At 47.7% G+C, this 144,179-nt stretch overlaps 1 protein-coding gene across 1 annotated transcript; it reads left to right on the forward strand.

The window, feature by feature from the left end:
• Positions 1-49,521: 49,521 nt before the first annotated feature.
• Positions 49,522-96,012, forward strand: LOC133344251 (tripartite motif-containing protein 54-like). The gene is given in 13 exon segments (XM_061554326.1): positions 49,522-49,561; positions 49,756-49,815; positions 50,624-51,128; positions 61,640-61,812; positions 68,031-68,202; positions 70,088-70,183; positions 77,305-77,538; positions 78,202-78,224; positions 79,799-79,877; positions 79,879-79,924; positions 83,548-83,768; positions 87,581-87,773; positions 92,756-96,012. Coding segments are annotated over 11 exon segments (1,431 nt in total). The 5' UTR covers positions 49,522-49,561; positions 49,756-49,815; positions 50,624-50,963; the 3' UTR covers positions 92,785-96,012.
• The last annotated feature ends 48,167 nt before the right edge of the window (positions 96,013-144,179 follow it).

The raw sequence follows: 144,179 nt of genomic DNA on the forward strand, positions 1-144,179 counted from the left end.
CCTTTTTTAAACTGACCTCTAACCCCTAGTTCCTAGTTCTGGCCGTTTACCCAGCAGGTTATGTTATTTGCCTGCTTTACATATACGGTGGCGCATTGGGATCTACGGATGAATTACCCCTTACAAATATAAATGATTATTATTATTTGACTATGTCACGTGGTGAGGGGGGGGGGTCTTACGACAAAATATATATACAGATCATTGTTAATGGGTGTATTGGCTTCTTGTGGGAGGAATCGAGAGTACTCAGAGAAGTCCCACCACCACCGCATGCAAAGTGGTGCCACTCAACACTGCCACCCACTGGCGACCAACTCAACGGAGATTACCCCACTGCACAATGGTACAGGAGTTATAACGGTCCAGCAAGTAGGGGTCACTGGCCCATCAATACGTACTTCTGAGTTGTCACCCCCATCGTAGGCATGGATTTTTTTCTCAAATGGGATTGAGCCCAGCATCTCACGGGTAAATAAAGCACGATGTGCCTTCATATGAACACGTGGGCTTTTGCGAACAATATTATCCGTTATAGGTTTTTGGGTCAGATCGCGTAAACATAAATTTCTCGTCAACCCCATACAGATATACCTTCATATGTGTGTGTGTGTGTGTCTTGTAAAGCCGCGCGTAGATTACGCGAGGCAGGTGGACGCAGATGTTGTCTGTGTCCACGGTGGCTAGGAGATGTTAACTCCCTCGCCTGGTGTACAGGAGGTCGTCGAATGTCTCTCTCCCAGTGGTCGCGTGGATTTGTCTCCGGGTCTTCCGGTTTTCCATTCCACATTTAGAAAACACGCGTTTAAAGTATTTGGCTGCTATAAATTTCCACGTGATGAGCCACTTCGTTGGGCTATCGTTTGTGGCCAGGTCGCTTCTGAAAAAAAGCTACGTAACTCAGTGGGCCTTGTTACCTGGTAAAAAACAAGAGTTTAGTTTGGGTTGTTCCCACAAGAGATATCGAGCGACACCACAACGGATCGACAGTTTATTTCAATAAATATATGTTGAACTTCTTTCGCACCAACCGTGCCAATCGGAGGTGTGAAATAGTCACCGCTGGCATCGCTGCAGCGGAGCGAGGTGACAGCGCGGCTGTTAGGACGCTGCACCATGAACCCAGCCACCTGAGTTTGAATCCCGATGAACCATTGCTGGCAGCCCATCCTACACCAACCACTACGCGCCAGCGTGGTCAAGCAATCCCCCATGACTTACACAGCATGGGGAGGCCTTCATCCAGCAAATGGCCATCAAATAACAAACATGATTTGATCACTGGGGCATATGATTACAATATTCGTGTCTTTTTTTATGCATCCTAAAATAACGCTATCACCCCCAATGTTCACGTACGTGAAGTTTGCTGATTTAAATGTGAAAGCCTGTCACGTTAATTAAAGGTGTCCGCTTCACTGCAACGCTGCACGCACGCACGCGCACACGGCACGGCGTGTGTAGTATGCAGGGTTGTGTTGCGTGGGTGTCTCAATGAAAGGGGCCTCGTGGCAAGAGATATGATGACAACGTTTGACGGGACCGGGGCCCACTCTGCGAGCCGCATATGCGCGCAACCCTCAAGAGGATAAACTCAACGCGCTCATGCACACGCACGCGCGCGCACACACACGCGCGCACACAAAGACAAAGATTCCCCCCGGTACAGCTTTCCAACAGGCTGGTGGGGTTAAAGTGCTGTTAGCGAGCACCTATAAAGGGCGGGACGCCTCCCCCCTACCAATTCAGCAGTTTACGCGTCCATACCAGGTGCTCGTTTAAGGCTGAGTCGACATAGGGGGAGGCTCCTAGGACCTGCTGACAGATTCTTCACCGACATCGATTGGCCGTGAGCGGGGTTCGTCGCGCTGTGCGCTAACCACTGCGCCACCGCTCCCCCCCCACACACATCGCACGTGGTTTCTTTCACATCCCCACCCACTGACACCACGCGACACACACAGGAGGTCCCGTACACACGCGCACACACAAAGAACCCATGGGTATATGATGAGTGTACAGGCTGCTAGGGCAAGAGTGGTTAGCGAGCACCTATAAATGCTAAGGAGCCGTCCATAAATGACGTCACGCGATTTTGGACGATTTTTGACCCCCCCCCCCTTCGTCACACGGCGTTACAAAAAATCAGACCCCCCCCTCAAATATGACGTCACAAAGCTTTGCCCCCCCCCCCAAACCATATTTACATTTTGAAAATAAAACATGCTTCAAATCGCTTTAATTTATTGTCATTGTAGTGCGTATTTAATGTGGCGCTGCACTCTGATGTTGTAGGAGTATTGTTCTAACAATTTGTGTTGTTATAACAATTCTATATTTATTTAAAGTTGCGCATTTTGATGTGACGTCACATTTCTCAAACTCCTCCCCTCTCGTCACACTTATCCGTGCATCGTTACGGATAATAGATCTATTTTATTTTGTGTTTTCTTATTCGTGGGGTAATCGAAGCAGTTATCGGCTGAGTTATCAATTACTGACGTCACGTGATAGCCCAGCTGCAATGTGAGTATTTTCATTTGTTAATGAGCAGTTACTTTTATTATGTAACAAAAAAATAGACGGGGAATTGTGACCCAAAATGAGAATCCATCGTTACTAAGTGGTGTGTGAGTGTGTGCAGACGACGCTAATGTGTTTCTTGGTGGACGCACTGTGTTGATCTGAAGCGTTAACATGCATGGAAACAGCGACACGCACACACTGGAACCACCATCCAGATTCACCACCACCGCAACCACCACCACTACCACAACCACCACCACTACCACAACCACCACCACCACAACCACCACCACCACCACAATCACCACCACTAATACCATCACACGACACGCACTCACTGTAACCACCCATCCAGCTTCACCACCACCACAACCACCAGCACCACCACAACCACCACCACCACCACCACAACCACCACCACTAACACCATCACACGACACGCACACACTGTAACCACCATCCAGTTTTACCACCACCACAACCACCACCACTACCACAACCACCACCACCACAACCACCACCACTACCACAACCACCACCACCACCACAACCACCACCACCACAACCACCACCACCACAACCACCACCACTAACACCATCACACGACACGCACACACTGTAACCACCCATCCAGCTTCACCACAACCACCACCACTACCACAACCACCAGCACCACCACAACCACCACCACCACAACCACCACCATTAACACCATCACACGACACGCACACACTGTAACCACCCATCCAGCTTCACCACAACCACCACCACCACAACCACCAGCACCACCACAACCACCACCACCACAACCACCACTAACACCATCACACGACACGCACACACTGTAACCACCAATCCAGCTGGACCACCACAACCACCACAACCAACACCACCAACACCACCACCACAACCACCACCACCACACACGACACGCACACACTGTAACCACCCATTCAGCTTCACCACCACCTCAACCACCACCACCACAACCACCACCACCACAACCAACACCACCACCACAACCAACACCACCACCACCACACACGACACGCACACACTGTAACCACCCATTCAGCTTCACCACAACCACCACCACTACCACAACCACCACCACCACAACCACCAGCACCACCACAACCACCACCACCACAACCACCACCACTAACACCATCACACGACACGCACACACTGTAACCACCAATCCAGCTGGACCACCACAACCACCACAACCAACACCACCAACACCACCACCACAACCACCACCACCACACACGACACGCACACACTGTAACCACCCATTCAGCTTCACCACCACCACAACCACCACCACCACAACCACCACAATCACCACAACCAACACCACCACCACCACACACGACACGCATGCACGCGCGCGCTGCCCCCCACGCTCAGCAGTCACGCACGGCTTGAAGCAAACAGCGCTGTGGGAGAGAGCGCGGCTCTACAGCTGCCTTGCACACACACGCAGACACACACACACGCAGACACACCCACGCAGACACACACACGCATACACACACACGCGCACACACACATACACGCACACACACACGCAGACACACCCACGCACATACACGCACACACACCCACACACGCAGACACACGCACACACACACATACACACCCACCCACACGCACACACCCACGTAGACACACCCACGCACATACACGCACACACACCCACACACGCAGACACACACACGCACGCACACACACACGCACATACACCCACACACGCAGACACACACACGCGCACACACCCACACACGCAGACACACACACGCACGCACACACACGCACACACCCACACACACAGACACATACACGCACACACGCACGCAAACACACACCTACACACACACACTACACACACACTCCCCCACATACACGCACACGCGTACACACCCACAAACGCTTCCACACACACACGCAGACACACACGCAGGCACACACACACGCACACACACCCGCAGACACACACCCACAAGCACCCACACACGTACTCACTCAAGCGCACCCACGCACACACACCACACACGTACAGTACTCGAAAACATACTCGCACACACAAAGACGAGGATCCTCCATATAGGCTGTAACAGGCGGTTGGGGCAAGTGCTGTTAGCAAGGCTTTAGAACACAAGGACACACGCACACGTACTCACGGACACACACGTACGGTAGACCCACACATACACAGCAACAACAACCGCCATTCGCCACTAAGTGGCGTTGACCTCACCACGCCGCTTGTGCCAGACTATGTGCACCTTGAGACCACGTGAAGTGTCGAACGCCCGCTGGCAGGAGGTCACGGGGCAGACCCAGGTGCCACAGGTCGACTGACTGAGATGACTGGCTGATGCACCACCTGTGCCCCCTACTGTGCCAACTTGCTGTGCTTTAGCCACCTGGCGCTCTGCTCGTTGTTGTGAGCGTCACTCCTCCGCCCTCTGTTGTTATTGGAGGGCGACTGCCTCCAACTGTCCAGTAGCGTCCTTCACGAGCCTCCTCCACTTAGGCCGATCTTGACACCGCTGGTACCAGTCATCGGCAAGTCCACTCAGCTCCACATCCTCCTGTATCACATAACTCCATCTCTTCTCTAGCGCCCGTTTAGCCCCCTCGATCCGGCCAAACAAAAGCTGTTTATGTATGCGGTGGCTGGGCATGCAGACTTCATGACCCAGCCAACGCAGCCTTGCCTGCCGGAGGAGCTCACCGATGGGATTTTGTCCACATCTTTCAAGGATTTGTGAGCTCCTCACAATCCAGCCTGTTAAAACCCAGGATGGATCGTAGGCAGGCCGGCCTAAATGTTTCTAACCGGCGAAGATGTTCCATTAAGGGGGTCCACGTTTCGCAAGCGTAAAGAAGGGAGGTAATAACCGTGGCCGAGAAGACCTGAAGCTTCGTGCAGAGTGATAGACCAGGTAGCTTCCACACAGCGTTACGCAACCGATGAAAAGATAATACCGCTCGACTGATTCGGAGTGAAACCTCTGCTGTTCAACCGGAGCCGGTCATGAGCAGACTGCCAAAGTATGGGAAACTCTCCACTCTCTCCACAACTGCCCTATCACCAATTGGGAGTTGTGGGGTGGAGTGTCCGATGGTACAAAATACCCAAGCAGTTTTGGTGGGGTTGATGGTAAGGCCCCACCTCTTGGTGACAAGCTCCAGGCTCAGTAGCAGCACCTCCAACTCCTCCTCTGAGTGAGCAGCAATTACCAAATCATCGGCATACATAACGTGGTTGAGCAATAGGGAGCCATCCCTTGAACGCATCCGGGCATCGATCAGCCTCCCATTGTATCTGTACCAAATGGAAATTCCTCCGGTACAGCTATTGAAGGCTTCACGAACTACGTGGTCAAAATAGATGTAAAATAATGTGGGAGCCAGAGGACATCCCTGTCGCACGCCAAGGTGTACAGGGAATGGTTCTGACTCCCGGCCACGTAGTTTTACCCGGGCCCGCTCACCATCATGAAGGTCTTTAATGATCGTGAGCAGAGGGTCAGGGACTCCGAAAGCACAAAGAACAAACTAGAGCCCAGGCCTACTGATGGTATCATAGGCCTTGCCCAGGTCAATAAAGCAAAGATGTAGGTCTTGTTGGAATTTCCTACACCTCTGCTGTACCAGACGGACAGAAAACACACACACATACACACACACGTACTCACTCACGCACACACACGTACGGTCTCCCACACACACACACATGTACTCACTCAAGCACACACACGTACGGTCTCCCACACACACACGTACTCACGCACACACACGTACGGTCTCCCCCACACACACACATGTACTCACTCACGCACACACACGTACGGTCTCCCACACACACACACACGTACTCACTCACGCACACACACGTACGGTCTCCCACACACACACATGTACTCACTCACGCACACACACGTACGGTCTCCCACACACACACACACGTACTCACTCACGCACACACACGTACGGTCTCCCACACACACACACATGTACTCACTCACGCACACACACGTACGGTCTCACATACACACACACATGTACTCACTCAAGTACACACACGTACGGTCTCCCACACACACACATGTACTCACTCACGCACACACACGTACGGTCTCCCACACACATACACATGTACTCACTCACGCACACACACGTACGGTCTCCCACACACACACATGTACTCACTCACGCACACACACGTACGGTCTCCCACACACACACACACGTACTCACTCACGCACACACACGTACGGTCTCCCATACACACACACATGTACTCACTCACGCACACACACGTACGGTCTCCCACACACACACGTGTACTCACTCAAGCACACACACGTACGGTCTCCCACACACATACACATGTACTCACTCACGCACACACACGTACGGTCTCCCATACACACACACATGTACTCACTCACGCACACACACGTACGGTCTCCCACACACACACGTGTACTCACTCAAGCACACACACGTACGGTCTCCCACACACACACGTGTACTCACGCACACACACGTACGGTCTCCCACACACATACACACGTACTCACTCACGCACACACACGTACGGTCTCCCACACACATACACATGTACTCACTCACGCACACACACGTACGGTCTCCCATACACACACACGTACGGTCTCCCATACACACACACATGTACTCACTCACGCACACACACGTACGGTCTCCCACACACACACACATGTACTCACTCACGCACACACACGTACGGTCTCCCATACACACACACATGTACTCACTCACGCACACACACGTACGGTCTCCCATACACACACACATGTACTCACTCACGCACACACACGTACGGTCTCCCATACACACACACATGTACTCACTCACGCACACACACGTACGGTCTCCCATACACACACACAAGTACTCACTCACGCACACACACGTACGGTCTCCCACACACACACACATGTACTCACTCACGCACACACACGTACGGTCTCCCATACACACACACATGTACTCACTCACGCACACACACGTACGGTCTCCCATACACACACGTACTCACGCACACACACGTACGGTCTCCCATACACACACACATGTACTCACTCACGCACACACACGTACGGTCTCCCATACACACACACATGTACTCACTCACGCACACACACGTACGGTCTCCCACACACACACACACATGTACTCACGCGCGCACACACACGTACGGTCTCCCACACACACACATGTACTCACGCGCGCACGTGCACACTCACTCACGTCTACCACGAAGCCCTATCGGCCCCAACGGCATGGGCACGAGAGCTCTGGGTCCCATGCCCTTGCCTTCTTGAGTCCACGTTCATCTTGTGTGATTTTTTCGAGGAATGTCCGGTATGATGATGATGATGTTAGTTTTATGTACAGTATGTTTCACTTCTTTCGCACCGTACGTGGCCAACCGCGCTAATCGGAGGCGCGGGGGAATGGCAACACACTGAACACACAACATGCAGTCCTGCGGAAATTAGTTTTCAATCTCGATTGGAAGTACATACTGTAGCTCGAGTAGCTTCTTAATATCGTACGATATACGACTTAGGATGATGATGGTTCTTTGCCGTAAGATTATGATTCGGTAGAGTTAAATCCTACAACTTGAAGCGGTGCGAAACATCCTCTTAATCCGTGGAATATATTTGATTAGCATCGTACTTGAAGTTCATCTTGCAGCATGAGCGGAGAGTATATAGCGGAGAGGGCTGCTCTTCACTGAGACAAAGTCATAGGATCAGAGAGGGTCACTGTTGGTCCGCACGCTTGCACCAAAGACAAAGACCCCCCGTGTAGCCTTAACAGACTGTAGGGACAAGTGCTGTTAGCGAGCACCTCCGAAAGGTGCTCAAGCCTCACACGCGGCCGCCTTTGTCTCTCCCGGCATTGACGTGTTCGCACACCGCACAAGTGACTCAAGTTAAGGCTGAGTCGACCTCGATGCTTGTCGCAGACCGGCTCCGAATATCTTCGCCCCAACCGCTCTTTGGTCGCTCCCCAAAAACTCGAGCACACGCAGTCGACAACACAAGCGCCGTGCATACATCATCCTGTCACTTACACGCATGACTACACAATTAAATGGAGAGAAACACCACCCCCCCACCCCCACCACCACGCGCACAGGCGAAAGCGTTACAGAACCTCCTAAACCTCCCCCTTTGCAGGGGAGGCAAGGGAACTTGCATGGCTCCGTGCACTCACGGCACACACGAAACGCACCACCCTTTAGGGACAAAGACAAAGATCCCCGTGTAGCCTTAACAGACTAGGGGCAAGTGCTGTTAGCGAGCACCTATGAAGGCCGGGACGGTACACGAGGGGGTGGGTGGCCAGCACCACGCCCGACCGCCTTTGTCTCCCATGTGGCGATGTTTAGACGCCAGGTACACATTTGAGGCTGAGTCAACCTAGGGGAGGCCCAGGACTGGTTCCGATATTCGCTATCATTGGTGTTGGTGGTCGTGAACGGGATGAGAACTCAACGTTTGGATGATGCGGTGATGGTGGTGGTGGTGCACAAGCCCCCGTGATCCAGCACTTTGGGGGGGGGGAGAGGACGTTGGTGGATCACGCAGAGAATTGTGAAGCTTTCAACCCCACGGAAGATGGCAGCAAAGACAGTGGGTTGGAGGCATTAGAGGCGTCTGTGACCGTTGTTTTGAGTGTTGTCGTCACCCCATGAGAGGGTTGAGTTTTCTCCGGGCTCTCTGGTTTCCCGCCGCCGAACACTCGAATGTAAGTGGTAAGAATATAAATATCCCAGTGCAGGGTCTGAAGACTCGTGCGGCTTTACAAGATGTTAACTACGTCGCTTATTATGCAGAAGGTCGTGGGTTTGATCTCGACTCCGACGCCTGCTGTATATGTGCAGTTTGTATGTTCTCCCTGTGGTCGTGTGGATTTTTCTCCGGGTCCTTCGGGTTTTCCCCTCCACGTTTAGAAAGGTGCGTTCAGAGTATTTGGCTGATATACATTTTCACGTGACTAGCCACTCCATTGGACTATCATTTGTGGCTGGGTCGCTTAGAAAAAAAAGAACTATATTGCTCAGTGGGCCTTACCTGGTAAAATAAAAATAGTTTATAGTTTTTGTTATAGTTTTATTGAGAGTGCTATACCATTTATTGATAGTGCAATACCATCATCATTAATCGCGTTATCCAACTCTGCAGTGGCAAGAAATTGCGCTATTTGTAAAGAATGTTTTAACGTCAATTGTAACGTCAAGTACATGCTGTAAAACACGCACCAATAGCTGTTATTATTGAATTACATATTATGAGACATGTAATATATACAGAATATATTTGTTTCTAGCCCAGTGTTGTTCATTGCAAGGGCCGCGAGCCATTGGTGGCCCCCTGGTGGCCTTTAGTGCGGCCTCTCAAGTGCGGCCCCCGACAATACACAAATGGTGAAAGCACCCCCCCCCATCATCAGTTAACACGTAGGCTTTCGCGACCAATATCATCCATAATAAGTGGTTTCACCATCATCATCATCATCATCGTGCTGCTGTCAAACCCCCCGAAGATTTCAAATGTGTGGAGGCCCTCACACTGACGATGTCTTTATTAGCGAATGTGCCTCCCCCCTCCACCCCCCTCTGAAATTTAGTGAAGAACTCTATTCTCGCCTGTAATGCGTTCATGTCGAACGCAACCACCACTCTCTGGAGCAAGGTGGCAATGCAGACCCAACGCATAAACACGCGCGCGCACAGCCAACACACAAATATCTCTCGGCATCGCAAGGTGGCGAGCCCTGCGCCATCAGCAACGACCTCTTATTTAGAGCCACCGTGGCAATACAATGGGGGTTGATGTTGCCAGCGCAACACCTGGCACCTTTGTCTTCACGGCGCTGATGTTTACACGTTGCGCAAGGTATTCACGTCTGAGCGACACCGGGAGAGTGACCCAGGGGGCAAGGTTTCAGATGCCAACTTGCATTGTTCTCATCCGCGACTGGGAGTTGAACCCCGCTGGCTGGGATCGGGAGCGTGTCGCAGGGGTAGTGCTGCTGCTGCGTGCATGGCCAGCCACCGTGGGCCACCGCTCTCCCACCCCACCCACCGGCACGACACTCGCAGACACTGCAGACACACAACATCCACCACCACCACTCACATATTCATTCGCACGCACGCACGCAAGCGACCACAAGCCATCCCCCACCACAGGCACGCACGCACGCACCGAGACAAAGACAAAGAACCTCCTGTATAGCCTAAACAGACTGTTGGGGCAAGTGCTGTTAGCGAGTAGCGCCTATGAAGGCCGACACGGCACACAAGGGGGTGGGTGGCCAGCACCACGCCCGTCCACATTTTGTCTCCCGAGTGGCGATGATTTCACACCGCAAACCAGGTACACATCCGAGGCTGAGTCAACCTAGGGGAGGCTCAGAACCGGTGCAGATATAATCGTCACCGGTATTAGTGGCCGTGGGCCGTGATCGAACCCTGGGTCACCGGGGTTCGTAGCGCAGCGCGCTAACCGCTGCGCCACCGCTCCCCACAGTGGCACGCACGCACGCACAGACGCGCACAGACGCGCGCGCCCGCACGCACGCGCACACGAGCGCGCTCACCGCCCCGGGGCATTGCAGGAGTAACAAGCCCACGCCGCACGCTCCACGGCAAATGCCATTCCAGGCACGCAAGGTGGTGGCGGTGGTGGTGGCGGTGGTGGTGGTTAAGTTGCATTACAGCTGCGTTTTAGCAACGCAGTCAATGACCACGACTCAAATCGTGCCTCGCACTGTACGGTACACACTCGGGGTAGGGCTGAATTGCCATCCCAATAATACTAATGAAGGCGACGATTCCGACAAAATTCATGTTCGCCGGGGGAAGAAAATAAAACCCACGCAGACACGCGCGATGGTTTTACGTTTCTCCCCTCGTGGCATTTGTGTGCGTGGCGGGCCGCGTTTCAATTGACGGGTCCGTTTGACCCTCTCTGTGTGTGTGTTGGTTTCAGGGGTTTGCCGCACGAACAGGATTTCATTCTCGTCTATTAACGAATCGTTTTGGCTTCAGTTGTTGATGTTGTTGTTATGCGTGTCTCTGTCCCAGCTGTAATCACGTGGGGAGCGATGGTGCGACGGTTAGCGTGCCGCCCTACGAACCCCCCCCCCCCCCCCGGAGTTCGATTCCCGCTAACGGTGGCCAACATCCGTGGCGAATGGCTAAACCGGTCGTGGGCCTCCTCTAGGTCGACTCTGCCTAAAATTACCACCTGGTGCAGTGTGTAGTAAACATCGCCACTGGGGAGACAAAGGCGGCCGCGCGTGGTCCTGGCAACCCACCCCCCTCGTGTGCCGTGCCGGCCTTCGTAGGTGCTCGCTAACAGCACTTGCCCCACCAGTCTGTTTCGCCTATACGGGGATCTTTTGTCTTTTTGTCATGCGGAGCTTTGTGCGGGGGGTGGGGTGTTGACTCTGCAACAACTAATGGGATCTCACACCGGGAAAGGAAGCTATGGCGAGGCGTGGTGGTTTAAACGCAATTGGTTGATGACCTCTTGCCGTTGGGTGAGGTCACGAGCTCAAAGATACGTCCTTGGAAGTCAAGCAGCCAGCAGAAGACCCCTTGCGCCATCAAAGGGTAAAAAACAATTATCATATGTTTTACTGGCAAATGAGGTACCAATGGCGTAAATGCTTACCCCGAGCTCTCATACTCTGATGGTGCATTGTCTTTGAGTTGTGCGCCTTTTGGCGTCATCTGGTCCAACCCATGTGAGACTAGGCTCTACGGAAAGCTGTCTCGGGTGTGGACCAATCAACTTCAAGGACAGTGCATACATTATCAGAGTTATGTTTTTTGTTTGCATTATGACTGCAGGTATTGTGGTCTATGCAAACATGACTCCTTGTAAAAAAGGTGTCAGTTTTGTTGCCAGATAGAAGGGTGAAAAAACAATTATCATGTGAGCAAACATCCCTGGAAGATGATGGCACGGGACGACCTCGGAACTCACCGCAGTCGACCTCCGTCACCCACAACTAGGTGTCGACCTTGTTGTGCGCTGTGTTGACATCTCCAGCGTTTAACAGTACTCTCCTTTTTTGTATTTGGATTGTCAACCAACACCAGGTAAAACAACATGTACACCTATTGTTCGCTTTTAGCCCCGTCCCCCCCCCCCCCCCCCAACACGTTCCATTCATTGGCTGCCACATTCAGAAAACCCCCTCCCCCCACCTCCCCCCTTAACTTGTATTTAATAACTTGTCTCTTGGAATTCTGCCTCACTTGAAACAGTAAATCTAGCTGTGATGGTCCCACCTGATGACGGAGACTTGTGTTGCCTCCGAAACGTCGTGATTTATAATTTTATTTCTATTATAATTTCTATGTTATTATTATTATTTATTTTTTACCTACGTGACTTTTCCGAAAAAACCTAAGAGTATGAATCCTTGCAGTCACGAACGTATCATATCTAGAATTGTTGTGCGCTATCATCGTCGGCCGTGGTCGATCCACTGCTCGATGGAGGCCTCTACAAGCCGCCGCCGCCAACTCTTAACGACGCTGCGATGGATTAATCCACCCAGAACCTGCACCCTGAACTGATTTCTTCGCTCCATCTCCCCGGTCGATGTCCTCTGCAGACGCGTTCCATGCCCTGAAATCAATGTTGATCACAAAGCAATGACCTTATGCTCTGTACTTTGTTATGTCTTTGAGCTAGGAAATTAGGGATTTAAGTCGAGAATCAAATTTATGTTTTTAGTCCGATTGTCGATGAAGAAGCTGCTTTGAAAAATTAAGTTCCTCATCACCGATTGGCACGTTTGGCTACGTACGGTGCGAAAGAAGTTCAACACACATGCATGCATCGTGTCCTGTACAGTAATAGACGGGCACTCCGAATCTGCTCCTTGTAAATTCCTGCCTCACTGGGTTTTGAAAAGAACCAGGAAGTTAACATTACACATTAGAAACAAAGCCATGTATATATTCCCCGCATAAGAACACAACTCAGAGAGGTGGTGTCTTCCTTTTCAGACAGTTGAAATGTAAATTGTATATTTAGGCTCGTTTAACCAAGAAGGCCTCACTGAGTCTCGGTAGTTTGGGTCCTGCTAAATTCTCGCAGAGAGGGGGCGGTTATCGCGATGTGTACTCCAATTGAGTCTTATTTGGGCGCAAACGTTTACTGTTTGCGCGCAAAAAATGTGGCAAATTTGGACCGTGACGCCGCCATGCGATGGGCCGCCCTTGGGAATGACGTCACGGGACCTTGACGTCCACTGTGAAGCGGACGGCGCGTGGATTTTTTTACGATCGCTACACCCGCAGCATTAACCAGGGCGGCCGCTGGAATTCGAACCGTGAACTTCTGCAACGACAAGGAGCGGCAGAAGCTCTACTAGTGGGCCCAAGATCACGGACCAATCGGCACGAAATGTCATCTGCCCTCAAACACTTGAGCCAGTGGCGAGCTGAAGCTTTAAACTCAAACTACGCAAAAAATTTTTTATTTTACCAGGTAAGGACCATGAGAGTTATCTAGCTTTTTTTTTCAGAAGCGACCTGGCCACAACTGATAGCTGAATGAAGCGGCTTATCACGTGAACATTTTTCTATCAGCCGAAAAATACCAGAAACGCACGTTGATTCTAAATGTGGAGGGGGAAATCGGAGGACCCGGCTAAAAATCCACACGGCCACGGAGAGAGAGAGAGAGACATGCACACTCCAAATATACGTGAGTCCAGGTCGGGATCGAACCCACCAGGCGCTCTCGCGACCGCGATAGCTGCGTATTGCGATCACTGGGAAGCCGACATCCGTCCGTCCCTATTTTCATCCATCCAAAGACACTCGGCGCATTTTCACGAAAACAACAAAAACCCAAACCCCGTCATTTACAGGGCTCACCACAGCTCACCACCACCAATGCTCAGATCTATATTGTGGGTTTTTTCCCCCCTTTCAAGATCGACAACAAATAATTAAACAAAGCGCTTCTATATATTTAAAAAAAAGTAGACCGTGCGTCGAAGAGGTCAGGAACGAGATGAACGGGGACTATCAACGATAGAGGACATAATGGGAAGGCGATGATTGACGTGGTTCGGGTATAACACCTCCAGCGTACGGCCCAAGCACAGCAGCGTGAGACGCGCACGACGCAGGGACGCGGAGAACGAGGGCGCGGGGAAGAGGAATGGAGGGAAGGGAAGCGTTTGAGACGTGATCGACAGCGATTTAAAGGTCAGAGCATTGTCACGGGACGACGCGGCCAAGGCTGGCCAAAGACCGCAAAAAGTTCTAGATTTGAAGTTTTCGTGACTGCAAGTATTCATATTCTTAGGTTTTTTCGGTAAAGTCACGTAGGTAACAAATTTAAATTAATAAAAGTAAAATTAAAATAAAAAAAAGTTGTGGCCAAGTCGTGTGTGTGCTTCCCTCTGTCGCCGTGCAGCCTCTCGTACCGAGAGGTTCGCCACCAGCACAGCTGCCGGAACGCGAGAGCGTGAGCGCACGACATTTAACGTCGCGTGCGTCCGCTCCTTTGCGTTTGCACGTGTTTTTTTGTTTGTTTGTTGTGTGTGTTTATTTCCCGCGTCGCATCGTTCAGTTGGCGACGCTAGGCACGAGCAAAGCTGAAGCATCGGCGGCGTGTTTGTTTGGACGTTTTGCCACAAGCACGCGCGGTTACATGCGGACTTGATGCCTTGCAAACGGGTATCTAGCATTAGTTGATCATCGATTACTTATCCAGCAACCGCGCGATTATCCGGATGCTTCCAACATTGTCCGGCGGTCCCGGGACGATCCGGCGAAACCGCTCCAAAGGCTGTAACCACGTACGTGATGAAAAAAAAAGTAGCTATGCTTGATTCAGTGTGAAATATCATTAATTCCCCCCCCCACACACTTTGCGCAAAAGTGAAGAAACGTGGCCACCACATCTACGTCTCTATATAAGGAACGAAACAGTTCGACTTCTCCACAGATTTGGCTGTCGCCTGATGAAGCTAGTTGTAATTACTGGCGAAACGTCGTACTCAGATTGTAAATGTTGTGGCTTTGCTCTCCAACACACCGGTGTGCTGTACTAGTGACGAATTGGCCACGTTCTGTTTACGTGACAACCCTTACTAGCTGGCTGTGTCGGGTGGTGGCGGGTTTTAACGACACATTTATATATTTACGCGATTTAACCCAAAAACCTCTATTATGGATGAAATATTACATACGGTACATTATACACAACATACAGTAATGTAAACCAATGAAAATGCTGCACGTAAATACATTTTCAATTACTACATAACTACGTTCCTAAAAACATCTTATATACACATAGTGCGATCCGGCGAAAAGTGCGTGTAATTCGATAGTCTGGTGATCGCCAAGCACATGGTCATGTTGAAACAAGAGCGTAGTACGTACATCATCTTCGAGATTGGAGTGGTTAGTACGGTGCAGGAAATAGGTCACTTTCAACAGTATTTTTTCGTCTACCTGTATGTTTATTTACGACAATTTCGTAGAGTAAACACATTTTAAACACAAAAAAAATGCACAACTAAAAACATGTCAAGCAGAAATGTGCAATAATAATCATGCTATTCGCCATTTTTTGCAAATCCGGCGCCCCCTTCAGCCCCCCCTCGAAGTCACCGGATAATCGATGACCTACCGTATTTTAAAATCTTAACAGCTCCTTTTTTATTGCCAGAAAGCGTAAAGCCAATTATTATTTTTCATCATTTTTCAAAACTAAAGCCTAGGGCTCAAAGTAGCTCTAAGGCCCCCACTGCCCCCACCCCCGCCCTCCCACCTGGCATTGCAACTCTCTGATACGAATATGTAGCCACCATGAGTTCATCACTGTAATAACATGCCAACATAATTAGAATCGTAATCAGCCAATTACCTGAATTAGTTCACGCGACTATACGATCATCGCTTGTGCAACGTATCGTGTTTTTTAGTCGAGCAACGCACCAGACAAAATTGAAGTGTCTTGCTTATTGGGGTCCCAACAATTGGCTTGGTAACCAGCGCTGCTGGACGCTAATTGGCACCGTCAAATCGTCCCGCAAAAAAATGACACACACACAGAGAGGCTCCCTCAATGCTCTGGGGCCTATCAGCTTGTCGACAGCGACCACGTGTCGTCATCGTCGTCGTCGTCATCACGATCATCAGCCACGTCACAGAGGGAAAACACAACGGAGCTCCGACTTGCTGCGGCGTCTCACTCTCTCGCTCTTAAAAAGAATAAATAATATTACGATACCAATAACAATTGCGTCGTTGTCCCTGCCGCCCCCCCCCCCCCCCCCCCCCAGTTGTCAATTGTCGTCTCATTGTTTAAAGAGGCTCTGGGACGACACGGGGATAGGGGAGCACGAGGCTGGGGAAGGAGGTTGTGGTGGTGGCGGTGGTAAGAGAGAGGGGAAAGGTCACAACGGCGGGTGACGTCGGGCAGTAGGATTAAGTACAGTGCGGTTAATTAAGGTACGGTACTATATATATACACACAGCGGGCGGGAGGTTTTCCAGCACAATATTATCCAGCAGGATTTATTTAAACAAGAAAAACTGTTGAGCGATTTTTTTTCTCTCTCCCTTATTCACGGTTTGGATCTCGTGACCAGAGTCAGGCTTGACGCTTACTAATATCCCAAGCAAGCCTCACCGAGTTCGCAAGGCTCTTTCGGAGAGCGTCCTGCCAGTGTTATACCGGGCGTGTGTGAAAAAAAAGCTTCATAGCTCATCGGATTCTTCCAGTATAAATAAATAATCTGATTGTGTTTTGCAGTAGGGAGACGTAGGTTGCTGTACGCAATGTAAATTGAGTCAGTTGCAGTGTTTTTATTCGAACGGCGAATTACTATTTTACTTGACCAGATAAGGCCCGCTGAGCTAGAAAGCTCTTTTTCAGAAGCGACCTGGCCACAGATTACAGCTCATGGAAACGGCCCATCACGTGGATATTTATGGCAGTCAAATACTCTAAACGCGTGGCGATTCTAAATGTCGAGGGGTGAAGACTGCTTGTGTTGCGACCGAAACATCGTGGGTTTTTTTTTGCTTTAAAAAATTTTTACAAATAAAATCTTTTTTTTTCTTTCTACGTTACTTTACCGAAAGACCCAAAAATATGTTGAGGGAAAACCCAGAGGATGCAGAAAAAATCGACACGACCACGGGGAGAACATGCAAACTCAATGTACAGGTATCATCAGGGTCGAGATCGAACCCCGTTTCTTGTCAATCCCTTACCAGTGCCTACCTTATTACAGAACAATTCAGACCTTATTGGTCACCCCGTGCCCTTATAAATCTCAACGTCCATCCTACAAAGTCGCATCACAAGGCAGAAACACAAACAAATATAATTATTTTAAATATTTTTTCTCCGTGTTGAAACGGCTGTACGCCGAATGGACCTTGAAAACTCAATTTCCCTGTACAATAATACGGGGTAAACCGTATGGGTTGACAGGTATAGAACCCACGACCTCCTGTATACGAGGCGTGGTATGTTAATAGCTAACATCTCATCACCGCGGCGCCCAAATGTTTTCTGCGTGGCTTTCAAGATGTTTTCGGCAAGAGCACTCCATCTAAACCACGGGTCTTGTCACCGCAATCAGTTGCCGTGCCCAGTTATGCATGTGAAATTAGGTTATCAAATAAATGTCCCCACACTTGTCTCTCCACGTAAATATTAAATGTTTAGCCGATCAGACTATTGACTTGCCAGATCTCTATGTGAACCAGAGGAATTCATACAAACAAGCAAACTCTTTCAGTTTCGCCCTCTTGGGTCTCATTAGCAGAGTGAAGATTGTTGAACCACTGGAGGTAGAAAAACACATTTAATTTTGTTTTAATTTGTAGAGATAAGCAGAGGTCCGCTCGTTGTATATCCCACTGAATATTGTTGTGCTCACAGCACCAATTGACATTGGGAAGGTTGTGAATTTAAATCCTGGTCAGGGGTAAATTCAACCCATCATCTCTCTGGGGTTAATAAATTAAGTATCACTTTGTGAGAAGTCAACAGTTGTTGATCTGTGGATAAAAGTGTCTCTGCCGTAGCAATGTGGAATTTAGACTACTATTTGCTGAATGGAGACATGTACATTGAATTGTCACAAACAGTGGCAATTCAATCTACACTCCATTGACACTTATAACTTTAGATTGTTACGTTTAAAGGTATGCCGTTGTTGTTCTTGCTCGGTGCTGATGCACCACGGATCTCCCCTGCAAACTAGATGGGTAACTGGCTAAATGGGACTTTGCGTGTATCAAGAAAACATTGATTGATTTATAAGCGTCTCAAGATGCTGCAGAGAGTAATAAAGATTAAAAAAAATACAAACACATGCACGCAGATACAGCATACAATTGATACGATAAATGCATGACAGACTCAACAAAATCACATCAGAGCGAATGCACAGGGTGGAGTCAACATTATTGGATATTATATAAAGAAAATGTGGCTTTGGGATTGAATGATAGTCGGTGATGAGCAATTTGCGCTATAAACTCAGTCACCCTGCTCTTTCTGGCCACGGCTAAAATCTCGCCACAACCACCCCCTTCGGCAACCCGCACTGACCAGAATGGTGAAGTATGGTCGAAACAGCCCCCGCGGCTGTCAGTGTCACAGGGAGGCCTTCATCCAAACGTATTTTGACACTGGTCTGTTAAATAATTTATTGCATAACTAATCAATTACTAGACTAATGAAATATTTAACTAGTGGCTTTCCAAACATGTATCTGATATTCTTCTTGATATGTGCGCCACTAATATAACGCACACATTTTACTTAGTAAATGTTACTTTATTCATTTAATCAAAATACTGATCATTTTGCATTCTGCGAAATATGGCTTTGGAAAGGTAAGCACACAAAAAAGTAAAATTTTCAATCTAAGACATCTGTCGGAGGGGCATCACTGAGAGACTCAAGAGGGTCGGTATATGACCAGGGCGCTTACTGAATGAATGTATGTGTGTAGAACTTCTTTCGCACCGTACATAGCCAACCGTTGCTAATCGGAGGTGCGGGGGAAAAGACAACAAACTCAATTGCCAAGGAAATGAGTTTTCAATTTAGAGGCACGCCAGCAAATTGTACTGAAGGCACACACCAGCATCGAAATGATGACAGAGAGGCAGACCTGAGAAGCGCGGAATGCTTTTGTAAAACTGATCTTCAGGGTGAAGAGCAGCATTGCCATTGATTCGGAGCTTATTATCTTTATTTGTCCCAAGGCTGATGGTCCCGTTCAGCCAGTTGCCCGGCTCTTTCATACGGGAGATCCGTGGTGCTGCGTGAGCACAGCATAAAGAGCAGTAATAACAAGAACAACAAACAACAAAAACCGTCAACATTGCATAGAACGAGTCCTTAAATTATATTTCACAACAAACGAGGTGTTTAATGGTCGTCAACGAAATACTACGCGAATAAAAAAATAAAAACATCTGCAAATATAAAAAAAAGCAAGAGGCACCAGAAAAAAAGTTAGATAGAGGAGCAAAATAAGGACGTTTTTAATCAGCGCATGAACACGGATGGACAAAACATCGCCAAAGACAAAAACTAAATGGAACAGATGCCGACAATAGCGTGCCGAAGCATGGAGAGACATACGTCACATCCGCTTGGAATAACTCTTGAGACAGAAAGGAGAACACGTGGATCGGAGAACGCACGTTAGGGACCGTCCATAAATGACGTCACGCACCTAGCGGGGGGGGGGGGGTCAGAAATTTGTGACGATGTGTGACGAGGGGGGGGGGGTGTTTGAGAAATGTGACGTCACATCAGAATGTGCAACTTGAAATAAATATAGACAACACGTTCTACTTAATGAAAACTTTTTTAATAAATGTTTTCTCCTACAACATCAGAGTGCAGCGCCACATTAAATACGCACTACAATGACAATAGTTTAAAGCGATTTGAAGCATGGTTTTTTTTTGGGGGGGGGGCAGAGTTTTTGACGTCATATTTGAGGGGGGGGGGTCTGACTTTTTGTGACGCCGTGTGACGACGGGGGGGGGGGGGGAAGGTCAAAAATCGTCCAAAATCGCGTGACGTCATTTATGGACGGCCCCTTAAGGACATATCGGATTTTGAAGGAAAGTGGGCTTGGGGCAAGTCACGGCACGAGAAGGGCTGATGGCCATTGGACGAGACTGGTAGCAGAGCAGCAGTCAAAGGAGGGAGAGGCCACCGTCACAGCGCTGAAGAGAGGGTTTCTGCATGTGGGGGACGGATTGTTAGACAGACCGATTGTCACACCGCGAGACCATGGCTGATGATGATGATGATGACTGTGGGTTCGGTCCCCACCCTGACGACGCCTGCTGTGTATGTGGAGTTTGCATGCTCACATGATCGATGATAAGAATCTAATTGTGACTCCAAGCTCGGAATCTTGAGAATGTATCCGTCTCTAGTTGTGATCGTAGTGTCCATCCCTATAGTCCGTGGGCTGCCAAGGTGCAGAGATATTAACTGCCTCTAGATTTGAAGCTTTCGTGACTGCAAGGATACATACTCTTAGGTTTTTTCGGTAAAGTCACGTAGGTAAAAAAGAAAATTAATCAAAGTAATAATAGAAATAAAATAAAATAATAAATCACGACGTGTTGCCTCCGAAATGTCGTGATTTATAATTTTATTTTATTTCTATTATTACTTGTATTAATTTTAATTTTATTTTTTACCTACGTGACTTTACCGAAAAAACCTAAGAGTATTAACTGCCTCGCCTAGTATATAGGAGGTGCATGGGTTCGATCCCGACCATGACGCTTGTAGATTTAGAGTTTGCACAAAATCCCCCGTGGTCGCATGGACTTTTTATCCGTGTCCTCTTGTCTTTCCCCTACACATTTATAACACTGGTCAACACACTTTTTCTGGCATAAGGTATTCCAACGGTTTTAAGGTAATTTTGGGGTGCTGATTCCAAATCTGGCATCAATTTTTGTTTATCACATCAGGTTTTTGAGATATCAAATATTACATTTTCAATAAAAACTGCAGAAGAAAAATATTAAATAAATGTGGATATCTACATAAAATGATATTATAAACACACTATCCTAAAAATACAGCACCATATTTTAACACTAAAGCAGTCACTGACTCGCAACTTGCAATCATAAGTGACAGAGTTAATTTCGGGTAAAATCAATGGAAATGGGGTATGCCGATAGCATAAAAATGAGATGTGATAGAGCAAATCTGAGATCAGAATTGGAATCAGCACCCTGAAATTAGTCTAAAACAGCTGCAAAAGTCCAGGCCAGAAAAAAATGTTTTTTTTTGTTGACCAGTGTATAATCACCACACGCGTTTTGAGTATTTGGCTGCTAGAAATGTCCACACAATGAGCCACTTCATTGAGCTACCATTTGTGGCCAGGTCGCACTGAAAAAAAGAGCTATATAGCTCAGTGGGCCTTACCTGATAAAAAAAAACGTTTCGTTTAGTTTGTACGGTTTTACGACATTAACTGCCAAGCTGTGTGCGCTGTATGGACAACGCAAGGCCCTCTCTGTCCTCCACCTAGTGGCCATGTTGTGTAAGCGCACGCGCGGTGAGTGGGCATCTGTCGGCGGCTTTGAGTGATTTTCTGGCAGAAGGCTGCGGTCCATCAGGACCAAAATCTCACGTCATAAAAACAGTTTCTTCCCATCCGCTGTTGGCCTCTTCAGCAAGGCCGAGGGCTTAACATGACTTTTACACGTACTTTAACATTTTATCTACAAAATTACACCTTGCCATATTTACAACATGTTACCCTATTTGTATTTTTGTATTTTAAGATTGTATATTACGGCTAGTTTACTTTTTAAATTGTATAATTATTCAAAATTATACATACTTTAGCCCCTTAGTATTAGTTAGACTTTGTAATTTTAGTATAGTTAGACTGTATACCACTTATTGAAGTTTTTAAGATTCCTACATGTTGAATGTATGCACCTTCCTGTCATAGTAAATTCCTTGTCTGTGCAAACTTTCATGGCGAATAAAACCCCTTTCTGATTCTGATTCTAAATGTGGACTTTGTTATCAGCACTGGCAGCCGGGCAAGAGCCAAGCGAAATTAATTAGACACAGATGCTCACGCTCTTTGATATGGCGCTCATAGGTAAAACCCTCTTCAGGCGAAACACAATCAGAAACTTTGCTGTACACACACGGTATATTCTGTGCACGTGTTGGAATTTGTACATGATTATGCACATGCGTTTGTGTATGTATGTGTGTACGTGTATATATTTGTAAAGTATACATAATGAAAAAAGTCATTATACTATGGATAGACTAGCCCCTGTCGTGAAAATGTGGAATTTCCACTGCTGGTCCATGGATGTCAATGGAGATGCAACACGACCCCCGCGCGAGTTTTGAGGAGAGGAAATGTCAAATGTCGACCCAGGAAATCCTAATCGAGTCCCAAGACTCCTTTCAGGAGGTCCCAGCACTTGGATGTTTGGCCAATTTCACGAGTGAGCGTTTGGCATTTCGAATGAAATCAAAGAAACCTGGGGATCACCCACGCACACGGGGGGTGTTATCACTTAGAGAAATCCTCTCTCCACGCCAACTCGGAGGCCCCACGCCTCGAACACCTGCCTGCATCACCGTCGATAAGTCGCTGCTGTCACAGTCCCTGGTACAAACTGCACACCAACCACTGCCCCACCCCCCTCCCCACAGACCTTCAGGCCATGCATCCACCCACATGGTAAAGACACCGTGCCACCCGATTGTGCACAACCCTGCCAAGCCACGCCGTTGCCCCCCCACCCCCACCCCCCGCAGTTGCCAGAACATTGCTCCCTAGACAGACGCTCCCTTCTTCACTCTGTTGTCCGGATATGGAACTGCCTCCGGCGAGATCACTTGATTCTGCTCTGCAGGCCGTCAAATGCCGAGCACATGGACATCTCCTAACTTCACCACGCGCCTTGTAGAAGTGAGTCTCTGAGCTGCAGTGAACCAGTGATCATGCCGACGAGATGTACTAATGTTTGATGTGGCTGTTGTTCACAATTACACCCAATGAAAAAAAAAAGCCTCGTCGTCATCTATCCGCATACCTGATCATCGCAATATGTGAAGCGTTTAAGCTGAAGACAAAACTAAACTTTTATTATTGCCAGGTAAGGCCCACTGAGCAATATGGCTCTGTTTCAGATGCGACCTGGTTATCACAAATGATAGCTCAACGAAGTGGCTTATGTCCGTGAAAATGTAGAGCAGCCCAAAAACTCGGAACGCACGTTGATTCTAAATGTGGAGGGGGAAAAAAAACAGAGGACCTGAAGAAAAATCCACACGACCACGGGGAGAACACACGAACCTCCAAATATTCAGGAGTCAGGGTTGGGATTGAATCCACGACCTCCTGCATACCAGGCGAGGTAGTTAACGTTGGGCCCTAAAGACAACCAGCAGGCATACCACTGCAGCTGTTATTCCAGCAAGCACCGATTAAGATCAGCGCGGGACTCAATGTGTGGTGTGACCAGAACCTCGCATGCCCAACCAAGCCCCACGGTTGACGGTGAAAACCTCGCCACGTCACTCGGACGAAATCCTCTTGATTATGAGACGCAACGGCGAGTAAGACTCACCCCAAACCCGGTCACACACACAAAGATAAAGATCCCCCGTATAGCCTTAACAGACTGTAGGGGCAAGTGCTGTTAGCGAGCACCTATGAAGGCCGGAACGGTACACGAGGGGGTGGGTGGCCAGCACCACGCCCGACCGCCTTTGTCTCCCCAGTGGCGATGTTTACACACCGCACCAGGTACTCATTTAAGGCTGAGTCGACCTAGGGGAGGCCCAGGACCGGTTCAGATAATCATCACTGGTGTTGGCCGTGAGCGGGAATCGAACCCGGGTCGCCAGGTTCACAGCGCAGCGCGCTAACCGCTGCACCACCGCTCCCCATTCACACACACACGCACACATACACACGAACACACACACACGCACACACACACACGCACACATACACACGCACACACACACACGCACACACACACGCACACACACACACGCACACACACACACGCACACATACACACGCACACACACACACGCACACACACACACGCACACATACACACGCACACATACACACGCACACATACACACGCACACACACACACGCACACATACACACGCACACATACACACGCACACATACACACGCACACACGCACACGCGCACACACACGCACACACGCACACATCTGTTGAACGGAGTGGCTCTGAACCTGGGGTGCACGCACCCCCTGGGGATGCGAAATGCTCTCTCCGGGGGTACGAGACATGCCAACAAAATGTTTTAGAAGGTAAATCATCGCAACACAAATCAAGCACGGACACGTAAATACAACTACTTTGTTTCATCAAAACCCCTTTTATATTTATTATCATTGTACATCTTTTTTTTCGATTGAGAACCAAAGGTGTGCAAGGCTACAGTAATGTTAAGAGCCACTGAGCTATCGGATTATAAGATGCACTCTCAACTTGTAAATAACAGGTGGGGGGGGGGGGATGATAATCTAGAGAACAATACTCGATGCTTGCTAACACTACACACACACACGTGAAGTACGTGCACTCTATATATGTATATATTTACTTTAAAGCATTGTCTCACGCATTGAAGTGGAGGGAACACTGAGCCTCTGATGAATTAATAAATCAATTAAGTAATAACGCCATCAATCACACTAATCTCCAAATCACTCAATTCAGCGGCAGGAATGTATTTGCCCCGGGAATAAAAAAAAACACAAACGCGGAGTGAGAGGAATGCTGCGGCATTTGCTGCCGAATTTCCACAGCGGCTCAATAAACGACGTTCTCCAGCCTCGGCTGATTCTCCCCGCACGGCCCATTGGTTAAGTCAATTTCTTTGCCCGACGCGAGCGGTGCAGAGAAGAAGAAGAAGCCCCCGAGGTTGATTCGGTTTATTTATATAAATTATCATTAAGAGGGTCACGTGGGGGAGGGTGGAGGTGGGGGCACAATTGGCCGGCCGGGGCGGTTCAGAAATGCTCAAGGCTCGCTGCGTTTTCATTCACAACGAACCACTGCCCCCGAGACATCGGTTCCAAAATCGCGAGTGGGCCACCTGAAGTTACAAGGAATAGATTATTGCGCGCAAGGTAATCCCCGCGGTCTTTTCTATGGTCACAATGGCTGCTGTACATTCAGCCGAAGGCTACATTTGTGTACCGGCGGATTTGGTGGCTGGAGCGTGCAATCTGGACACTGTACTCGAAGGCGGGGGATTGGTGGCATAAGGGCCTCGTGCCAGAGACACCGGTCGGATATGGCAGCGGTGAAGTATGTTCGTGACCTATCAGCGTGCAGTGCGGGGGAGGTTTTTTTTTATTTTTTCCATCATCGGGATGAATTTTCACCCGGGCACATCGTCACGCCAATCGAAGTTCTGCCCCACCCGGGCGAGCATCGCATCCCCTACTCGATGTCTGTCTCCAAGCCTGAGCTAGCGGTGGAAATTCCACAATCCTATGGCAGGGGTGAGTACATTAATAGGACAGCCACTGTTCACTTGGCACAAAGGTCATCAGAAACCCAGAGGGATGCTGGGGCGCGTTAACACCCGACCGGGACTTGAACTCGAAGATTTTTCCGACTGTGAGCCGTAGCCTCTGACCACTACACCACCCACATGGAAAACTACCCATATTCAAAGAGTAATCGGTCAATAGGGCAATGAATGTCAAGGTGGATTTACGTAGCGGTTTCTAAATGTGTGTACGTATGCGTTGAACCTCTTTCGCACCGTAAGTAGCCAACCGTGCTCATCGAATGCGACTTCGTCTCAATACTTTTTTTACCAAAAGCAGTGTACGCATTTGGTCTAGAAGTACTCTATTATATGTAGAGTTAGTCCTTCATAGACAATGTGGAGGGAGGGGAGCAAGGTCCTTGAGACTCGACTTGTGCTGTACATGAGCAGGGAGCTGCCCGCATGGATGGCTGGGGGGCGGGAGTGAGGGAGTTCCAAATTGCAAGGGCAGCAGAGGAGAATGATCGACTTCCTACTGAGCGAAAAAGTGATTACATTCTTTGAGATAAAGCCTTTCGTTGCCTGAGCGGTGAGTGCGTGGAGGGGGGTGGAGGGAGATCGGAGGGGAGAGGCAGCAGAGTGAGTGGAGGGGGGTGGAGGGAGATGGGAGGGGAGAGGCAGCAGAGTGCGTGGAGGGGAGTGGAGGGAGATGGGAGGGGAGAGGCAGCAGAGTGAGTGGAGGGGAGTGGAGGGAGATGGGAGGGGAGAGGCAGGAGAGTGCGTGGAGGGGAGTGGAGGGAGATGGGAGGGGAGAGACAGGCAGGAGGCAAGCGAATGAACAATCTTGAAATTGATCCGGGATTGGATTGGGAGCCAGTGCAGTTATTGAAGTATTGAAGCGATGTGGTCTCGTTTAAGGATGTGGGTGAGTAGTCTGGAATTTTGGATCTGGAGTTTGGAAGTGAGGGCTATTGGGGAGGCTGCAGTGGAGGAGTTGCAATAGTCGAGTCGATATCGGATTACAGCATGAATGCCGGACACAGGAGCTCGTGGGTTCGATCCTGACACCTGCATATTTGAAGTTTGCATGTACTCCCCGTGGTCGCGTGGATTTTTATCCGAGTTCTCCGGATTTTCCCACCACATTTCGAATCCAAGTGTCTTTAGAGTATTTGGCTGTTATACATTTCCACGTGACAAGCCACTTCGTTGAGCTATAAGTTGTGGCCAGGTCGCTTCTGAAAAATTAGCTGTATAGCTCAGTGAGCCTTACCTTATAATATTAAAATAGAAACAGTAGCAGCAGCTGGAGTTCGAAAATTACACACACACAGAATATGTTCCATCTTCATTTGAAGCTTTCGTGACTGCAGAAATCCATACTCGTTGGTTCTTTCGGTAAAGTCACGTGGACCACAGAGTACAGAGAATGTGTTGTGCAGTGGTCTTTCTATGGCGAAACTGGCCATGGTCATATACTGTCGATGTAATTCCAAACCACTGGTATTGGACCATCGTCGAGATTTGAACGATATTGCTTTGCTTGTTTGCGCAGGGAGACGATTTAACTTTTGCTGGTCGAGAACACATCGGCGTGTTGTGTGGACACGGGGGACGGCCGAGTGTGTTAGACGACCCGAGGGAGCAACGACACGCAGCCCGTGCGCAGATTCCAGGGGGCTGGCTTCGTCACGAACTGCAAGCACCCCGGGCTCGAATGCTGCTCTACGTGCGCGCCCCTTATATGAGATAGCGAAACAAGTGTGACGACGGTACAATGTATGTATCTTATTCTTTGGACCTTTTGGTAAAGCCACGTAGATGTAACAAATAATACAACATATATTTGTTTATTATTTTTATTATTTGTTCTATCTCGGTAAAGCCACGTAGATAGAAAAAAAAAACAATTAAAATTTTTTTTTTACCGAAAGACCCAAAGAATATGAATTCCTGCAGCCACGAAAGTACGTATCGTATATTGAACTTCGTAGCCAACCGTGCTAAACGGAGGTGCGGGCGGGGGGGAGGGGAGGACAAACTGAACACAAAAAGCGGTTTTAAAGAAATGAATTTACCAATCTCGACTTAAAAGTGCAAAGCTCCAGTGGCGTCGTAATGTCGGTGGGGAAGAGCGTTCCAGACGGCCCGCGGCAGCGAAGCAATGCGAGCACAAGCCGCCGCGTTAAACCGGTACGATGCTCATGCGATAATATTGACGCCTCCACATTCTCTCTGCCACCACTTGAGGGCAGGGTGCCCCAACTAGACCTGGCTCAACGGTGCAGCCAAAGAAGAGGGACTTTGATTGATGACCTTCATTGAAGCCACACAGAAGCCCATCGACTTTCATTACGTCTCCTGCGCGCGGGGGGAGGGGAGGAGTCACCGGGGAACCTCGGCTGGAGAATGCATTCGGTCGCTGAGCCCCTGGCAGGTGCCCCTAAATATTTACCAAGCCAGGACCGCTGGCTTTATCCGTCTTTAGAATGGGTTCCTCGGCAATGCATTCCGTGACCACCGATTACACAACCTACGGCAGTCATACTACAGCCTGCAGCACTGAGAATACATCAGCCTGCAGCACTGAAATGATACTGCAGCCTGTATCACTAAGATAATACTACAGCCTGTAGCACTAAGATAATACTACAGCCTCCAGCACTAAAATAATACTACAGCCTGCAGCACTAAGATAATACTACAGCCTGTAGCACTAAGATAATACTACAGCCTGCAGCACTAAGATAATACTACAGCCTGCAGCACTAAGATAATACTACAGCCTGTAGCACTAAGATAATACTACAGCCTGCAGCACTAAGATGATACTACAGCCTGCAGCACTAAGATAATACTACAGCCTGCAGCACTAAGATAATACTACAGCCTGCATCACTAAGATAATACTACAGATTGTAGCACTAAGATAATACTACAGCCTGGAGCACTAAGATAATACTACAGCCTGTAGCACTAAGATAATACTACAGCCTGTAGCACTAAGATAATACTACAGCCTGTAGCACTAAGATAATACTACAGCCTGCAGCACTAAGATGATACTACAGCCTGCAGCACTAAGATAATACTACAGCCTGCAGCACTAAGATAATACTACAGCCTGCATCACTAAGATAATACTACAGATTGTAGCACTAAGATAATACTACAGCCTGGAGCACTAAGATAATACTACAGCCTGTAGCACTAAGATAATACTACAGCCTGTAGCACTAAGATAATACTACAGCCTGTAGCACTAAGATAATACTACAGCCTGCAGCACTAAGATAATACTACAGCCTCCAGCACTAAGATAATACTACAGCCTTCAGCACTAAGATAATACTATGCCTCCAGCACTAAGATAATACTACAGCCTGCAGCACTAAGATTATACTACAGCCTCCAATACTAAGATAATACTACAGCCTCCAGCACTAAGATAATACTACAGCCTGCAGCACTAAGATAATACTACAGCCTCCAGCACTAAGATAATACTACAGCCTGCAGCACTAAGATAATACTACAGCCTCCAGCACTAAGATAATACTACAGCCTCCAGCACTAAGATAATACTACAGCCTCCAGCACTAAGATAATACTACAGCCTGCAGCACTAAGATGATACTACAGCCTGCAGCACTAAGATAATACTACAGCCTGCAGCACTAAGATAATACTACAGCCTGCATCACTAAGATAATACTACAGATTGTAGCACTAAGATAATACTACAGCCTGGAGCACTAAGATAATACTACAGCCTGTAGCACTAAGATAATACTACAGCCTGCAGCACTAAGATAATACTACAGCCTGCAGCACTAAGATAATACTACAGCCTGCAGCACTAAGATAATACTACAGCCTGTAGCACTAAGATAATACTACAGCCTGCAGCACTAAGATAATACTACAGCCTCCAGCACTAAGATAATACTACAGCCTTCAGCACTAAGATAATACTACAGCCTCCAGCACTAAGATAATACTACAGCCTGCAGCACTAAGATAATACTACAGCCTCCAACACTAAGATAATACTACAGCCTCCAGCACTAAGATAATACTACAGCCTGCAGCACTAAGATAATACTACAGCCTCCAGCACTAAGATAATACTACAGCCTGCAGCACTAAGATAATACTACAGCCTCCAGCACTAAGATAATACTACAGCCTCCAGCACTAAGATAATACTACAGCCTCCAGCACTAAGATAATACTACAGCCTGTAGCACTAAGATAATACTACAGCCTGTAGCACTAAGATAATACTACAGCCTGTAGCACTAAGATAATACTACAGCCTGTAGCACTAAGATAATACTACAGCCTGCAGCACTAAGATAATACTACAGCCTGCAGCACAAAGATAATACTACAGCCTGTAGCACTAAGATAATACTACAGCCTGCAGCACTAAGATAATACTACAGCCTCCAGCACTAAGATAATACTACAGCCTTCAGCACTAAGATAATACTACAGCCTCCAGCACTAAGATAATACTACAGCCTGCAGCACTAAGATAATACTACAGCCTCCAACACTAAGATAATACTACAGCCTCCAGCACTAAGATAATACTACAGCCTGTAGCACTAAGATAATACTACAGCCTCCAGCACTAAGATAATACTACAGCCTGCAGCACTAAGATAATACTACAGCCTCCAGCACTAAGATAATACTACAGCCTGCAGCACTAAGATAGTACTACAGCCTCCAGCACTAAGATAATACTACAGCCTGCAGCACTGAGAATACTACAGCCTCGAGCACTAAGATAATACTACAGCCTGTAGCACTAAGATAATACTACAGCCTGTAGCACTAAGATAATACTACAGCCTGTAGCACTAAGATAATACTTCAGCCTGCAGCACTAAGATAATACTACAGCCTGTAGCACTAAGATAATACTACAGCCTGCAGCACTGAGAATACTACAGCCTCCAGCACTAAGATAATAATACAGCCTGTAGCACTAAGATAATACTACAGCCTGTAGCACTAAGATAATACTACAGCCTGTAGCACTAAGATAATACTACAGCCTGCAGCACTGAGAATACTACAGCCTCCAGCACTAAGATAATACTACAGCCTGCATCACTAAGATAATACTACAGCCTGCAGCACTAAGATAATACTACAGCCTGTAGCACTAAGATAATACTACAGCCTGCAGCACTATGATAATACTACAGCCTGCAGCACTAAGATAATACTACAGCCTGCAGCACTAAGATAATACTACAGCCTGCAGCACTAAGATAATACTACAGCCTGTAGCACTAAGATAATACTACAGCCTGCAGCACTGAGATAATACTACAGCCTGCAGAACTAAGATAATACTACAGCCTGCAGCACTAAGATAATACTACAGCCTGCAGCACTAAGATAATACTACAGCCTGTAGCACTAAGATAATACTACAGCCTGCAGCACTAAGATAATACTACAGCCTGTAGCACTAAGATAATACTACAGCCTGTAGCACTAAGATAGTACTACAGCCTGTAGCACTGAGATAATACTACAGCCTGCAGCACTAAGATAATACTACAGCCTGTAGCACTAAGATAATACTACAGCCTGTAGCACTGAGATAATACTACAGCCTGCAGCACTAAGATAATACTACAGCCTGTAGCACTAAGATAATACTACGGCCTGTATCACTAAGATAATACTACAGCCTGTAGCACTAAGATAGTACTACAGCCTGTAGCACTAAGATAATACTACAGCCTGTAGCACTAAGATAATACTACAGCCTGCAGCACTAAGATAATACTACAGCCTGCAGCACTAAGATAATACTACAGCCTGCAGCACTAAGATAATACTACAGCCTGTAGCACTAAGATAATACTACAGCCTGCAGCACTAAGATAATACTACAGCCTGTAGTACTAAGATAATACTACAGCCTCCAGCACTAAGATAATACTACAGCCTCCAGCACTAAGATAATACTACAGCCTGCAGCACTAAGATAATACTACAGCCTGTAACACTAAGATAATACTACAGCCTGCAGCACTAAGATAATACTACAGCCTGTAACACTAAGATAATACTACAGCCTGCAGCACTAAGATAATACTACAGCCTGCAGCACTAAGATAATACTACAGCCTGTAGCACTAAGATAATACTACAGCCTGTAACACTAAGATAATACTACAGCCTGCAGCACTAAGATAATTCTACAGCCTGTAGCACTAAGATAATACTACAGCCTGCAGCACTAAGATAATACTACAGCCTGCAGCACTAAGATAATACTACAGCCTGTAACACTAAGATAATACTACAGCCTGCAGCACTAAGATAATACTACAGCCTGTAGCACTAAGATAATTCTACAGCCTGTAGCACTAAGATTATACTACAGCCTGCAGCACTAAGATAATACTACAGCCTGCAGCACTAAGATAATACTACAGCCTGTAGCACTAAGATAATACTACAGCCTGTAGCACTAAGATAATACTACAGCCTGTAGCACTAAGATTATACTACAGCCTGCAGCACTAAGATAATACTACAGCCTGCAGCACTAAGATAATACTACAGCCTGTAGCACTAAGATAATACTACAGCCTCCAGCACTAAGATAATACTACAGCCTGCAGCACTAAGATAATACTGCAGCCTGTAGCACTAAGATAATACTACAGCCTGTAGCACTAAGATAATACTACAGCCTGTAGAATTAAAATCATACCGCATCCTTTAGCACTGAGATAATATAGGCGTGCCTCGCTTAGCGAGTGCTCTGATTTACGAGAATTCACGATAACGAACAATTTGAATCTAGCCCAATTTGTTCGCAAAACGAGCAAATGTTCGCATAACGAGCGGAGAACGATCGAATGCACCTCCCTGGCGGCAGGGGGCGCACCACGGCCCGAAGCTATTCGCAGCTGTGCTGCGTGATCGGCGTATGGGTGCGGGGGGTGCGGGGTGGGGGTTGTGGGAAGGGTGGATGGCGGGTGGGGGCCTAGTGGTGTCATTACAATGGGTGAGTGGCAGGAGGGGTGGGTGGATGTAGGGATCGGTGGTGCAATGCTACGAACCCCCGGCCACCCGAGTTCGATTCTCGCTGACGACCAACATCGGTGACGATTATTTGAATCGTTCCTGGGCCTCTCCAAGGACGACTCGGGCTCAATTGAGTACCTGGTGCGGTGTGCAAACATCGCCACGAGTGAAACAAAGGCGGTTGAGCGTGGTGCTAGCCACCCACCGCTCGTGTGCCGTACTGACCTTCATCAGTGCTTGTTAACAGCACTTGGCCCAACAGTCTTTTTTAGAGCTATACGGGGGGTCTCTTATCTTTTGGATGTGGGGGGGGGGGGTAGATATGTGTCCATGTATGAAAGACGGAGAGAGCAAGAGAGACCCCACGCGGGGGCTGTGTTATTGAGTGGAGAGAGAGAGTGTGTGAGAGCGTTTATTTCAAATGTGTGGCTGTAAGGAGGTGATATAGGCTCCGGGGAGGAGCTTGCAACTGTCGTTTTTCACGTGTGACGTTACATTGAGTGTTTTATTACTTTATTTTAAAATGTTTCAAGTAATTTGTAGTTATCATGATTAAAAAAGAAAGGAGAAGTTGTTCAAGAGTGCAGAATATTGGGGCTGAAAAACCTCATCTCAGCGTTTATCATGGAAGGGAGTCAATGGGGAAACGGTGATAATTTCACGAGTTTTCGTTTGACGAGCAATTTTGCGCGGAACGTGCCTCGCCCGTTAAGCGAGACGGACACGCCTGTACTACAGCCTCCAACACTTAAGATAAATAATACGAGGCATCAGCCAGCCTACGGGTGCATCAATCCCGTCTTAGCGGTGGAGCGAACGGCTCACAAAGAGAAAGGTCACATCTTGGTTGGGAGTTTGACTCAACCCCATCATTCCTTTGGGATCGATGACATTACTACCACGTCATGGTGAACTCAACAGCAGTTGTTCCATGGCAAAACTCTCCCCCCCCCCTACCCCGCCATAGGAATGTGTAATTTCCAGCAGCTGCTCCGCAGAAATAAAAACGCATCATGAGCACTTCACGCACGTGCTTCAGGGGACTTTTGACTTTTAAACAACTTTTATTGCCGCCAGCAGCAACAGCACTGGAGGCGATTCCGATACAAAATACACAGTCACCAGCAAACAAATAAACAGACACTATATATTCACGTGCTGTGGCGCTAAATGCACCACGTACAATACAAAGAAAAGACACGTGGTGGTGGTGGTCATCGCGCACGCCACAGTGACGAGCGAGCGCTTTAGAAGGTGAACATGAAGGTGCCGTCCACGCTGGTACAAAAAGCTTGTCCGGCTTTCCAGCGTTCGAAGAAGACGCGCTGCACATCACCGGCACGCGTGTGGTACATGGCGTGCTCCAGCCGGAGGCGCGCCTTGAGCAGGCCCCTGAACACCGCCATCTTCGCCTGAGCACAGGCGAAGTTGGCGAGGTCATGGCGCTTGTTAGCCAGGTAAGGCGCCACCCCCATATACGAACCTGCTGTTGTAGAAGGGCACCCCCAGTTTCCTGAAGATGTCCCCCAAAAGGCGGAACATTGGGTTTGAGCCGCTGGCAGCGTAAGTGCCAGTGGTGCTGCAGGAGAGGGCCCAAGACAGTCCTCGTGCCAGCGGCGAGTGCCCTCAGCCGCTGCAGCTACTGAAAATTGTATTCCTGGTTCCATTGAATTTCGATTGGAAAGTGAAAAAAATCAGTCCACACGGAGCGACACGGGGACTGCCTGGGAGCTCGTGAGCCACGTTGTCTCTCCACCCGCGTCATGAAGACAATGGAGTCTCGCGGGCTCAATATTCCATCGAAACGTAACGAGCTCGGTCCGTTCCTGGTTGATAATTTGGCTTCAGTCACACAAGCGGTAGCTGTGCCGGGTGGAGGCCTGGGCTCAGTGACGGACTGGGACTAGGAATCGACCCAGGCATGTTGTGAACACAGCGGGCCCACAATGCCGTGCGATTTCATTCGCCCATTTGGGCCGGTCCAAAAAAACAAATGGAACGGTGAAAAAAATTAACCCGTAAAAACAAAGTTTTTCACTATAAATCCTTTATATGCGTGGTGGCTAGAGTCCTCTCGTCCTCTGGCTTGAGATGGCTGCCACCTATGCCTGCCACCATTAAGCAATTGGTAATTAAATATAATTTATTTTTTTCCTAAAAAGTGTAAAATTTTGGATTTTTTCACGAAAATAAATTGTCACGAACAACGAGTCTGTGTGCAAAATGTCAGCTCGATTGGATCACGGGAAGTGGGTTAAAAAACGACCGAAAGATTTGCACGGTCCTAAGCAAGCAAGCGAACTTAATATAAAGGATTTAAAAATAATCATTAGGGATGCCTCAGATTAGACTTAATGCCAACTCACAGCGTACATAAGCAATGAAGCATACGCATTATAGGTAATAAAATACATGAATACAAATTTTTTAAAATATATTTCGATATATATGTTTTACTTTGATCACATTTGCAATTTCCCCGCACAGACAGACCCATCGGCCCTCGGAATGGACCGACCCACGGGGCATTTGCCCGGACTGCTGCCCGATGGCCAGTCTGGGCCTGCCTGGGCTGTTGAACCTATTTTGGACCCTCTCTCCACTCAGCTAACCCGAATATGATATCGGTATAAATCAGTACAGCTGTGAAAGCCTAAAGCAGGATTTCCATATCACCTCCTCAGTACACGTGCAGCGTTGGGTCAACGTTGGCATCTGAGAGAAACCGTTGAACCAACATTTGCCCAACTTTACATCTATACTGGGCCTCCACCACCGGCATCTAATTCTGCGGTTACTCGGCAATCTCACAATTGTGTACGGGGACGAGATTGGAAATGACTGCTACACCTACTACCAGTCAATGTAACGGTATTCCACAGTGCCTCGCTGATCTCGCCAAGGGGCATAAACGATCATCACGCAAACTCCGGTCATCCTCGCAGCAGCAGAGGCTTTTGGCTCTCCATCTAACAAAGGCGGTCACCGCATCGCGCGCTTTCAGATGCGATTCTGCGGCCGTCTGGAATGTTCTTCTAATATTATGAAGCCATCGGAGCTATGCACTTTTAAATCTAGATTGAAAACTCATTTCTTTAGAACTGCTCTTTGTTTTTCCTCCGCACCTCCAATTAGCACGGTTGGTTATGTATGGTGCGAAAGAAGTTCAACATACATATATATCTTCCACGACCGTGGTATTTCTTAATTGAATTATCACCGGAAATGATGACAATTCATGGGCTCAGCGAGAGGGTAAATCATTACTTGTCCGGACAGATGCTTAAGAACATCCAAGGCTGACCCACATAGGTTTGAAGAGGGTTGAAGCTTTCAAGCTCCCATATTAGTAAAAATGTTTTGTAAAAGGCAGTCAATTGTACATCTTACACAGTTCTAAAAGCCCAAAGAGTCTCATGCAAACACTAAACAGGGAGTGAGATCTTCATCAGTCCTGGGCCAGTGGTAGAAATTTTTAATTACACATTCCCATTACTTTGGCCAGTCTCTCTAGAAGACAGTCACTGTTGGCTGTCCATAAAGAGGTACTTATTTTATGAAACCAAGAGGGATGATCGGCTGGTGTGGAAGCCTGTACTTGGACATGGTGAAGTCGTCGCCGATGTTGTTGCCATTGTTGTTGGGCTTCGAGTGCGTAGAGTGTACGTGGTGAGTTTTAAACTTCACCGTCGGAGAAATCAAATCCCATCATGCGCCAAAACCTAGGAATGTTTTCCAGGAATAACGCAAGTCCCACTGGAAGTATCTCTCTCTCTCTCCAAATGGCATCACGTGCCGTCCCCCGGACATTCTGAAGCAACACATTTTAAAAGCGTGCCTGTATTCCTGTGTTGTCCTCACAGCGCACTGCAACTCACAATTTAAACTTTTAAAAATATATATTTTAAACAACACAAATTTTGTAAATAAGTAATAGATCAGACATACTATCTTTACATTCTTGTAACCTACTCTTGGGCCCGATACTTTTTTTTTAGAATAGCATCTACATCTCAGTACTCCAACATGTGACGCATTGTTTGTCCTGAACCATGATCCCAAAAAATGTGATTATTGTGCACGATACTCTTGAGTGTCACACACGCTTGATATAATCTAAAACTGCCAGTGACTATATATTATTGGATCTTTCTGAAAAGTCACGTAGAAGGGAAATAATAAAAATAAAGCAATAAAAGTCTCACGACGTTTCCAGTGACTTTCACAAAAACTGAAGTCTGCATGCCCCACACAAAATACAAACGTCCATATCATCTTCAGAGACCGTACCAGCAAGAGCTGTTTGCGAGCATCTATTAAGGCTGACATGGCAAAATGAAAGGGGGGTAATGTGATTAGCAACGTGACCAGCCGTCTTTGTTTCCTCATTAGTGCTGATGTTTACACACCGCGTTAGGTGGTCATTTCAGTCTGAGCCAACCTAGGGGATGCGGCAAAGAGACGCAAATACCATGTAGAAGGTGCTTCAACACAAAATGTTAAAACTTACGAGAATTTGCAACAATAGCACGAGAGATGTGCCTCGCGGCTCTGGAGACCACCTGGAGAAGATTCCAGGCCATGTGTTGACAATGATGGCGAACAAGTGGAGATTTTTAGACTTTTTGAAGCTATTAACATGATATTTGTTATCATGTATGTTCAATAGATGTGAGCACCCTGTATAGAGTACGAGTGATTGGTGATGCTGCTGCATTGGTAGCAGCACACAAGCATGGTTAACAACGCCACTCGACACATTCGTGCAGAGTCACACGGGCCTTACAAATACGTAATCGGCAACAATCACGGAAATGGTCCCACACACCTCAAAGTGATGTCCAAATCAAGCCATGTTTGTCCAACGAGGCAGTGTTTCCCCACGTTGTAAAGCATCTAGAGCTGCTACTATGAATGATAATGATGATAGATAGGCAGGACAAACATTATATCATTGTATACAGCACATCAAGGTGTAATATCGTAAGGTTAAATGTCTATCTATAGGGATGAACAGAGCAATGCATCTACTATAAATATTCAAACAGAAGAGATGGCCAGTCTTTGCCAGAGGAGAAGAGGACAGGTCTTGGGGTCTGGACTTGAACAGGGGCAGGGATCTTGACAGCTTGTATGGCCTGTGGGATAACGCTCCAGGCAACAGGAGCAACGGAGGAGAAAGCGAAACTTTTTCTCTCAGCCTGTGCTCTTCATTGCAAGGCCCGCAGTGCTAACGGCGGCCCATGACGCATCCCATCATCGTCGTGCTACTGTCTGACCCCCCCCCCACCCCCCCAATGGATTCAAATGTGTGGCGGCCCTCACACTGACGATGTATTATCGGCAAAGGTGAACCCCCCCCCCGCCCTCTGAGAATTAGTGAAGAACACTGCACTGAGCGACGGATACCTGGGAGCTTCAACCGAAGGCAATGCCTGGTTAAATTTCGATTTAAAGCTTTCGTGACTGCAGGGATTCATCTTCTTGGTTCTTTCGGTAAAGTCACGTAGAAGGGAAATAATAAAATAATAAAAATAAAACATAATAAAATAATTCTCACGACGTTTCGGCAACCAACGCAAGCAGCCGTCCTCACCTGAGGACGGCTGCTTGCGTTGTGTGGCCGAAACGTCGTGAGAATTATTTTTTATTTATTTTATTTTATTATTTCCCTTCTACGTGACTTTACCGAAAGAACCAAGAAGATGAATGCCTGGTTTACTGAAGAGGAGCGCACAAAGAGCGGATCGAGGTGAAAGGGAGAGGCATGGCAGGGGAGTCAGTGGTGAGGGTGATCTTGAGAGTGATTCGGGATTGTATCGGAGTCAGTGGAGGGGACGGCTCGTTGGGCTGGTGTCTCATTCACGGTCGCGAGAAGGTTGGCAGCGACATTCTGACGATGTTCGTGTTGATAACAATGACGATGCTTTAGGGGATCTTGCTTTTCGCATGATAGTCATCAGCCTTGCTTCGTATTTAACACGCATTTAATAACAAAACAAACACGTCTGACAGTGTGCGGTCGTGGCGGTGTTTGCGTCGTGGCGTTGGGGAGAGGGGCACGGGCTGGAAGCTTTGGTGGTGTCGTGTGATCGTTATGACGCATTTTAGAGGTTCACAGCAGCCTCCCATGAGCACAATTTGCAGAAATCCGTCATGAGTCGAGCCAAAATAGACGGAGCTCCGAGACAAGAGTCGCAGGCGTGCGTAAACAGGGGGCCGTGAATCAGCACAAAGGTGCCACGTTTAAGAGGCCCGATGGAACAATGTTGTTCAGCAGCGTTTGCTTTAATTTTCAACTCCTCTGTTAATCGTCAGCAGCAGGGTATGATCCATTAAGTGAATGCCTCTGGGTTGGCAGGTGTTAGGGGCAAGGGTCGTACACCACCGTAGGGCGCGTGCTGTGGGTCACGATGTCTGCTCACGTCTGGCCGAGTGCCTCTGTGGTGAAGGTAAGAAGTTCAACTCCTGGTTGGGATGCAAGCAGTGTGGATGTACGTATTGTTGAACTTCTTTCGCACCGTACGTAGCCAACCGTACTCATCGGAGGTGCGTGGCAAGGACAACACACGAAACACAAAAAGCATTTATTGAGAAATGAGTTTCAATCAAGATTTAAAAGTGCATACTGTTGCTCCAGTGGCTTCCCAATATCGGAAGGAAGAACGTTCCAGACGACCGCAGAAGCGCGTCTGAAAGCGCGCGATGCGGTGACCGCCTTTGTTCAATCGCGAGCCAAACCCCGCCGCTGCTGCTGCTGCTGTGAAGATGAGCGGAGTGTGCGTGATGGTTTATGCTCCTTGACAACATCAGCGAGCTGTTGTGGTTTATCTGCGGCAAGCACTTTGCGTGTAATGAGTGCGACTTTCTAAAATTACACCGTCAACCCCTCCATCACCAGCCATGATCTATCCCCCGATTGGGTGAGCGTCTCCCGCGCGAGTTGATCTCATCACTCCGTCTCCGCGGTAGACGCACCCTCGTGCGGGGTTCACGTCTCCAGCTGCCACTGTCGTTCGGAATGAAAAAAACATCGTCCCTCCGAGCAACGCGTCCTCTCCCAGCCCACCAACTTTACTTGAGAGTCGATACGATGTTACAGCAGGTGGCGGCCAACCTGATAACAGACCAAGAGCCATAACGTACCCGTGAGTTCTGCAAAGAGCTAAGTGTACATCAATAGTGTGTGTGTGTCATCTCAGTCAGTCGACCCGTGGCACCTGGGTCTGCCCCGTGACCTGCCAGCGAGCGTTCGACACTACGCGTGGCCTCAAGGTGCACGTAGCCTGGCACAAGCGTCGTGGTGACGTCACCGCGGTTGTTGTTATATTAACAGCACGGGAGACAATTAATTCTTCTTTGCTACTGCTGTGTTAGTGCGTGCTGCCGTTGTGCGGCTTGGATAGAGTCTCGTGTAGGGGATTAAAGGGCCACATGCGGCGCGGGAGGCGCCAGGTGCCCACCGCTGATGGACAGTATTGAACTACGCGCATGTTCCCTAATCCACGTGTTCCTCTTCCTGACTCAAGGCCGTAGCCATGGAGTCAACATCGGGAGGACCAGATCTTCCAGGGGGTCTGGGGTCCCCCCCCAGAAAAAAAACAAAATTTGAAAACTAATTTCCTGCCTAAAATATTTAAAAATTCACTAACACATGGGATGGACTTTTTATTTATTTTTTACAATAATGTCGAATAGTGTATTGTATTAAATTGCTGTTTTTCTTGTTTTACCTTTTCTTTTTTCAATGTATGTAATGGCAGAGATTAGGGATTCATAAAGTACAACCATAAACACAATCATATAATCAGAAATCTATGCATTGTTATATGAAGACAAGTCCAGATATTGTGGCCAAGGTTTAACAAATTGTTCTTTTTATTTACATAGCATCGCAATTTTTGGTAAAAATATTTTTATAGAAACATATTTATGGGGAGGACATTTTGAGCAAACATATTATAATTAGGGCCTTGTATTGACTTGAAGCGCAATTTGAAGCACACGTCTGAACGCTTCACTGTTGTTGTTTGATGGCCGTGCTTCCGGACCACGTTTCATGGCAGGTGATGCGTGCTGATTTGCGCATATTTTCTTGCATCGCACTCGCATGTTGCTTTTCATTGCACTGGTCAACACACTTTTTCTCGCATAAGGTATTCTAACGGTTTCAATGTAATTTTGGGGTGCTGATTCCAAATCTGGCATCCGTTTTTGTCTATCACATCAGGTTTTTGAGATATCAAATATTGCATTTTCAATAAAAACTGCAGAAGAAAAATATTAAATAAATGTGGATATCTACATAAAATTATATTATAAACACACTATCCTAAAAATACAGCGCCATATTTTAACACTAAAGCAGTCACTGACTCGCAACAACTTGCAATCATAAGTGACAGAGTTAATTTCGGGTAAAATCAATGAAAATGGGGTATCTCGATAGCAAAATAAGTATAACCCGTAAAAACAAAGTTTTTCACTATAAATCCTTTATATGCGTGGCAGCGAACTTAATATAAAGGATTTAAAAATACATTCGCCTGTGGTGGACGCGGGGATCGATCCCGCGACCTTTGGCATGGGAAGCGAGGGCGCTACCAACTGCGCTACTCCGCCACAGCCTGTGGAGGGGTTACGCTCTTGGCTCTTACACTCTGACGTTCAGCCAAAGCCATGAATTAGTTCTATTTGAATATATGTAAAATATTTTTTTTTGCCTAAAAAGTGTAACATTTTGGGAATTTTTTTTCACGAACAATAATTGTCTGGCACAACGAGTCTGTGTGGAAAATGTCAGCTCGATTGGATCACGGGAAGTGGGTTAAAAAACGACCGAAAGATTTGCACGGTCCTAAGCAAGCAAGCAAGCACGCGAACTTAATATAAAGGATTTAAAAATGAGATGTGATAGAGCAAATCTGAGATCAGATTTGGAATCAGCATCCTGAAATTAGTCTAGAACAGTTGCAAAAGTCCAGGCCAGAAAAACGTGTTTTTTTTTGTTGACTAGTGTTATTTAAGTTATCCAGCACCGCTCCAGCCTGTTCTCATGCGCCCCTATTATTGCCTCCTACGACTGGCCTTGCTGAAACAAAAATTCTCCCCTCGCCAGCCTCATTTTCTCCACTCCAATTTTCTGGGAACACATCTGCTCACGTCTCTTGATTACCTTTGGCAAAACAAAAAATCACGTCTCCTCGTCTGAATTCCCGGTTGGTACTTTCGAATGGTAAATGATGTGGGTTTACTCTCTAACACACCGGTGTGCTGAACTAGCAACGAATTGGCATGTGGTGTTTTACGTCACAAACCTTACTGATTGGATGTGTCGCGTGGTGGTGGTGTTTAACGACACATTTAAATTTACACGATCTAACCCAAAACACCTATACAATGGACTTTCTGCATGCGATCTCTGTCTGGCTGTTCCATTTATGCGAATGCACTAGCCGTTATTATCCTAGCCGTCTCACCGTTATATTAAATATCGTGACATACCTTGAAAAATCTTGCTTCTCAAGGCATGTTCATCTATTATTGAGAGTTCCTCTGAAATCAGCTGCCTCCTGACCCTCCAGGGTCAATAGAATGAGTGCCACATTGTGGCCAAGTCAACAGTGGGCATCGCGAGGACATACTTCACCTTGTCGCGTGGATGTGCAATTCATTTCACTTGCTCGGGGGGTGTAAACAGGAGGTGAGTGCATTGTCATGCTCGTCGGAGCAGGGATATGGTGGCATGTTGTCATGTAGATATTCACACCATACGATTTTCAACTTTGTATTTTACTAGCTAAGGCCTACTGAGCTATAAAGATATTTTTTGCAGAAGTGAGCAGGCCACAAATGATAGCTCAACGAAGTGGCTTATCACGTTATTTGCTTATCTTCCCTACAATTTGCACTCCGTTCGTGTTTCGGTATCGTTTGGTGTTGGGACGTTCACATCCGCCCCTACCGGGCATCTGTAAAAAAAACAAGAGCATCACATCTCATCAGATTCCTCCACGATAACTAAATATTCTGAAATGAAGCGAATATTTTTTTTATATATCGTCCGTCTGCTTCACGTTGTTGACCGTGCAGACTGCCCCACAGCCTCGCCACACTCGTTACAAGGCTCGGAAAGTGCGCGTCAGTGGGCCCTTTCTGGAGAAGCCCCGTGTGTGTGTGGGAGCATGGGTCTCGGAGCAATCGCATTAATAGACCGGGCAAATGGTAACGCGACCCCCACCCACGGCTCTCCCTGCAGAGCACAAACACAGACTCTCTAATCAGTTGTCATTCGGAAACACTTCCACCCCTCCCCACCCCCTCACCCCATCCAATACCATGACGGTGACGTCGCCACGGCGCCCGTGCCAGGCCAGGTGCACTTTGAGGCCACGTGAAGTGTCGAAGGCTCGCTGACTGGAGGCATCGGCACAGACCCCCATGTGCCATGGGTTGGCTGACTGAGATGACCGGTAGATGCACCACCAGCCGTGTTCCCCACTGTGCTCACTTGCTGCGTTATAGCACTCTGCTCGTTGACCCCCCTCACTAGCCCCCCATCCCCCTCACCCAACCCCCCTCACCCACCCCCATCCCCCTCTCCCAACCCCCCTCACCCCCCCATCCCCGTCACCCGTGTGTTTCTTCACACAGTTTTCCACCACAAACCAAACGCTCTTTGGTACAATTGGACAAACACCCCTCTGCAGGATCCTCTTGAAAAAAGAAACATCCTCGCGACTCAGTGAGGTTTTTTTCCTGAACAAATAAAGCCATTGTTATCGTCAGTATGCATTGACCAAACTACAGAACTTGAAATAATTACGAGTGACTGAAACCTGCATTCAAGTTCGAGACTCGTCAGAGCTCTGGCTCATTGCCCCGACACGCAAACGTCAGCCTCTGGAGCCAGAATCCTAATGCCCTATTCCAATAACCGGCTGAACAGCTCAGAGCCACAGGACATCCATGGGTGGAGATTTGAACAGTTGAACGGTTTATTTAGAATTGCCCCTTTGAGATAAGAAGCTCTAACCCAGGTCATGTGCAGGCCTGTGCAAAGGCCGCAAGTGCTGTTAGCGAGCACCCATTAAGGCCAGCACGCATTTGCTTCCCCGGTGCTGATTTTTATACACCGCAACAGGTACACCTTTTTTAAGGCCGAGTCGATGTAGGGGAAACCCAGGACCGGTTCAAATATTCCCCAACTGGTATAGGTCGTGAGCAGGAATCTAACTCGGGATCGCCCGGTTCGTACACACAAAACGCCCGCGCACACACGCACGCAAGCAAAACACACGCACGCATGTACGAAACGCGCCTACGTAATGTTGTAAGTTATTGCAGATTTTTTTTTATCACCGACGCCCCGAGCCCAGGCCGGGCTACGGTTGCCTCTACACCGCCGAGGCTGCTGCTGCTGCTGCTGCGTGGTGGCAACGCGCTCGAAGTCTCTCCTCCGGCGCACACAGACGCACGGCACCCGTCTTGCGCGTGTGCGCGCGCACGTGCGCACACACGTGCGCACACACGTGCACACACACGTGCACACACACGTGCACACACACGTGCGCACACACGTGCACACACACGTGCACACACGTGCGCACACACGTGCACACACGTGCACACACACGTGCGCGCGTGCACACACACGTGCGCGCGTGCACGCACGTGCACACACACGTGCACACACACGTGCACACACACGTGCACACACACGTGCACACACACGTGCACAAACACGTGCGCGCGCGGTGCCAATTACGAGGTGCGCTCATTCATCATTCGTTCCTATAAGGTCGCCAACGCTCTTGCCCCCAATTATCTCCTGGAATTGATCCCCCCCCCCCTACTCACCTACCCCCCTACCCCCCCCCCCCCCCGCATGCCCCGGCACACAACCTCTGCTCCACAACCTGCCCCCCAAGTCACACCACTCCTGTCTGGCAAACGTCGGATAGAAATTACTCAGGGGCCGTATAATGGCTGTGTGAGAGAGAAGGGCCGGGCAATGCCCAGGTCGTGAGTTTAAATCTGTGTCTCAGCCAACCTTCGTTAAACCGGGTTCCTCACGTGCAGTGCGTTTGATGGTCCCATGCCCGGTCATCAAGAACCGCGCGGACAAAATCCATTTTCTAAATTTGGTGAATTTGTCTAATTTGGCCTAACTAACCTCTAATGGCTAACATGAAGCATTGAAGTATTGCGTCTTACTTGAAATATCATTAATGACCATCAAAAATCAATAATCGCTATCACCACCACCTCAATCAAGTCGGACAGCACCACTTTGTGGAAAACTAGCTGGCGATGAATCGACGGAGCCATGTCACACGAGTGTGTAATTCACACCACCAGCTTATCAATATGATGGCGTGAAGAGGCAGATGAGGGCAGGTTGGGAGCGCTTTCCAGAAATGAGCTTAATAATTCAAAGCAACGTATAGCAATGTGCCTATAGAAGCACGTGTTATAAGCCTACGTGTTAAACGTTTTATTTTGTCGTCATCTTTTTATATTGCCTAGCTAATACGTAAGATCAGAAACGTGCACGCGGAACAATGCAATGGGTCAACAGTTCAAGGGTGTGCAAAGAAGCACGCAGAGATTTGCTGCTTTGAAATGATACATACTTGGAATTCTACCGCGAGACAGGATGGCGAGATGTTGACTCCCTCGCCTGCTGTATATTCGGAGTTTGCGTGTTCTCCCCGTGGTTGTGTGTATTTTTTTTTACACGGTTTTCCCGTCCACATTTAGAATCAACGCGCGTTTAGAGTAGGTGGGCGCTGTACATTTCCACGTGGTGACAAGCCAGTTCGTTGAGCGAGGTGGCTTCTGACAAAGAGCGATATATCTCAGTTTAGTTGAAATAAAATACAAGTTGAGATGAGAGAACACATGTATTCAAGTAATAGACCTCATTGAATATTGTGAATGACACAGTATGCATGGTCCTGTGAATGTCATACGCTACTCGAGTATCTATAAAGAAAGCACGTACCTGATGACGGACGCTTGTGTTGCGCCCGAGACGTCGTGATTTATTTTATTTTATACCTACGTGACTTTACCGAAAGAACCAAAGAGTATGGATTCCTGCAGTCACGAAAGCTTAAAATCAAGATTAAAGCATACAAAGTTTAACACGCAAGCTTTCGCGACCAATATTTTTCATAATAAAGGTGTTTTGGGTTATTTCGCGTCAGTATAAATGTGTCGTAACCCTCCACCACCCGACACACCCAGACACAGCCAGTAATTCAGCTGATTGTGGGTTTACTCTCCAACACACCGGTGGGCTGAAGTAGTAACTCATTGACGCGTTTTGTTTCCGTGACAAACCTCACTGGCTGTGTCTGCTGGGGGAGGGTCACGAAACATCCATACGCACGCGATCTAACCCAAAACAAAACCTTCATTATAAAATCATACACACTTTGATTGTACTCCACTGTAATTCATTTTGCAGGACCTATCAGATTCCGTGTCATTGGGAACCTAAACGTGCCACTAACGGAGTTGCTTCTTCAGCAACTTCATTCAGTTGTATAAGCGCGGCCTCGTCATTCGATCAAGATTCCCATTGAACTCTGCGCGTGGGTCACGTCCGCCAATTTCTGCATCTCACGTAACGATGCTGCTGTCCTGAAACAACGGCATTAGGAAATCGAGAGCATCTGGAGGAGCAAGGAACGGCACCGGCAGGTGGCTGAAATTGCTCTTAATTTTTGGCCCGCCTTCTAAAAATAGCCGGAGTCAGGCGTGGGTCTTTTGCTAATGACCTTTCAACAACGTTGGACCAAAGGGCCGTCTAATAATGGCTGCTTAAAACACACGCACGCGCGCGTGTGTGTGTATAATCGCGAAGAGCACAGCTGTGCACTGCCTTGTGTTTAATGTATAAGTATTTGTAGTTCATGTGCCTCGTGTTGCGTGTCGTGTTGTGTCCCGGATCGTCTCGTGTTGTATCACATGTTGTGTCTGTGTCGCGTTGGGTCACGTGCTCTGTGTCTCGTTGTGTCACGTGCTCTGCGTCTCGTTGAGTCACGTGCTCTGTGTCGCGTTGCGTCACGTGATCTGCGTCTCATTGCGTCACGTGCTCTGCGTATCGTTGCGTCACGTGCTCTGTGTCGCGTTGCGTCAAGTGCTCTGTGTCGCGTTGTGTCACGTGCTCTGTGTCGCGTTGCGTCACGTGCTCTGTGTCGCGTTGCGTCAAGTGCTCTGTGTCTCGTTGTGTCACGTGCTCTGTCTCGTTGTGTCACGTGCTCTGTGTCTCGTGTCACGTGCTCTGCTTCGCGTTGCGTCACGTGCTCTGTCTCGTTGTGTCACGTGCTCTGTGTCTCGTGTCACGTGCTCTGCTTCGCGTTGCGTCACGTGCTCTGTGTCGCGTTGCGTCACGTGCTCTGTGTCGCGTTGTGTCACGTGCTCTGTGTCGCGTTGCGTCACGTGCTCTGTGTCTCGTTGCGTCACGTGCTCTGTGTCTCGTGTCACGTGTTCTGTGTCGCGTTGCGTCACGTGCTCTGTGTCTCGTTGAGTCACGTGCTCTGTGTCGCGTTGCGTCACGTGCTCTGTGTCGCGTTGTGTCACGTGCTCTGTGTCTCGTTGCGTCACGTGCTCTGCGTCGCAGTACGTCACGTGATCTGTATCATGTACCCCCTATACACTCAGAATGTTTTGTATGGAACCCCAAGAGCTAAACATCAACATTGTCCACTGTGGAAACCTGGCAGGACATTGCTGAAAAAGTATTAATACTCAGTGAGGCTCTCCTGTGCCAACAAGCGTAACATCAACAACAATATAAAAATACAAATAATCATTGTCCTTCACACTCCCCCCTTCCTTCCTCTTCTGTGCCTCCTATCTCTCTTTCTTCCCCTTTCTAATTCTCTCGCTTCTCCGATGTTTCCTACAGCATGGTCAGGGGGTTCTATTGTTGTGTGTGTTCATATTGGTGGTTTGGACGCTGTGTATCATCCCAGCTCTGTGCCATCTCATTGCTCTCGTTCAGTGTTAACGACGTCAAATGCCTCTCTGGACTCTTTCAGCGCTGGCAATCTATCGTACCGGAACATTTGACAAATTGCTAATGGGGAATTGTTTCACGTGGGAGGAGGAAAGCCAGGATACTCAGAGAAAACTCATGCATATGTGGGCCAGACCTGCAGTCAATTACAATCGTAATTAAGCCCGCAATGAATTGAATGCACAATGTAACTGCCGTAGAACTTTTGCACACCTGCGCAGCTGTAATTGTAACTATAATTACACCCTGCAATGAAACTATAAATAACCTACAGTTCAGTTACAAGCCTCAAACTTCTCAGCTATGCACTTCCACCTGCCAAATCCGCGAGCCTTCAATGCCCGCGGTCACTGTGGACCCTGTAGTGAGGACATACGTATGCTTGCCCGTTTGGCATCACTGGTCACATTGTCCACAACTTCAAAATCTAAAACATGTCCTTCTGGCTTGGATTAGAAAATCAAGGAGTTCATCTCAGATGACCAGCAGATTTTCTCTTGGCTTCTGACTGGAGGGACAACGGTGTGCCCATGGTATCTGCTACCAAGAAAAAAAATTACAGCTTTGGCTCCAGCAGAACCATAAAACAACAGCTGAGTGTGCATTGTCTTCTGAGAAATCGTATCCACCATCGTCCCGTCCCTGTTCAGCATCACACAGAGATTCATTCCTGGCCGCATTCTCTTTGCAGACCACGTGGTGTCTCTAGTAGGCAGGCTCATACAGAGTCTCGGTGTATCCGTACGTCAATATGCTGATTGAAATTAGGGGCCGTCCATAAATGACGTCACGCGTATTTGGACGATTTTTGACCCCCCTTCGTCACACGGCGTCACAAAAAGTCAGACCCCCCCTCAAATATGACGTCACAAAGCTCGGTCCCCTCCCCCCCAAAAAAAACATGCTTCAAATCGCTTTAAACTATTGTCATTGTAGTGCGTATTCAATGTGGCGCTGCACTCTGATGTTGTAGGAGAAAATATTTATTGAAAAGTCAATTTAATTAAGTAGAACGTGTTGTTTATAATTATTTAAAGTTGCGCATTTTGATGTGACGTCACATTTCTCACCCCCCCCCCCCCATCGTCACAAATGTCTGACCCCCCCCCCCCCCACTAGGTGCGTGACGTCATTTATGGACGGCCCCTTAGACTATTTTTACTTTACCAGGTAAGGCCCCCAATGAGCTCTGTAGCTCTTTTACAGAAGCGACCTGGCCACAAGTGACAGCTCAACGAAGTGGCTTATCACGTGCAAAATGTATAGCAGCCACATACCCTACGCACCCACTTCTAAACGTGGAGGGAAAAACCGGAGGACCCAGATAAATATTCACGCGACCACGGCGAGAACATTCAAACTCCAAACATACATGCATCAGGGTAACTCATTACTCGCACTCTCTCTCTCTACTATCTCTTTAAAACTTATTTTTTTGCGTGTGTGTGTTTCAGGATTTTGCGTTGCAACGTCCGGAGATGAACTCACTCCGGTCGGAAAAAGGAATCTTCACGGTGAGACCTTCCCTCGCCTCTTATCATTAAGACGTTCAAACGAAATCCCTGCCGCCGTAACGAATGTTTTATTAGTTTTGTTTAACATCGGCACAACGGAATGAAAGTTCTATCCTTGAGCGGAAAGTGTCTTAAGCAAAGCAGCGGAAATGCCCGCGATTATAACAAATTATAGATTGAAAACTAATTTCTTGAGAACTGATTTTTATGTTTAGTTTGTTGTCCTTCCCCCGCAACTACGATTAGCACGGTTGGCTACGTACGGTGCGAAAGAAGGTCACGGTACAGGAGTGAGTGAATGGCCAACACCGCGCCCGGCCACCTTTGCCTCCCCAGTGGCGATGTTTACACGCCGCACCAGGTACTGATTTGAGGCTGAGTCGACCTAGGGGAGGCCCATGACCGGTTCAGATAATCGTCGTCGGTGTCGGCCGTGAGCGGGTATCGAACTGGGTTCGCCGGGCTCGTAGCCCGCGACGCTACGACCGCAATGACAGGGAGACAGACGTATCTGACGCACGCGGAAAGAATGAGGACACACACGCACAAATGTATTATTGCCATTCAATGACGAGATAACGATATGCAATAATGAAGCTCGCTGGGTGTTTCTCTGTGTGTGTGTGTGCCACGATTAATGCCGTAACAATCCAACCATTTGAATAATTTTCGCGTGCCCTGGCAATGAACACCGCGGGGCATTAAGGGGCCTGGCAGCTGCCCCTTAACGGTCACACAACACATACACACCACCACCACCAATCTCTTTTTCCTCTCTTCCCTCCCTCCCTCGCCCTTCTCCAAATAGAGCAGCCTCCCACAGGGAAGTCTATCAGTGGAACGGCACACACGAAGCAACACCACACCGAGAAGGAGGGAGAGTAACGCACAACTTCTCCTTACACACTGTCGCCACTTTCTGCTCTGTTGCACCGCTCGTGTAAATAGCCTGAAGGTTATACCAGCTCAGCTGATATTGTGTTAGCATCTGCAACAAGAACAACCACAGCAACAACAACATCAACATTCGCGCCGGTTATTTGTGTTTTGTGTTTTTTTTTTTGTGAGCAAGGCACGAGCCAGGCTAGGTGGACCGATCGTCTGTTTGAACGTTCTCCGCTTGGCGAGTAAAAGTGGCCTCATCAGAGATGTCGGCGATGGAGCTCAAGGCCCTGCTTAGGGGTCCCCACACCTTGGACCACTTAGAGAAGCAACTCATCTGCCCCATCTGCCTGGAGATCTTCTCCAAGCCTGTGGTCATCCTGCCCTGCCAGCACAACCTCTGCCGCAAGTGCTGCAATGACATCTTTCAGGTGAGCTCCAGGCCCATCGGCGTGTTCCGTGCGTGGTCATCTTGTCACGTTTATTTATAGAGAGCGAGAGTGTCCAAGACAAACTCAGCGCATTCGTGAATGACACCGTGGCCTTCAAATTGGTGACGTGGGCAGTGGCTCTTCTTCACAGCTTTAAATTTGCTTTGAAGAAGGGCCATCAGCCGAAACGTCGCCTATTATATACTCGTTTCCTTTTTAAAGCCACGGTGTTTCTTGACAAAAGTTGTTATGTGTGTTTGTGCACCACCGCCAACGCAGCATCACCAACAATATATTTTTTTTAATAGAAATAAAGTTCAAGTGTATTTGTTTAACCGGGTGAAAACTCAAGAGACGAGGATGATGTCACTGGTAAGAGCGACATGTCCACGAAGCCACGACACTGTGCTGTCGGAGTTGAAGGTGCAGCCCTGCAACTTGTCACTCACGACACTGCTGGCAGACGAGCCTCCGCTAGAGGGAGCTCTACAAGGCTCCCTCCATCTAGGTTCGGGGGACATTTAAACGTACTCTTCCACACTGCCCAGATGGCTTGGAGGAGGCGGCAATTACTCACACTTTACCCCACCACACGTGACCTGTGCAGCAAGAGTGCGAATGCCTTACCATATGAATAAAAAGTGTGCTTTACTTGGCCCTTCCCCCCTCTCCAACCATTATATAAACGGAGTGGTAGCTTCTGCAATCTCTCATTTACTTGATACAGCTGTCGTGATACAGTAATTTTGCTGTGACGGTTCCACCTGCAGACGGAAGCTTGTGTTGCCTCCGAAACGTCGTGATTTTTATTTTATTTTACTTTTATTAATTTTAATGTTTTACCTACGTGACTTTACCGAAAAAACCTAAGAATATGCCAAGGGAGGGGTTATATCGTTCCCGGCCGGACTAGTTTTTTCGTATTTTTTTTTTTAAAACCGCATCGCCATCGGCACCAATACCCCCCCGCCCGCCTGATGGAGACGTTGCCACGTTTTTTCAAAAGTAAAAAAAATACTCGTGAAAAACGATCAGTCATCGAGGTGGCATCGATACCCAGAGTATCTGCCTGCTCAAAAATAGCCACTTGGCTGCACTCCTATTCGCAGCATTCAGCCAGTGGTGATCGTTCCACGTTTGTATGATGGGACCAGACAAATACGGAGGGCAAAATGAAATAAATAACAATGAATGGGCTGTATTGGTAGTGCACACGGATCGATTTGATTGTTTTTATCGACTAAGATGTGAGTTTAACACACAGGCTTTCGCGACCAATATCATCCATAATACAGTTTTTTTTAGGTGAGATAGTATTACATGTGATCTCCAACTATGAGTGTAAATCTCTGCCCTCAACTTTGAAGGACAGTTACATAAGAACATGCTCCTGCTCAGCGTTTCTGTTACATGGCAATGTCAATGATGGGCCGAGGAAGATTGCTTTTTTTTTATCAACAGCAGTCACCGCTGGCTTTACGCAAAATTAAACTAATTTTCTGTCCCTGCTTGATGGATGCAATTTTGGATTTTGGCAAATTCGGGAAATCCTGAAACCGGCACACAATGGCATACTCTTGCAAAATTACACCAGGGGATATTTCGTTCTAGATTTGAAGCTTTCGTGACTGCAAGGATTCATATTCTTAGATTTTTTCGGTAAAGTCACGTAGGTAAAACATTACAATTAATAAAAGTAAAATAAAAATAAAATAAAAATCGCGACGTTTCCTAGGCAACACAAGCTTCCGTTTTATTTTTATTTTACTTTTATTAATTTCAATGTTTTACCTACGTGACTTTACTGAAAAAACCTAAGAATATGGGATATTTCGTGTCCACCGTGAGTGAAGCAGACGGCGTGTAGTCGTATCAAAACAGATCACACCGCGGTGACGAGATGTTAACTACCTCGCCTGGTATGAAGGAGGTCGTTGGTTCAATCCCGACCCTGATGCCTGTATAGTTGGAGTTTGCATGTTCTCCTTGTGGTCTCGTGGATTTTTCACCGCGTCCGGATTTTTCCACCACATTTAGAATCCATTTAGAAACCTGCGCTTGGAGTATCAGGCTGCTATAAATGTCCACGTGATAAGCCACTTCGTTGAGCTATAATTGTGGCCAGGTCGCTTCTGAAAAAGAGCTACATAGCTCAGTGGGCTTTACATGGTAAAATAAAAAAAATAGTTTAAAGTTTCGTTTATAGTTTATAACCAGGGCCTGGGCGCTGAATTCGAACCACGCACCTCAGCAACAACAACAAGTGGCGATCGCGCTACCGCTGGGCCATGTCACGACCTCTGGCTCTCGAGCTGTGGTCCTGCAGACCACTGGTGCTCCGCAAGCCGCGGGAAGTAGTCCGCACAACGAGCGCGGACCCACCGGGACCGCGGCTTTTGCGAAGCTTTCCCGCTCGCAAAACATTCGGTATTGTCTCACCGGCAGCCTCGATTGCGTGACTCGACACCCGGGGTCTTGCGGGAATGGGAGCGTCGATTCCCAATGTTCTTCCCGGTTGTTGAGTGGCACAGTGGTCACACTTATCCGACGACGAGCACGTAAACACACGCGCTAATTAAACGTTTGTTTATGTCGGGTCGGCGCTTGGAGTGCGTGTTGTTCCGTGTGGCAATATAAACTCAGGCCTAATTAAAGCCACACACACACCTCTTTAAACACTCACTCACCGCTCGTTCGTTGGAAACACATTCATACCGCATACAACTCAGCGAGACACGCAATACGTCTATTTCTGGAGCGTAGTTGGATTCTCGGCAACGGCTAACATCAGTGGCGACTGATACCTGAACCGATCCTAGCTTCTCCTCTTACTAACCTGCACTCACCAGCGTGGTTAAATATGGTCAGACAGGCCCCACGACCGTATGGAAAGACCTTGATCCAGAAGTGGATTGGCAAGTGGCTGAAATTATGTCGTTCGACAATGGAAATGAAATTATCCAGGACGTCACTTGATTAAACAATAACTACAATTTTCACAATACTACTCCTTGATTTTTCATAACAATACATTACTTTTATATATAGTCCAGCTCGGGATGTGTAGCCAGTTACTTAATGAGTTTTCATTGTATGGGGGTGGAAACAGGAGTCTCTGCGGACTAAAAAAAAGAAGAGGAAATCCATTCCGACCGCCCCGGGTCCCGCACTTTGGGGGGCCCCACGCTTCGGCGTCACAGTGTCAGATGTAATACTTCCGGTTTAGTTTGAAAGCGTCGGGTGTGGTGAGGGGCCACACAGCATGATCAGCCCCGCCCCCCCCCATGGACAGCCCTGCCGATAGATCAGCAACCTATTTGCTCTACCAACATCTACCAGCCACATGGCAACACAGCAAGCCGCCGGGATACGGAGCTCGGGACAAAACGTGTGACCCAGCCCCTCGCAGAGCGCTCGGGGTCACGGGCGGCACGCGCCGCCACGGTGACCGGCGCAGCTCTCGCTGTGGGGGGCAGCGCCCCAGCAGCAGCCGCTGCTCCGGGCGGTCAGAGCCGAGGGTGATTGAGCGGCTACACGAGGCCCGGTCCCCGTATCTCGCCGTTCGAGACGTCCGGCAGAGGCGGCCGTGGATTATAAACGATTAAACTCTTCTTCTTGGTTCTTTCGGTAAAGTCACGTAGAAAGGGAAATAATAAAGTAATAAAAATAAAACATAAAATAAAACATAATGTTTTCTTTTTATTATTTTATTATTTCTCTTCTACGTGACTTTACCGAAAGAACCAAGAAGATGAATCTCTGCAGTCACGGAAGCTTTAAATCGAAACGATTAAACTATCAAGACATAAAATGCGTATTTATTGTACCGGGTAACAAGGCCCACTGAGCTACGTAGCTCTTTTTCAGAAGCGACCTGGCCACAAATGATAGCCCAACGAAGTGGCTTGTCACGTGGGAATGTATAGCAGGCAAATACTCGAAACGCACGGTTCTAAATGTGTAAGGAAAAACCGGAGGACCTGGAGGGAAAAATCCAAACGACCACGTGGAGAGAGACATGCGAACTCCAAATCGGACCCACGACCTCCTGTATAGCAGGCGATGGAGTTAACATCTCGCCACCGTGGGGCCTCTATTATTTATTTTAGGGAGTCACGATCCAAACAGCTGCAGAAACCTTAATCTGTCTCCCTCCCGACAGATTTACCCGACACCCTCCCTCCTGTAGACCCCCCACCGCCTCCACCACGAGGCCTCTACCCCCTTGCCCCCCCCCCTCACCAGCACCCAACAGCCCCATTAACCCCCCGCAGAACCCCAAGGCCAAGACTCCACTTACAGAGCCCTGGGGGCCCAGGCGAAGGAACGCATTTGAACTTTGGCTATTTGCAGCCGTGGAAAAAGTGAAAACACAATTTTACTGAGGGTGCTGTTCACCCTGCGGACGGAATTTAAGGAATGCGCGGAGTTATTTCGTGGATTTAAACTGCTGTGGCACCGCGGCATTCACAATTACAATTTGTGAAAGTGTACAAAATTCCTAATTAAATTGGCAATGCGACCTATTTAACAATGCACTGTCCAGTACTTGTAATACATAATACGGTCTTAATAAAGAACATCCATTATATGCCCCCATGCGCATGTCCCCAATCACGTGTGAGCGAATGAATGCCTGTACGTACATATGTACGTATGAATGTTTATACGAACAGTATACATAAAGCATGCATGCGTTCATTTGTAGACGTGCACACAACGCAGTGGAGTAATCCTGCGACTGCTGTGAGCCAGCGGCTGGAGCCGCATGCGGCTTCTTTAAGGACTGCTTCGTGATTTGCCAAAGATCCACCGGTCTCGTATCCACGTGCAATGCGGCTCTTAGAATATTGAGGGGGGGAGGGGTTGATTTTTTGACAAAAGTAGAATTTCGACGAACTCTACGGACGCCGAAATTCTAACTCCTGCGGAAGACTTCACGGCCCTTTGCTCCTCGCCCGTCGTCCCCACTGATGTCCTCTACCCCCCCTCCCCACGAATGTGTACAGATACTACTGACTATTGCATGTAGGGTGTGTAGGCATATATGCCTACAAAAGAAACAAAAATTGGGGGGTGGGGGGTCGACAATTTGTTGAGGCCTGTTTGGATCAACTTTTTACCCCCACATCTGGTGGCGGGGTGGGGGTGATCCACTTTCTATCACTTTTTGATTCAGGCCTTCTGAAAAATCTCTTTATCATTTAGTTGACGGACAAACGGACCGCCGGGCTTTCATAAATAGATGCGAATAGAAATGCCTCTTCTTGTTATTTTGGTTGCCGACCCCTGGGCACGTGAGAGTAAAACGGAGTACCTGGAAGAAGAAAAAAAACCCTTGCTTATGAATAAGCTAGCGTTACTACCCGGCATCGCCCGGGACTTGGATTCTTGTCTTGGATTAATTTCATATTCCCTTATATTTCACTGAAAAACCCTGAAAAAAATTGATGCTTGCAAAAAAGAAAAAATCCGAAACAAATCAATTTAACTTATTCGGATGTTTTTCACAAAAGGAAATTCAACCTTATCCCACTTATGGGTAAAGTCGATTTAGGCAACTCGGGAAGGGAATGACGTGGCGAGCTTAAAATTGTCGCGTTCCCTTAGAAATTCCGGACAGCATCAGCTGTGAAAATTGCATGACCTCAGAGCTCAGCGTTGGAGAGTTTTTGTTGCTTCACACAAACAGATGTATTTTCTGCTTTATGTTGAAGAGCGAGCTGAAAATAGTCGCGTTGACTTAGAAAATCGAGACAGCTACGCCGCGCATTTGTGCGGGATACACGCCAAAGCGGAGGGTGGGGGGGTGACGTCAGCAGGCACACTGCGTGACGCTACCGCATGCGGGTACCTGCTATGACGTCACCGCTCACTTGCCGTGCAATAGATTATATCAATTATTGCCCCATCCCCCCCCCCCCCCCCAAAAAAAATACAAAAGTCTGTTTTTATACTTTTTGCATTGTGTACAGTCTGGAAGCTTCGAGTTTGCAGCATGTTGGAAAGTATGCTAAACATTTCGAACAGACACATTCACAAATGTCCCTTTTATATATATAGATAACAGTCAACACTCCACACGGATTAGATAAAAAAAAACTCAGATAAACTAAACTTTTTTTAAACTAAACTTTTTAGTTCACCAGGAAAGGCCCCCTGAGCTATGTAGCTCGTTTTCAGAAGCGATCTGGCCATCACAAATGATAGCTCAACGAAGTGGCTTATCACGTGGAAATTCGTAGCAGCCAAATTACTCTAAACACGTGTTGTTGATCATCCTAAATGTGGGGGAAACAATCGGACGACCCGGAGAAAAATCCACGCCACCACAGGGGGAGAGAGAGAACATGCAAACTACAAATATACAGCATCAGGATCGGGTTTCCCCTTTCTGGCAATTAAACAGTTGTGTTAAGATGTTTAAACACCAAACTGAAACCTTTGCAAGGAATCATGTCTGCATTAACCACATATACTTGTGGTGAACATGCAAAAAAAAAAAAACATGCTCTGACAGTATGTGCATTTTCTTGGTTGTTTCGGTAAAGTCACGTAGAAGGGAAATAATAAAATAATAAAAATAAAACATAATAAAATAATTATCACGACGTTTCGGCCACAACGCAAGCAGCCGTCCTCAGGTGACCGTCCTCAGGTGACCTGTTCTTCTTTACCGAAAGAACCAAGAAGATGAATCCCTGCAGTCACGAAAGCTTTAAATAGAAATTTAGTACGGGCATTGTCTTTGAAACCGATTGGTCCACACCAGAGACACCTTTCTTTAGAGCCGAGTCTCAAACAGTGTTAGACCAGAGGACGCCAAAAGGCGTACAGCACAAAGACAATGCACTATCAGGACATGCAGACGGGATTCCTTGCAAAGGTTTCAGTTTGGTGTTTTCACATCTTAACAGCTGTTTTATTGCCAGAAAGGGGAAAACCCTTTAATCATAATTTAATACTGGCAAAGGAGGTCACATGATACATCAGGATCGGGATTGAACCCACGACCTCCTGTATACCAGGCGAGGTAGTTAACACCTTGCCACCGTGGCACCAAATAGTACTTTTTATTTAAAAGAATGCCTGTGCTGTCACCTTCCTGGCCAACGTTGCAGCCTAACTTGACATCACCCGGTCGTGCTCGGCAGCCTCCCATACAAATCGATAACCCAGGCCATGGGTGGAAAAAAACAGATTTTTCCAGCGGCAGGCATCGGGGTTTTTTTTTAGAACCAATTAAACCGGATTTCTCCCAATCTCAGATGATCGGGTTTCATATAAAAGACCCGATTGTAAAAAACCCGACTGTGCCACCCTTGACCCAGGCTCAACCCCCGCTTAAGCTTCTGAGACCCAACGAGACTGGGGCCACCCCGAGGCAGACGGTACCGTCTGGGCCGTGATGTGGCCAGCCCCACGGTGCTGTGTGGGCCGCAAAGGGGTGGGGCGAGCCACCCCCAACCCCACCTCCCTTTCTAAAATGCTAATAGCAGCGTTCTTCACTCATTGTCAGGGCGGGGGGCACTTTCGCCGATAAGACATCATCGGTGTGATGGCCGCCGGACATTTTAAACCATTGGGGGGTTTGACAGCAGCGCGATGGTGCGTTTCCACTTGTTGTGTATTGTCGGGGGCTGCGCTAAAGGCCACCAGGGGTCCGCCAGTAACCTAAGGGCCTCGCAGTGAACAACGCTGGTGTATAGCAAATGCAATGGGCAGTATGTAGGTACAATATTTAACACGAGTAGTGGCTGACCTTTAAAGGTCGCCATTTGGGTAAACACCCAACTCCGTGCGCAGCCGTCCCTGGTCTTGTATGAGGGCCTCGGAACGTGAGCAGAATGCGGGACGGGGCAAGCGAGGCTCGTTTCGTTCCTCACACTGATTGAGTTACGCCGAGCCGTGAGCGTCCTTCGTCAACAAGGCCACGTGGCGGGCCTGTGCCGTGCGTGGGATACGCGTAATCGCCCAACTTGAAAACTGTGAACAATAACAAAAAACAGCAGCTGGTGTTCAACGTTGCATCCACATTTGCTACATTGCGTACAATACGGTGTTTCGTTTAATCAGCTGTTTACACGACAAGGAAACGGCATGTGTGCGTACTTTTTTTAAATAGGAATGTGGAATGTCCACCGCTGGTTCGTCACTGTAAAGTGGAATAAGCAATAGCACGTGCTCAATTGAAACTCTGATATATTTTTTATTTGCTTTATCTTTTGTCATTATGGTGACTGACCCAGGTGGTGGTGACTCTTGCAAACGAGTCACTCATCCTGGTGTCACGAGTTCTCAACTCACGATCCACCCGAAATTGCATCCCCACAAACCGTGGCAGATGCGGATATCTGATGCACATTCTAGATTTGAAGCTTTCGTGACATCTAAGGATTCATATTCTTAGGTTTATTCGGTAAAGTCACGTAGGTAAAAAATAAAAATTAATAAAAGTAAAATAAAAATAAAATAAAAATCACGACGTTTCGGAGGCAACACAAGCTTCCGTCTTCAGGTGGAACCGTCACAGCACGATTGCTGCTCTTACTTTATACAGCAATCGTGCTGTGACGGTTCCACCTGAAGACGGAAGCTTGTGTCGTGATTTTTATTTTATTTTTATTTAACTTTTATTAATTTTAATTTTTTAACTACGTGACTTTACCGGAAAAAACCGAAGAATATCTGATGCACAAATGGAAAATGAAAAACTCTCCAGTGGTCATCCAGAACAGGACCGGACAATATTATCACGGCGCAAATGCCCGATCCACAAACACGCTGGAGACATCACAGCGATAGACTGTGCGAACTGCTTTTTTGTGTTCAGTGTTGTTGTGGTCTTTCCACCGCACCTCCGATTAGCACGGCTGGCTACGTACGGTGCGAAAGAAATAAGTTCAACACGCATAACGCATACCCCGCGGTTGTCTGCCTTGACCAGCTGAATGTTAAATTTGCGGTTGTTGCTCTTGCATCTCCATCAGCAGCTGAAAAAGAATAATGGAGAAAAAAAAGCCACGTGCTTCAACAAAATCAGCGACTCGGCCGCGACTGCCATGATTTCACAGCGACTCATCCTGGCTCACCCCCACCCAGTGCCCCACCCAGCGCCCCACCCAGCACCCCACCCAGCACCCCACCCAGCGCCCCACCCTGTGCTGATAAATGGAGACACACACCACGTAGATTGGAGGCAACCCGTTAATTAACACTTCCTTAAATCGGGACTTTTACGGAACTGGTGCTATAATCGGTGTAGACGTCTCTATCACTCGACAACCCCCTATACACGAGGCTATTGGAGACCGGACCCACCGAACATTAGGGGCCATCCATAAATGACGTCACGCGATTTTGGACGATTTTTGCCCCCCCCCCCCCCTCGTCACACGGCGTCACAAAAGTCAGACCCCCCCTCAAATATGATGTCATGCCCCCCCCCCAAAATAAAACATGCTTCAAATCGCTTTAAACTATTGTCATTGTAGTGCGTATTTAATGTGGCGCTTCACTCTGATGTTGTAGGAGAAAACATTTATCAAAAAGTATATTTACTTAAGTAGAACGTATTCTTAGGTTTTTTTCGGTAAAGTCACGTAGGTAAAACATCAAAATTATTTTATTTTCATTAATTTTGATGTTTTACCTACGTGACTTTACCGAAAAAACCTAAGAATATGAATCCTTGCAGTCACGAAAGCTTCAAATCTAGAAGTAAGTAGAACGTGTTGTCTATATTTATTTTAAGTTGCGCATTTTGATGTGACGTCACACTTCTAACCCCCCCCCCCCCTCGTCACACATCGTCACAAATGCCTGACCCCCCCCCCCCCACTAGGTGCGTGACGTCATTTATGGACGGCCCCTTACCCACTAAATCGACCCTCGATCATCTCCGCGCTTCCCGTGTATGCTGTTCAGCGCTCTGTCCCCCTAGTGGCGGATATACCGTCACTACACTATTAGCAAACTAAGCAGACGCAGGGGCAGATAGTCCGGCACTGGGTCCACACCATGCGAATGTAGAATGTTGCTTGGGCAATGGGACACGTTATCCTTCCCCCTTTGTTTAATTTTTGGGCGCCTAATATTAAACGGTTGCAGCATTCCATACAAACCAGGTCAACATACTCGGGCATCATGAACTACCAACGAGCAGTGCCGGATTAACTATCCGAGTAGAAAAAGTAGCAAACACTACGGGCCCCGCACTTTCAAGGGCCCCGCGCTAAATGCTTTCAAGCTATCAATTCCGATTCAGTGTTTCTGCACTTTCTCTATTACTATAGTACTATACTGCCTTCAACTTGTATGAATGACTGAGTGTTTAAGGTTATCGATTTGTCGTATTATCTGGCCTGTTTTGCAAATGAAAAAAATACAATTACTTTACTGTTCAAGTTAAACATTCATGTGTTTTGATATTTACGTGTTCTTTTTCTTATTTAGGGCCCCTCTATAACATCATATGTTTCATCCGGCACTGACCCCCACCTCTCTCCCAGGCGGCCAACCCGTACCTCCAGGGCCGCACGACGTCCGTGGGCTCGGCAGGGCGCTTCCGCTGCCCGTCGTGCCGCCACGAGGTGGTCCTGGACCGCCACGGCGTCTACGGCCTCCAGCGCAACCTCCTCGTCGAGAACATCATCGACATCTACCAGCAGGAGTCCACCACGCGGTGCGCACACATTCGCACGCGGAAGGGGGAACAACGATCAGCCAACCGCGTAGCCTTCACGCACCTGCGATGAGCACGGTTGGCTGTGTATGGTGCGAGAGGAGGTCAACGTGCGCGCGCGTACGGGAAGTGTCGGGGCAAGCGCTGTTTTGTAGCGAGTAGCAACGTACACAGGCGGGCACGGCACGCGAGGGGGTTGGGTGGCCAGCGCCATGTCTCCCACGCACAGCACCAGGTACTCATTTGAGGCTGAGTCGACCTACGGGAGGCCCATTACCGGTTCAGATAATCGTCACCGGTGTTGGCCGTTGAGCTTTCCAATAGCGCTGTTGGCTGCCCTTGTCCTAGATTTTAAGTTTTCGTGACTGCAGGGATCCATACTCTTTGGTTCTTTCGGTAAAGTCGCGTAGGTAGAAAATAAAAGAAATTAAATCACGACATTTCGATTGCAACACAAGCAATTATCATCAAGTGAGAAAACCACGGCAAGAATTCTTTTTTGCTGAAGTGGGAGAGAGATGCCGTGGTAAGAGGTTATATAGGTAAGAGAGGGGGGAGGGGCAGAGAGGGGGGTAGGGGGAGGGGAGTGTTGCGTGGACGCTCGGAGAGGGACGTGAAGCTGGACGGGGGGAAGTGGGCGGGGCTGGAAGTGGGAGGCTGAGAGAACTGGGGATACGCGGGCAGGAGGATACAACAACAACGCCACTGCAGCAACAATGCCAATGTAGCAGCAATGCCAAGTGCTGGTGATGCAATTAAATCGGCAAAATAGACTAGTGCCCGGCAAATATGATGGAACAACCATAAAAATTTAAGGTTTTACCTGGTTAATAACATCCTTCCGATGATTGCTCAATTTGTATCCATCTTCTCGGTTGAAGTTATGTCTATGTTTATATATCTGGACAAACCTTTGATAGTAGCCCGAAGGTTTGCAGAGCACCTTGGTCTCGGAAAAAACAATATCATGAGAGCCCACATCATTATAGCAATGGTCAGCCACGGCAGAGGCATCAGTCCTTCCGTGTTTCAGATTTGCCTTGTGCTCGCGAACACGGTCCGAGACATGTCGTTACGTTTCCCCAATGTAACATCCACCACAGGTGCAATTTAGTTTGTAGACTCCAGGATATTGCATGTCAGGAATGACATCCTTCACAGATGGGATTAGATCACGGATTTTGTGTACTGTACTGAATCGGACCTGGATCTTGTGTTTGTTTAAGATTTTGGAAATATTTTTGGTAACGTCTGCTATGTATGGTAACGTGATGGTTTTGATCGGCGTCTCAGGGGGTTGTTTCTCCATGGTTGGAGAAACAGCTTTGCGGATAATGGCCACATGGCCTGCCAGCATTGAACCAATTTCTCAACCACATTAATTCCATACACCCATCCATCAAATTCACCATGGAAGTGGAGAAGGATGGTAAGCTACCGTTCCTGGATGTTTTGTTTGAGAAGAGACCTGATGGCTCTTTGGGACACTCTGTCCCAGCCAAACCACGGATATTTGGTACGCTGAGTTATGTGTAGCCATACAGACTCCTGGCTCAAGTGCTGTTAGCGAGCAGCTGTCAAGGTTGGAATGGCACAAAACTGGTTGCTCTGGACAGAATTGTGCCGGACGGTCTCTGTCTCAGCAGTGCTGATGTACACGCAGCAGCACAGACCACCACAGGCACTCGTTTGAGGCCGAGTTGAGTTAGGGGAGACCCGGGACATGTCCAGATAGCACTTGCAAACTCACGTTTGTCGATGGCGAGTGGTAACGCAGTGTGCCAACCACTGCACCACCGCAGCGCACACAACGACATTCAACCACCACTAAACCTTGCTTATTGGCTGTCGGGTCGGATCGAGGAGGGCTACCTGAGAGGTTACATTAATAAAAGAGAAGCGGCTACGTCCGTGCGTGTCTCCACGTGGCACCGTTGGACTGACACGGGCAGCCCAGAAGCGGCCACAGAGCACAGAGCTCGCACGTGATAGCTGACGACGTCAGGTCCCTTCTGGACGCGTGAAGGGTTGTTGTTGTTGGGGAGGGCGGATGGGCTTCCGTGCCGCTCTGTCTCTCTCCTCTCAGCAGCTGCTGTCGCTCGTCGGCTTTCAAATACAGCCACGGCGCCGTGAGGCACAGACGATCGCCACGGGAACCTCTGCCTCGGCGCCGTCCGTCTCGTCGCAGTCACCCCGCTGTCGGTGTGCCACTCGGTCGGCGGTGGCTTTCGCGTGGCCTTGCAAGCGTCCGATTTGTCCATCGGCAAGGCGCTTGGCCACGCTCAGTTCTCTCCGCGTGGCTGGAGTTTTAGGGAAACTGTCGGGTGTCATCCGTTCGGAGAATGTGTCCACTCACATCTTATACCAGGGCCGTGCATAGAGGGGGTGGGGAGTGTGGGGCCCGGGGCAAATCACACCGTGTGGCCCCCCGACGCCTTCGAACTAAACCCAAATATTCCATCTGACGCCGCAACGTAGAAGTGTGTGGGCCCCCCCAAATCGCGGGGCCCGGGGAGGTCGCCCCGATTCTCCGTGTACCCTAGGGACGGCTCTGCCTGAAGGGGTACGCTCAGTGCGGGATTAAGCTCGTGCGGGGCCTGTAGCATTAGTTATAAAGGGGCCCTAAATAAATAAAATACATTAAAAAACACATTTTTTACTTGCATAGTAAAGTAATTGTTTTCATTTGTTATGCAGCCAGATAATACGACAAATCGATAACCTTAAACACCCAGTCGTTCATAAAAGTTGAAGGCAGTATAGTGCTATAGTAATAGAGCAAGTGCAGAATCACTGAACCGGAGTTGATAGCTTGAAAGCATTTAGCGCGGGGCCCTTGAAAGTGCGGGGCCCGTAGCACATGTAGCTACTTGTGCTACGAGGATAATCCGGCACTGGGTACGCTTCGAGGCTTTATTGTTGTTATTGGTCGGGCGCGTCGCTACACTTCCTCGTTTGAGATTATTTTTTATTTAGTTTTCCCTGCTCATTTTTTATTTGTCGAATTCTCCACAAGAGCCGCGCGGGTGTTGGGAAGAGAGTTTCCCAGCTGTGGATGACACGTCTCGCGGCCGCAGACAGCAACCACTGGCGACAGCCAATGCCTCGGTAGACTTTGATCTTCACCGAAACTCTTAGTCCGTGTTTCTGTTCCACGCTCTGTGTTTGTGCAGACGGCCAAAACTGTGGCCGGCTTCACGGACAGGGCCCCGTTAGACGGTTACGCAAGGGGTGAAAGCGCCCTCGTCAGCCTGACGCTGTCGATAGCGACGTTCATCTTGCCGGGTTGTTGTATCGCCTGGTGGACTCCGAGTGCGGTACCCGCGGTCTCATTGATTTTCAAACCGAGGGGAAAAAAAGGCCGTCACAGCTCTGGCAAACAAAACAAATAAATAAATGCGCCGTCATTTCTTTCGGACCGCTTTCTGGATGGGCGAACAACAGGGCGAAGTGCGGGAGGTCTTGTAAGCCGACCCACAGATCGAAGAATTTTGCCCCGACGTGCGGAAAACGTGTGTAGATCCCGGCGTTGTTATTGACGTGGCCTCCCGCAACATTGCAGCGTCGAAGAAGATGCGAGAGAACCAGGAGGCAGAACGCGGCCTCGCTTGAGTCCGCTTGCGATCACAAATCAGCCGGAAGAGCGCTTGCCTCTCAGAGAGAGACTCTTCCGCGCAAGTTGTCGCGGACTGCGCCGTACTACGTTGACAAATTTAGCTGGACATCCCAGTTTGGATAGCGAGGCCCCGCAGGGCAGCTTTGGTTATAATCGTCAGGGCGCTTGTGCTAGGCTAGGTAAAGTTTGAGACCACCCGAGGCAGTGAAAACTTGCTGACAGGAGGTCATGGGAGAGAGCTCGTCGTTATTGGTAACCTAAGATGACTGGCATATGCACCAACTGCACTTCCCACTGTGCCAGCTCACATTTGTGTGGGTGTTTTTTGTTTTGTTTTATTCAGCTGTTGCTTAACTCATTATTGCGAGCATTGCCCCTGTCTCCCGGTGTTACTGCTAGCTATCTTACACACACAGAAGCGTACAAAGACATAGACCATGATCCCCCGTATAGCCTTAACAGACTGTTCGCGAGTAGCACCTATGAAGGCCAGGACGGCACACGAGGGGGTGGGTGGCCAGCACCACACCCTTTGCCTCCTCAGTGGCGATGTTTACACATCACACCAGGTATTCATTTGAGGCTGAGCCGATCTAGGGGAGGCCCAGGACCGGTTCAGATCATTGTCACTTGTGTTAGCCGTGAGCGGGAATCGAACTTTGGTTGTCCGGTTCGTAGTGCAGCGCGCTAACCGTTGCACGACCACTGGGACGTACACGCACAGTCACACACACGGGCCTAGGCCTCACCACCGCATGCCACCCTCTCCTCGTGCCCCCCCTACCACCCTCCTCTCGCCATACTTTAACCCCACACTTTTTGCCCAACATCGTTTGTTGGGGGGTACTTGCTCCTGCCTATGACTCCATGGCACCCAGTGGCATTGGCTCATGACACCATGGCACTGTTGATGAGATTCAATAAAGTCAATACTGGTAGTTGGTCTCAACCGGAGGTGCAGGTTGTGTGGCAATGTCGCAGGGGGTACGTGAGGTCATTTATACATGTGTGAAATTATATACGTGAAAGTCATAGGTGAAAAAGTCACGTATGAATCTGCCAATATTAAATAACTACGATAACATGTAAATCCATATGGTGACCATGAATTAAAAAGGTGCCTTTATAAACTCATCGATTATGAACAATGTAGTTTCCAAGAATAACCAGCGACCACTGTCATCAATAACTGCACAAAGAAACGCATTGAGCAATCAATATATTTGTTTTAGTTTATTTGAGAAAATGTAATCTCTGAGTTTAAATGATCGGTTTAACCGTCATGTGGTGAACATTTCTCGTGTCAGGGAATGTGGGAATGTGTGTCCCGGAGTGTGAATTTTTTAAAATCACGTGAAAGAATCTCAGAAGTAGTTTTGTGATACCTCCTTCTGCAGGCCTGTTGTCTAACAAGGGGGTTCCACTGCTCTACGATAATTCCAAATTGATAGTAAGCATGTAGCAATGCATCGTTTATCCATACATATGGATTCGTATGCATGATACATGCACTGAATCGTGTAATGTGAGAATGTTTCATGTATAATTCATCATGCAAATAATATGCCAATGTGACCTTCGGGAAAATGTTTACGAACAGAAATGTGCAAACGAGACACAGCAAATAAGAAAAAAATACAAATAAGAGGGTGAAAACGAAAAAATGTATGAAAAATAAATACATTTTCGAGTCAAACGGTCACCGCAGATCGTAATAATTCATTGAAATGCTATAAAGGTCACCCGTTCCGTGTCTACGACTCGATGTCGTCATGTGACATCGGTCACACACGATGCGTGGAAGAGAAATAAAAGAGGTGTTAATTGTCAATTACTTTGCTCCCCCCAACTCCCTTGATCACCACCACCACTCCTACTACCACCACTACCACTCCCACCACCACTCCTACTACCACCACCACTACTACCACTCCTACTACCACTACCACCACTACCACCACTACCACTCCTACTACCACTACCACCACCACTACTACCACTCCCACCACCACTCCTACCACCACCACCACTACTACCACCACCCCTCCTACCACCACTATCACCACCACCACTCCTACCACCACTACCACCACCACTCCTACCACCACCACTCCCACCACCACTCGTACCACCACTACTAACCACCACTCCTACCACCACCACTCCCACCACCACCACTCCTACCACCACCACTCCTAGCACCACCACCACTCCCACCACCACCACTCCCACCACCACCACTCCTACCACCACCACTCCCACCACCACCACCACCACCACTCCTACAACCACCACCACTACTACTACCACCACCAATTCCTACCACCACTACCACCACCACTCCTACCACCACTTCTACCACCACCATTCCCACCACCACACGTACAACCACTACTAACCACCACTCCCACCACCACCACCACTCCTACCACCACCACTACTACCACCACCAATTCCTACCACCACTACCACCACCACTCCTACCACCACCACTCCTACCACCACTACCACTCCTACCACCACCACTTCAACCACCACTACCACCACCACCACTCCTACCACCACCACCACTACCACCACCACGCACTTTGATTCTCGCCAGCCCCATGAAGAACCTGGAGGAGCACCACCCCATGTGCGTGGAGCACGAGGACGAGAAGATCAACATCTACTGCGTGTCGTGCGAGGCGCCCACGTGCTCACTCTGCAAGGTGTTCGGGGCCCACAGGAACTGCGAGGTCGCGCCCTTGGCCACCGTCTACAAAAAGCAAAAGGTGTCCCGAGACTCGTGACGTCGTCTTGCTTCTGTTCTCTATTTAAGAACGGAAGCAGGTGGCTCTCTTCGCAATTGTGACAATATCGAGGGATGGTGCCGGTTGTTGGTCATCACCAGCGAAAGGTCGCGGTGCTCAAATAGTCGATGTTGTGGATTTACTCTCCAACACATCGGTGGGCTAAAGTAGTAACTCAGTTTGCACGATTTTGTTTACGTGACAAACCTTACTCACTGGCTGCGTCGGGCGGTGCTGGGTTAACGACACATAGCCACGCGATCTAACCCCCCCCCCCCCCCCAAATGTGTTTTTTATTACGAACAAAAGGGGCTCCGTCCACGTCGTTTGTTCTCTGAATTATTATTATTGCTGTTACTACTACTCCTCCGCTCGATGAAAACATTAGAATGGGCTGTACGCTTTCTGGCAATGAAACAGGTGTTAAGATGTGCAAACACCAAATAGATTCCCATCGCACGGCATCAACGAGTCTGCATTAACCACCCTTACTTCCGGCAAAAATGCAAACATGCTCTGATAATATACGAATTGTCTTTCAAACTCATTGGCCTACGCCAGTGACAGACGTGTTTGTGGTTTTGTCTCACCGCCAGTAGTTAGACCAGAGAACGCTGAAAGGCGAACAGTACAAAGGCAATACAAGTATCAAAGTATCAATAGCTCGGGTTGGTCAATGCAGACGTGATGCCTTGTAACACGTGTCTACTTGGTGTTTGAACATCTTAACACCTGTTTTATTGCCAGAAAGGGTCGAGCTTAGTCTTGTGTTTTTCATCATTTTTGAAACTGGCGAAAAGGGTTCCACCGTCGATATTACTTTGCTTCTTTAACCCGGGAAATCCACCAGACTCCCTTTCAGGAGTGTCCTGCCAAATGTTCGCAGTCCTGGGCGATTATTGTTGCTGCGTGTGTGTGTGTAGTTTCCAATTCAGTCATTTGCGGGCATCTTTTTTACATTTGGCAATTTTGAACCGTAACGCTGCCATTGGATGGATCTGCACTTGCGAATTACGCCACGATATCTTTAAAGTCCACCGTGAACCAGACGCCGCAAAGTATTTTATGATTGACACCCCCGAGGTGTTCAGACTTATAGAGCCTCTAAATGTGACAGCGTTCCAAAGACGCTATACGAATATGTGCATGTGGCCATTGAGCTAATTTATAGAAGACGTTTTTTTTTAACAGATGGAAGAGAGTCAGTGGGCCGCTGCTAGACTACAATGGGGGAAATAACGAAACGAGTTGACGGAGTGGTAAAGGTGCGAATGAAGTCAGCCGGCAGGTATATCGGGAGGGAATTCCAACCAGTGGGAGCAGCTGCAGCAGCAGGGAAGGAACGTACCGATGAATGGCGATGGACGTTCAACTCATGGAATGCACTGCGAGATGTCTGTGCGTGTGAGTCCGATAATCCCCCTGTGGGCAGCGGTAGCCAGGGCCGTGCATAGGGAGGTACGGGGCGTTGAAGCGCGCGGTCCCCCAAAGCGCGGGGCCCGGGGCAGTCACCCCAATTCACCGTACCCTAGGGACGGCTCTGGCGACTGAGTAGTAGTTAGCACGCCGCGCTACGAACTCGGCGACTTGAGTTCGATTGCCGCTCATGGCCAGCAGTCACGAGCGATATCTAAACTGGTTCTAAGCCTCCCCTAGGTTGACTCCGCCTTAATTGAGTGCATGGTGCTCTGTGTAAACATCAGTACTGTTGAGAGCAAGGCGCACGGAGGAGTGTAGTTATCCGGCCGCACCACACCCCCTCCTCGTGTGCCGTTCCGGCCTCCGTGGGAAGCTCGCTAACGGAAAACTTGCACCAACAGGCCCGTGACCTTTATTTGGTGGGACACTCGTTATTGTGTCTCTGCAGGTTGAGCTCAGTGACGGCATCGCCCTGCTGGTGGTGGGGAACGACCGCATGCAGCTCGTCATCTCTCGCCTCGAGGAGATGTGCAGAAACGTGGAGGCGAGTGGCCGCCTCCGGCAGTCCGATTCTCGTCCGATTGCATTCTCTCTGCCCGAGCTTAGCAATAAAAATAAACGTAACTTTCTGTTCTCCAAATATATTTAGAAACGTTCGGTCCATTGGTCTTGTTGGCTTTCCAGACCAAATGTTATGGAGTGGAATTTGTGTAAGCAAGCACACTCTGCGGTGGTTACGACGTTCTAGTTATCATCACGGTTGGCTTGCTTAAACGAATTCTGCTGGATAGTGTTGGTGTGGGAAGCCAATATGCTTCTATCACCCGATGCAAAATGGCATTCATTTATGCTTTGTAATGAAGGCTTTCCATTGGACACATAGAAAATGCAATCTGTAAAGCAATGCTTGATCCTCCAAGCTGGGATATGTGAATTTTTATATATATAAGCATAATTGCGTTAAATCTTTTAGCATGTTCGGTAGTGTCGATTTTGGACCGTGGACCCATCACGCTCGAGAATCCAGCCTAACCGCAGTGTGGCTGTCACCCGAATAGAAACCCAGAGTCTCTGAGGCACTGGCTCAGTGCTCGGACCCGGTGCTCGTTCTAGTTCCCTCCGTTCCGTCCGATCGTGCGCTTTCCTCTTCGATTGTTCAGGTCGTCAGCAAGCACCTTAGTTGGCCTACGTACAGTGTGAAAGAAGTTCAACATACATACACCTTCATTTTTACACCACCAGCTCTTTCCCTCAGCAGTCTTCTTGCTGGGTAACCTGGTTCAGTTAAGTCTTCACTTCGAATATTCACAATACTGATCGTGTGCCTTCCCTGAATCATTCCAATCTCACTTCCCGTCTCTTGCGCCCGCTCGACCACTTCCTCATTTTATTTTTCCTTCCAACCAACCGATTTTCTCTCTCCAACGCCACTCCCCAATTCTCACTTGGCAGTCGCCTGCCACCGGAGCCTCATCTCGCTTGCAAATGTTACGCTCGGCTGGCACAGCCGAGACCCTGGGATCAATTCCAGGTTTCGGGTTGCAGCCACTTGTGATTAAACAGGATTTTCCAGTGTAGAGATTGATGGTCTATGCCTGGTTACCAATGATTGCACAACAACCACAAAATTAGAGCATTACATTGTTTTTACTTAATTTATATAAATTCGACCTCTGAGGGTTGCAACACTTTTCAGTGCCATTGCCAATAAACACTTTCGCAGCAGGGCTTGGATGCTGCTTTTGTGTTACGGTGAGCAGAGTGGACTCTCAGGTTTCTCCGATCAACCAGCCTCTGTCCACCAAGCAGTACGAGTGGCTTCACCACAGTTAGCCGATCGGCACGTGGCACGTGATGCAGTAAAGTGTGGGTACTCTTCTTCTTGGTTCTTTCGGTAAAGTCACGTAGAAGGGAAGTAATAAAATAATAAAAATAAAACATAATAAAATAATTCTCACGACGTTTCGGCCACAACGCAAGCAGCCGTCCTCAGGTGAAAACCAGGTCCGTCGAGGCGACAGAGTCTGAATGAAACAGCACACGAGCTTGGAGCATATATATAAGCTGGGCGCATTGACAAAGGAATTTGCATATCAAGAGGAATTTAGCATATTCATGGGAAATGCAGGAATGTGATTAGTACTGCATATGCATGTGCATTATGCAGGATTAACAGCATCAAAGGGAGCTACAGTTGCTGCTGCTGCTGCAGTTGCTGCTGCTGCTGCAGTTGCTGCTGCTGCTGCAGTTGCTGCTACTGCTGCTGTAGTTGCTGCTGCTGCTGCAGTTGCTGCTGCTGCTGCAGTTGCTGCCTTATCCATTTTTAATATAACACTATGTATTATTCTACCCACCTTAATGTGTATCACACTGCTATATATTTACTATACAATTACGACACCATACATTACTCTGCACACTGCACCATGCCAGTGAGTGGAACGCGGTCTGAAAGTCACCGTAAACGTGAACACAATCAGTTACGATCCGAAATGGTTTATTACGTCCTTCCAATGATTGCTAAGCCAGAATCCATCTTCTCGGTTAAAATTGTCTCTGTGTTTGTATATGTGGATCGCCTCATGAACGAATCTCTCATGATAGCCAGATGGCTTGCAGAGAACCTCTGTCTTGGAGAAGTCAATGTCATGTGAGCCCACTGAGTTGTAACAGTGATCTGCCACGGCTGAGGTGTTTGTCCTACCGTGTTTCAGGTCTGCTTTATGTTCACGGATGCGGTCCGAGACATGTCGTTTGGTTTCCCCAATGTAACTGCTACCACAGAGGCAACTTAGTTTGTAGACGCCAGGGTACTGTATGTCTGGAACCACATCTTTTACAGACGGTACCAGATCACGGATTTTATATACTGTGTTGAATCGGACCTGGATCTTGTGTTTAATCAGGATTTTGGAGATCTTTTTTTGTGACCCCAGCAATGTAGGGTAAGGTGATGGTCTTGAAAGGCTCCTCAACAGGATCCTTCTTGATGGTTGGAGTGATGGCTTTGCGGATTGTGTAGTCGGAGTAACCATTAGCCTTAAGAGCTTGGCGTACGTGTTTGAGTTCACTGGAAATGTGTTCCTGGTCGGAGATGCATTGGGCTCTATGATATAGAGTCTTGATGAGGGAATTCTTCTGGGATGGATGGTGGTGGGAATCCGGTTTTAGGTAAGCATCCGTATGGGTGGCTTTCCTGTAGACAGAGTGGCTCATTGAACCATCAGGTCTCCTTTTGATTAGGACATCCAAAAAGGGTAGCTTGCCATCTTTTTCGACTTCTATGGTGAATCTGATGGCTGGGTGTATGGAATTGATGTGGTCGAGAAATTGGTCTAGAGCAGGCCGGCCATGTGGCCAGATGACAAAAGTGTCATCTACGTACCTCTTCCATAAGGTCGGGCGTAGAGTGGCAGTCTGGATGGCGTCCGTCTCAAATTTCTCCATGAAGATGTTGGCTACAACCGGAGATAGGGGGGAGCCCATTGGGGTGCCCTCAGTTTGCTTGTAGAAAGTTCCATTCCAGGTGAAGTATGTATTGGTTAAGCAGTGTCTCACCAGGGGGGGTACCCCAGCATTCAGTCCTTGATGAACCAAGTCTTCAATGATTGCGATGGTGTCAGGTACAGGAACCTTGGTGAATAAGGAAACCACATCAAAACTGACAAGCAGGTCGTCTGGGGACAGGGCAATCCCCTTGATTGTCGATACCAGGTCAGTAGAGTTTAGTACCGCAGAGGTGGTTTTTCCAGTGAAAGGTCCGTAGGATTTCAGACAAAAAACGAGCCAATTTATAGGTGGGGGAGTTGATAGTTGAGACAATGGGACGAAGAGGTGTATCTTCTTTATGTATCTTTGGCAAGCCGTATAATCTTGGTGGCCTGGCTGCAGAAGGTTTCAACGAGAACTGGTTGGTCTGATCAATTAATGCGGTTGAATCAGAAATGATTTTGTTGGTTTTAGTGACGAGGCTGTTGGTGGGGTCTCTTTTTATGTCTCGGACCGCATCCGTGAACATAAAGCAGACCTGAAACACGGTAGGACAAACACCTCAGCCGTGGCAGATCACTGTTACAACTCAGTGGGCTCACATGACATTGACTTCTCCAAGACAGAGGTTCTCTGCAAGCCATCTGGCTATCATGAGAGATTCGTTCATGAGGCGATCCACATATACAAACACAGAGACAATTTTAACCGAGAAGATGGATTCTGGCTTAGCAATCATTGGAAGGACGTAATAAACCATTTCGGATCTTAACTGATTGTGTTCACGTTTACGGTGACTTTCAGACCGCGTTCCACTCACTGGCATGGTGCAGTGTGCAGAGTAATGTATGGTGTCGTAATTGTATAGTAAATATATAGCAGTGTAATACACATTAAGGTGGGTAGAATAATACATAGTGTTATATTAAAAATGGATAAGGCAGCAACTGCAGCAGCAGCAGCAACTGCAGCAGCAGCAGCAACTACAGCAGCAGTAGCAGCAACTGCAGCAGCAGCAGCAACTGCAGCAGCAGCAGCAACTGCAGCAGCAGCAGCAACTGTAGCTCCCTTTGATGCTGTTAATCCTGCATAATGCACATGCATATGCAGTACTAATCACATTCCTGCATTTCCCATGAATATGCTAAATTCCTCTTGATATGCAAATTCCTTTGTCAATGCGCCCAGCTTATATATATGCTCCAAGCTCGTGTGCTGTTTCATTCAGACTCTGTCGCCTCGACGGACCTGGTTTTCACCTGAGGACGGCTGCTTGCGTTGTGGCCGAAACGTCGTGAGAATTATTTTATTATGTTTTATTTTTATTATTTTATTACTTCCCTTTTACGTGACTTTACCGAAAGAACCAAGAAGATGAATCCCTGCAGTCACGAAAGATTTAAATCGAAATGTGGGTACTCTTGCTTCCCACAAGGCATCTGGCCGGCACGGAAGGGTAGGCCGAATGCCCTCTAGAAGGCTCTCTATAGGACTCGCTCTAGTGGAGGCCGCTCCATCACAAGTGGCGTAAGCAGGGCCGTGCCTCGCGCCCGCTTTCATAACCGGGCTTAAGAGAAGGAGCAACACCTCGCGTGGGCGGGAGGGAAGTGGAGGGACCTCAGAAGGCCATTCTCTCACACGGGGTGGATGATGTCGTGACACAGCTTTCCTGAAAATATTATTGACGACATTTCATGATGTGGCGTGGTGCTAATTACACAATTTGAATATAAATTGTAGAAAAGATCAAGCTAAAAGGGATTCGTATCTTGTGTTTGTTTAAGGACAGTTGGTCGGGTGGCTGAAGAGGTTCATAAAGATTCTAGATTTTAAGTTTTCGTGACTGCAATGATCCATACTCTTTGGTTCTTTCGGTAAAGTCACGTAGGTGAATTTTTTTTGTTAATAAAAAAAACTATTTTTTTTTTCACCTACGTGACTTTACCGAAAGAACCAAAGAGTAAGGTTTATAATGGCTGTGTTAGAGACACTGAGATGCTCGGTTTGAATAAGAATAATAAAAGCCTCATAGCTCATTGGATTCTTCCACTCTAAATACAGATGCTGATTCTGAATCTTGAGTTTCTGCCTCTCACGGTGAAACTGGCTTCTTCAGTGACTCACAAAATACATCGTCACATTTTTATTTCAATCCATTGACCAACGCGAATTTAAGGGCTAAAAATCACAATACAGTGAAAGTTTATTTAACCAGAGGTGAGAATTCTAGAGACCAAGATGGGTCCCGTTTACAAGGGAGAGGCCTGCGGTTGCCAAATATTGCAAGCAAAACAAACTAACCTCGAACAATGCAGCGCATCGGAATCAGCACAATGTATGCATGTTGACCTTCTTTCGAAGCCTACCGCGTTAATCGGAGGTCAAGCAGAATTAAATCGGAGCTCCAACATTTGCTACTGACATACAACCAGACTGCTTAGAGACCTGGGAATTAAGGGCCAGAGCCAGCGTTCGGCAATCAGAACTGTATCGGAGGCGGCAGAAGGCAGCAGTCAGTGGCTCTGGATGAAGAGGAAAGACCCCAGCTGGGCCCCAAAGTGAGAGGGCCAGGAGGTATGCAGTCAACAATGCTTGACTCAGGGAGGAGGACGCCCCTGCCATGCATAGTCCCATGGGATGTTGGCTATCAACAACAAGGCAACTCCTATGACTAATTGGGAATGGGACGCAAGCATAGGATTGATCACCCTGTCGCTGGCCGCCTTTGGGGAGGGTGTATAGTGTGAAAGGCCGAAACACCCTAGGAACCAAAGGGTCACTACTGATGATGCGCTCCCCAAATTTCACCAGGCTCACTGTTCATGAACTCTTGGAAGTGCTTGCACAAAGGATAGTAACATCTCATCCTGTGTTCTTTGGAATCTGAAAGCCATTTACTATACGTAATGGTCCTGTTATTTTTATTCCTAAATTTATACAAACGAATGGAACTGCTTTGGCAGTGGTGCAAAAACACAAGTGCATGTTTAAGTGCAACAAAACAAGATGAGGCTGTGTTTCATGAATACGTGTTTCTGTCCATAATCCGTACTTATAACTTAGTATGAACGAAGAACACCCAGAGTGTCTTTTTATAATTATGCCTAATATCCGGTTCAGTGTGAGGCCCAAATAATGCGAATGAAAGTTCTCTTACGCGCTGGATAAATAGAACGATTTGCCACCGGCTCTCAAACTTGCTGGGGATGCAGATAGGTTTTCGTCATTAGTTTGCCAAAAGTGAAATTGTCAACTGCATGCATGAGGCAACTGCAGTGACGGGAGGAACCCCACGCACAACACGAGAAGGGTGCATACTCTTTGTTTTTTTCGGTAAAGTCACGTAGGTAAAAAGAAAACAAATAAATTAAATCACGACGTTTCGGAGGCAACACAAGATTCCGTCTTCAGGTGGAACCGTCACAGTAAAATTGCTGTATCAAGTGAAGAGAGCTCGAAGAGACACGAGGTCCATCCTGGCTCCTCCCCCCCCCCCCTCCTTAAACTGTGTATAATCTCGTGTCTCTTAGAGCTCTCTTCACTTGATACAGTAATTTTGCTGTGACGGTTCCACCTGAAGGCGGAAGCTTGTGTTGCCTCCGAAACGTCGTGATTTAATTTATTTGTTTTCTTTTAACCTACGTGACTTTACCGAAAAAAACAAAGAGTATGGATCCTTGCAGTCACGAAAACTTCAAATCTAGAAATAAAAGGGTGCTCAAGATTCCACATTGGCCTGCGACAGGGACTGTGCCATGGAAAGGTTGTTGCAATCGAATGGAATTCTACTGCAAATCGATTGAGAATCCTCCTGTCTCTCGTGCATGCACTCACTCTCCCGCTAACCCACTGACGAACCCCCTCTCCCACCTACTCACCCACTCTTCTATTCATCCACCCATTCACTCTCCCACTCTCCAACTTGCTCATCCACCAAGCCACTAACTCACCCACCAACGTATTATCTCATGCACCTTATCTCTCACCCACTCACCTACTCTCTCACCCAACAACTCAGCCATCATCAACCCACCCAACTCTTCCATTCACCAGCTCCCTCACCCACCTGCCCACTCTCCCACTAACCCACCCACTCATTCATTCACTCACTCTCCCACTCCTCCACCCCCAACGTTACAATTTCACCCATCAACCCACCCACCCACCCCCCCGCAGGAGAACGGGCGCAGCATGAGGCAGGCGCTGTGCGGAAGCTTCGACGCGCTGTACGCCGCGCTGGAGGAGCGCAAGCGCGAGATGCTGCAGATCATTGGCCACGAGACGGACAGCAAGACGCAGCGTGTGCGGACGCTGGCCGCGCAGTGCTCCCAGCACCTCGAGCGCTCCTCCAAGCTCGTCGAGAGTGCCCTGCACTCTATGGACGAGCCCGAGATGGCCGTGTTCTTGCAGGTGTCAGACCCGGGGCTCACCCACACTCGCACTCACCGTTACACTCAAACCACTTGCCCACTCACCAACCCACTCGTTCACTCTACCGCTCGCCAAAAAATCCACTCATCCACCCACTCACCAATCCGCTCAATCATTTTTCCACCCACCAATCCGCTCACCCACTCACCCGCTTACGCTCTCTCCAATTCACATACCCACCCACTCACCCACTCTTCCATTCACTCACTCACACAGGCACCCACTCGGACCGTCTTCCACTAAATAGTTCCACTATCGCATGGGGGCGGGGGGATCGGCTGCTCGGATTGTTATTCTCCGTGCGCTTCTCCTCTGTCCTCTGAATCCGTGTCTCGTGATTGTTATTTTGCAGGGCTATGATTTACCATTGCTACACTTTGTTTTAGTAAGTTTCTTAAAAGTATTCGGAGTTTGAACGGGGAATTCAAAGGCAAATACTTTGAGCGCGGCATTATTTTCACTCCGAATATTAATTGTGTGTGTAGCAATGAAGAGCTATGCCTTTGACAATAATGTAGGGCAGATGTTAAGCAATTATTTGAGTAATTAGCAGCTACCTCCGCCTCTACTAAAGGTCACTATTTACAATGCGTGGTCATACCTTGAACGTTGCATCTTGTGTTTTTTTCTTTTCTTTTTCAGAATGCAAAACCTCTCCTGAAAACGCAAGTACAATTTTATTTAACTATAATACATTTAACCGCTGAATAGAAATGCTTGAATTTCACAAATGTGAATATCTACTTACGGGGATAATCAGACTAAGACCTCATCGTGGGTTCTCAGAATGTTGACAAATGAACGGCTTTCACAAAGAATCGCTTCACCACACTTCATTTCGTTTCGCTTAACTTTAGTCATCTTGGCAACCCAGGTCACTCTGGCAAATGACTGATCCTGGTCTCTTGAGATCTCACCACCTGGTTAAACAAATAGACGTGACTTGATTGAATATCACAGGAAAAACAATACTATGCACCTAGTGGCGTCCATCAGATCCATACCTAAGGCAATGCATAATTTCATAACCGATGATCTCCACCCTTAGAGAGATACCACAGACATAGCCAACCGTGCAGGCATGAACAACTTTACAGTTCACACAAGGAAATGGAAACCAATCACTGGAGGTGTAATTGGAAAAGAGGAGTTGCTATTGAATGGGGCACGTGTGCAGGCTGGGGCGAGGGCAGGTTACTGAGACTGGCCTCGGAGTGGCGCCAAAAGGTCAGAGAGCAGGACGTTAAGCAAGACAGCGGTGGAGGGTGAGGCTGTTAGAGCAGACTTTGGAGGTCAGATGTTGACTGCAAATAAAGGTAGGCGTGGCAGTGATGGCTAGTTATGGTGACATCATTGGATCGGCTGTGATGACCTCTTGACCTTGACTTGAGGCTCTCTAAAGCAGAAGTCACCAGTGCTGGATGCTGGACAGCAGTTGGCGCTGATGGGACAGTGGCCCAGCGGTTGTTGTGTAAATTTGCAGTTCGAGCCCAGCGGCTACCCTGGTTAATACTACGGATGTATTGACCGTTTAAATTACCCAGAATACTTTGCCCTAAGATGTTACAGCCACCGCTGCTGCCCGATGTCCACAGCCGTTGAGAATACATTGTATCCACTTCCACCTGTTCTGCAGTTTGGAATGGCGCCGCTCACGGGGTTACCTCCGTGAGACGTGAATCAAACATATCACTCGAGACATCGCTATGGCAGCAAGATCAGTTCATGCGAATGCTGTCGCAAGAAGTCACACGTTTGGCGCAGCGGTCCTTCGCCGACCATGCGTGATGAATGAATGAATACATTGACCTAAAAAAAGAATCGCCATCACCTTCACGGTGGACGTCTTAAATCCCATGACGTCATTCGGGTGAACAAAACTAGTCGGAAATGTGCGATGGCATCATAACGTCAGCACTCGCTAACCACCAGAGGTGGGACAAAGTCATTGTTATGCAAGTCCAAGTCGAGTCTGAAGTCATCAAATTCATGACTCGAGTCTGACTCGAGTCCAAGTCACATGACTCGAGTCCACACCTCTGCTAACCACCAGATTGGGAAGCCGCATGGCAACTTCACTCCCCCTACTGGCAAACTAACGCCCACCTGCTGTCCGGCGCTGCACTCACCTTGTGTCGCAGAGACAGCTAACACCGGGGTGGGGGGCGGTCCCCTCGAGACGGGAGAGTTGCGCTATCAGGCGATGACGACGCTGCTGTGCCGCCGCTCGCGTGTGCAGAATCCTGGAGACGTCGGAGGAGGCCGACGTGCAGGAGATGGAGGGCGGATTCTCCAGCATGGATCACTTCTCCTGCGACTTTCACCCAAGTGGAGGAGAAGCTCCGAGGACTCGACTTCAATCCGGGTACCGCTGATAGTACAGCACCGGCTGCTGATGCTCATAAATGTTGTTAACTATGATCAGTAATAGTCCTTTGGTCGTTCCACGTCGGGATGAAGACCATGCAGTGCCACGTTTGATGTAAGGGTTGTTGAACCCACACGTCACCACGTTGGTCGGTGAAGGTGGGAGGAGATCCATGAAGCGGTTTCAGATGTAGCTCACCACTAATGTCAGCCGTTGCCGGGAAATGGAACTCATGGGTTCAGAGGGCGGCATGCTAATTGCTGCGCCGCCACTCTACCACGTGATGCGTATTCAGGACTGATTTCCCATGGTCACCCTGGGAACAGAGGACTGCTTCTTGATGGGTACCGGTGATTACACAGAACTGGTCACAGATCGGGACCAGAAATAATTGCACAGTAGTGGTACCTGGTGGATACTCTTTACACCTTTAATTAATTATGGTTCAAAGAAATAAGCAATCAATCATAAAAGATCAAACGATTGAAAGTCAAGATATAAGGAACTTGAAAACAAACGGCACTCAATTAATGAAGTCTATATTTTAACTTTCATAGTTATAAACATAAGACTCGAACACAGAGAATCGAGCCAGCCCCACGTAGAGCTCGGTTTGAATCTGGGAGCAGCGTCGACAGGACCAGCCCGGCTGCGAATGACTGAACACAAAAATATAACTTCTTCTTGGTTCTTTCGGTAAAGTCACGTAGAATGGAAATAATAAAATAATAAAAATAAAAACATAATAAAAACATTCTCACGACGTTTCGGCCACAACGCAAGTAGCCGTCCTCAGGTGGAGAACAGGTCTGTCGAGGAGACAGGAGTGCCTGTGAGAATTATTTTATTATGTTTTATTTTTATTATTTTATTATTTCCATTCTACGTGACTTTACCGAAAGAACCAAGAAGATGAATCCCTGCAGTCACAAAAGCTTTAAATCGAAACAAAAATATAACATTAATATTCGTTAATCACTTAATTCGCATACCTTGGCTTGGACGAAAGATTATTAAATAAAGTGTATGTTACTATTCGCCATGTGTCCCGTGGTCAGCCTTCATTGTGAATAATGAAAGGGCTCCACCTAGTGCGAGTGATAGAGACCTTTTAATGCGACGTTATAAATACGGACAGTCCTCGGGTTACGAACCTAATTCGTTTCTGATACCCGTTTCGTAAGTCTAACGGTTCGTAAGTCGGAACACACTAATAATTAACTGTATTTAAATGTCCATACGGTTAGTGTTATGAAATGTGTTACGGTTCAACAAAAAGGGAAGCATTGTTAAACTCGTAATTAAGAAGAAATATTGAAATATTGTACATTTGCATTTAACACTGTTCAAAATATTGTACAGTAAATAAACATAAAATAAGGTAGCATACGTAGAAGAAATCAGTTTTATTTTCACTTAGCCTGAGTCCTGATGCTTAGCTTGCTTGTCGGAAGGGGGCAATAAGTAACAACAATTGCACACACACGCACACACGGGGCAAGCGCACACACACACAGACACACACACAGACACACACACAGACACACACACAGACACACACAAACATACACACACACGCACACACGGGGCAAGCGCACACACACACACAGACACACACACACAGACACACACACAGACACACACACCCCAAGGACAACGATCCCCCGTTTAGCCTGCAGCAGACTGTTGGAGCAAGTGCTGTTAGCGAGCACCTATGAAGTCCGGCACGGTACACGAGGGGGTGGGTGGCCAGCGCCACGCCGGGCCGCCTTTGTCTCCCCAGTGGCGATGTTTACACACCGCACCAGGTTCTCATTTGAGGCTGAGTCGAACAATTCCCATTCAGATAATTATCATCACTGCTGTTTGGCCATGAGAGAGAATTTCACTTTGGTCGCCAAGTTGGTAGCACAGCGCTAACCGTTGCACACCCCCCCCCCACACACATGCACACAAAGACAGACTGGAACGATACACGAGAGGATTGACCAACACCACGCCCGACCACCTTTGTCTCCCTAGTGATTCATTTGCATTTAGGAATGCTATAACAATGCGCGCTTATGCTCAACAGTGCATATCGCGACCTTGTATTCAACGTGCACAGATTTCGCAATTTTTATTGAAAGCATTTATATCAACAGTGATAATTATTAGGACATGTTGTCAATCAATATAGCGATAAAATCAGGGCATTGATTCAAAATCGTGATCACGGTTGTCACCTGCTCGCTCAACTTCAGCATAACCATGTTGCGCTCGGCACGTCTGAACGGGCGTGACAAAGCTAATGATACGATTATAACCGCGTAATTATTTTAGCAATTGCAATAGTATCATTCGTGTCAATTCACACCTTATTGGTCACCCCGTGCCCCATTTAAATGTCAACGTCCGCCCTACAAAGTCCCATCACAAGGGAGAAACACAAACAAATAGACTAAACAAATGTGCCCGTATTGAAACGGCTGTACGCCGTATGGACCTGAAAACTCAATTTCCCTCTACAAGAATACGGGGTAAACCATATGGGTTGACAGCTGTGTAGTAGTAGCTTTGCCCGGGTACTTGCGGTTATCTTTTGTGAATGTAGAGTGGCTCAATCACTGTTCGTAAGTCGGTGAATGGCGTGACAGCAACTGTTAAGATTGTGCTGTGCCATGGGGGGCTCGTAACAAATGTAATATATAACGTGTCAACAATCGTGCGAGAAATAATACAGCGTGTGCCAATGTAGGCAAATGCGCTGATTAAATCAGGATTCTCCATGTAATCTGCAAGTAGCAGAGCAATGCAGCAGGCACAGCAGTAGCTGAGTAAACGGTCTGATTGACCACTCTGGGCCAAATTTCGATTTAAATTTCGATTCAAAGCTTTCGTGCCACGTGTTTGTTTTTATTGAAGAGTGAGCGTTGCCGCATTGGTTATCTCGCCACGTAAAGACGAGGGGGCGTGCTCACGGAGGTTGACCATTAATTGGAATCAACACACCGGGGTGTGTTTTTGGGTGATGCGATCAAAGGCAATTGTTTAGATGAACTTCAAGAGGGGTAAGGGGCTAATTGTGTAACTGTTGGATGTGCGGGGCCAGGTTAACCGTGTGCTGGGTTAGGAGTGGTGCCGTTTGGGGGGCTCTGGGCTCCCCCTAAATGTCGACTCACCGTGTAGCTAAAGTTTTCCACGGGGTTTTAAAAGGCGAACCTGCCAAGCTTGGTGGCGTTAGCATTTAACGGTGTGGATTTGTGTATTCAGGACATTCATTTTTATGAAAAATATTGTTGGTCATGCGCTAAGAGGGAACCGCAATGGGCCTCTATGACTGGACAAGAGGGTCGTGATATACAATAGGGGGGGGCGAAATGCGTATTAATTTCAAAAATCCAGGTGGGAAAACACAAAGAGGCCCAGAATTGGAGGGGACCTGGACCGGTTCTTTAAATTAAATCTTGAATTGCCGCACGAGACGATCCGCAGATATCGAGCGTCAAAGATTTGAAAAAAATATATCAGACGACAGGGCAAGTTTTAATGAAAGTGTGCTACAGTAATAATACAAAATAACGATGATTTAAAAAAAAACACACAATCTTTGACAACGATGATGAAACCACTGAAACCAGGGGCAGAGCTGGCGCAAGCCTCAGGCGAGGACCCGGCGGAGGCCGAGTGGCTGGCCAATGAGCAGGCTCAGTGGGCGGAGCAAGAGGCGGAGCTCGGGCAGGACGTCCAATCAGAATGGAGGTCGCCTCGGCCGGACCAGAAAGAGGAGGAGCCACAGACGCAGGCGCAGCCGTCGCCGCCAGAGGGCCCCCGCGAGGAGACGCTGGGAGCCACGGCCGAGGTATGGGCAACGCAGCGCCTCCGGTGAATTCAGCAAGAGACGGGAGACGTTCCAGGTCCCGGGTTCATTGGCCACTCGGTTGGATTTCTCGATACGGGGACGGGGGGGTGGGGGTAGTATTTTATTGTACCATCGTGGATTCGCTTGAATGTGGAAGCCGGTGGGTTTTAACCGTGCCCATGCCCCTTTTCTGGGAGCACAAGTCATGGCCAGATAAAAAAAATTAGAAGGTAAATCAGCGTCGTTTCAATACAAAATTACGAGGGAGAACCAAAGGGGTGTAAGGCTGCACTAAAGGTTCAGAACGACTGGTCTAAGCGGTCACTCTTCAATGGCCATTGGACACTGGTGGCATCACAAGGGAGGAAAAACCCATGCCTACGCTTGGATTATCTGAACACGTTTTATTTACATCATGGGACCTCCTTTTCCAGTACTTATCAACCAACCACAGAAATCTTTTTTTTAACAGTACAGATCATGACAGTGCCTGTCATGGTAAAGTGTGTTTGCTGGATTGAGTCTCCACATTTTTGAGCAGCCCAATGATCAATGTGACCGATTTCCAGTCAGGCGAGTCCCCCCAATAACAACACGACTTTATACGAAAGTTCTATTCGTACCGAATCATTTTAACCAGAGTTAGTGTAGCCTCTCTGTTACAAACAAACGTACGGACAGACCGCGAATGCACAAACGCTTTCAACCCAGAAAGCATTACAGATGTTATGATGAAAGGTTGAGATGTGCGCCCTTTGATGGCAGTACAGTAAGTAATGTTAAATCATGTAAAAAAAAATCTACAGGTGGATTGACATACCATGTTTTGAAAAGCATAACTTAACTTTTTGGAGCAAGAACCTGTTCCTTGGCAGAGTTTAACTTTTCCACCCACAGCGAACCGAGTAGTGTGTGTGTGTAACTGCTGGGGGAATGAATGTCTTCACCACTGGCATAATTTATTGTTGATATCAGTCTAATCACCCTGTCTTCAACCACGAAGTTGTGAATGGATTGTTAATTAAGAAACACATTTTGTCAAATCCATATTAGTACGGTGTTTGAGTTGGAGGAGCAGTGGTTAGCGCATTGCACTTCAGCCCCAACTACCTGGGTGTGATTCCTGCCCATGGCTAACATTAGCAGTGACACCTGTAATTGACTTCCACTTCACCAACCCGTACTGACCAGTTTGATGAAGTATGGTAAAACAACTCCCACGACTGACACATCAGTGGAGTTCAAAAATTGAAATGCATACTGTGTTTGGATCAATGATTCAACATTGGTTTTAGATTTACATTACAGTAAATATTAACCCCTGAATACTAATACCCAAAAAAATGTTGATCAAATGTATGGTGCATGCTTAGATACTTTCCTCAAACTCGCACATACACGCATTTATATCTATCGTATTCCGTGTGCAACCTGTGTATGAACGCACTGTTCAGGATGAATATAATTTAGAAATGTTATCATTAAACAACAATTGGTCCGTAAATTATCATGTTAGGTCAATTGACTTGTAGCTTTTAATTTACTATGAATGTTTATGTTGTAAGGCAGCATTGATTGTTAATTACTGATTCCTCATCCACTTCCAACGTTACCAGTGAATATCGCTATACAGTGGCAATTATATTTCCTGTTCACCCCTGCCATAGGAATGTGGAATTTCCACAACCAGCTTAAGGATTGTTTGCGAGCACCTATGAGGGCTGGCACACAAGAGGGCTGCATGCCCAGCACCACCCCCAGCTACCATAATCTCTCCAGGGTGCTGATGTTTACACACACAGCACAATGTACTAATTTGAGGCTGAGTTGACCTAGGGGCAGCCCAGGATCCGCCACTGACGTTAGCCAAGGCTTGGTGGGAATTGATCTTGGGTTGGTGGGTTCGTAGAGCAGTGTGATATCCAGTGCACCACTGCTCAACCTTTATATATGCCACGTATGTATGCATGCACAAAGACAAAGATTCCCCGCATAACCTTAGAAGACTGTTTGGGCAAGTGCCGTTAGAAAGCACCTATGAAGGCCAGAACGTTACAGACGGGGGTGGGTGGTCAGCACCACGCCCGTCCGCCTTTGTCTCCCGAGTGGCAATGGTTTCACACGTTACACCAGGTACTCATTTGAGGCTGAATCGACCTCGAGGAGGCCCAGGACCGGTCCAGATAACCGCCACTGGTACTGGCCGTGAGCGGAAATCGAACTCGGGTCACCGGGTCGGTAGCGTAGCGCTAAACGCTACACTACTACTCTTCATATGCAGGCACACATACGCAAGTGCACGTGCTGAATGTTTTTACTCGACTTTAGATTGAAATAATACCAAATAGTGTTAAGTGATTTTACAGAATGCATCAAAAGGCCCGATGGAAGTGCATTGAATGTGTCACATTTCACGACTCCATGTCACCACCACATCGCGGTCCATTCCACGCTTTACACAAGCCCACTGCACGCTGCCGTGTGTTGCTACCGATGCATCTAAGATCGATGTTTGGATTTCTATGACCTCACTTCCCTGGTAAGTACAGGGAGCACTAGCAGTCCTTGTCTGGGTGCTGACACGGTCATCGGGCATCTGTCCTGCGCGCAAAGTGATGCCAAATCTCAATGACCTCTCACCTGGCTGAATTAATCACATATGACTTCATGTCAATTTCAGAAATCGATCAGCGACGGAATGATTCAATCAGTCCTGTGAGAGAGACCTATTGAGATGAAATTATCCATTGCACGAGGGATCCATGAAGTGAATAGATGAGAATAAAATTCCTGGAACAAATAAATGCTTCAGCGGAGGGAAGCAGCATCAATTAAAACACAAATCTGATAAAACAAAGATTTGCGAAAATGTAAACAAAATGATGCAAGTAGCAAACATGGTTACATGCGGTGTAAACAACAACAAATATCATAAACAACTGAAATACACCGTTTATAAGTGTATTCAAGAGATAAAGTGCAATGGTAATTGGAATTTAAAATGAATAATGCATTTGACGCCAGGTGAGAGCAATTTGAGGAAAGAGCCTTTGTGTGCATAAGGGAGATTCGGAGTTTAACATAGGGAGGGTCACGTGCAAATCTCATTGCATAAGCAAAAATGATTAATCGAGCAATTATAAACGAAGCATGGGGAGCATGTGGAATTCATAGAAATAACTACAATGCAGAGTAGCTAAGGTAGTTAAGTTAGCGATTCAAGGTAATAATCTGTAATTTTAAACACATTGCAAGGTGTGGGTAGACACAATTCACCCACACGGGTATAAGAGCATCGATCCAAAACGTTCTGACAAGCGAATGGGATAAAACATTGCAGCACTCATCTCTTACAGAGTTCAAATCTCAGTCGATGGTTGACCCGGCTAAATCACTTCTCTTCATGGTCAACGAAATGAGTAACCCCCGTGTGTTAGATCGCCAGCGGTTGTTGCGTACAGAAACCAGACCCTAACATAGGACATGTGAAATCTCTCCACCGCTGGCTCGGTTGCACTAATGTAGACGAACACCACCAACCCAACCCAACCCCAACCCATTGGGCATGGCAGTCCCTCTGAAGTGTCTCCTTCAGATTGTCAAATTTTTAAACAGAGGACACGGAAGCGAGCGGCGAGCGTCGTGACGCAAATTGCCTTGGCCAAGTCCGCGCGGGTGGCGGCTCTCCCTGTCTCTCTCTCTCTTGTCTTCATTAACGGCGGGAGAGACGCCCCCGTCAGCAGTGACCGACTCCTCTCCCCCCCCCTCCACCGAAAAGCCTGGCAAATGTCAATGGGATTTGTGGCGGCCAGGCAGCAGGGAGCGCCCATGGGGGACATGAGGGTGACAGGCAGCCCGAGGCTCAGTTCTGGTCGTGCGGGGAGGAGGAGGAAGCGGCAGAGGACCCGGTGCCGCAAGTGACCAGGGCCTGGGGGCCCGGGGACGCGCGGCCCCGTCCGCCGGAGCCCCGTGTCGACAGCGCCCCCGAGTCGGCCCTGCCCACAGGTCAGTGCTTGCCGTCACCCCCCCCCCCCCCCGCCGAAAGTTGCCGCGTTGGACGAGTAGAGGAGAGCGGGGGGGATGGTGGCAGTGAGTAGCGTAGTCACCTGGCTCGCATGGGTCCTGGGACCTCCCCCTGTCCGATTTGCAACCGCGTCGTCGTAGTCCATCGAGTACGTGGAGCCTGACGCGGCTGCACCGCCTGCACACGCTTAATGGCTACGCCGCTGGGTCTTGTGTTAGTTCGCCGGTTCTGTATACTTCTGCGGGGTCCCTTTGCGAGTCTGTGAGTCTACCGGTCTACGTGTGGGACAACAAGTCCTATGGGTCACGATGTAAGTCTTTGGGTCTCAGTGGCCAAGTAGGGCGGTCGGCATGAGCCCCGATGCAAGGACTGAAATGGGCCTTCCGCTGTCTGAATTCCAACCCCAATCGTCGTGACCCACCGCCTCCGGCCCCTTGTGGTCCACGGGCCCCAGGACAGTTGCACCGCCTCCACAGGTGGTAGCTACACCACCGCGTGGCACACAGAATGTGTCAACTCAGCCTCAATTGAGTACCTGGAGGTCTGTGAAAAAGAGCGTCATAGCTCATCATATTCCTCCAGTATAGACAAATATTCTGATTCTGGTGCGGTGTCTAAAGATCGCCACGAGGGAGACAGGCGGCCGGGCATGGTGCTGGCCACCCAACCCCTCGTGTGCCGTGCCGGCCTTCGTAGGTGCTCGATAACAGCACTTGCTCCTACAGTCTGTTCAGGCTACACGGGTGATCTTTGGTGCTGCCGACTGCTGTGGTTTATGTTGGTCTTGGATGGGTGAACATTGTGCAGAGTTAAGTGCCTGGCCGAGGAACTGTGTTCTTGCTCTAAATGCTTTGTCCTCCATGGAACGATTGTAATTATAAAACCTACGGTGCTCAGGAGGCATTGTCATTTATTTCATGATAGGAAGGAAAGTTATTGGCCGGCGGGTCTCTTTACAATTTGGCATTTTCCCAATAACCTTAATTTCATAAGCAAGGTGAACTCGATAATTGGTTCTTTACCCTTCTATCTGGCAACAAAACTGACACCTTTTTGCAAGGAGTCATGTTTGCATAGACCGCAATACCTGCAGTCATAATAGAAACAAAAGAACATAACTCTGATAATGTGCACTGTCCTTGAAGTTGATTGGTCCACACCCGAGACAGCTTTCCTTCGAGCCTAGTCTCATATGGGTTGGACCAGATGACGCCAAAAGGCGCACAACTCAAGGACAATGCACCATCAGAGTATGAGAGCTCGGGGCAAGCATCTACACTATGGGGACCTCATTTGCCAGTAAAAATATGATAATTGGTTCTTTACCCTTCTATCTGGCAACAAAACTGACACCTTTTTGCAAGGAGTCATGTTTGCATAGACCGCAATACCTGCAGTCATAATACAAACAAAAGAACATAACTCTGATAATGTGCACTGTCCTTGAAGTTGATTGGTCCACACCCGAGACAGCTTTCCTTCGAGCCTAGTCTGACGCCTTTTGGCGTCATCTGGTCCAACCCATATGAGACTAGGCTCGAAGGAAAGCTGTCTCGGGTGTGGACCAATCAACTTCAAGGACAGTGCACATTATCAGAGTTATGTTCTTTTGTTTGTATTATGACTGCAGGTATTGCGGTCTATGCAAACATGACTCCTTGCAAAAAGGTGTCAGTTTTGTTGCCAGATAGAAGGGTAAAGAACCAATTATCATATTTTTACTGGCAAATGAGGTCCCCATAGTCAAGGTGAACTCGTTCCGGTTTATATGTCTCAGAGTCTTATTAGCAAAGTATGGCCTCCTCAACCAAAGCCACTGGGTGCCCCTTGACATTAAGGATGCAGGAACTGTCACCCAAAAACAACATTTAGTCACAGGTTGAATCGCAAGAAAATACCCCAAAAGGGTTTCACTCGTAACAAAAGAATCGCTGGAATAAATGCACACAGGACACGTAGGTAGGGTAGGGTTTGCCTAACCACGAAACATACCATTTAATTCATTTCACTGTGACCGTTACAGTCTCGCGCCCTTCTTGGCATCTTGCGAATGTCTGCCCGTCCCACCCCAAATGTCTTGTCTCATCGCGTCCATTGCGTCCGCACCGCCGCTCGCTTCCCATCTCACGCCGCCGTGTGCTGTTGTTGCGTCTGCCATCAGGAGTTAGCCCTCTGCATTGCAATCATGGCTGGACTGCTCATTCTGCTGCAGCTATGGACTCAGGTTGAGAAGGCCGTGGCTCTCACCCGCTCTGCCATCCCATGGACATAGGTCCACCCATCATCAACATCATCATGACCATCACCATCATCGCCAGGTACTCGACCCAGAGCCATGAGGAGTTAAGTGCCGTGTACCTCGATCAGGCCCTCTCATGCTGACTGAAGGATGCTCATTGGCAACCCAGTAAACGTTGAACGTTAGACCAACGTTGATCCAACACGTGCCAACGTTGACCGAGCGTTACGTGTTTACTGAGAAAGCATGGGGGCAGTGTGATCGCGTATCTCCACTACTTCTGTTTACGTGTAAACCCACATCATCTGCTGCGTAAATCCAAGCGCGGAATTAAGGTTAAAGGAGTCACATTACATTTGGCTCCAATATTTATTGCCGGTAATTTAGTCCACCATACATTCCATAATTCGTAAAATGATAATACTGCTTTGTGTTAAATCGAAAGCACCTGCCATGTGGATAACTTTTATTGTGCTACTGCTTTGGCAGCGGTGCACAACCACAAATATCACGAAGCTCAACCGCGTACGTGTTGAGTTTTTGTTTTGTGGCAAAACTATCTCTCTTCCATATAAATGTCGAATTCCCATGACTGGCAGAGTTCAGTTCGTGTATTTGTTATAGCCCTGTGAGACATTCGGCTCTTGAATTGGGTGCAACCGCAACAAACAAAAACATGAACAAGAAACATCCTAAAGTGACTACGCGCAAATAGAAAAATACAGGAAAAAACAGCAAAGTCTTCCAGAAAAAATCACCGCATTTCAATGCTGTGTGCAAAAATCCCAGTGGGATGCAAGTCAAACAATAACCATAAGACAATTTATATTAAAGTTATCAGTGTAACTCTGTACTACAACAAACAAATATGGCTTAACTAAAAGTTTTACAAATGACCAAATAATGCTATAAAAACAATGTAACGGTGATCATAGGAACTGTGATTACATAACATGTACGACCAAACTTTACAGCCATAGCTGGCAACATGAGTCACTCCATAACAGTAGGAGTATCAGTAGGCGTATCAAACATTTTCAATGCACCTTGAAAGATCACACTATAACGAAAAAAAATCTCAAGATCATACTTTGCAACGAACATCCGGAGCGATACATTTGATTTGAGGCCACTGATTAGCAGTGACAAGCTCGGGGTGTACAAGTCCTCTAAGGGCCACAAATGGAGATGAATACTGCCCCCTATTCATCATTTGAGCGGGGAGACAATTTGACTTCTTCACCAGGCCAATCAAGAATAAGTGGCTGTCCTTTGTACAACAGCCATTAACTATACTACGGCCTATCATCGAAAAATTAGATATTGTAAAAAAAACGAATGGCAATTAAGGCGCTGGCTATATCATTCAGGGGTGGAGCGGTGCCGCAGTGGTTAGCGCACTGCTCTCTTGTAACCCGCTAACCTGAGTTCAACTCGCGGCCACGGCTAACATCAGTGGCGAGTGGTATTTGAGCCAGCCATGGTTATCCCCTACACCAGCACGCGCTGTCCAGTTTAGTGAATAATGGCCAAATAAAGCCCTATATCCCGACATGGTGTGGGAAGGCATTCAGCCAGCAGTGGAATTAAATAAGGCTGTATGCAGATGACCACATTCAAGCCAGCACATTTACCGGTGATAGGACGTATTTTAATGGGTTATGAGAGGGCCCATAATCCATTAATTCACGTACCACTGGCCCCTTGTGCCTTGTTTCCATGAACCCGGTTTGCTACATCATGTGTTGATGTGGCTCCTGGTTTTTAAGCCAGCAGCCCCTTCCGGCAGAGCAGACTGAGCAGCCTCCATCTCAGTGACAGGGCCCAATTAAAAACTCGTATCAGGTTTGACCTCAGGTGCTGAAAACCGAGAGGTTATCTCATTGCATAAGGACGCCGCCTAACAAAATGCCATTACCATTTTCATTCCACTAACCATAGGTGAACGATGCACCACAGACTGACCTTTACTCGGAAATTTTAGAGAGGAAGTATGGTGAAAGGTAGTCTCTGAGAAAAATCACCTTCATTGGCCTGCTCCCACTCCTCATATTAGATCCCAGGAACAGCTTGTTCCAGTATGGGAATGCGTCTAACAGGAAGGTGGTTCACATCAGAGCTGTGTAAAAGAAGCGCAGGGATCCCCATGAACACTGTCAAGTCTGCCCACTTATACATCGGTTACACTCGGGGGCATTCTATCCGCGCTTACGGTTCATTTGGCAGTTAAGTCTCACCTGGGTCTCACCGTGTCCAGCCACGCTACCGCACCACTTGCAATCGGGCATTAAAATGCAGTCGAAGCTCTATATAAGCACATCCGATCAAATAAGCGCAGTTCTGACACTGTATAAGCAACACATGCTGGAGACAGATGGCAAAGGGCAACTTCAGATACAAGCACAGCTGTCCTTACTCCTAGGGGGTTTGCTTATTTGCGGCCCATACTGCATTGAATTGAATTTCAAGTCAGGCTGTTATCACTGGCGCGTGTGGATGAATCATCACCCCTTCCGCCACTTTAGTCGTCCTAAAGTATTGTCGAGCGAGGCTGTAATGAGCTGCCGATGTTAACACTGTCCCTGAGAATTCCGCACCGAATCGCGGTGCCAGTAACGCTGCTACTGCAGCCTTGAATTTGTCTTCATATTGACATCTTTGTTGCTGCAAGGTGTGCCGCTGACGAAACGTTTGATCGCAGTGCTCGTGTGTTCTCTTCGCCAGGTGTAGATATGTCCGAGTTTGAGTTTTGAAGTGAAGAAAGCTGCCAAGGAAAATGCAAGGGAATTATAATGTGACGTCAAAGGAGCCGCGATTGTCACAAGAGCCTTGGACGCCGAACGTCAATCACCTCATCCTGCTTTTGATTTTAGAGTTCGTGTTTAACCGTTTTGTTATCATATCTGCTTGGCAATCTGTTGATCCACTGGGGGGGGGAAGTCTTTACAAATGGCCTACCGAAGTTTCAGCTTCAACTTTGGATTTCATGCAGAGCACAATGAATGTTTGGCCTTGGATAAGCACGAATGGTGGTGTAGAAATGTGCACGTGATGATAATCTGCGTTGACGGCAACCAGGGTCGCCAACTTTTACACAGTAGACCAAACCCAGACACAGCTCTCAGTCTGCCAAGGTCCATCGTCAAAACTGTTGCAATTTACTGCAATGAGGTTCTATACGATTTCGATTTAAAGCTTTCGTGACTGCAGGGATTCATCTTCTTGGTTCCATCGGTAAAGTCACGTAGAAGAGAAGTAATAAAATAAAACATAATAAATAATTATTTTGTTATGTTTTATTTTTATTATTTTATTACTTCCGTTCTATACGATGTCACCAGATCTCGGTGCAGCATAAAATCCTGCCAACCGACACAACCACTTGCCAGACTGTCAAGTCTGTACAGGTGTTAACCCGAATGGCAACAGCATGTCCATGTAAATTATTACATACGACGCCCTTTGCTTGTGTTACACTACACAGGGTCGATGGCTTCAATTCTCACCCGATATGTTCCGGAACACTGCTAGGCTGACTTAGAGCATGAACTATCGGAGTAAAGGAACTACCACTAGATTACAAGGTATGGCACATACAAAATAATCCTATATTATTGCACCCCATATTCAGAAGGCGATTAGGTTTATACCTTTCCAGGCTCAAATAAAAGTAACACAACTCTGTAGAAAGTCAACAGTGGTCATTCATACCAAATGTCTGTCCCCCTGCCATGAGAATGTGGAATTTCCACCATTGGCTCGAGGTTGGCAATGGAGATAAGTACTCCCCCATTGCTTGTTTGGGCAAATACATTTGAACATGTTAAGTGTAACCATGTGTGGTAGCGCACACCTGTGAAGAAGTCGGTTTGATTGATGAGTCAGCACTCGCTGATTCACTAAAGTCACCCGTTTATCGGCAATAGTCGCCTCCTTGTCACTCTACTATCGATACTGCCGTGGTCACAGTTCCCATCAACTTCACGCATTGATTCCTCGCCACCGTTTTGTGTTCAACCAGCACACTGCAAGTCACCAACTTATCCACTCGCCACACTGCAGGTCACAACAACTCACCCACTCACCACACTGCAGGTCACAGAAACGCACCCACTCACCACACTACAGGTCACAACAACTCACCCACTCTCTCGCCACACTGTAGGTCACAACAACTTACTCACTCACCACACTGCAGGTCACAACAACTCACCCATTAACCCACTCACCACACTGCAGGCCACAAAAACTCGTCCACTCACCACACTGCAGGTCACAAAGCTTGTCTTTCAGCTTCTTCCCTCGAACTGCTCCACTTTGGAATTCCCTTCCGTAGACTCTTTTCCCAAATTCTCACAAGCTTGCTCAATAAATAAATAATCCAGCATCTTGGAGTTGGATTGTATTATAACATGTCGAGATGGGTCCTGAAAAGTGCAACAGTCACAGCTAAACACTGCTGGCAACTTAAAATCAGTCTTATGTGTTCGCCGATGAATCGTGCCGGAGTGATATGTTTATCATGTATTTGAGTGCCGTGTTTAGATAAGTTGTATTTCCCCTGCTCATTCCCATTCAGAACATGTGTTTTTCTTATTAGGCGTTAAAAACACAAACGCACACGGACCTGCGTGTGTCAATCAACTGACACAGCATGACGGAGGCCTTCATCCAGCGGTAGATTGGCGATAGCTGGACATTATTATCGTAATAATATGAAACACGAAACGGCTAACAACAGCGGCAACAACCATAGTTCGCTTAAAATATTCCAAACACAACGTCATCTTCCATCCAGAGTTCTTCTTCTCCAAACGTGTAGAGATATGCCGAGCTCGTTCAGTGCTGTGCTGCACGAAGCGAATCCGCGAGGGGTCCCGCGCAAGTTGCACGAGTGAAGGGAACTGCGGGGCTGTTGTGCTCACGACACTTGTCAAGAAGCGTGACACGTGGTGGACTTTGGTCATCACCCACGGGCTTCATTTCTCGTGGCATGATTTCTGGAGGCTAAACTATGAAACGATATTTTATTTTCATCATGGTAAGGCCCTCTGAGCTATCTAGTTTATTTTTTTCAGAAGTGCCCTGGCTATCACAAACGATAGCTCAACGAAGTGGCTTATTACGTGGACATTTATTGAAGTCAAATTATCTAAACGCGTGTTGTTTCTAAATGTGGAGGGGAGGGGGGGGGGAAACTGGGGGTACCGGAGAAAAATCCACGCCACCACGGTGGGAGAGAGACACGCAAACTCCTAATATACATATTCCTAATATACAGCAGCAGGCGTCAGGGTCGGGATCGAACTCACGACCTCCTGCATGCCAGGTGAAATAGTTAACATCTCACCACGGAGAGAGAGAGAGACACACAATTGAACTCACGACCTCCTGTATACCAGGCGAGGCAGTTGACATCCTGGCCACCGTGGCGACCCCCCTAAAGCCCCCAAACCGTCTGGACCCCCGTTCCGACCCCCCTCCACCCCACCCCGGAGTTGAGCTGTAGACAGCTCCAGCTGAAATGTCGCCCTGGTCATCACAGTTTGGCAGACCCCCAGCTTGAGTCGGATGTAGACTACTGGTTAAGAGAAAGGGATGTTTCAATTGTTTTTTTATCCGAGCGTGACGAGGTGGCGAGAACGATGTGTCGGAGAGAAAAAGAGGAAAATTGTGGAATCTATTTTAAGAGTTGAATGGAAGAGGCGGAGGTACAAGAAAGTGCCTTGAAATGTAAAGCAATGAGATTCATGTAAAAAAAAGAGCAAAAATAATTGGGCATTAATAATAGCCAGATCTCATCACTGTGTTACGATTCGTCATGCAAAAATACGTAAAATTAATTATAATAACGAGTTTCCAAATTGTTGACGTAGTTGCTTGTGCCTATTGGCGATCAAGTAATTTGTGTGGGTTTTTTCTTCCGTGCGTGTTTATGTGCTGCAGCTGAAATAAAACTATGACATCGCAAGTCCTTAAAACTCGAGTCATGTTCCGTTATTGCCTGTTTGAGTATTTCGTCACATCAGAGGCAGATGCGAAGAAGGTGCAGCAGTTGAAACGAGCGTCTCATGGGAGTCTGAATATCTCGCCGTACGAGGAGAGAGGAAAACTTCGTGTAAATGCGCGGTCTTGAGTGGCGTGCTAATTGTTATCATCGCGCAACTGACAAACACGAGGACTTCGATCGGCCCAGGTAAAAAATGTGCGTGCGCACGTACGCTGAACGTCTTCCCCACCGTACGTAGTAGCCAACCGTGCGAATCGGAGTTGCGGGATGTCCAGAATAGACGGCTCGTTCGAGAGCCAAAGACCGCACCTCCTGGCTTCGACATCGTCGACTGGGTGGAACCATCAGCCGCATGAGAACATCAACAGACCACCGCGCACATCTCCTTCATGAATTAAAAATTAAAGACACTATGTGTGTTGAACTTCTTTCGCACCGTACGTAGCCAACCGTGCCACTCGGAGGTGTGGGGGCAAGCACAACAACAAACCCAACGCACAAAAATAACCTCTGTTTAGTCTGTTGTCCTATGCAGCATGTAAGGTTTCCCCGGATGAGAGATTTCCCAGATACAGATCTCCCACGGTGGAATCTGCCACCTCAACAAACAGGACGACCGCTCTCCCCCCCCCCGAGAAAACCTGGACAGGTGGAAACCCACCACAGAACAACTCGCTGTGCTTCAATCGGCCTCTATCCATCCACCACGATCCCCTTTCACTCAACCGCGGTGCACCGCGCGTCAATCGAGCCGCATCGGGCGTCATCGCTGTCCGCCGGATTTTGTTGAAGCCAATTTCAAGACCGACCCTTGCGCTCCTTGGTTGGACGTCTCCGCTGCACCGCGGCTACGCTGAGCAGCAGCGGCGATAACCACCGCGGTGCAGCTGGAAGGGAGATTCAGCACCAGAACCCTCGTTGGTGCTGGCTCACCCCCCCGACCCCTCACGCGCTCCAACATGGCCATGATAAGCATCTTGAGCCACCCGGTCACCCCCTTATAAAGGTGCAGCCCTGCAATTGCTTGCGAACGCCACTGTTGACAAAAGGGCGTTCATTAGAATGAGCTCTAGAGAGCCGTGGTAGAGGTTATTTGACCTACTCATCATAAAGGTATGTTTTTTGTTATTAGATCGCGTAAATATAAATATGTCGTTAACCCATCACCGCCTGACACAGCCAATTAGTAATATTTGTCACGTGAACAAAGCGTGCCAATTTGTTACTACTTCAGCACACCGGTGCGTTGAAGAGCAAAGCCACAACATTTACAATTTGAGTTCGATGTTTCGCTGGTGATTTCAACCAGCTTAATCACAATTTTTTTGCGATTTGCCAGAATTGTGTAGAAGACGTATTTATATGTATGCGATTTGACCCATAAACACCTTTATTATGAATAGTCCTTCTCTTCCTCTCCGGACAATCGTCTTTAATGAGGTGGGCGTTACCCATCCCAGTACACATATACAGTCTATATGTACTGTATCGTTTATTGTGGCGTTTAAAATTCTGCAATTTCTTCAGCATGAAGTGATGTCACACTTCACACCTAATGGCCGACTCACGCTGATGGACATTGGAGAGCATTTTGTTTGTTTATTCACTGGACACTTGAAATTAATTAAAACTCAACTTCTAAATTGCGTTTATTAAGCCGTGTGTCTCTCGCAAGCCGATTAAAGATGAATTGCCCAGACCGGCGTGCAGTTTAAGTGAGACGTCGTAAATGCCGAAATAATTTCTCAAAATGCATGTCCTCTGCATGTGTAATGTAGCTCTGAGAGAAGCCGTCTTGTCTTCTGTATGTTTATTAAGAACTAGCGGGAAGTACCCGGCGTTGCCCGGGTTTTAAAAAATATTTCAAAACTACTCTTAAAAATGTAACTGCAGTGCGTACTGACTGTGGTGGGACCTGCTATGATTACAGCAGTGCATACTGTAGTGGTACCTGCTTTCACTGCAGCAGTGCATACTGTGGTGGTACCTACTATGATTACAGCAGTACATGCTGACTCTATAGCAGTATTTATCGACTGTATAGCACAAAGTACTCATCTGTCAGAGTGGCGTGGTGAGGCCTAGTCCCGTGCAGAGCCTCCGGCCTCGCCTAGATTATCCAGCCGGCCAAGGTGGCACCTTGGCAGGCTGGGGTTGGGCTGCTACCCCTGCCCCCCCAGCCACGATCTCCTCGGCCGCTCTGCAGTAATATCTACGGCCTATAGTGGTAGCATCTAGCAAATTTATAGTAGTAATCACTGCATGCATCAGGGTGGGGGGGACATCACGCAGTGAAGAGTTTACCTGAGCGTTTAGTGTATTTTTAAAGAATTTTTAACGCGCAATAAAATGTCCCCTTCACTACCAGCGTGCGACTTGGCATGAGCCGTCTCCCCCACCAAAGGCGCGTGAGTTGGGATGGTCATGTACATGAATAAATAAAAAAATGGAAGTGCACACAAATCGCACTAAATGGCTAATTAAACTAATTTAAAGTTGACGGATATGAAAAAGGAATAGCACTTGTTCACCGCGGGGCTTACGGCGTGGTACCTGGCTATTTTTTTTACGTTAACCCCACCGTTGCAGAGCCAAGCGCGCGACCATACACAAACCCACACACAATTTTGACTTCTCCATCTCCATATATATAAAAGGCAAAGTTGTGATTATGTGTGTCTGTTCAAAATGTTTAGCGTATTTCCCGACATGCAACAAATTGAAATTTGCCATGTGGGTACTTTCCAGACTGTACACCATGCAACAATTATAAAAATAAAAATAAAAAAATTTGGGGGGGGGAGCTCAATAATGCATATATTTTTGTACGGCAAGTGAGCTGTGACATCAAATCTGTCATGTGACCCGCGCATGTGGAAGCGTAACGCATTGTAGTGTAGTGGTTAGTGCTCTGCGTTACGAACCTGGCGACCCGAGTTCGATTCCCGCTCATGGCCAACACCAGTGACGATTATCTGAACCAGTCCTGGGTCTCCCTAGGTCGACTCAGCCTCAAGTGAGTGCCTGGTGCAGTGTGTAATCATCGACACTGGGGAGACAAAGGCGGTTGGGCGTGGCGCTGGCCACCAACCCCCTCGTGTACCGTTCTGGCCTTCATAGATGCTCGCTAATAGCACTTGCCCCTATAGTCTGTTCAGGCTATGTGGGGGATCTTTGTCTTTGTTGTCAGGCGCTGGACTCCTGTGGGCAGAAGAATAGAATTCCGCTGAGGCGCAATGAATAAAAACGACCTCACAAGGTGGAAAATAGAGTTTCAGACGTGACGGGTGCACGTACCAACGTCTGCGACCAACTTGGAACTGCACGCACTGCGGCCTCTTGACCTCAACCGCCTCAACCTGGCCCTGCCATTGCTTATGTAATTTGGGGGACGTACCTACGGGCACCTGGGGGCAATGCAGCCATGCCTTGTCCCTAGGTTTCCATGAGTTTCCGGATTCCCTAAGCCCCACCAACTTTTCATTTGCGGCCTCCTGTTTGGCCGAATTTCCCCACGATGCCTCCCGAGCTTCTGTAAATCGCTAACGGCAAGGTACATGGGTGTAGGCATCTCAACCTTCTTTCTGGCTGGTTTCATGTCTAACTGAGCCTCCATGGGGGGGTCGCATTCCCTCCCATACATGAGGAAAAATGGAGAGAACCCGGTGGAGGAGTGAGAGGGCCATTCTCTACGCAGCGAGAACACCCGGAACATGCAAGTCCCAATCAGACTGCGCCTCTTCTTGGTTCTTTCGGTAAAGTCACGTAGAAGGGAAATAATAAAGTAATATTATGTTTTATTTTTATTATTTTATTATTTCCCTTCTACGTGACATTACCGATAGAACCAAGAAGATGAATCCCTGCAGTCACGAAAGCTTTAAATCGAAATTCAGACTGCGCCTCGTTGACCTGTTGGCAGAGCATGGATGTGAGAGTCCTGTGCAAGCGCTCTCCCATCCCGTCAGTCTGGGGATGGTAGGGGTGACGTCTGGATCTTTTTAGTACCGAGGGAGTCACTCACCTCTTTCAATAAATTAGAAGAGAAATTTTGACCCTGGTCGGTAAGGAGTTGCTCCGGGGCTCCTTTGTCCAAAACATATCCGCGTAGGAAGGCGTCCGTAATGGACGCGTCCGACTGATCCAGCAAGGGCCATGCCACTGGCCACCGGGACAAGTACTTCCCCTTAGATGGACTGCAACGTCGGCCGGGCCTGCCTTGGCGGGGGCTTGCGACGAGCACACTCAACATGTTATGGACATCCTCCGACATTCTGGACCAAAAAAAGTCGCGCTTCAGGGTCAAGAGAGTTTTATGCACCCCGAGGTGCATCGACCGCACATGGACAGCCCGCATTATCCTGCCCCGCAGAGCAGTCGGTATGACGATGCTGTAACGCTGCATCTCGATGCCCAACTTCAGCAGCAGGCCATCACGGAGGACCACGAGGGCCATACCTGCTGGTCTTTTCCTACCGTATGTCGCTCCGATGCACCGCCGCATTTCTAGGAGGGAGGCATCCTCCAGCTAAATGTCCCCGATACGTATTGTAGCTGATTTCTGGCCCACAATGCCCAGGCCTACCCACAGACGAAGACAACCACAACTCGACACCTTGCACCAACCCTACAACCGCGGGCGATCCCGCCGCCGCCGCCGCCACAATACGTTGCTTTAACGCGGTCCAATGCCCCGGACCCTGCGGCCATCCAACACCCGCCAAAGTCCGACTTTCATCCGCTACGACACGACAAGAAGTGGCGGTGTGTGAGCCCGATATGATTTGAGATGAGGATGCGTGAAGTGACTGTATCGGCTGTGTCACGACTTTCCTTTGGGCTCCAAAAAGCAGAGGACGGCCAGGCGGAAGACGACGAGGGTGTGAAGGGCTGTCCAGGGTACTCAGATTGTAAATGTTGTGGCTTCGCTCTCCAACACACCGGTGTGCTGTACTAGTGACGAATTGTCATGTTCTACTAGTTGGCTGTGTCGGTGGTGTTGGGTTTTAACCACACACTGATATATTTACGCGATATAACCCAAAAAAACCTCTATTATGGCCCATCAAGCCTGTTGTTGACTTCTCATTCAAATGCAAATTAGTTTGCATAGTCTAAAAACAACTATTACATAAAAAAAATCGCTAATGTCACTCTTAATATACATTTTTGTAAAAGACATATATACACAACAGGTGGTGCAGTGCTCAGGACGCAGCACTGCGCGACAAACCCGCCAGAGGCCCGAGTTCGATTCCCGCTCACGGCCACCATCAACACCAGTGACGGTTATATAAACTGGTCATGGACCTCCCCTAGGTCAACTCAGCCTCAACCGAGTACCCGGAGCGGTGTGTAAATATCACCACCCCAACCCCTCGTGTGCCGTGCCGGCCTTCACAAGTGGTACTCGCTAACAGCGCTTGCCCCAACAATTCGTCACTAGTACAGCACAGCGGTGTGTTGGAGAGCAAAGCCCCAACATTTACAATCTGAGTACGAGGTTTCGCCAGTAATTATAACTAGCATCATCAGGCGACAGCCAGATTTGTGGAGAAATCCTCCGGTTTCGTTCCTTACTTTACTTTACCTAATAGGGCCAGATGCGAAATACATTTTTAAAATGTTTTCTGACGAACAGTTTTAAGTTTTTTCCAATGTAATTATCATCAAGCACCACGGTGTAAAGCGCAGTCCCCCACTCTTACCATCCACGCCGTCTCTCCTGGCCGATGTGCTACGTAGAAGGGTCATTGCCCGAAACGTCGCCGAGTACGTGTGTTCCTTTTAGGGCCTGCACAGCGTCATAATTGACGGATGTGTAGCATTTTATTTTTTTGTTGAACGACCTTTTGCACCGCTTGCCAACGCAGCCGAGTCGCCAAGCGACTTGTCTAAGGCAGCGCTCTTCGCCAAGTCGACTCGAACCATCGTCTCTCCGCCGTTGACGACAAGAATCTCGGGTTGGCTTCGTTGTGAAAGCCAACAGTGGTTGTCTTACAGCGGTGTGTTCTTCACGGATTTTCCGAGAGGGCGGCCACTTTCGCCGATAAGACACCATCAGTGTAAGGGGCCGCCACACATTTGGAACCATTGGGGGTTTGACAGCAGCACGATGATGATGGGGAGGGGGGTCACTTTGTTTATTGTCGGGAGCGGCAAGTCACGGGTCGCACTAAAGACCACCAGGGGCCCGCCACTGACCCGAAGAACACCGGGCGAAGTGAAATAAAATCATAACTATGGAGCAAACGTCTCAACGCACCCATTCACAGTTTTGCACGCCTTCAAGTGGCACAATAACACAATTTATTGTACTGACAGCTCACCGAACGTTTAGGCACATTGGATAACGCAACTCTAAAGTGTCATACGGTCCTACGCACTGACGTGGATCACAACCTGGGAACGTGATACAGGGTGACATTGCCCCATCTCGAGCGGAGATACACGGGGGTGTACAAGACTGCACTGCAGGGCTAACGATGCCAAATATAACGTCCCGTGGGCCAGGAAAGGGCATCTTTCACAAGTCAACTCGTTACACATGTACACATGCACACTTCTGGTAGGCATTCAAGCGAATTGTAGACACACATTAATATATCGATCACATCATATGTGCATTGAAACCTCATTACACGTGTGATTAATACAAACCAGTACACCACAGGGTAGTACAGCATCACGCCACCAGTATGTTTTTTTAAAGTGCTTTTCAGGTAACACAGAATAATGCTAATTACCGTTCATATAACTCTACTGGACATCTGTGACAACTGGATATCTATATTCTTGGTTCTTTCGGTAAAGTCACGTAGAAGGAAAAAATTTAAATAATATAAATATTCAAAAAATAAACGCCTCTTTTTTAAAATTTTCTTGCTGTGGATTTAACACCTGATGATGATTGCTTGTGTTGCAGTCGAAACGTCGTGAGAATTTTTTTGTTTTATATTTATATTATTTTTTCCCTTCTACGTGACTTTACCGAAAGAACCAAGAATATGAATCCCTGCAATCACGAAAGCTTTAAATCGAAATTTAACTGGACATCTGTGAAAAAGAGCTTAATAGCTCATCGAATTCCTCCAGTATGAATACATATTCTAAACTCGAATGCCCATGATTATCATTTGTTATTATAATGAACTTTTACTGAATACTCACATTAAAGTTTTGTTTGGGTCAATGCTTATGATGATACTTTACACGTGCATACACAATTGAAAGATACAGATAATGAGAAGGGAAAGCGTATATCGAGTGATGTACGTGTTGAACGGTGGGGTGGAGTGGTGGCACAGTGGTTAGCGCACTGCACTATGAGCCCGGAGACCCGAGTTTGATTGTCGTTCACGGCTAACATCAGTGGCAAACAGTAATTCGAACGGTTCTTGAGCTCCCATTAACCAACACGGACCGACCAGCGTAGCGAAGCGCTGAAACTTATCATCGTAATTAGAATTGTTACTAGTGTCATTAAAAGCAATATAAGTACATATTTATCTTTTACTTAAGCTGTCATGTAAATGTACATCTACACGAGATAAATTAAATCAATAGACTGTAAATGGGTTACATTTAATCGGTGAAATCAAATAGCATTCGACGGATCACCTACTGGGTATGTGTCAAATCAAGCAGAGTTTGTTCAAACAAGACAAACCCTGGACTGCTTTCAACATCACTAATTCTCATCAGCAGACAATTGCCACTTTTTAAAACCGATGCTACCGGGTAACCCGATGTCAAGGGCAAGATCACAAACACAACGTTGGCCGACGTTCAAGCGAGGGCAAAGCGCGGCGTGATGCCCCTCGTGATAAATGTACACGTGGAGGGAGTAGGTGCACATCAGAAGCGAGAGTGGGAAAGAGGTGCGATGGTGGTGAGTGAGAGAGAGAGAGACATTTGATCCAGCAGCCCCGCCACTACTTGCCGACGTTTTCCATCATCTTGCGGTTGAAGTCCGCCTGATTAGACATCTTCTCGACCCTGGCCATCTGCAGCATCTCGCGAAGAATGTGAAAGGTGAGGTCCAAGGACAGCGGCGGTTCCTCTGCCCTCATTTCTCTCCTTCTCGTCATCTCCCCCTCTTCGCGCTTTGCCGCCTCGTCCACCTCGTCCACCTCTTCCACCGCTGACGGCGATGAGGAGAGCCACTCGGACGCCTGGCTGGACTGCGCGGGCATCCCTGCTGGCCATGCTTAGCGCCACCAGCACGGCCGCCAGCTCTCGGGGAAAGGACGATGATGACGAGGAGTGGGTGGAAGAGGAGAACGATGGCTGCTGGTTCGGCGTGGGCAGGAAGAGCGGGGTGCGTCCACGATGGAGGTGCCAGGGAAGACCCGGAGCCCCGGGGCGGCTGTGAACCGCGCATGGCAAGCACGCTACTAGCAGCAGCAGCAGCAGCAGGATCACGGCTCGCTGGGTGTGCATCGTGGTGCCTTCCCCTCCGCGAACGCTGCCTGGGCAAAGCAACAAACGAGTGAACGAGCGGATGAAACGATTTGAACGAAACGGATGAATGTTCGCGGGAAGTACAAGAACAACGAATCGCTTTCTGGGTCGGATACAGACGCAACGTGTTGTCTCAATGCTCGATCTTAGAGACGGCAAACTCACCCCGCCGTGAATTGGTTTCAAATTAAAGCGACGTTCGCCTGTGGATTCAGTCATCCTTGGAAAGTAGAGCCAATATGAAAATTGACCTAAAGCTTTCGTGACTGCAGGAATTCATATTCTTTGGGTCTTTCGGTAAAGTCACGTAGATAGGTTATTGTTTGTTATTTTCTTTGAACCTATCTACGTGACTTTACCGAAAGACCCAAGAATATAGAGCGAATATGTATTTATAATACATTTACATATTGTTTTATTAGCGGGGAGCCCTAGCCAGTTGTTGAAATCCCACATTCTTATGGCAGGGCCCAGTATTTCTAAAAGGTGACCACGGTTGACTTGCCATTGTTTTCGACCGTGGAGAGACGACCGGCTGAGATCACTCTGGCCAAGATTTGAAACTACAAGCTTCCAATTGTAGGAACAATTTCTCATTCACAACGCTGCCCACTCGCGATGATAATAATGCTACGGTAAATTACGAATATTCCACATTCATAAAAAATATCAAATATTACAAACAAGCATGATGCAGAATACACGCGCGTGCAATCGAGAGTACATTTGCATGAATATTTCCATTTCAACGGCATAGCAGGCACACATCCATGGACTTAACAGCAAAGCAGGCTGCGTTTGTGTTTTATTCGTAAATTCACTGTGCTCGCATCACAGACAGCAGTGTGTCCCGGGCTGAAAATAAGAATGAAAAAAAACACTGCACGTGCATCACCCATTGTCGTTCGGCAACACCAAAAAAAAAACACACGTTGTGTCACGGAAAAAAAATTAACTTTTATTTTGTTATTTTTTTTCCGGAGCATCGTTTCTTCGAGGAAATTTCACACTGAAGAGAAGAATGTTCCCGTCCCTGTGTCCCTGTGCCCACTGCTCACGCGTTTCGCTGGACTCTCCTCGCTCGAGGATTCGCTCGCAGCCCTCCCTGCAGCAGAGAGGCGTCGCAACGAGGTGTAGAGGCTGAGCTCGCACGCCTCTTCCGTGCGTGCTCCTGAGACTCCACGAGACCGCGGTCGTTTGCGGCCGGGGTTGTCGCGCGCGCGCTCTCTCTCTCTGCGGTGTGGTTGGTCCCCCTTTTATAGCTCGCAACCAGAGGCGGCTAAATGACGCGACAACCGAGTCAGGCAGGCACTCCGGCCCAACCAACTACCACCTCCCCCGCCGCCCACCCAAAGCCCTCCCTTCCTACCCCCCCCCCCCTGCCGCCCCACCCCACCACCACTCCTTCTGCGAATCGCCTCTTCTCGTCCTTCAATAGTATGAAAGGGGGAAAAAATCAGCGCCTAAAAATGTGAATGTGATAAATCCGCGGTAACGGAATTACGCGCAACACACCACACACACCGCGCGCAGGTACCATATTGCGTTGAAGGCGGCGGTGACAATGGGAAGTGTCAACGCATCGCACCGACACGCTCTGTCGGAGAACGTGGAGAAGACGTGAACAGCCGAAAGGAACCCTCACGTTTCTCTGTGCGTGCGCGTGTGTGCTGCTGAACCTCTTACGCGCCGCGCGCTCATCGGAGGGGCGTGGGAAGGACGGCAAACTGAACACACGTGAACAATATTTCTAAGTAAAATTAAATTAGTTTTAAATTAAGCGTGCGATTGTCACGTTCCGTGTCGCGTAATTCCGTTGCCGTGGAATCGGCCGCCGTATTTTTGACATAGACAGCTGCGTGCACAAAGATAAAGTGCCCCCCCACACCCACCCCCTATAGCCTTAACAGACTGTTGGGGCAAGTGCTGTTAGCGAGCACCTATGAAGGCCACTGCTACACACATACACGCAAACATTGCACACACAAACACTCTCAGACGCAATCACAGACACACACCGGAACACACACACGCGCGCGCGCTCGCTCTAATCACGCGAACGCACTGTGCTACCGTAAGGTAATTGGCCCATGCCAGTCATCTAATTGAGATGCCATTGCAATCGTGGTCCAGACACGGCAGTGATTGCTCTTGATTTGAACAAAGAGTGCCACTGTTACTCCGAACCACCGTTCGCTGTGTCCGTGCCCCACCTGACAAAGCACGCTACCCCCGGTGGCATCGTACCGTGGGGGTTTCAATCACCTGCGTTCGCGTGCACGCACGTGCGTTGAACTTCTTTCGCACCGTACGTGGTTCAACCGTGCTCATCGGAGTTGCGGGGAAAGGGACAACAGACCAACGCACGCACAGACGCAGTTATAAACAAATGAGTTTTCAATGAAAACGTCAAAGTGCAAGGCTCCAGTGGCTTCCCCAACATCGGAAGGGAGAGCGTTCCAGACGGCCGCGGAAGCGCGCATCTGAAAGCGCTGCGCGGTGACGCGGTGGCCGCCGTCTTTGTTCGATGACGACCCAAAATCGGCTGCCGCTGCGAGGATGAGCGGAGTGTGCGTGGTGGTTTACGCTCCTTGACGACATCGGCGAGCTGTCGTGGTTCATCTGTGGCAAGTACTTTGTGTGTAATGAGTGCGACCTTCTAAAATAACACCGGCAACCCTCCGTCACCAGCCATGATCTATCCCCCGCTGGGTGAACTTCTCCCGACAACGGCCTCGCGGTGCAGCAATGCGTGCAAGCTCCTCCGCGCGAGTGGATCTCATCACTCCGTCTCCGCGGTCGACGTTCCCGCCGTGTGTATGTGTGTGTGTGTTATGAGTGCGAACTCACAACGCATTCGTTCTGAAAGCAGTGCGGCAGTCGTTTGCCGGCCTAACAGTGCAGAGTTGTGCTGTCTCCCTCGTACGTATGGAGAGAGAACAACAACAACAAAATCCCAAGCAAATACTCTTCTGCAAAAAAAAAGAAGCGAGCCTGAAGACTCGGTGAGACCTCCCTAGGATAAAAGCGCAGCCCTGTAATTGCTTCGCTCATGCCACTGCTGGAGGAAGTGCCTCCACGAGAGCGAGCTCTCGACGGGGAGCTCTCGAGAGCCCACACTTCACCCCACCGCACACAACCTGCCGATCGACTGCAGTGAATCCATTCATACTGCTCGCTGGACAGAGGCTGGGGAATGTAAGAAACTTGCGAATCACTTCAACCGCCACGCCAGTCGAGGTCGAATACAATCAGCGACCTCTGGGTTGCAAGTCCAGTGTGCTGACCATCACTCCACGCGCCCCATCATGCCTTGCGAGTCCTCGCTTAACGCGTTTTTTTTCGCTTAACGCGGGTCTTTTTTGGAACGCATCTACCGCGTTAAACGAAGTATTAAACTGTCCAAATCAATATTAGTTTCAAACTCGCGCTTTCTACAACCCCTTCCTCTCTACACCAAAGAAGCAGAATCAGAAAGATAATACAAATGTATTCTGGAGGAACCCGATGAGCTATGAAGCTCTTTTTCACAGATGTCCAGTCGAGCAGGAGACATTGACCACTGCCGGGCGTCGTCTGTCCGTGGCAGCCGACGCCGTCTGGAACGCGGCCACCACCACCGCCACCACCACCGTTCCCGCTGCTGCTGCTGCATTCACAGCAGCAGCAGCAACCGCGTTCGGTCTACAGCGGCTGTTAAGAGACACGTTGAAAACCCCCACCGATTTCTTAAAGGGACTACCTCTTCCTTAAATTCCCAAACCTCGTTTCTTAAAGGCTCCACGTATGTTTTGTTATTTCCCCACGTCTTTCTTAAATTGACCACCTTTTTCTTAAAGACCGCCCCCCCCCCCCCCACCTCATTCTAAATTCCCAAACCTTTTTCATAAAGGCCCCACCTCATTATGAAATTATCCACCTCTTCCTTAAAGGCCCCACGTCTTTTTTTAATTTCCCACCTCTTTCTTAAAGGCCCCACCTCTTCATTAAATTCCTCACCTTTTTGTTAAAGGACCCCACTCTTTCTTAAAGGCTCCATCTATTTTCGTATGTATTCCCAACCTCTTTCTTCAATTTCCCACCTCTTTTTTAAAGGCCCCACTGTCTCAAAGGTCCAACCTCTTTTTTAAAGGCCCCACCAATTTTATTTTTCAAATTCTCCAACTCTTTCTTAAATGGACGGCTCTTTTTTTGTATTAAAGACACCCACCTCTTTCTTAAAGGGCCACCTCTCTCGACACTGAGTGTGACTCCGCGCCTCAAAGCCGCGGCCAATTAGCGTCCAGTGAGCGATTTGTGCGCCGAGTTATCACGATAGCACGGTTGGTTAGCTACGGTGCGAAAGCAGTTCAACACACATACATCACCATCCTTAATATTATTATTCCAACGTGTTTTAAATTCATAAAACAGGTTTTACTGGGGGGTTAGATTGCGTAAATATATAAATGTGTCGTTAAACCCACCACCACCCGACACAGCCAATTATTAAGGTTTGTCACGTAAACAGAACGTGTCAATTCGTCACTAGTACAGCACTAACCGGTGTGTTGGAGAGCAAAGCCACAATATTTACAATCTGAGTACGACGTTTCGCCAGTAATTACAACGAGCTTCATCAGGCGACAGCCAGATTTGTGGAAAAATCCTCCTGTTTCGTTCCTTAACTCGAGGTGTAGGTGTGATGACATCAGTTGCGAGCCATTCTTTGTGCGAAGGTGGGGGGGGGGGGGGGTAATGAATGCGTATAAGTAACCATGGTGTTTTAAACGATCGTGCACCCAGCTTGCTACGCAGCGAGAAAAGCATTTTTAGGACGGTGAATTAAATAAATAAAAACCGTGCGTTGTGAAGTTCGCTGTTGAAGTTTTTCCTCATGTGTGTGCGTGTGTGCTTGTGTGCGTGTGTGTGCGTGTGTGCGTGTGTGTGCGTGTGTGCGTGTGCGTGTGTGCGTGCGTGTGCGTGTGTGCGTATGTGTGTGTGCGTGTGTGTGTGTGCGCGTGTGTGTGTGTGCGTGTGCGTGTGTGCGTGTGTGCGTGCGTGTGTGTGCGTGTGTGCGTGCGTGTGTGTGCGTGTGTGCGTGCGTGTGTGTGCGTGTGTGCGTGTGTGTATGTGCGTGTGTGCGTGCGTGTATGCGCGTGTGTGTGTGTGCGTGCGTGTGTGTGTGTGCGTGCGCGTGTGTGCGTGTGTGTGTGTGCGTGTGTGTGCGCGTGTGCGTGTGTGCGTGTGCGCGTGTGCGCGTGTGTGCGTGTGTGTGCGTGTGTATGCTTGTGTGCGTGTTCGTGTGCTGAGCGCCGTCGGTGGTGCCAGGTTAAGCGTCAGCGCCGCAGCATTCCGCAGCGCGAGCGCCTCGTGGCGAGGAGCTGGCGCAGAGAGTTCGCGAGCACCCCAGGGTGGAGGCATGGGGCAGAGGAGGAGGAGGAGGTGGTGGGGGAGTGGGGACGAAGTGACAACGCCGTACGGGAGGTGACAAGCGAGCAGCGCCAGCCCCTACGGGGGGGGGGGGCGGTGGGGGAGTGGAGGATGTCACCCCAAATGAGCTCCCCTTGCTCTTTCAACTCATTTAAAATATCTCGACGGAGTCCGTCTAAGAAGCCGGTCGTCTCGTTCGCTACAGCGCGGGCAATCCCAGTATCAGGATGCTCGGTCCGGTTTGTTTTCCCTGCAGCGTGCAGGGTGTTTGTGGTGCTTGTAGGGTGTTCATGATGCAGTGAATGGAGTGTGCATAGCGCAGTGAGTATGGTGTTCATGGTGAGAGCGAGTATGGTGTTCATGGGGCAGTGAATGGAGTGTGCATAGCGCAGTGAGTATGGTGTTCATGGTGAGAGTGAGTATGGTGTTCATGGGGCAGTGAATGGAGGGTGCATAGTGCAGTGAGTATGGTGTTCATGGTGAGAGTGAGTATGGTGTTCATGGGGCAGTGAATGGAGGGTGCATAGTGCAGTGAGTATGGTGTTCATGGTGAGAGTGAGTATGGTGTTCATGGGGCAGTGAATGGAGTGTACATAGCGCAGTGAGTATGGTGTTCATGGTGAGAGTGAGTATGGTGTTCATGGTGAGAGCGAGTATGGTGTTCATGGGGCAGTGAATGGAGTGTGCATAGCGCAGTGAGTATGGTGTTCATGGTGAGAGTGAGTATGGTGTTCATGGTGCAGTGAATGGAGTGTGCATAGTGCAGTGAGTATGGTGTTCATGGTGAGAGTGAGTATGGTGTTCATGGGGCAGTGAATGGAGTGTGCATAGCGCAGTGAGTATGGTGTTCATGGTGAGAGTGAGTATGGTGTTCATGGGGCAGTGAATGGAGTGTGCATAGCGCAGTGAGTATGGTGTTCATGGTGAGAGCGAGTATGGTGTTCATCGTGCAGTGAATGGAGTGTGCATAGCGCAGTGAGTATGGTGTTCATGGTGAGAGTGAGTATGGTGTTCATGGGGCAGTGAATGGAGTGTGCATAGCGCAGTGAGTAGGGTGTTCATGGTGAGAGCGAGTATGGTGTTCATGGTGAGAGTGAGTATGGTGTTCATGGTGAGAGCGAGTATGGTGTTCATGGGGCAGTGAATGGAGTGTACATAGCGCAGTGAGTATGGTGTTCATGGTGAGAGTGAGTATGGTGTTCATGGGGCAGTGAATGGAGTGTACATAGCGCAGTGAGTATGGTGTTCATGGTGAGAGTGAGTATGGTGTTCATGGTGAGAGCGAGTATGGTGTTCATGGTGCAGTGAATGGAGGGTGCATAACGCAGTGAGTATGGTGTTCATGGTGAGAGTGAGTATGGTGTTCATGGTGAGAGCGAGTATGGTGTTCATGGGGCAGTGAATGGAGTGTACATAGCGCAGTGAGTATTGTGTTCATGGTGAGAGCGAGTATGGTGTTCATCGTGCAGTGAATGGAGTGTGCATAGCGCAGTGAGTATGGTGTTCATGGGGCAGTGAATGGAGTGTGCATAGCGCAGTGAGTATTGTGTTCATGGTGAGAGCGAGTATGGTGTTCATCGTGCAGTGAATGGAGTGTGCATAGCGCAGTGAGTATGGTGTTCATGGGGCAGTGAATGGAGTGTGCATAGCGCAGTGAGTATTGTGTTCATGGTGAGAGTGAGTATGGTGTTCATCGTGCAGTGAATGGAGTGTGCATAGCGCAGTGAGTATGGTGTTCATGGGGCAGTGAATGGAGTGTGCATAGCGCAGTGAGTATGGTGTTCATCGTGAGAGTGAGTATGGTGTTCATGGTGAGAGTGAGTATGGTGTTCATGGGGCAGTGAATGGAGTGTGCATAGCGCAGTGAGTATGGTGTTCATGGTGAGAGCGAGTATGGTGTTCATGGTGCAGTGAATGGAGTGTGCATAGCGCAGTGAGTATGGTGTTCATGGTGCAGTGGGTGGAGTGTGCATAGTGCAGTGAGTATGGTGTTCATGATAAGAGCGAGTATGGTGTTCATGGTGCAGTGAATGGAGTGTGCATAGTGCAGTGAGTAGGGTGTTCATGGTGAGAGCGAGTATGGTGTTCATGGTGCAGTGAATGGAGTGTGCATAGTGCAGTGAGTAGGGTGTTCATCGTGAGAGCGAGTATGGTGTTCATGGTGCAGTGAATGGAGTGTGCATAGTGCAGTGAGTAGGGTGTTCATGGTGAGAGCGAGTATGGTGTTCATGGTGCAGTGAATGGAGTGTGCATAGTGCAGTGAGTAGGGTGTTCATGGTGAGAGCGAGTATGGTGTTCATGGTGCAGTGAATGGAGTGTGCATAGTGCAGTGAGTAGGGTGTTCATCGTGAGAGCGAGTATGGTGTTCATGGTGCAGTGAATGGAGTGTGCATAGTGCAGTGAGTATGGTGTTCATGGTGCAGTGAATGGAGTGTGCATAGCGCAGTGAGTATGGTGTTCATGGTGCAGTGAATGGAGTGTGCATAGCGCAGTGAGTATGGTGTTCATCGTGCAGTGAATGGAGTGTGCATAGCGCAGTGAGTATGGTGTTCATGGTGAGAGTGAGTATGGTGTTCATCGTGCAGTGAATGGAGTGTGCATAGCGCAGTGAGTATGGTGTTCATGGTGAGAGTGAGTATGGTGTTCATGGTGCAGTGAATGGAGTGTGCATAGTGCAGTGAGTATGGTGTTCATGGTGAGAGTGAGTATGGTGTTCATGGGGCAGTGAATGGAGTGTGCATAGCGCAGTGAGTATGGTGTTCATGGTGAGAGCGAGTATGGTGTTCATGGTGCAGTGAATGGAGTGTGCATAGCGCAGTGAGTATGGTGTTCATGGTGAGAGCGAGTATGGTGTTCATCGTGCAGTGAATGGAGTGTGCATAGCGCAGTGAGTATGGTGTTCATGGTGAGAGTGAGTATGGTGTTCATCGTGCAGTGAATGGAGTGTGCATAGCGCAGTGAGTATGGTGTTCATGGTGAGAGTGAGTATGGTGTTCATGGGGCAGTGAATGGAGTGTGCATAGCGCAGTGAGTATGGTGTTCATGGTGAGAGCGAGTATGGTGTTCATGGTGCAGTGAATGGAGTGTGCATAGCGCAGTGAGTATGGTGTTCATGGTGAGAGCGAGTATGGTGTTCATCGTGCAGTGAATGGAGTGTGCATAGCGCAGTGAGTATGGTGTTCATGGTGAGAGTGAGTATGGTGTTCATGGTGCAGTGAATGGAGGGTGCATAGCGCAGTGAGTATGGTGTTCATGGTGAGAGCGAGTATGGTGTTCATGGTGCAGTGAATGGAGTGTGCATAGCGCAGTGAGTATGGTGTTCATGGTGAGAGCGAGTATGGTGTTCATGGTGCAGTGAATGGAGGGTGCATAGCGCAGTGAGTATGGTGTTCATGGTGAGAGCGAGTATGGTGTTCATGGGGCAGTGAATGGAGTGTACATAGCGCAGTGAGTATGGTGTTCATGGTGAGAGCGAGTATGGTGTTCATCGTGCAGTGAATGGAGTGTGCATAGCGCAGTGAGTATGGTGTTCATCGTGAGAGTGAGTATGGTGTTCATGGGGCAGTGAATGGAGTGTGCATAGCGCAGTGAGTATGGTGTTCATCGTGAAAGTGAGTATGGTGTTCATGGTGAGAGCGAGTATGGTGTTCATCGTGCAGTGAATGGAGTGTGCATAGCGCAGTGAGTATGGTGTTCATCGTGAGAGTGAGTATGGTGTTCATGGGGCAGTGAATGGAGTGTGCATAGCGTAGAGAGTATGGTGTTCATGGTGAGAGCGAGTATGGTGTTCATGGTGCAGTGAATGGAGTGTGCATAGCGCAGTGAGTATGGTGTTCATGGTGCAGTGGGTGGAGTGTGCATAGTGCAGTGAGTATGGTGTTCATGGTAAGCGCGAGTATGGTGTTCATCGTGCAGTGAATGGAGTGTGCATAGCGCAGTGAGTATGGTGTTCATGGTGAGAGCGAGTATGGTGTTCATGGTGCAGTGAATGGAGTGTGCATAGTGCAGTGAGTAGGGTGTTCATCGTGAGAGCGAGTATGGTGTTCATGGTGCAGTGAATGGAGTGTGCATAGTGCAGTGAGTATGGTGTTCATGGTGCAGTGAATGGAGTGTGCATAGCGCAGTGAGTATGGTGTTCATGGTGCAGTGAATGGAGTGTGCATAGCGCAGTGAGTAGGGTGTTCATCGTGCAGCGTATATGGTGGTAATGGTCCACCGGCGAAGACGTGGGGGTGTTCGTGCTGCAGCATGCCGGTCGACGTTGTGTTCATGTGAAGTGCTCCATAAACACCGCCTCATATAAGGAAGGTGTTGCCCTTTTTAAAATCAGGCAAAATGTGTTTTGTAATCTCCTTTATATATGTTGAACTGTGTATGCTTTTTACTACTTTGTGTATCTCAAATGTTAATGGTGTGATGTTGTGTTTACTAGAGAAGCGCTTCGCGACAATTGCATCGTGACGTGCGCTGTACTAAATACACTGTGATGGATGTCAAGGATAGATTAAGTTCCGATAAGTTGGTTAATGTAAAAGCTTTGCAAAGAAAGTTTTCTTTATTAAAGAATGCGATTCTGTTACGATGGGCGCTGCGGGGCCGCCACAACGCTCGACTCACAATTAATCATGAAGCGTTTCGTGTTAGCGAGGGCCCGATAAACAAGGTACCCGTTTGGTGGGATGTCCACAGCTGTTGCCCTAACGAGACGATGTTCCCTCCTCCACCACCGGCGAAGAGGTGGGGGCTTCCACTCGTGGCTCATGCTTCCCACCAGAGGACGATCTTCGGGCAGCCTGCCTCCACGCTCATTTGAGCGGAGAAATGTGAACTTTTGACATCGACGCGCACGTACGCACGCTCACCAGTGTTACGGGCATTTCAAAATGTGCCATCGACTGCATTCAGAGGAGGAGTCGGTGCGAGGCACCCACCGTGATTTGGCAGTACAGCAAGTAGGGTAGTCATGCATCTAAGCATGTGTTTGAATGCGAGCCCCTCTTACATCAGGTGTGGCTGTTCTACGGCGCACTCAGATTTCATCCGACGGGACACAATACTAATAGTAAAAATAAAGGAATTTGCCAAACGTCCCAAGCGACAAACTCTCAACAGTGAGTCTCAATACCCAGTAACAACCTGGGATAAATTAGATGTATCGACACTGGACTATGGGAAAATAATGGTGCAATATTTTACTGGTAGGAACCACCTGGTTCCACCAGCCCACAGGGGATTATTGTGTCCGTCCGTCCGTCGTGGATCCAAAAATAGGAGGGGTGGGGCTGGGTGGAGAGGGGAGGGTGGGGAGGGGCTGGGTGGGGAGGGTGGGAGGGGCTGAGTGGGGAGGATGGGGAGGGGCTGGGTGGGGAGGGTGGGGCTGGGTGGGAGGTGGGAGGGGTGGGGCTGGGTGAGGAGGGTCTGCTCACCCCGTGGTGCCCTTATAAAACTCAACGTTTAACCTACTCACGCCGGCTTGTGCCCGCCCTCACAGTCGGCCATATTTGTGGAATACACCACACCGCCGTTGACCCTGGCCATTGACCGAGCAACCCAACGTTCCTACCAGCTCCCTCCGCAGGAATGTGTTGTGCGGCGCACAGCGAACCCAGTAACCTGGGTTGGATTCCCAGCCGTGAGCAACATCTGAGATACGAACCAGTCCATCCTCCCTCCTGCCTCCCATTCCCTACCTATGCGGTGAAGTATGGTCAAACAACACCCATGACGTAACACATCATCGCGATTGTTATTGTTGTTATACAGAAAGTACATAATTCAAAACAATGCTATTACAACACTCCAATAGATCACCATACCCTCGTACGGCCCCTGCATGAAGAGAAATTCACTGGTTGAAGATGTTGCATGTGTGTGCATGTGGATTTTATTTTCATTTTATTTTAACTTTATTTTAATTTTATTTTCATTTTATTGTAATTTTATTTTCACTTTATTTTCATTATATTTTCACTTTATTTTCATTTATTTCATTTGGTTTCCATTTTATTTTAACTTTATTTTCATTTTATTTTCATTTTATTTTCCCGTTATTTTCACTTTATTTTCATTTCATTTTCACCTGCCGTGCCAGTTTGGCCGTGAGTGCAACAGCAATAAGCTTTCAACATCTCCCGAGCAGACACTCCGCCTAGTCCAACGGTGTCAATCAACAGGTACTGCGCCTCCTTGACATGCATACAATATATAAATACATAACACAAATCTACACATCCCGTCAACCGCACAGACTTCTGGGAGTGCATTACTTCAGCAGCGTTAGTTTTGACAAAGCAAGCCCTGGACCGGCTTTGAGATTCAGTGCCTCATCAGCAGCAGTGTCAGGCTTTATCGAACCAATGCTGGTTCAATGCCAGATGTTAATAGGCAAGGCCCGGTGTCGACAGTCAGTGTCTCTTCTTGGTTCTTTCGGTAAAGTCACGTAGAAGGGAAGAAATAAAATAATAAAAATAAAACATAATAAAATATATTATATTATATTCTTATATTATATTATTATATTATTTTATTATATTATTATTTTATGTTTTATTTTTATTATTGTATTACTTCCCTTCTACGTGACTTTACCGAAAGAACCAAGAAGATGAATCCCTGCAGTCACGAAAGCTTTAAATCGAAAGTCAGTGTTTCATCAGCAGCAGTGTCAGGCTTGATTGAACCAATGCTGGTTCAATGCCAGATGTTTATAGGGCAAGACCCCCCACCCTCTCTCTGTGTTTTTTCTGCACTGGCACAAAAAACAAAAATGTGATCCACTCTTTGTTTCATGAAGGGTAATGATGACACATTACGCCTATCGCTAACTTAAGTGCTGCCATGTCGGCCCTGTTAATTGGACTTGTGCTCTCAGCTGCGCCCTGCGCAACATTCAAGCGTCATGTCATTCACGGCCGTCATTCTCGCGCTATCAGTAACGAACGCATCATAAACATTGCCGAAAGAACCAAGAAGATGAATCACTGCAGTCACGAAAGCTTTAAATCGAAATTGCCAGACTTTTCAAAAGGAGTTATATTTGGCAGTCGTCGCTCTTAATTGGGGGTTTTTCAAGCTTTTTTGTCATTAACCACGACGATAATAATATAATTCTTCTGTTAATTTATTTTTTTGGTTATGAGACTGAAACAACATAACTCGTGTTTCTATGGAGCAGTACGGGTCATTGATGATATCCCGCGTTCAGATCCTGACCAGGATCACCTTCATTATAATCAGTTGAAGTCATCATGGATCGTGTATGTATGTCGACCTTCTTTCGCACCGTACGTATCCAACCGTGATACATTAGAGGTGCGGGAATCATGGCTATAATCATGAATTAGCAGCATGACCATCATAATCCACAATCATTAAACATGATACAAAAAAGTCACCATAAACCATTATCATCATTATTCATCACTAGCAATGATTATCATCTTCGTTTTATCCACAGTTAATTAAAAAAGCACAATCGGGTAAAGGTGCATCACTGAGAGAAATTCGCAGTAGTGGCCCGTTCCATGCATCACCTGCTAAACTGCCAGAGGAATGTGGAGTTTCCACCGCTTCTTCCAAACTCCCAACAGAGATGAGCACCACCCAGCGTGGATTGGATAAGGGGCCGTCCATAAATGTCGTCACGCGATTTTGGACTATTTTTGACCCCCTCCCCCTTCGTCACACGGCGTCACAAAAACTCAGACCCCCCCTCAAATATGACGTCACAAAGCTCTGCCCCCCCCCCCAAAATATAAAACATGCTTCAAATCGGTTTCAACTATTGTCATTGTAGTGCGTATTTAATGTGGCGCTGCACTCTGATGTTGTAGGAGAAAATATGTACAAAAAAGTCTATTTAATTAAGTAGAACGTGTTGTCTATATTTATTTAAAGTTGCGCATTTTGATGTGACGTCACATTTCTCAACCCCCCCCCCCCCCGTCACACATCGTCACAAATGTCTGACGCCCCCCCCCCTCCCCCAGGTGCGTGGCGTTATTTACGGACGGCCCCAAATGACACTTCGAATGGTTGTAATGTTTGTGCAAAAACCTCTTTGGCAACGCTATTTGAACGTGCACGTGCAACCTATAACCTTTAATGGTGCTCGCTAACGCCAAATGCGTTGCCCACGTCACGCGCGTGCCGGGGGCCGTGCTGCGACAGAGATGGGAGGCGCAATGGTTTGTACATCGACGTAACCGCAATCCCAATGAGCTGGGTTTAATTCCCAGCTATCGGAACCTGTTCTGGACCAGGAGGAGGGGGGAGGGGGAGGAGGAGGGAGTAGGAGGGAAGAGGAGGGAGGAGGAGGTGACCGGTGACGAAGAATACAAATGACAAACGAAGGAGAGCGTGACACGTGGGCGAATTCGTTCGAGAGTGTACAAACAACATTCATGGCAATTGTTTTTTTACCCTTCTATCTGGCAACAAAACCGACACCTTTTTTACAAGGAGTCATGTTTACATAGACCACAATACCTGCAGTCGTAATGCAAACAAAACATAACTCTGATAATGTACACTGTCCTTGAAGTTGATTGGTCCACACCCGAGACAGCTTTCCTTAGAGCCTGTCTCACATGGTGTTGGACCAGATGACGCCAAAAGGCGCACAACTCAAAGACAATTCACCATCAGAGTATGAGAGCTCGGGGTAAGCATTTACACCATTGGAACCTCATTTGCCAGTAAAAAAATATGATAATTGGTTGCCAGATAGAAGGGTAAAAAACCAATTATCATATTTTTTACAGGCAAATGAGGTTCCAATGGAATATTCATGGCATTGCAGGAGGTCATCAAAGCTTGTAATAAAACAGCCGAAGCAGCACCCCCCCCCCCCCTCCAACAGCTATGGCGCCTCCTACCCACACAATGATTGGAGGTAGACATTATCGAATTAAGAAGAGCGATCGATAATGACTCGCGATCACGAGACGGTGTTTATCATTCTTTGAAATGCGGATGCACAAGGCAGCGAGGGCTGCGAGCTCAGTTTAGAAGGCGTGGGGGCATCACGTTGAAGTAGGGCACTTACACGGAGATGCGACTCTCTCTCTTCTAGATTTGAAGCTTTCGTGACTGCAAGGAATCATATTCTTAGGTTTTTTTCGGTAAAGTCACGTAGGTAAAACATCAAAATTAATGAAAATAAAATAAAACAAAAACGTCGTGATTATTGTTTTATTTTCATTAATTTTGATGTTTTACCTACGTGACTTTACCGAAAAAAACCTAAGAATATGACTCTCTCTCTCTCTCTGCGTTAATTGCTGATCTTTAAATGTCGTCTGCCACGCCAAGACGTCTCGCCGACAACCTCACCGCTGCTTCACGATGACCCCAAAGCTACGGACGGAATGTCGCCGATTCGCAACAAAAACGCCCTTGAGGTGGTGTGAAAGTCAACTGATGTCTTCGTCTATTTACGCATGCGTTTTAATTAGCTCAATACGCTCGACAAATAAACGCATCTGCGGAGGTTTAGCGACCGAGTGCATTCGCATGCTCATTTAACACGGCCTTAAACCTCGGTAGTTTTCACACAAATAAGTGTTTGCCTCCATAGGACGTGCTTGGCCGGCCAGTCTGCCAGCAGTCAGGTCTTGCAGGAAACTAGAACTTAGCGCAAACTCTTCTTGGTTCTTTCGGTAAAGTCACGTAGAATGGAAATAATAAAATAATAAAAATAAAACATAATAAAATAATTCTCACAACGTTTCGGCCACAACGCAAGCAGCCGTCCTCAGGTGAAGAACAGGTCTGTCAGAAAGACAGCGTCACCTGAGGACGGCTGCTTGCGTTGTGGCCGAAACGTCGTGAGAATTATTTTATTATTTTTATTATTTTATTATTTCCATTCTACGTGACTTTACCGAAAGAACCAAGAAGATGAATCCCTGCAGTCACGAAAGCTTTAAATCGAAATGTAGTGCAAACTCATTGCAGAACGTCAAAACGTGTTATTCTTTCAGCCATCAACCAACAAGCTGTCCCGAGGTCTAGCCCTGCGCGTAATACAAATGCCAGCTTCACATCCTGAGCGCGCCTCTAACAACGTGGCAGCGTGGCCACCGTGGTCACAACTTCTGCCTCACAGCAAGAGGCTCACGTGTTCGATTCCAGACTCGGGAACCTTTGTATGGTCGCTCTCTTTCTCCCTCCCCGTTCTGCACGGGTTTCCTCCCAGCTTCTCCAAGTTTCCTCGTATAGCTTAAAAACACACACACACCATGTAACTGTTTTTGGCCAAACATCCCAATTCTAATATAATTACCTGAACATTACTCAATTGGGTATGGGTTTCTGTGTGAGGGTCATGGGTCTCTCTGTGTGAGTATGGATCTCTGTGGGAGAGTATGGGTCTCTGTGGGAGAGTATGGGTCTCTCTGTGGGAGAGTATGGGTCTCTCTGTATGACAGTGTGGGTCTCTGTGAGAGAGTATGCGTCTCACTGTGTGACAGTGTGGGTCTCTGTGGGAGAGTATGGGTCTCTGTGGGAGAGTATGGATCTCTGTGTGACAGTATGTGTCTCTGTGGGAGAGTATGGGTCTCTGTGTGACAGTGTGTGTCTCTGTGTGAGAGTATGTGTCTCTGTGGGAGAGTATGGGTCTCTGTGTGACAGTGTGTGTCTCTGTGGGAGAGTATGGGTCTCTGTGTGACAGTATGGGTCTCTGTGTGAGAGTATGGATCTCTGTGTGACAGTGTGTGTCTCTGTGGGAGAGTATGGATCTCTGTGTGACAGTATGAATCTCTGTGTGACAGTGTGTGTCTCTGTGTGAGGGTTCGGATCTCGACTGGGGGCCGCATGTCCAGCTGAGGCAATGGGCGAGTGTGGAAGTGACTCGATAAACAGAGCTCAACATTGACTGCCAGAGCCTCCAATCCTCCATATACAGAAGGGAGAAAAGTTAAAGTGTGATAATGCTAATGTAGGTAATGATGACGACTATGCCGCACTGAGTTTAAATACATATTATACAGTCAAACCCCAGGGTGTGTTACAATTCGAACACTGTGTGGAAAAAATAAATAACCCAAGTTCTCCCTTCTGCGAGCGATCCACCAACACTATTATCGTAACAGGCAAGTAGTTGGGCTCATGTCACCTCTATTGAAGCTTGACCTGTGCAAATAATACGCGTGAGTCACGCACAACGAGCTCGTCGTTTTTTTAGTGCGTGACCTTTTCAGAGCCCAGAAAACATCGCGACAATTACATGTTGTGGTAATACCCAGACCACGTCGTCACTGCGCCCTACACTCGCATGCTCGGTGTAATAGGAGGAAACCGTAATGTCAATTCAAACAAAATATAAATATCAACCGGAGGTACAGAAACATGTGGGTTCCTAATAAAGTGAAAATGTAATTGGCATGGCAGCGTAAGTCATTAACGTGTTATTTTTATACACGTGATATTTGCATGCATCTAAAAAAAAGTTATTAAGCTTGCGGGAGAGTAATTTGAATTGCAGGCTGCCTTGCTACGATTGCTCCTGCTTTGCATGAAACACTCACTTGCATCATCTTCATGAAACACCAATCCGGTTGCAGTGGAAGGGTTAGAAGTCTGCAGTGGTTATAAGTCTGCAGCATGAACACAACGCCCTGAGTTTGCTGCACAGACACCGGTTAACGTCAGTGGCTCGTGGTTGTATTTGAAAAGTCCTGGGTGCACTTTTGACCAAACCAAACTGGCCAGCTTGGTGAAGCATGGTCAACCTACGTGACTGACATGACATTGATAGGCCTTTCTTCCAGTAGTGGATTCATAAAAGCATGTCAAATATTATTAAAGTTACCTTTAGCGAACCAATTATCCTATTTATCATTGTTTCAAATTTGCTGGGCACATGCATGCAAATGTAATTATTTTATTTTATTGAATTATATTCGTTGGATCTTTCGGTAAAGTCACGTAGATAGAAAGACCCAAAAATATGAATTCCTGCAGTCACGAAAGCTTTAAGTCAAGATTTATTAAATCAAGTTTCACAATTTTCTAAAAAAAAGTATGTTCTAGCTGTGCTCTCGGCATCATCTAAAGGCATTTCCATTTAAACTTTTGCAGTGCACTCACTACATAGTTTCTGAACGGCCCACGGAATAACTAGTTCGGACGGCCTTGCAATAGACCTCAGGCGCTGATGAGACTCATTTTCTTTCGGAGCTGGAATGTGAAGGGTTTTATGTGCATCTATTGGTGACTCGCTACACTTAGAATACCGGATTTAATTACGGCTTGTTGGCTGGATTCGAACAAAAGTTATCAAATTTCCATGTCAATGTGGATGCATGTGAAGGGGACATGCGAATGTTTATGCCTTCACGCGCCACCGTATTCTGAGCTCTGCTCAGAATCACCGAGCGCTCATTAAGTTCATGCCCATGCCCCAGCCGACTCGCGCTACGTGAAATTTGTTACTTGACTTTGATTTGTGTTTGTGCCACGTTTTTCAATTTCTCACGTGACACAACATTTCTTTAATGCTGGTTTCTATTCACTAAATTTGCTGCACTTTGTCGTATTTGTTTTGCGTCTGTCATTTTGGTGATCCAGGTCACTCTTGTAAATAAGATTCATCGTGGTCTCGTGAGGTCCCACCTGGTTCAACGAAATGAACTTGACACTTGAACGCAAGCATGTATAGCGCATCACGTGTTGGTGGGTGTTTGCGGGCAGTAAACGGGCTGTTTAAACTTGAAGTCAGTGCTCCCCAGTGACACAGAATTGTGTTCTCAAGGACAAACGAAAGAACGCCAGAGATGTCTTTTCTCTGAATAAATTCATCGCAGCAAGTAATTAGAGGCTGGAAATTTAACTTCAACATCGCCAAACAGAGTTAATTACAGACGAAGACAAGACAGCGAATATTAACGTCTCATTTCGGATATGTGATCATTCAAGCCGGTCCTAATCAAAATATTCAACTCCAGCGATTTAATAAACGTGCGTGGCCACGCGCAATAATGGAAAACACTCGCGTTGTGATGGACTGCAACTGAAAGCGGGGACAAGAGGAACGACTCAGATGGAAAACAAAGTTACGTGAAACCACAAAAAGCACATGATCCAATGTACGGAATCCTGCAAAATGTTATGGAAAAAAATATGAAACAACAGGAAAATTGGCACAAAAACTATTGAATGTATGAGCGGGGGAAGAATGCAAGCAGTAAAAACACAAGTTGACGATTGGTTCATCACGAATAGTACCCCTGAGAGGGCATGATGGAATTATCTCGCTCTCTAAAGTTATAAAACACACTAAGGTGAGCCAATTCGTTGCTGGAACAATGCTTTCCAGCAGCATTCGTTTAAGCACGGCCACAACCAGTGAGTGACCTCTGGAAACATGGTGTTCTATTTAAGAAAAACCTCGTCATGGTATTGGCCTTCTCGTGAAAGTGATATAACTGTCGTATCTACCAACTTCAGGCATTTATAAACAATACGAAACAAAACAACAGAGCACTCAAATGCTGCCCCCATGACCCTCAAGTCCACACTACACAACCCCTTTGACACTGCCAACAGCCGTGAGCTGCTACATTTGCACGCTGCCACCTCGCTTCGTGACATCGTCTCGCATCACAGCCACGGGTGCCCTTGTCACCGCCTTGAATGAGTCTCAAACGGCGTGGCTACAATGTGAAGCTGCTAATCGCAATGAATGAAGGGGGACATCTCTCACTCGGACACCTTCACAGCTGCCCCGAGACCTCCCCGAGGCACTGTGTTGTTGCAGCTGTTTCTAATAAGAACAACTTAATATATTATCTTCATTAGGCAATTTACGTTGAATTAATCATTATACGTGTTTTGAAAATATAAAACACAACAAAACAAATTATAAGAAAAATATTTTTTTATTAGAAATATAATTTCTCACCTCCAGCTGCTTGGCAAAGCGGCGCCCTAACGCCCCGGGTTGACGAACCGCGCCTGTCCATAACCCAGAACGGAGTTAAACTTTCTGACTCTCATCAGCGGCGTGTGGCCCGTTGAACGACATGCCGCTTGGGATGCCACCGACTTTGTAATGGGCCTATACCAAAATAGGCATGCTTGCGTAGCCTCGCGAAAATGTGCGGGATTAATTTTGACATCGAAAAGGTCATCGGATTTTCAAATTGCTTCCAAATTAAATTACAATTAGATGCTGTACCCACACTCCCTCTCAACACAAGCACAACACTTAACCCTCATTCTACGTAAATGTCAAGGCAGCCTTTAAACGAACACACTATATTTATCCTCAAATTATTGGGCTAAGAGCACCAATACAACGTTTTTATATGCAATGTGTTTGATCAATAATCGTGTAATTTAAACGTCAAACCATCGCGTTTAGAATGCCCGTGTGTACGAAGTGTGCAAGTGCGTGCGTGCACATGTGTGTGTCCTGGCTCTCTCCTAGGTCGACTCAGCCTCAAATGAGCACCTGGTGCGGTGTGTAAACGTCGCCACTGGGGAGACAAAGGTGGTCGCGCGTGGTGCTGACCACACACCCCCTCGTGTGCCGTGCCGGCCTTCATAGCTGCTCGCTAACAGCACTTGCCCCGACAGTCTGTTAAGACTATACGGGGGGTCTTTGTCTGCGTGTGTGACCACCCCACTCGTGACTTCATAGGTGCTCGCTAACAGCACTTGCCCCGACATTCTGAAAAGGCTATATGGGGGATATTTGTCTTTGTTTGTGTCCACTACTTCTACTATACACACACTCGCCCCAGTGCTGCTGCTATCTTCAGTACTGGGCAGACCAAAGGTGTCCGAGGCAGTCGTGTGGCCACATAGCCCTCTTCTGTGCCAACTGGCATACAATAGGCACTCGCTAACAGCATTTGACCCAACGGTTTATGTAGGCTATACGTGCAAAATTTGTGAGTCTCGTTGAAAAAACAACAACAACCATAGACGGACTTGAGCGAATGACGAGAAGGAGGTGGAGTAGGGGGAGGGAGGACAACCATAACAAAATAAACCGAACACAACCCGCCAATTCGGAAATATTTTCAACTTACAGATGCCACGTGCAAAACAACACAGTAGCAGTGCCGGATTATCCTCGTAACAAAAGTAGCTACTAATGCTACGGGCCCCGCACTTTCAAGGGCCCCCGCGCTAAATGATTCCAAGCTATCAATTCCGATTCAGCACTTGCTCTATTACTATAGTACTATACCGCCTTCAACGTTTATGAACGACTGGGTGTTTAAGGTTAGCGATTTGTCGTATTATCTGGGCCTGGAAAGCAAATAAAAATACAATAACTTTACTATTCAAGTAAAATAATTGTGTTTTAATACTGACGTGTTTTTTTTTATATTTAGGGCCACTTGATAACAACACATTCCTGCGGAGGGAGCTGGTAGGAACGTCGGGTTGCTCGGTCAATGGCCAGGGTCAACGGCGGCGTGGTGTATTCCGCAAATATGCCCGACTGTGAGGGCGGGCACAAGCCGGCGGGAGTAGGTTAAATGTTGAGTTTTATAAGGACACCACAGGGTGACCAGCCCCTCCCCACCCAGCCCCTCCCCACCCTCCCCTCCCCACCCAGCCCCTCCCTGCACGACGGACGGACGGACACTATAATCCCCTGTGGGCTGGTGTAACCAGGAGGTTCCTACCAGTATCATATGCTACAGGCCCCACGCGAACTTCACCTGGCAGTGCACATCAGTGTCTCGCTCCAACGTCAACACAAAATAACGAACTGCCCTTTACCGAAAACGGGGACCTTTTTGCCAGTATAAAAGTAGGCCTCGGCAGGGTAAGGTAATTTACCCTTAAATTTCGATTTAAAGCTTTCGTGACTGCAGGGATTCATCTTCTTGGTTCTTTCGGTAAAGTCACGTAGAAGGGAAGTAATTTTATTACGTTTTATTACTTCCCTTCTATGTGACTTTACCGAAAGAACCAAGAAGGTAATTTACCCTTTTTACCGGGTAAAAGGGTAAGGTAAAGGTGTCTACATGCCAAGGGGTAAGGTAAAGGGTAGGGTAAAGGTAGCTCGGAAGAATTACCCGGTAGGGTAAAGGTAGCGCCAAGTATTACCCGGTAAATACGGTGCCTTGGTTACCGCTAAAAGCTCCGTGGCGCAGTCCGTGGCCTCCATTTAATAAGTAATATTAAAAAAAAACTTTTTTTAAAAACACGCTTTTATTAAATGTACGAGTAATGGCAGAACTCCACGACTCCAGGAAGTGGCCCCGAAGCTTGCCACAACGTAAGGGAGCGTGGTGATTTACAGCCAACGTCAGTTGAGCGTGGACAATTAGACCCAAGCCGAAACATAACATATAAAAAATAATGTTAAGATTTTTTTTTTAATGATAGAATATAGTGTTGTCATCAGTATGACATAAGTATACCAAGTTTGCAGTCGATACCACATTGGGAAGTGGGTAAAAATTTAGTTGCAAGATTTGAGGATACAACGACAAGCGTGTAAAATTGGAATCATCGAGAGTATTCTATATGAATAAAGCGCTCTACCTAGAGCATTTACCGTTATAAACCTTGTTCATGTGTAGTAGTTCCCTAGTAATTACCCTGTAATCGGGTAATGTGTATGGGGTAAGGGTAAAAGGTAGGCTCGTTGTTTTAACCTTTTAACTTTTACCTTACCTTGCCGAGGCCTAGATCAAAGTATGACAATAAAAATAGGAATAGGTTTTACCCTTTCTGGCAAACGAAAACAGGTGTTAAGATGTTCAAACACCAAATAGAAACATTTTTTTTTGCAAGGAATCAAGGAAGCAAAACAAACACGCTCTGATTATAATAATATACGTGCTGCATGTTTGTTTGCATGTTCAGCACACGTCTCGTGTCTAGTTAACACAGACATGATTTCTTGCAAAAAGGTGTCTATTTGGTGTTTAAACATCTTAACACCTGTTTGATTGCCAGAAAGGGTAAAACCTATTCTTGTTTTTTCGGCTCTTTATCATATTCACTGCTGGTCAAATGCCTCTCCGCGGCATGGTGTAAGTCAGGGCTGGGGAACCTTTTTTCTGCCAAGGGCCTTTTGGATATTTATAACATCATTCGCGGGCCATAAAACATTATCAACTTAAAAATTTGTCTGTTATATTTGGTCAAACATTTAATTAACTCACCCCTAATGCGATGGCTGGAACTGCTTCTCTTTGGTGAGGCGTGTGATGTTAGCTGGTGTTGATGATGTTGCTGCTACTCGCAACTGCTTTTCCAGGTTTGCTCCGAGATTTATTGAATTTCGAGACCCGCCTGCGGTTTCCTTGGCAGGGCCACACCAAATGATTCCGCGGGCCTCATACGGCCCGCGGACCGGACGTTCCCCACCCCTGGTGTAAGTCATGGGAACTGTTTGACCATATCTTGATTTAAAGCCTTCGTGACAGCAGGAATACATATTCTATGGGTCTTTCGGTAAAGCCACGTAGATAGAAAAAAAAATATCACGGCGTTTCGATCGCAATCGTCTTCAAGACGATTGCTTGTTTTGCGATCGAAACGCCGTGAAATGTTTTTATTATTTTTAGATCTGAGTGACTTTACCGAAAGACGCATACAATATGTTGACTATACTTCACCACGCTGTTCAATGCGAGTTGGATATTAGGGGGAGATGGGGGAGGGGGCTCAGGACCAATTTAGGTCTAACTCGCCACGGATGAATTGAACTCAGGTATCCAAGGGTTCATCGAGCAGTGCTTGCTGTTGAATCCAGCACTGCGGAGGCCATGATGATTGGTGGATCCCAAAAATGTTGTTAAGACTTTCCTCCCCGTTGGGCTTCGAAAATGTCCCATCCTGGCTCGCCAGGAGAAGGCGGAGCAGCAAGTGTGGACTAATATCGTCTGCGCCCGTCGGTGTAAGATAGCTACGTTGTCTCTACAGATGCGGAGGACGGCAACGTGGATCGTTGACAACCTCCTGGGTGATTGACAGCCTCAAGAGAACTGACGCGTCGTGGCCTGGCAGGAATGAAAATAAAGGTCTGGGCTGTTGCACAGCACCGGAGATTAAATCACTGCGGTCGGAGAGAGCATCTTCACGGTGAGATCTTGACAATAATAATAATACTTTCACTTTATATAACAGCGCCATTCACGCCAACAACATGCCACAACGCCGTACATTAATTGTATATAAGGGCCAAATCCCATATACGCGGTTGGCTACGCGTGGTGCGAAATAAGCCCAACACACACACACACTTATATACTAAGCAAATTAAAGCACTTACTACTCCGAAGCAAAAAATAAAAAAATGAATACACAAATTCGTAAATAGCACCAAAACTAAAAGCACAAACAATAACAAAAATGATAACAAAAAAGAAATGAGTCCATCTTCCCTTCCTGATAAGTAATTTAGACGTTACATCTAAATCCCAACCGCTGTAACGAATGTTTTTATTTTAATTAACAGCAGCACAGCAGAAAAAAAATTCCATTCTCGAGCAACGCAGCGGGAATGCCCGCGTGATTAATGACACGTCGACATTGCAAAGCCCCCCTTCTTTTTGGAACCGCTCTTTGTCTTATACTTTGTTGACCTCTCGATTAGCAACGCACGGCTGACGAGCGCCACGAAGTTCAACACACACAGCGCCGTACCAAAATAAACTTTTTGCTACTCATTTTTTCGCAAACCCGGTAACTTTAAACAAAAGCGAACAGGAGGCCACCAGAGCTGTTTTCGTGACCCAGCATCCTCACGCTCACCCACCCACCCAGCCCAGCCACCCACACGGACCCGTTCACGCGAGGTGCCGGCGACTGATCATCAGCAGCAGCAGCGGGCTACAGAGAGCTGTCTCAGCGGCTTAACTCTCCAGAGTCGCGAAGGCACCGCTCCGGGCTTAATGAGCGTCACCACGCCAAGGGCTCCCTACCTCCTCCTCCTCCTCTTCGCCTTGACCCCACGTCAAACACCCCCACCCCCCCACTCTATCTCTCTCTCGCCGCGCGGTGACGCTGCAGGTATTTCTTAAAATAGCAAATACTCCCACCCGCCGACACTCCTCACGCCGCGAGGAAATCAAAGGAGCGGTCAACCCCCCACCCACCCACCCACCACGACTCCTCGGCAAACATCGTAGCAAGGTTTCGATTTAAAGCTTTCGTGACTGCAGGGATTCATCTTCTTGGTTATTTCGGTAAAGTCACGTAGAAGGGAAGTAATAAAATAATAAAAATAAAACATAATAAAATTCAATAATATTTTATTATGTTTTATTTTTATTATAAATAATAAAACATAATAAAATACAATAATATTTTATTATGTTTTATTTTTATTATTTTATTACTTCCCTTCTACGTGACTTTACCGAAAGAACCAAGAAGATCGTAGCAAGGTACAAGGCGAAGCCCGTGCCAAGCTGTCTCGCTCCGGACCACCGCTGGAAGGAAGAAGGCGACATGTGCACGTCTCTGGGAAAGAGCTTTATAGCTCATCGGATTCCTCCAGTACGAGAAAATATATTCTGAGTCCGAAGAGCCTCCGACTAGGAGGGAGGGACAGCGCGGTGCCGGGCCGAACACGTCCACATTGGACAGAGGCGTCCTTGGAGGCCGTGGGAGCACCCACACTTTACCCCACCGGCTGACTTGTAACGTACCCCGGTTTGTTTGTGCCGCTGGCTGGGACAACGGCGGGAGTCAGATTTAGGAAATGTTCACGGTCTCGTCTCGAACGCAGCGTCGGGACGTTGAAATTCAACCGCCGCCCTCGAGATTGCGAGTCCAGACCCACCACCACCATTACACTCCACCACAGGGGCGGTTTCTTCATTAGGCAATTGGGCGACGCACCACCAATGTCATTCAACCACAGAGTCACGCTAGCCGTCACTGTGCCTCTGGATATAGTCCAATCAGCGTCATGCTACGTTCTGTGGAGTACCGCCTCTTTTTGGGCGATTTCCCTCCGGCTGAGAATCGCCCCGAGTGGTCCCATAGACTTACATTCAAAGATGTTTTTTTTCGAACGGGGGGCGCTGCAATGCATTCTCTATGGCTTCCGGGAGGGCTCGCACTAACGTGCTTACGTCATCATACGTAAGCACGTTTCATCCAACAAAATTATTTGTCGCCACCTAGTGGAATCTTTAATAAAAGAAACATGAGTGGATTGTATTAATAGTGAGTATAGAAACAAACAAGATGTATTGTAAGAGTCACTTTATTTTTCATTAATATTAAAGAAGTGAAGTTGCCTTTACATGCTTAAGCTGTTAATTTATCCATTGCATGGGTGGACCTTATCCTTATCAATCATCCAGACATTTGCCCCCCCTGAGAGATTTTGCAGGAGCCGCCACTGCTCCACCACCACCATTACACACCACCACCACCATTACACACCACCACCACCATTACACACCACCACCACCATTACACACCACCACCATTACACACCACCACCATTACACACCACCACCACCATTACACACCACCACCATTACACACCACCACCATTACACACCACCACCACCATTACACACCACCACCAGTACCACCACCATTACACACCACCATTACACACCACCACCACCATTAACACACCACCATTACACACCACCATTACACACCACCACCATTACACACCACCACCACCATTACACACCACCACCACCATTACACACCACCACCACCATTACACACCACCACCATTACACAACCACCACCATTACACACCACCACCACCATTACACACCACCATTACACACCACCAACCATTACACACCACCACCACCATTACACACCACCACCACCATTACACACCACCACCATTACACACCACCACCATTACACACCACCACCATTACACACCACCACCATTACACACCACCACCATTACACACACCACCATTACACACCACCACCACCATTACACACCACCATTACACACCACCACCATTACACACCACCACCATTACACACCACCACCACCATTACACACCACCATTACACACCACCACCATACACACCACCACCATTACACACCACCACCATTACACACCACCCATTACACATCACCACCACCATTAACCACCACCACACCATTACACACCACCATTACACACCAACCATTACACCACCATTACACACCACCATTACACACCACCACCATTACACACCACACCATTACACACCACCATTACACACCACCATTACACCACGATTACACACCACCACCATTACACACCACCACCATTACACACCACCATTACACACCACCATTACACACCACCATTACACACCACCACCACCATTACACACCACCACCACCATTACACACCACCATTACACACCACCATTACACACCACCATTACACACCACCACCATTACACACCACCACCATTACACACCACCATTACACACCACCACCATTACACACCACCACCATTACACACCACCACCATTACACACCACCATTACACACCACCATTACACACCACCACCATTACACCACCACCACCATTACACACCACCACACCATTACACACCACCACCACCATTACACACCACCATTACACACCACCACCATTACACACCACCACCATTACACCCACCACCATTACACACACCACCACCATTACAACACCACCACCACCATTAACACCACCATTACACACCACCACCATTACACACCACCACCATTACACACCACCACCATTACACACCACCATTACACACCACCACCACCATTACACACCAACATTACACACCACCATTAAACACCACCATTACACACCACCACCATTACACACCACCATTACACACCACCATTACACACCACCATTACACACCACCATTACACACCACCATTACACACCACCATTACACACCACCACCATTACACACCACCACCACTACACACCACCACCATTACACACCACCATTACACACCACCATTACACACCACCACCACCATTACACACCACCACCACCATTACACACCACCACCATTACACACCACCACCACCATTACACACCACCACCATTACACACCACCACCATTACACACCACCACCACCATTACACACCACCACCACCATTACACACCACCACCATTACACACCACCATTACACACCACCATTACACACCACCACCAGTACACACCACCACCACCAACACACCACCACCATTACACACCACCACCACCATTACACACCACCATTACACACCACCATACACACCACCATTACACACACCACCCCACCATTACACACCACCCCACCATTACACACCCACCACCATTACACACCACCACCACCATTACACACCACCACCATTACACACCACCACCATTACACACCACCACCATTACACACCACCACCACCATTACACACCACCACCATTACACACCACCACCACCATTACACACCACCATTACACACCACCATTACACACCACCACCATTACACACCAACACCATTACACACCAACACCATTACACACCACCATTACACACCACCACCATTACACACCACCACCACCATTACACACCACCACCATTACACACCACCACCACCATTACCCACCACCACCATTACACCCAACACCATTACACACCACCACCATTACACACCACCAACATTACACACCACCACCATTACCACCACCAACACCATTACACACCACCAACATTACACACCACCAACATTACACACCAACCACCATTACACACCACCACCATTACACACCACCACCATTACACACCACCACCATTACACACCACCACCATTACACACCACCACCATTACACACCACCACATTACACACCACCACCATTACACACCACACCATTACACACCACCACCATTACACACCACCACCATGACACACCACCACCATTACACACCACCACCATTACACACCACCACCATTACACACCACCAACATTACACACCACACCATTACACACCACACCATTACACACCACCACCATTACACACCAACACCATTACACACCACCACCATTACACACCACCACCATTACACACCACCACCATTACACACCACCACCATTACACACCCACCACCATTACACACCACCACCATTACACCACACATTACACACCACCACCATTACACACCACCACCATTACACACCACCACCATTACACACCACGACCATTACACACCACCACCATTACACACCACCACCATTACACACCACCAACATTACACACCAACACCATTACACACCACCACCATTACACACCACCACCATTACACACCACCACCATTACACACCACCAACATTACACACCACCACCATTACACACCAACACCATTACACACCACCACCATTACACACCACCAACATTACACACTACCACCATTACACACCACCACCACCATTACACACCACCACCATTACACACCACCACCACCATTACACACCACCACCATTACACACCACCACCATTATTGTGGCACATTTGGAATGGATCAGTCTTTAATCATTTCCTCGCGCAGCAAGGGAGTAAAGTGTGGTTTTGTGAAAGTCCTTATGTGCTGCGTAGTACAGCAATGCACGTTTACACCAGCATGCAATACCTGAGTTGGGCCGGTAGGTGGCTGGCAGGGTTATCGATTAACCGCACTTGGACAAGTCACGTGGTTAATGGCGACTCCGTTGAGGATTGCTGCGTGTGACACACGTGCTGTTGCATCTTACAGATTGACCACAATAAATGTGTTTGCCCTCGATTTGGAGCACCTGCCCACGTCCTTCATCTCGAGTGTGCAACATTATACACCACCATTCTACACTACCACCATTATATACCACCACTATACACCACCACCATTACACAACACAATTATTATACACCACCATTATGATACACCACCAAACTTACTAAGTGTGCACAAAATTACGGGACTTGCATTGTTAGCGGTGTAATATCAAGAGATACTGTGTTTTCTAAATGCGTCACCGCCGCTGTTATCATTTGACGCAGCCTCGTGGTACATGTACAGCCCTATTTGTCAATCTACTGCTGGATGAATGTTTTTATTATTATTCCCGTACACTGGTTTACCGAGGAAACCCTGAGTCTCAAGACACTTTGTTTCAGGAGGGTCCTTCCAAGTTTTCACAGCAGGGGTGATGATTGTTACGGATATTCCAACTGAGTAATTTGCAGGCACTTTTGGTTTTTCTTCTTAAAATCTGTGGCAAATTTGAACCACGACGCCAGCACACAATGGCCGCATCTTCTGAATGACTCCACGGTTTGATTGCCTATGATCACTTTTTCATTGCTTTCATGGCTTTATTTTGGTGATTTCGAAAAGTGTATTGGTTTAGCCATGTTTGTTTGTTGTAGTACAGAGTTAGACTGATGGCCTTAATCTAAGTTGTCTTGTGGTTGTTGTTGTTGTTTGACTTGCATCCCACTGGGATTTTTGCACGCAGCGTTGGTGTACGGTGTTTTTTCTGCAATATTTTGTTGTCTTTTCTTGTATTTTCTGTTTGCACTTAGTCACATATTCACTTTAAGATGTTTTTTGGTCATGTTTTTTGTTGTTGTTGCGGTTGCACCCGATTCAAGAGCCGAATGGCTCACAGGGCTACACCTAATACATTAACTTGAACTTGAACGGGATCTTGAAGGTCCACTGTGAAGGAGACGGCGCGTACCGTCGTGGTGTATATGCTTGCGAACTGTAAACCTCTGCAGAAAGGGGCAAACGCGCTGCAGCTGCTGCTGCTACTTCTGTCACCGCTCCATGGACGATGCCCTCCGCACGCTGCGCGGATCGTGGGGTTGTTTATTGGCTGTACTTCACCAGTGGCCCCTGGTAGCCTTTAGTGCGACCCCTGGTGACCTTTAGTGCGGCCCCTGGTGACCTTTAGTGCGACCCCTGGTGACCTTTAGTGCGGCCCCTGGTGACCTTTAGTGCGGCCCCTGGTGACCTTTAGTGCGACCCCTGGTGACCTTTAGTGCGGCCCCTGGTGGCCTTTAGTGCGACCCCTGGTGACCTTTAGTGCGACCCCTGGTGACCTTTAGTGCGGCCCCTGGTGACCTTTAGTGCGACCCCTGGTGACCTTTAGTGCGGCCCCTGGTGACCTTTAGTGCGACCCCTGGTGACCTTTAGTGCGGCCCCTGGTGACCTTTAGTGCGACCCCCTGGTGACCTTTAGTGCGACCCCTGGTGACCTTTAGTGCGGCCCTGGTGACCTTTAGTGCGGCCCCTGGTGACCTTTAGTGCGGCCCCTGGTGACCTTTAGTGCGGCCCCTGGTGACCTTTAGTGCGACCCCTGGTGACCTTTAGTGCGGCCCTGGTGACCTTTAGTGCGGCCCCTGGTGACATTTAGTGCGGACCCCTGGTGACCTTTAGTGCGGCCCCTGGTGACCTTTAGTGCGGCCCCTGGTGGCCTTTAGTGCGGCCCCTGGTGGCCTTTAGTGCGAACCCTGGTGACCCTTTAGTGCGACCCCTGGTGACCTTTATTGCGGCCCCTGGTGACCTTTAGTGCGACCCCTGGTGACCTTTAGTGCGACCCCTGGTGACCTTAGTGCGACCCCTGGTGACCTTTAGTGCGACCCCTGGTGACCTTTAGTGCGGCCCCTGGTGACCTTTAGTGCGACCCCTGGTGACCTTTAGTGCGACCCCTGGTGACCTTTAGTGCGACCCCTGGTGACCTTTAGTGCGACCCCTGGTGACCTTTAGTGCGACCCCTGGTGACCTTTAGTGCGACCCCTGGTGACCTTTAGTGCGACCCCTGGTGACCTTTAGTGCGGCCCTGGTGACCTTTAGTGCGACCCCTGGTGACCTTTAGTGCGGCCCCTGGTGACCTTTAGTGCGACCCCTGGTGACCTTTAGTGCGGCCCCTGGTGGCCTTTAGTGCGGCCCCTGGTGACCTTTAGTGCGGCCCCTGGTGACCTTTAGTGCGGCCCCTGGTGACCTTTAGTGCGACCCCTGGTGACCTTTAGTGCGGCCCCTGGTGGCCTTTAGTGCGGCCCCTGGTGACCTTTAGTGCGACCCCTGGTGACCTTTAGTGCGGCCCCTGGTGACCTTTAGTGCGGCCCCTGGTGACATTTAGTGCGGCCCCTGGTGACCTTTAGTGCGGCCCCTGGTGACCTTTAGTGCGGCCCCTGGTGACCTTTAGTGCGGCCCCTGGTGGCCTTTAGTGCGACCCCTGGTGACCTTTAGTGCGGCCCCTGGTGGCCTTTAGTGCGGCCCCTGGTGACCTTTAGTGCGGCCCCTGGTGACCTTTAGTGCGGCCCCTGGTGACCTTTAGTGCGACCCCTGGTGACCTTTAGTGCGGCCCCTGGTGACCTTTAGTGCGGCCCCTGGTGACCTTTAGTGCGGCCCCTGGTGACCTTTAGTGCGACCCCTGGTGACCTTTAGTGCGGCCCCTGGTGACCTTTAGTGCGGCCCCTGGTGACCTTTAGTGCGACCCCTGGTGACCTTTAGTGCGGCCCCTGGTGACCTTTAGTGCGGCCCCTGGTGACCTTTAGTGCGACCCCTGGTGACCTTTAGTGCGGCCCCTGGTGACCTTTAGTGCGGCCCCTGGTGACCTTTAGTGCGATCACTGACAATACACAACAAGTGAAAACACCCCCCCCCCATCATCATCATCGTGCTGCTGTCAAACCCTCAATGGTTTCAAATGTGTGGCGGTCCTCACACTGAAGATGTCTTATCGACGATTTGTTCATTCCATAGTTCCCCGCAGTTCATCGTGTGTTTCAATGACAAAGTCGTCAGGGAATCTGCGATGGTTCATTCATTCACCGTTTATTTTAATGCTTCTACTTCCTTAATTTATGGTTTGGGAGGGAAAATAAACCCCTTAATGATTGGCGTCTTTGTGTGAAAAATATAAATTACAAAAGAGATCCGCGATGTGTCACCTTCACATGTCTGTCTCTCCGCATACAGCATGAAGGTTTATCTTACACAAGCAGATGGATGGAGACGTTGCTGATCACTGTTGTTCTTTATGTTCTCCACAAAGAGGCCAGCGGTTATTTTGTGCTGTGTATCACGTAGTTTTGCGTTGAACTAGGACCCACATCTTAAAGAGAGTCCGTGCATATAAACATCTGGCAGTTCACCAGCGTTGATTCAATAAAGCCTGACATTGCCGCTGATGAGAAATCGGTCCAAAGTGTTTCTTGTGCTGAATCAATGCTGCTGAAAGAACGCATACCCAGAAGGCCATGTGGTCGATGGGTGGTGTTTAAAATAATAATTTAAAAAACACATTGTTTTGATGTGGAGAGACAGATTTATGAGTGTATCCGCGTATTAATCGAGCAATATTTTTTAGAAAGTACGTTTTGAGTGTTGCTTGCGAAGAGCCGTGGCGAGAGCGTTTTTCAATCGTCTGCCTCCTCCTCCTCTTCTGACAGCTGTGGTTCCTCGGCAACCTTCGACTCTGGAGCCGCGTGCGGCTTCTTTAAGGGCCGATCGTGACCGTTATCTATGAAGGACCCCACCGTATCGTATTCTCACATTGCATCGCGGCTCTTGACATGTCGAGTTGATTACAAAATTCAAACTTGGTCGATGCCAGCAGTTTCCAACCTGCTGTCCGGGGAACCCCTGGTGGTCCGCCAGGCTACTCCGACGGGGGAGGAGGGGGGAGAGGAGGTCCGTGGAAAATAAAAAAAAATATTAACATCTTCAACCAAGGAAATGTGCAATTACAAACAACACGTGGCGCGTGGTGGTGTCTGGCGGTTGAAAAGGGCTCCTCCGCACACACTCGACGAGGCTGGGAACCGCCGCTCTCCACCGGATGTTGTGGCCGTTCCGTACCATCGAGCCGACAGCATTTTCAAAACCATGAGCACACATTTTGATTCGGTGGAAATAATCAATAATAATGCAAAATAATAAGTAATAATGCTAAATAATAATGTAAAAAATGATAAATGATCAGAAATAACAATGATAAATAATAATGATAAAAAAGAAAAAATAATAATGATAAATAATGAATGATAATGATAAATAATAAATAATAATAATAAATAATAAGAATGCTAAATAATGCTAAATAATAGTGCAAATTAATACTTAATGATAAATAATAAGTAATAATGATAAATATTAATAGATATTAAATTATGCTAAATAATAATTATAAATAATACATTATAATCAATTATAATACATTTTAATGCTAAATAATAACCAATAATAATAATGGTAAATAACAATAATAAAAATATTGCTAAATAATAATGATAAATAATAATTAATAATAATGCCGTCATCCTAGCCATCAACAAAGGCGATCCTCGATGACGAACAAAAACAAAGAGACGTACATTATTTTGACGACGAGTTTTTTTCTTTTTAAAGGGTGCTTTATGCCGGCGTCTGTATAAGATTCCCATTCAATTCGTAAAATCAGTTGATATCAAGAGTTATCACTCTGGCTAGCACGAGGCATTGCTCATTAACATTTGCTGAGTCCAGGTGTTTGGAAATTCCACATTCACACGCCGGAGACCGGTCCGCCCCCATGCGAATCGCTTTCTACTCGTCGCAAATAACGCGCTAACGCGCTTACAACCCTATTTGTGGATCCACTGCCGATCACTGCGGGTAGGTGAAGGTGGGGGCGCATAGATGTGGAAGCGTAGAAGTACAGTACAACAATGGGTTTCGCTGCACTCTCCTCTACCGACCAGCACCCTAGCCCGGCAGTCTATAACGGCGTGCGTCTAAATGTCCATCCATCCCAAAGACTCTCCACCAATTAAAAACCAACAAAAAAATCTGCTTAGCTTCCGAGATCCGATGGAATCGGGCCGCATTCCAGAAGATGTGGTCATGCGCCACGATACGTGAAGCCACAAGGTTCGGAGGTCACCCGAGGAAACCTCACACCGAGACTCTCGCTCAACAGGCTTCTGCTTGGGATGTTGTCTGGCCACTTTCGCCTGGATGTACGTGTGTATGTACGTATGTACGTTGACCTTCTTTCGCACCGTACGTAGCCAACCGTGCTAATCGGAGGTGCGTCTAAATAATGATATAGGCGAGCGGAGGTGTCGCCGTCAAGATTATTTCTCCCACCGGAGCGACTTCACCTCCGGGCGTCGCGCCAGCAAATCCTGAGACTTTTCATTCGTGCCAGGCCACCACGCGCCAGTTTCCGAGGGTTGTTAATCGCCCAAGAGCTATGGACGATGCACGCTCCCCCCCACATCTGTAGAGAAAACTAGCTGTCTTCTTGGTTCTTTCAGTAAAGTCACGTAGAAGGGAAGTAATACAATAATGAAAATAAAACATAAATAATAAAAATAAAACATAATTTTATTATGTTTTATTTTTATTATTTTATTACTTCCCTTCTACGTGACTTTACCGAAAGAACCAAGAAGATGAATCCCTGCAGTCACGAAAGCTTTAAATCGAAAACTAGCTGTCTTATACAGACGGCACAGGCGATATTAGTCCACTAATTAATCATCGGAGGTGTGGGCGGGCGGCGGAGGACAACAGACTGAACACAAAAAGGCAGTTCTAATGAAATGAGGTTAACAATCTAGACGATTTGAAAGTGCATAGCTCCAGCGGCTTCCTATTTCAGATAGGAAGAACGTTCCAGACGGCCGCGTTCCAGCGCATCCGAAAAGCGCGCGAGGCGGTCACCGCCGTGGTCATTCGACGAATGGCCATAAGCCGCCGCCGCTGCTGATGCGAGGATGCTGCAAGAGTGTTTGCGTCTGCAAGTGCTGGCTTTTCCTTCTCGTCGTCGTCGTCCGTGATGATTTTTTTAGATCAGCCTTGAGTGGTGGTTTGTGCAAAGCGGCTTCTCGGTAGGGTCGACGCCAAACAGCCATCAACGTACTCTTTGGTTCTGTCGGTAAAGTCACGTCGGTATAACATTTAACAAAATAAATTCATCTTCTTGGTTCTTTCGGTAAAGTCACGTAGAAGGAAAATAATAAAATAATACAAATAAAACATAATAAAATATTATTTTATTATGTTTTATTTTTATTCTTTTATTATTTTACTTCTACGTGACTTTACCAAAAGAACCAAGAAGATGAATCCCTGCAGTCACGAAAGCTTTAAATCGAAAAATAAATTAAATCACCGAAAAAATGTAATCACCTAAAGCCCGAAACGTCGTGATTTAATTTATTTTGTTTTATTTTATACCTACGTGACTTTACCGACAGAACCATAGAGTATGGATCCGTGCAGTCACGAAAACTTCAAATCTAGCCATCAACGTCCGCCACGGTGCATCCCGTGGCGGCTGCATTACTCGCTACATCCAGACGGGGGGCGGTGCTGTCCACAGAACAGCGCTGAACGCCCAAGCTGTGTGCTGGGGAGCGGCAGCGCCGGATTTAGCGAGCGCGGGGCCTGCAGCAAATGATGTTATAAAGGGGCCCTAAATAAAAAACACACGTAAATATTAAAACACACATTTTTTTACTTGCACAGTAAAGTCATTGTATTTTTTCATTTGCTATACAGCCCAGGTAATAAGACAAATCGCTAACCTTAAACACCCAGTCGTTCATAAAAGTTCAAGGCAGTATAGTACTATAGTAATAGAGCGAGTGCAGAACCACTGAACTGGAGTTGATAGCTTTAAAGCATTTAGTGCGGGGCCCTTGAAAGTGCGGGGCCCGTAGCATATGTAGCTACTTGTACTACGAGGATAATCCGGCACTGCCTGTGGTTACACGGGATGCTCAAGTGCACTGGAGGTGAGTTGTCTCAGCCCGTTCACCGATGACTGCACAAACATAAAACACCCCGCGGCATATTCAATGTGGTTTGTTACCGAGCGTCGCTGTGTCACCGGCACAAATGTTATGAAACACCCTTCCCGTTGGTGTCAAGGTGGTGCCATAACGTGGCTCGCCAGGAGATGGCAGTACAGCAAGTGTGGACTAATCTCCATGTGTTTCCATCTGTATGGGGATAGGGAGTTGCCCCCTCGTGCACGCGGGTTTTCTCCGGATGCTCTGGTTCCCCTCCACACGTATAAACATCTCCTCGTTAATTGGCTGAAAACATCTGAATATAATACAACACCAACGTAGGGCCCTCCTGAAACGGAGTACTATGATTCAGTGTGGCTTTCCTGGAGGAATACAAACATTAATTTTATGATTATTAATAATAATTATAAACTAAAGCAATCATTTTGAGTGACCGAGACCACTTCTCTGGCGACCCGAGGCCACTTCTTGCAAATGAAGACTCATCCTGGCATCTTGGGTCTTCACTTTGGCTACAAAAAAATGTACTTAACACTTAAATATGACGAGCAGCAGCAGCAAAAAAAAAATACCTCTTCACGCGACAAACGTCAAATCGCGTCCGCAGTGTGGCTAAGAGGCGTGACTCAGACGTGCGTTTGTATGTTGAACTTCTTTCGCGCTGTACGTATCAATCCATGCTAATCGGAGGTGCGGGGGAAAGAACCACAAACTAAACACAAAAAATCAGTTCTAAAGAAATTTGTTTTCAATCTAGAATTAAAAGTGCATAGCTCTAGTGGCTTCTTATTATCGGAAGGAAGAGCATTCCAGACGGCCGCCGAAGCACATCTGAAAGCACGCGATGTGGTGACCGCCTTTGTTCGATGGTTAACCAAAAGGCGCTGCTTTGAGGATGAACGGAGTTCGCGTGATGGTTTATGTTCCTTGACGAGATCGACAAGGTATTGTGGTTCATTCGTGGCAAGCACTTTGTGTGTGATGCGCGCGACCATATAAAGTAGTTCTCTAACAAAACGTCCAGTGCTGTTGTCTCACGCAATATAATTCAGCGTTCACTGCACAAATGCAACAAAATGCTGGGGCGTTATAAACATTAAACAATCAAAAAGTTAAATAAAGTAAATATTCAGCCTGGAGGTAATATTAAATAGAAGCGTTTCTGGCTGTCGCCTGATTAGTTCTGGTTGTAATTACCAGCGAAACGTCACAGTACTAGAATTGTAAATGTATTTTTACTCTCTAACACACCGGTGTGATGAGGTAGAAACGAATTGGCACGTTCTGTTTACGTGACAAACCTTAGCTAATTGGCTGCGTCGGGTGGTGGCGGATTTAACGACGCACATTTATATACGTCTACGATCTAACCCCCAAAAAACCCACCTCGATTATAGATGAGCGTTTGTCGTTTCACATTGATGCCTTGCAAAGGTTTCGAGGTCAACGTCGAATTACTTGGCCAGGTGAGAACTCAAGCGAGCGGGGCGATTGACCTGGACAACAATATTGACCGAAGCAATTCAACAAAGTACGGATAAACTTTGCAAGTAGAAATCGGAGCGAAAAACAACTCGCATTGCAGGAGAAACCAAAAGTAACGTGTAAACACGAAGCAATATAATTTTTTTTTTATAAATGCCTTGTGACTTCAGTTGTTTCGGACAAATTATGTTCAAACCCTTCATCGTGCCACTAAGTGACAGCGGCATTAAACAGACCGCGGGGTGGTCGTGGCACTAAAATATCACCGGACAAGAACCTGCGTCAAATGCAATCGCAAGTTGCAGCTATCAGACGGCATCGACAGTTGAACATCAAGTTGCGTTTTACAAAACGTAACGCGACGCACGCCCGCCGGCTACACGGTTGTCTGTTCCGTAGCTTGTGACAGCAAGCAGAGGTGGCATTGGCAGGACGCTGAGATGAAGTGGTAAATGTGCGGGTGCCAGCCTGCGGCAGTGACTGCGGGTGTTCGCAAAGGGAAGGAAGAGCTCCGCTGACAATATGACTCACGAGTGGATGGTGATGTGTTGTGTGTGTGTCTCACGAGTGGATGGTGATATTTTGTGTGTGTGTCTCACGAGTGGATGGTGATATTTTGTGTGTGTGTCTCACGTGTGGATGGTGATGTTTTGTGTTTGTGTCTCACGTGTGGATGGTGATATTTTGTGTGTGTGTCTCACGTGTGGATGGTGATATTTTGTGTGTGTGTCTCACGTGTGGATGGTGATATTTTTTGTGTGTGTCTCACGTGTGGATGGTGATATTTTGTGTATGTGTCTCACGAGTGGATGGTGATATTTTGTGTGTGTGTCTCACGAGTGGATGGTGATATTTTGTGTGTGTGTCTCACGAGTGGATGGTGATATTTTGTGTGTGTGACTCACGTGTGGATGGTGATATTTTGTGTGTGTGTCTCACGTGTGGATGGTGATATTTTGTGTGTGTGTCTCACGAGTGGATGGTGATATTTTGTGTGTGTGACTCACGTGTGGATGGTGATATTTTGTGTGTGTGACTCACATGTGGATGGTGATATTTTGTGTGTGTGTCTCACGAGTGGATGGTGATATTTTGTGTGTGTGACTCACATGTGGATGGTGATATTTTGTGTGTGTGACTCACGTGTGGATGGTGATATTTTGTGTGTGTGACTCACGAGTGGATGGTGATATTGTGTGTGTGTCTCACGTGTGGATGGTGATATTTTGTGTGTGTGACTCACGTGTGGATGGTGATATTTTGTGTGTGTGACTCACATGTGGATGGTGATATTTTGTGTGTGTGACTCACATGTGGATGGTGATATTTTGTGTGTGTGACTCACGTGTGGATGGTGATATTTTGTGTGTGTGACTCACGAGTGGATGGTGATATTGTGTGTGTGTGACTCACGAGTGGATGGTGATATTTTGTGTGTGTGTCTCACGTGTGGATGGTGATATTTTGTGTGTGTGACTCACGTGTGGATGGTGATATTTTGTGTGTGTGACTCACATGTGGATGGTGATATTTTGTGTGTGTGACTCACGTGTGGATGGTGATATTTTGTGTGTGTGTCTCACGAGTGGATGGTGATATTGTGTGTGTGTCTCACGTGTGGATGGTGATATTTTGTGTGTGCGTCTCACGTGTGGATGGTGATATTTTGTGTGTGTGACTCACGTGTGGATGGTGATATTGTGTGTGTCTCACGTGTGGATGGTGATATTTTGTGTGTGTGTCTCACGTGTGGATGGTGATATTTTGTGTGTGTGTCTCACGAGTGGATGGTGATATTTTGTGTGTGTGTCTCACGAGTGGATGGTGATATTTTGTGTGTGTGACTCACGAGTGGATGGTGATATTTTGTGTGTGTGTCTCACGTGTGGATGGTGATATTTTGTGTGTGTGTCTCACGTGTGGATGGTGATATTTTGTGTGTGTGTCTCACGAGTGGATGGTGATATTTTGTGTGTGTGTCTCACGTGTGGATGGTGATATTTTGTGTGTGTGTCTCACGTGTGGATGGTGATATT

This window comes from Lethenteron reissneri, chromosome 19 (assembly GCF_015708825.2).
Source record: "Lethenteron reissneri isolate LAM-NWPU_2019-01 chromosome 19, ASM1570882v1, whole genome shotgun sequence".
NCBI lineage: Eukaryota > Metazoa > Chordata > Hyperoartia > Petromyzontiformes > Petromyzontidae > Lethenteron > Lethenteron reissneri.